The sequence below is a fragment of the Vombatus ursinus genome, unplaced genomic scaffold (genome assembly GCF_900497805.2).
Source record: "Vombatus ursinus unplaced genomic scaffold, bare-nosed wombat genome assembly UNPS02014959.1, whole genome shotgun sequence".
NCBI lineage: Eukaryota > Metazoa > Chordata > Mammalia > Diprotodontia > Vombatidae > Vombatus > Vombatus ursinus.
The window spans coordinates 2,762,080-2,903,916 of NW_020954737.1; the positions used below are offsets into that span (position 1 = coordinate 2,762,080).

General features: G+C 37.5%; 2 protein-coding genes and 1 pseudogene across 3 annotated transcripts; all 3 read right to left on the reverse strand.

The window, feature by feature from the left end:
- Window positions 1–16,093: 16,093 nt before the first annotated feature.
- LOC114030334 (poly [ADP-ribose] polymerase 14-like) lies at window positions 16,094–71,499 on the reverse strand. 2 transcript variants are annotated; one of them, XM_027845140.1, is made up of 14 exons: window positions 71,290–71,499; window positions 62,376–62,506; window positions 61,012–61,045; window positions 58,973–59,221; window positions 56,411–56,647; window positions 44,780–47,076; window positions 40,056–40,292; window positions 38,404–38,625; window positions 36,885–36,975; window positions 30,877–31,026; window positions 30,496–30,558; window positions 19,994–20,161; window positions 16,767–16,967; window positions 16,094–16,683 (listed from the first exon to the last, which is right to left on the reverse strand). In XM_027845140.1, exons 1-14 carry the CDS (start codon window positions 71,471–71,473, stop codon window positions 16,337–16,339), a joined length of 4,611 nt encoding a protein of 1,536 aa, XP_027700941.1. In that variant the 5' UTR covers window positions 71,474–71,499; the 3' UTR covers window positions 16,094–16,336. The 2 variants fall into 2 exon arrangements, with proteins under 2 accessions (XP_027700941.1, XP_027700942.1); XM_027845141.1 differs by lacking the exons at window positions 16,094–16,683; window positions 16,767–16,967; window positions 19,994–20,161; window positions 36,885–36,975.
- Window positions 71,500–81,943: 10,444 nt separating this feature from the next.
- Window positions 81,944–96,653, reverse strand: LOC114030335 (E3 ubiquitin-protein ligase DTX3L-like). Its single transcript, XM_027845142.1, has 5 exons — window positions 96,325–96,653; window positions 91,632–91,852; window positions 88,410–89,951; window positions 84,804–85,021; window positions 81,944–82,926 (listed from the first exon to the last, which is right to left on the reverse strand). Exons 1-5 carry the CDS (start codon window positions 96,512–96,514, stop codon window positions 82,857–82,859), a joined length of 2,241 nt encoding a protein of 746 aa, XP_027700943.1. The 5' UTR covers window positions 96,515–96,653; the 3' UTR covers window positions 81,944–82,856.
- Window positions 96,654–114,647: 17,994 nt separating this feature from the next.
- On the reverse strand, window positions 114,648–121,153 carry LOC114030360 (annotated as a pseudogene).
- Between the last annotated feature and the right edge of the window lie 20,684 nt (window positions 121,154–141,837).

Consider the following 141,837-nt stretch of genomic DNA (forward strand, 5'->3'; position numbering starts at 1 on the left):
TTCACTTACATAAGCTTTTGAGTTTTAAATTTTTTCTACCTCCCTCTCCTCTCCCCTCCCCAAGACAGCATGCAATCTGATATAAACTCTACATATACATTCTTATTAAACACATTTTCACATAAATCATGTTGTAATTAGAAAAATTAGAACATACGGGAGGAACCACAAGAAAGAAAAAACAAAACAAAACAAAAAAAGAGAGAACAAATAGTATGCTTTGATCTGTATTCAGACTCCATAGTTTTTTTCTGGATGTGGATAGCATTTTCCATCATGAGTCTTTTGGAGTTGTCTTATATCCTTGCATTGCTGAGAAGAGCTAAGTCTATCAAAGTTAGTCATTGCACAATGTGGCTATTACTGTGTACAGTGTTCTGATTCTGCTCAATTCACTCAGCATCAGTTCATATAAGTCTTTCCAGGTTTTTCTGATGTCTGCCTGCTCATCATTTCTTACAGCACAATAGTATTTTATTACATTCGTATACCACAACTTGTTCAGCCATTCTTCAATTGATAGGCATCCCTTCAATTTCCAATTCTTTGCCACTACAAAAAGAGCTGCTATAAATATTTTTGTACATGTGGGTCCCCATTTTTATGATCTCTTTGGGATACAGACTTAGTAGTGGTATTGCTGGATCAAAGAGTATGCACATTTTTATAGCCCTTTGAGTATAGTTCCAAATTGCTCTTGGTTGGATCAGTTCACAACTCCACCAACAATGCATTAGTGTTCCAATTTTCCTACTCTTCTCCAGCATTTATAATTTTCCTGTTTTGTCATGTTAGCCAATCTGATAGGTGTTATGTGGTACCTAAAAGGTGTTTCATTTGCATTTCTCCAATCAGTAGCAATTTAAAGCATTTTTTCATATGATTATTGATAGCTTTAATTTTTTCATCTGAAAACTGCCTGTTCACATCCTTTGACCATTTATCAATTGGAGAATGACTTGTATTCTTATCAATTTGACTCAGTTTTCTATATAGTTTGGAAATGAAGCCTTTTTTAGGGGCACTGGTTGTAAAAATTCTTTCCCAATTTTCTGCTTCCCTCCTAATCTTGGTTGCATTGGCTCTGTTTGTGCAAAAACTTTTCAATTTAATATAATCAAAATTATCCATTTTGCATTTAGTAATGTTCTCTATCTCCTCTTTGGTCATAAATTCTTCTGTTCTTTATAAATCTGACAGGTAAACTATCCCTTGTTCTCCTAGTTTGCTTATAGTATCAGTCTTTATATCTGAATCGTATACACATTCCGAGTTTATTTTGGCATATGGTGTAAGATGTTGGTCTATGCCCAGTTTCTGCCACACCCTTTTCCAGTTTTCCCAGTATTTGTCAAATACTAAGTTATTATTTCCAGAAGCTGGGGTCTTTGGGTTTATCAAATAGTAGATTACTATAGTCATTGACTACTGTGTCTTGCATACTTAACCTATTCCACTCATCCACCACTCTATTTCTTAGCCAGTATCAAGCAGTTTTGATGATTGCTGCTTTATAATACAATTTAAGATCTGATATGGCTAGGCCACCTTCCTTAGCATTTCTTTTCATTAATTAATTGATATTCTGGACCTTTTGTTTTTCCAGATGAATTTTGTTATTATTTTTTCTAGCTCTATAAAATAATTTTTGGTAGTTTGATGGGTATGGCACTGAATATATAATTAATTAAGGTAGAATTGTCATTTTTATTATATTAGCTCAGCCTACCCATGAGCAACTGATGTTTTTCCAATAATTTAGATCTGACTTTATTTGTATGAAATGTGCTTTGTAATTGTGTTCATATGGTTTCTGATTTTGTTTTGGTAGGTAGACTCCCAAATATTTTATAATGTCTACAGTAACTTTAAATGGTATTTATCTTTCTATCTCTTGCTGTTGGGCTTTGTTAGTAATATATAGAAATGCCAATGATTTATGTGGGCTTATTTTATATCCTGCAACTTTGCTAAATTTGTTTATTATTTCAAGTAGTTTTTTAGTTGATTCTCTAAGTATATCATCTGCAAATAGTGATAGCTCAGCTTTTTCTTTGCCTATGCTCATTCCTTCAATTTCTTTTTCTTCTCTTATTGATAAAGCTAACATTTCTAGTAGCATATTGAATAACAGCGGTGATAATGGACATCCTTTTTTTTTTTTTACCCCAGATCTTATTGAAAATGCTTCTAGCTTATCCCCATTACATATGCTTGCTGATGTTTTCAGGTAGATGCTACTTATCATTTTAATTAGAAGACTCCATTGATTCCTATGCTCTCTAGTGCTTTTAAGAGGAATGGGTATTGTATTTTGTCAAAAGTTTTTTCTGAATATATTGAGATAATCATATGGTTTCTGTTAGTTTTGTTGTTGATATGATCAATTATACTGATAATTTTCCTAATATTGAACCAGCCCTGCATTCCTGGTATGAATCCTACCTGGTCATAGTGTATTATTCTCCTAATAAGTTGCTGTAATCTCTTTGCTAATATTTTATTTAAAAAATTTTGCATCCATAATCATTAGGGAAATTGATCTATAATTTTCTTTTTTTTTGTTTTGACTCTTTCCGGTGTAGGTATCAGTACCATATTTGTACCATAAAAAGTATTTGGTAGGACTCCTTCTACACCTATTTTCCCAAATGGTCTATACAGCATTGAAATTAGTTGTTCTTTAAATGTTTGATAGAATTCGCTTGTAAATCCGTCTGGCCATGGAGATTTTTTTTCCTAGGGAGTTCATTGATGGCTTGTAAATTTCGTTTTCTCAGATGGAGTTTTTAAAGTATTTTGCTTCCTCTTCTGTTAATCTGGGCAATTTATATTTTTGTAAATATTCATCTATTTCACTAAGATTGTCAAATTTATTGGTATATAGTCGAGCAAAATAGCTCCAAATTATTGTTTTAATTTCCTCTTCATTCGTGGTGAATTCACCCTTTTCATTTTTGATACTGATAATTTAGTTTTCTTTTTTTTTGTTTAATCAAATTAACCAAAGGTTTATCTTTTTTTCATAAAACCAGCTCTTAGTTTCATTTATTAGTTCAATAGTTTTCTTAATTTCAGTTTTATTAATCTGTCCCTTGGTTTTCAGTATTTCTAATTTGGTATTTAATTGGGGATTTTTAATTTGTTCTTTTTCTAACTTTTTTTAGTTGCATGCCCAATTCATTGATCTCCTCTTTGTTTCTTTTATTCATGTAAGCATTTAGAGATATAAAACTTCTTCTAAGAACTGCTTTCACTGCATCCCATAGGTTTTGGCATGTTGTCTCATTATTGTCATTCTCTTGGATGAAGTTATTGATTGTTTCTATGATTTGTTGTTTGACCCACTCATTCTTTTGTATTAGATTATTTAGTTTCCAATTAATTTTTAGTCTGCTTTCCATGGCCCTTTATTACATATAATTTTTATTGCATCATGATATGAAAAGGGTGCATTTAATATTTCTGCCTTTCTGCATTGGATTGTGATGTTTTTATGCCCTAGTACATGGTCAATTTTTGTGTAGGTTCCATGTACTGCCAAGAAAAAAGATATATTCCTTTCTATCCCCATTCAATTTTCTCCAGAGGTCTATGTTATCCAACTTTTCTAAAATTCTATTCACCTCTAACTTCTTTTTTGTTTATTTTGTGGTTAGATTTATCTAGTTCAGAGAGGGGGAGGTTGAGGTCCCCCACTAGTATGGTTTTTCTATTTATTTCTTCCTGTAGCTCCCTGAACTTCTCCTCCAAGAATTTGGATGCTATATACTTGGTGCATATATGTTTAGTAATGATATTACTTCATTGTCTATTTTGCCTTTTAGCAGGATATAGTTTATTCCTTATCTCTTTTAATTAGATCTATTTTTGCTTTTGCTTTGTCTGAGATCAGGATTACTACCCCTGCTTTTTTTTTTTTTTACTTCAGCTGAAGCATAATATATTCTCTCCAGTCTTTTAACTTTACCCTCTTTTTCAAATGTGTTTCTTGTAAACAACATATTGTAGGATTATAGTTTTTAATCCATTCTGCTGTCTGCTTCCATTTTATGGGAGAGTTCATCCCATTCACATTCACAGTTATGATTTCTATCTTTGTCTTTCTCTCTATCCTTTTCCCCCCATTTATGTTTTTCTTTCTCCTTTCTTCCTTTCCTTCCTCAAAAGAATTTTGCTTTTGACCACTGTGTCCCTTAATCTTCCCTCCTTTCTATCAGCCCACCCCCTTTTCTTTCCCCTTTCCCCTCTTACTGCCTATATGGCAAGTTAGATTTCTAAACCTAACTGAGTATGTTATTCCCTCCTTGAGCCAAATCTGATGAGACTAAGGTTCAAACAATGCTCACCTCCTTCTCTTCTTTCCCTCTACTGTAATATGTCTTTGTACCTCTTCATGTGATATTATTTACTTTTTTCTGCTTCTCATTTTCTCTTCTCCCTGAACAATTCCTTTTCACCCCTTAATTAGATTTTTAATCATCACCTCAAAGTCAATTTATACCCACACCCTCTGTCTTTGTATATTCCTTTTAAATATCATAATAGATACAGTTCTCAAGAGATAGAAGCATCATCTTCCCATGTAATGATGTAAACAGTTTGTCCTTATTGAATGACATGTTTTTTTCTTTCTTGTTTACTTTTTTATGCCTCTCTTGAATCTTGTATTTGAAGATCAAATTTTCCATTGAGATCTGGTCTTTTCATCAGGAAGGTCTGGAGGTTCCCTATTTCATTGAATGTCCATCTCTTTGCCTGAAAGATTGTGCTTAATTTCACTAGGTGATTGATTCTTAGTTGTAATCCAAGCTCCTTTGCTTTATGGAATATCATATTCCAAGACCTCTGATCTTTTAATGTAGAAGCTGCAAGGTCCTGCATAATCCTGACTGTGGTTCCATGATATTTGAATTGTTTCTTTCTGGCTGCTTGCAGTATTTTCTCCTTGACATGATAATTATGGAATTTAGCTACAATATTCCTTGGAGTTTTCATTTTGGGATCTCTTCCAGGAAGTGACCAGTGAATTCTTTTGATGGCTATTTTACCCTCTCGTTCTTGGACCTCAGGGCAGTTTTCCTTGATAATTTCTTTTTTCTGTATTTTTTCTTTTCTTTTTTTACTAATTTATTTTTAGTTTCTAGCAATCACTTCCATAAGCTTTTGAGTTTTAAATTTTCCTCCCCATCCCTCCCCAAGATGGTGTGCACTCTGATATAGGCTCTATATATACATTCTCATTAAACATATTTTCATATTAGTCATGTTGTAAGCAAGAATTAGAACCAATAGGAGGAACCACAAGAAAGAGGAAACAAAACAAAACAGAAGAAAAAAAGAGCTAATAGTATGCTTCGATGTGCATTCAAACTCCATAGATCTTCCTCTGGATATGGATAGCATTTTCCATCACGAGTCTTTTGGAATTGTCTTAGATCCTTGCATTGCTGAAAAGAGTTAAGTCTTTCAAAATCAGTCATCGCACAATGTAGCTATTACTGTGTACAATGTTCTCCTGGTTCTCCTCAGCATCAGTCCATACAAGTCTTTCCAGGTTTTTCTAAAATCTGCCTGCTCATCATTTCTTATAGCACAATAGTATTCCATTACATTCTTATGCCACAACCTGTTCAGCCATTCCCCAATTGATGGGCATCCCCTCAATTTCCAATTCTTTGCTGCCACAAAAAAGAGCTACTATAAATATTTTTGTACATGTGGATCCTTTTCTCATTTGTATGATCTCTTTGGGATACAGCCCTAGAAGTGCTATTGCTGGGTCAAAGGGTATGCACATTTTTATAGCCCTTTGGGCACAGTTCCAAATTGTCCTCCAAAATGGTTGTATCATTTCACTACTCCACCAACAATGCATTAGTGTTCCAATTATCCCACATCTTCTCCAACATTTATAATTTTCCTGTTTTGTCATATTGGTCAATCTGATAAGTGTGATGTGGTACCTCAGAGTTGTTTTGATTTGCATTTCTCTAATCAATAGTGATTTAGAGCATTTTTTCATATGACTATAGATGGCTTTAATTTCTTCATCTGAAAACTGCCTGTTCATATCCTCTGACCATTTATCAATTCAGGAATGACTTGGGTTCTTATAGCCCTTGATGATTTCTTGAAAGATGCTGTCTAGGCTTTTTTTTCTATCATGGATTTCAGGTAGACTAAATTAGCTCTTCTGGATCTATTTTCCAGGTTAGTTGTTTTTCCAATGAGGTATTTTACATTTTCTTCTATTTTTTCTTTCTTTTGATTTTGTTTAATTGATTCTTGATGTCTCATAGAGTCATTAGCTTCCACTTGCTCCATTCTAATTTTTAATGAATTGTTTTCTGCAGTTACCTTTTGTGTCTCCTTTTGTATTTGGCCAGTTCTACTTTTTTTTTTTTTTGGCTAGGCAATGGGGTTAAGTGACTTGCCCAGGGTCACACAGCTAGTTAAGTGTCATGTGTCTGAGGCCGGATTTGAACTCAGGTCCTCCTGAATCTAGGGCCAGTGCTCTATCCACTGCACCACCTAGTTGCCCCCCAGTTCTACTTTTTAAGGAGTTGTTTTCTTCAGGGAACTTTTTTTTTGATTATATCAATTGTATATTTAAAGGAATTATTCAATTGTTCTTTTACCTCTCTAATTTGACTTTTAAAAGCCTTCTTGAGCTCTTCCAAGGAATCTTTTTGGATTTGAGAGCAGTTCATATTTCCCTTTGAGGTTTCAGATGTGGATGTATTGGCAATGCTGTTCTCTTCTGAATTTATGTTTTGATCTTCCCTGTTCTCATAGTAAGAATCTATAGTCTTTGTTTTTCTATGTTGCTTTTTGCTCATGGTATTTGCCTTTTTTATGGCTTTTAAAGTTGATCTCTGCTTCTGGGGCACAGAAAGGATTGTCCCATGATTCTTGTGCTGTAAGATAGGGTCCTGCTTACTGGATTTGTGTGCTGGGTCCTCAGGTTCTAGAAGTTGGAGGCTGTAGAGACTATAGCTTACCTGTTGCTGAGCTGGAGCTGGTGGTGGTGGCTGGTGTGTGCCGAGGCCAGGTGGGGTTTTTCTGTGTTTCCCCAGGGTTACGCTGAAGCTTGCTGAGTGGGGTGTATGGGTGGAGTGGTCTGGTTGCTGGAGGTCACCTCTTCACCTGGGGCTGCACTACAGCATGCTTAGGCTCAGCTGCTGGTGGACAACATCAGCCACGCAAGTGGTGGTTCTCTGTGCTGGTGTCTGCCAGTTCCCCTGGCTGTGTTAATGCACATGGGGGTCCTGGTGTTGGTGCCTGCCCACTCCACCACCCTGGGTCTCATGATCTCCCACTGGTTTGCTAAAGTGGAGCTTGCAGCTGGCTTGCTGGTATGCCTTCCATCCTATATTGGTCCCCTTTGGCCACAGTAAGAGGGACCTTTCCTGTTAATCCTCCTAGCCTCATGAGCTAAAAAACTGCTGTTCCCCATCTTTCTGATGGCTCCACTGTTTCAGGATTTTTCCTGGGGAAGTATTTTCTAGGTTTTTGAAGGTCAATAAGGGAGAGTGAGAGTGACTTATTGCTTACTCTGCTATCTTGGCCCCCAGAACAATGGTAGATTCTTAAAATGAAAATTGAAATATCTAAAATTGCCTTTAGGAAATAATAGTGAATTTGGGATCTATACATTTCTGTGCCCATGTTACACATTAGCTAATTGGACTAAGAAATATCTGTTTTTTAAGGCAGGTGGGATGTTGCTTTCTGGTCTTAGAGATCATCCATTGACATCCAACACTTGATACTTCCATTCAAAATTCAACAAACATCGATTAAATGTCTCCCATATTCCACGTCTTGTGCTAGGCATTGGTCTGGAAGGATTCAGAGACAGAAAATAGACTCTGCTCTCAAGGAACTTACAATTTAATAGATGTGAAAAACTCTACACAAATAACTATATGATAAAGAAGGGGCTGACAAACTTTTTCTGTAAAAGGCCTGATAGTAAATATTTTAGGTTTTGCAGGTCAAGAGGCAAAATTGAGAATATTGTGGAGGTTTTTATATAACAAAAGAGAAAACAAGTTTCCATCAATTTATATTGGCAAAACTCAAACTATAATGATAATAATGAGTACTTTTTTGGTAATGTAGGTCTATTAATAAAAAGAATTTTGGGGGGAATTCTTTTTTTTCCAGATAACATTTCACTGTATTTTTAGGGTTCAACATTAGTGTTCCTGATCATCAAAATTGATTATAGATTTTTATTTGCCAATGCTGATCTGTAATAGAATTTCATATATTTTATCTTTGAAAATGTCTTTTCATGGAAATAGAGGCTACCAAATATTGATATCTGTCCATGAGCATGTGATTTTGAGCATATTCATTGTTTAGAAGGCACTTTTACAATTTTATTAGATTCTTCTCTTGATGTTTGCCTTTTAGAATCACACTGCAGATCAATCACTTCCAATTGAATGTTGGATGGAAGTTTCTCAATTGCACAGATAAATGAGTTTTGAAATATGGAAATTTCTTTTGCACTTACACCAAGGTCTGAAAAGACATTGCTAGAAGTCTAGTTTGAGCTTGAAAAATATATCTGCTGAAAATTTGTGTGGGAATGGAAATATCACTTCTCGTTTTAACTTTTGATAGCAAGGGAAGTGTATAATGCAGTTTGATATTACTTGCCATCAAGTTAACTTTACTACAGGATAAATTTCACATATATCCAAGTGCTATTTTGTCTTGTAATTTTAGGTTGAATTCATTAAGAGATATTACCAAGACTACAACAAAAACTAACTTCCAAAGCCATTCAGTGTTTGATAACAATGATTAAAGGCAGTTCTCACTCAGAAAAAAAATTAAATCCGGCCCTTAGCGCAAAAAATCATAATAAAACTTTCACCCTCTACTTTTCTTATTTTGGCATGACAGTTATACATTGAGAAAAAAATTAAATAAATCATTATGGCAGGTCGATTGAAGGTGGCTCTCAAAATGCTGTCAAGTTACAACTGTGCCATGAGCCATGAGTAATAGTGGAAAGCAATGAGGATGCCACATATGGTTTTCTCTGTCACAACTAGTCACCTCTACAGTTGTCACATGAAAGTAGCCATAGACAATACATAAATGAATTGGTGTGGCTGTGTTCAAATAAAACTTTATTAAAAAATGTAAAAAAAGAATCCATCCTTAGCTCACCAGCCCTTTAAATAAAAGAGAAAGAGAATTCATTCAGGTGGGTAAGCTAGGAAAGGCTCAAGCAAGTAACCCTTGAGCCATTTTGATTCTGAGCATTTCACTGACTGTCCTCCTTGTCTGGAACTGATTCTCTTCTCACCTCTGCCTCCTGGTTTCCCTGGCTTTTTTTTTTTTTTTTACAACTTAAAGTCCCACTTTTTGGAAGAAACCTTTCACAGTCCTTGACCCTAGTGCCTTCCCTCTGAGACTACTCCCAATTTATCCTGTCTATATATTTTATGTGCATAGTTGTTTGCAAATTGTCTCCCCCATTAGAATGTGAGCCCTCAAAAATAAGGATGTTCCCCTTTCTTTCATTCCCAGTGCTTAGCCTGGTGCACTCATAGGGTGGGTAGAGGATTATGGTCATCTCCATCCCTAGGATGGATACATCTTTCCCCAATTTTGTCTTTAGAAGCCCCTCTCTTCCTTCAGGGCACAGATCAGGGTCAGCCAGTCAGTCAACTAGTATTTATTAAGGGTCTCTTACATGTCAAACACATGTGTGGCCAAGGCAAATCACAACACTGAAACTCTAGGATATTGATGCCTTTCCACCCCGCCCCCCAATAGAGTCTGCAAGAAACATCCCCTTGGGTGTATCATTTCTCCTGGGAGATTGCTCAGCTGGGCTCTCAGGTTCTGCTACTTTTTACTGATCAACTGTCAATTGCCAGGTATACTTCTCTCTTGAGCCAATTCTCTTTTTATACTACCAAGGTTCTTGATTCTTGAAACTGCTTCAAGCCTTAAATGACTACATCTCTTTTTCCTGTCTGTCTGGAATCTTTTTTGATATGCTTCTTGTGGAGTTCAGTGACTCCTTCTGGTAGAGCTCTGCTTCAAAGTGACAATAGAAGATAGGTGGGTGGGAGAGAAATTTCTTCACTCTAATGAGTAATTCCCTCTCAGGGACTTTATTCCTCTTTCTGGGAGGAAATGGTTAATTTTTAGCACAACAAATATCAAAATACTCTTCAAATTCCATCAGAGATAGTTGTTCACCCTTTGCAAAAGAACCAACAAGTGTTAATACATTAATACTTCATCATCTATGATTACACCCTCAATACCTCAGTCTCCTCTTTTTCTTTTTTTTAAATAACATTTTTATTGATATTTTGTTTTCTGTGGTCTAGATTCTCCCCTCTCCATCCATTCCATTTCCCCTCCAGAGAGCTATTTCTTGTAACAAAGAATTCTGAGTTATTATAAATATAACAAATTTCTATAAAGATAATCCTATTTTTCTTCCTACTCCCACTGTATAATCAGAGATATGTTCTCATAGAATAAAAAAAGTCACCCAGTAGCTTGCTTTCAGATGAAAAACAAACAAACCTGAGAGCTATTATTAAATGTCAGAGCTAGGACTCACACCAGGTATAAATCTGACATGATTTGTGTGTGTTCCTGGATTCATCCGTCATGTTTTTTGGAGGATCTTTGCAATGATACCCATACCTAACATCAAATCTTTTACTCTACCATATTAGAAACATGGTACAATGAGCTTTTTTTGGTGAAAATTGAATCTACTAAGTGCAGACGGGCAGACTTAGTATAACAATTTATGTAGGAAGGTCATTACAGATATTCACTGAAACTTCCAGAAAGTATGATATATCTCTGGCTTGTAAAAAGACTACTGAGTTCATGCAACTATTTCTCTATACTTTTTTTTTTAACATTTTAGGATTATGGTGATAAGATTTAGTTCAGAGATCAGTCCTTATCTCTAAGGCTCAATTGAAGGCTGATACTCAGTCTCCTCTTTTCATAGATTCTGGTGTCCATTTTTCTTTTAAAACTATGTCTATTTTTTTTGGTGAGTCAATTGAGATTAAATGACTTTCTCAGGGTCACACAGCTAGTAAGTGTTAAGTGTCTAAGGTCAGATTTGAACTCAGGTCTTCCTGACTCCAAGGCCAGAGCTCTGTCCACTGTACCACCTAGCTGCCCCTATGTCTTTCTTTTCAACAACTATTACAGTCATTATCCTACTATAAGCCTTATGAACAAGACTGTGAAATACCACTTTTTCAGTGGTACTATAATAGGATGCAAGTATGAAAATCTTACAATTTTAACCTGTATTTGTGGTCAAATGAGAATATAGGGTGATATCTACCTAAAGGGGGGAGTGATTAGTAAAGTAATAAGAAAAGGATGTAAAGTAATAGTTTTCTAATTAAATGGAATAGTAAACTTTGAGAAAGCAACAGGATTAGACTGTTTTCTTTAAAAAGTATATGCATATATATGATCGCTTTCCAAATTTATCTATTATGGAAATTTAGGCTTTCAGTATGTCTTAGCAATAAGTTCTCAAAATTGGATTGAGGATTTTAATTTTAAAATTGTACTGATAATTATAAGGAAAGTGAAATTATTTTACCATTTATGAAGTATTTGTCTCATAATTTTAAAAGGTAGAAGATTTCATTTTACAATTAGACCTTTAGTGAATTTTTTAAAAATTCATATATCAGGTTTAGGATTTAGGTGAGGCTAGAAACAGCAAATGGTATATAAAATGAAATTCTCTGAAGTTTTAATACTGGAGAACCAAATTTAAGTGATTGTACTAAATTGTATTGTCTTGTTACTACCAGAATTATCTAGGAATCTCTAGATTTGGAACCAGAGAAGCAAAGCCCCCTTAGAGCTGTCCTGAGATTGAAGCCTATTGTCCAAGAGGAAAGATCTAAGGAGAAGATGACTACATGAGGCATCTGCGACTCAAAACTAGTCTGATTAAATGGACATTGAGAATGGATCACCAGGATACAAGGAGACTTGATGTTAATTAATATTGATGATAGTTATTGTATTGTCTTGGTCTTTTGTTTCATAGTGTTTGTGTTGAAGCTTTCTTAGTTACTTTGGTGACATGTAAATCTCCCTTCTCAAAACTAGTCCATTGTGAGACCTCTAAGTAGTTTGATCTGTAACCTGACATAATGTAATTATGATTATGAATTTATGAAAAACCTTATAAATTTGACTTATAGAAAAGTGATCAATGGAAGGAATGGGTTGCCCACTCCCTCATAAGGTGAATAGGGGGAAATTGAGTGAATCAAGGGGATTAGGAAAGCAAGTGATTAATAGTGGGAACTGAGTGAACCATACTGATTCCATCTTGTGGCTCAATCCTGGAACTAGCTTAGTATCTTTTCAATTACGGGTCTAGTGCAACTTTTGTCTTGTGAGAAAACTTCATTCAATTGTGGGAATTGGGAGAAAACCTTATTGCATTGTTTGAACCTAGCTCTGTGTGGCTGGGAAATTGAACCATCTCTACATGCTGTTTAGAGACTCTTAAACAAAGACCTAGGTTATGCTGACCAGAAACTTAGATCCAAAGATTGATGCAAGGAGTTTTCTCACAGTTGCACATCTCAAGCAACCCATATGTCTTATTTTAAAATGGGCCTATACTGATCAATCAGTCAGTCACTGTTTCCATATTACAAATATTTGGGGAGTGGGACACTTCCTTTTCTGAATTCAGAAAACTGCACCTGTTCACCCCCCTTCCTGAATCTAAGGGCCCCTACCAGGTCCTTTTGACTACTCCCACATTTGCCAAATTGGTGGGAATTGACTCCTGTATTATCTGAAGAAAGCCCTGACTCCTGAGTAGACAGCAGAACCCTCCAGGGACCTCAAGGTTTGTCTTGCATGGACCCAGAAGCAGCTGACAGCCAGATAACTCAGCTGTCCCAAGATTATGGACAAAGGCTGACTATACCATCCTAGCTTTTTCATCTTCCCTTTTGCTATGTGTCTGACCACCAAGGCCTTGAGTTAAGCATGTGTTGGCATTTTCTCCCTTTAATTTCTTGACTTCCCTTTCTTTTTCTGCTTGTACAAATGATAGCTATGCAAGACCTACTGCTTTTTATGCTTACGATCTTCATCCTATTGAGAGTTTCACAATGATACCTAGTACATACTTCCCCAATAGGTCCCCTCAAGGAACTAACCTCCTGGGACAAAAATGCCATTCTTCCTCTATCCTCCTTCATTGTTAAGGGGGAAGGGCTAACAAATTATTGGATTTGCCACCTTAACCCCCAAGCTCACCAACCTAGCCTTAGAGTTGTCCCTCAACTCAACATCTTTTATCTCTGTGGCTGGATCCCATTTCTACTGAGTTCCATGGTGACTTCAAGAGCCTCCCCTTTCTCTCAGTTCATCCTGAGTCTGCCTCTCCCTAGATTACTACTGCTGAGACCCTGTTTAGTATCATTGTCTCAGGAACACTTCTTCTGCTAATGCTCTCCTTTTAGCACTAGCAGCTCAGGACCTCAATCTTACTGAAGATAGTGTGCCCAATAAGACTTTCCTTGCAGCTGCCACTTTGATCTCCCGTGGCAAAGCTATCTATAAGTTTTCCATCTCTAAGTGGGCCTACTGTTACCCTTCTCTTCCAACTTCCCACTTATCTGCTTCTGCTAGCAGCTGCCTTTGATGTCACAACACATATTACTGTCTGTCTCCCTCTCCATTATATCTTCCACTGCAATTCCCCTCGTGACATCTTGGCTTATACCTGTCTCTCCTTTCTTGGTCAAAGTGGGAAGGGTTCCCCCTTGGCCAAAAGGGGGAAATGTCAGGGCCCCATTCCAAAATCATACCTCCTTTTGTTCCTCTCTTTTCTTACTATTAGGAGATGCCTTGTTTTACAGGGCTAAGGCCCAGCAAGCAAGTTGTGATATGAGCTTGGCATAACAACAGTCCTTTGCACTCACCCAGTGGATGAACTCTGCTGCAGTTAAATCACAGAACTGACATCCCCTGAGCTCAGGCAAGCACCACTAGAAACCACATCTTGGACAAGAAGCCCTGCTATTAATGGACTTTTTATCAGTAGGTAAACTTGCCTCACTGTTGCTGTTATGCCTCCCTGCTGTTGCTACACCTCACTGCTTGATTCTTTGTCTAGCCACAACTATATGTATCATGGCTTAGCCTCACTGCCTTGGTCTCTTTGGTCTGGCATGAAAGTCTAATTTTCCTCCTGTAGTGGAATAAAGAAGGCTTTTTGCTGTAACTCCTGTAGTTCTTTGGTCATTTATTTTTCAGAGTTGATAGTTGGTGTATAACCTCTGGAAGCTCTCTGGTATTTTCAGAGTTAACAATCTCAAAACCAACAATGGAGATATTGCTGTGGATTGTTTGAACAACCTTATCATAAAGATGTAATAAAGATCTATACCAAGTCTACCAAGTTCAGAGGGGTAGAGAAAGTTCAGTAACAAATATTTGTTCAAGGAGTTCAATTTCATTGGCAGTCAGTTCATACTAAACGTTGGATGCAGAATTGCTCCAATACACCCATTCTGGTGGATGTCAAGGATGTGGTACCTGAAGTGAACCAAATGAAGGCATTCTGCTAGTATGTTCATGATGGGGAAGAAAAGTGTTAGAAAGATACTGATAGACTCAGTCATCATTGGCATTGCAAGTTTTTATTTCGGTCCTTTGACCGAATTGTCCAGTGACATAAACACTGATGTCCTATTCCCAAGGAGGTCATCATGTGTCATTAATTTCCAGTGTTATGGCACTTTTATTGCCAAGACTCTTACTGCCCTGAAACCATAGACTATATGCTTCATCATGGTTTTGAAAATCTTCACCACCCTGGAAATCACTGCCAATGATGACACAAACAAGGAATGATTACTTTGGGTCCCAAAGAGATCTTCCAACTGTGGCAAAGCACTTTGTGGCCTCGTCTATCAATGTACCAAAAGCTAGAGTTTGGACTTAACACTTAAAATGTTTGGATTCTGGGCCTGCTGTTGGGATAAATTCACTGTGATCAACTCTTTGTCTTTCAATCACCTTCATGTTCATTTTGACAATGTTGAGCAGCTTCTGTCAAGACTCACTGGATGTTCAATCACTTCCACATGATCCCACCAGAGGAAAAATGCCTTTGTGGTGTTTGCCATATCAACCATATGGTACATTAACTCTTTTGCGAGCTAGACTCAGGCCCTGTTGCCCTATGATGACCAGTATACTGCCCTATACACCACTTTGCTTCCTGCTTCCAGTATTGCAACATAGAATGAAATGGGAAGTATATTACCAAGTCAAATGGTCCAGTTGACTATAATATAATTCCCATTGTTTGGGGAGAGCCAAGGACCAATAGCCACTATGATTTATGCCACGTAATTCACCAAAGTACCTGATAATTCCCTGTGATTTTGCCATCCTTATCTAGGTACAGCTTCCAATATTTAATGACCTTTATTACAAGATCCTCCTAGCTAACTTCCCAGCTCAGACTGGGGTTCTGATGAAGGGGAAAATAGCAAAGGAACACAAGGAACTCCAGAAATAACCTGGAAAACCATCAGCCCCACAGGGTCTTTGAGGGAAATCATCCCCACAAAGCTCATTCCATTTATTCTTAGAACATTAATTGTTGCACGTGAGCCCAGGAACATTGTTCAGGGCATTGTCTGGGATGTCAACAATTATGATCAGTAAAGAGTGGAGTTAGGAAAGCAACTGGCTTAGCAAACTGAGCCTGAGTTGGATTCAAATGTGAATGTTCATGTTGGCTCTACCAATGGGCAAATCAACTTTCTAAAAAATAAAAGAAAATAAGGTCTCCAGTACCCTATTATTCCTCTTCATCTTCCTGCTCCTCCATTATAGTCTCATTTCTGGAAAAATCTAACTGAAAAATCATTCATGCTTTCACCATTGCCTATTGTATAATAAGTTTGGCAGATTCAGATGATTGTTTTTATCTCTTTACTCAAAAGTAAATCAATCCCTCCAGTTATTTGGGAGCATTCATTTAAGCTAAGGAGAATGACAAGAGACTGGCTTGCAAATGAGAAAGTTACTAATTTATTAATTTTAATGGGGGAATATATGAATCAGTTTTCTAAGGCAGAAATGACTGATTAGAGAGGGACCTTTATATTCCTCTAGGGTTTAAGAGGCAGGGCAGGGGAGGGAAAGACAAGGAATAGAGAAGGGAAGGGAAGGGAAAAAAAGAAATCAAAGTTTAACACCATTGTTGTTATACTTCCATTCAATGGACCTAATGAACAACTCAGCCTTAGACTCATTTTTCTACACCTAACTGAACTCTCTGGATCATGTCCTCAATTGTGTGGGAAGCCTTTAATACATCTCTGGCAAGTCCTACAACCTGGAGACAGAAATTATTTTGGGGGGAAATGGTGATATTCAGATTTCTCTGTAGCTCGTTCAGTTCCTTGAATTCCTCTTCACCGAAGTTTTGGATGGCTTCATCTGAGGAGGAATAACTCTTTTGTCCTTTTAAAATTAAATCTTGTATCCAAGAGACAGTGTTTTCAATATTCTCCTTACTTTCACCACATATCTGAAACACAGTTGATTCCATTTTCTTTCCAAAAACCAAATCATGTCTTGTAAGACCTAAAAGTACTAAAAAAAATAATTAATACTGTGAGAATATACTCATGAATGTTTCCTAAATAATGCCAATCACAAAAAAGTGTGCAACTTACCTTTTAATTTGGAGAACAATGAGGTTGGCATCGTAGAGCCCTCCCTTTTTTTCATAATGCCATAAAACATTTTTAGTAGCTGTGGTTGGAAGATGACTACTTTTATATTTTTCATTGATTGGCCAGACCCTTTCCATGCAAAGTCTTCAATAGCATCAATTATTTTTTTAGTAACAATATCTGGGTCTTGTTTAGCATTTCCTATAAGAATATAACAATAAAAAGATACTACCAAGCAATCAATTTGTAGGTTGAAACATTTATAGCTAGAAAGGACCTTAGAGGCCACTTAGTCCAAATCTTTCCTTTTACAGATGAGACAATTAAAGCTTAGAGAAGTTAAGCGATTTTTCTTTCCCATGTCTACACAGTTAGTGAAGTATCTGGCAAGGAATTCGAGCCCAGGTCTTCCTGATTCTAGCTCCAGCATCCTTTCCACAATAACATGATATGTGTGATGTGCCTAGGATTTGGTCCTAGAAACCTACAGTCCCCAGGGCAATGGACCCATGAATCTGATTAAGACTTTGAACTCCCCTACCCAGGCAGTTCAGGTCTCTATTCTTCTTTTGTCCCAGCAGGTTGTCCTTTATGGTAGGTAATTTATCTCATCCTCTAAACTCTGAAGGACACTTACATGAAGAGAAGCCATCCAATGTGGGTTCAAACTCTGTATTTTTCTTTGAAAATAGGAGAATGTAACATCCCTTTGAGTTACCTCATTACAAAGGTCATTTATTCAACTATCTATATTATTTTTTATATCTCTGGGTACCAAGGAAGATTTTTTTAAAAACCCAAACTAAATGTCTTTTCCCACAGGGAGCTTATACCATAAGGTATGTAATCCTTTTCATTGGTTCTAGCTGATAAATCTAGCCTGCAGCCTTAATTCTGACTGTCAGTATGAAAACTTTCTACCACTGGTCAAAAAGGTAATTAGACAAAAGACTGAGGATGAAACAGGGTAAACTCATCACTACTCTCCAAACTCAGAAACTGTCCAAAGTGGGTTAGCAACAGCATCTTTATATAGTATCATAGAATTAAAAGCTGAAAGAGACCTTAGAGATATCATCTAACCTTCTCATTTTGAAGATGAGGAAACTGAGGCCAAGAGAGGGGAAGTGACTTGTCTAAGATAACAGAGGGTCGGAATTTTAAACCAGGTTCTTGACTCCAAATCCAGGATGAAGAATTAAATTGTTACATGAATATGAAATATTTAATGAATATCACCCTAAGACTTATATGAAATGATGATGGATGAAGGAAACAAAGCCAAAAGAAGAAAATTTGTAATGACTAAAATGATGTAAAAAAAAGAGTCAAAATGGAAAGGCAACACAACTCTGGTCAGTGATTATGGCCAAACTTAGTATCATACTGTCCAAATTAAAGGACACACCCCTCTTTTCTCTTAAAAATTGACAAATTGTTTGAAGGGGATATATGTTCTAAAGGATTTTTGGGGAGTATTTGTTGGGCAATATCTGTTAGGTTGAAAAAGTCGAAATTTTTTAAAAGAGTAAGTACAAATTAATAATGTTAACTATATATACATATATGTATATGTGCACATATATATTTAAAATAAAAGTTATCCTAGAAGTTATGTAGAGGGTGGAGCTAAGACAAAGAAGCTAAACAACCAGGATACTACTGTAGTAATACAGGTATAAAGTGACGATGAGCTGGGCTAGGGTGCTGTCCATGGTAGTAAAGAGAAGGAAGAACTGAGTCTGAGAAATATCATGGCAGAATAATCATGGTAAAAATAATCAACAAACTTCTTTCACAGCATGGCTAACATGGAAATGTTTTACATGATTGTACATATATATAACCTATATCAAATCATGTAACATCTTAAGGAGGGAGGAGGGAAAAAATTTGGAATTAAAAATTTCTTAAATGAATATTTTAAATTGTCTTTACATGTAATTGGAAAAAATAGAATACTATTTAATATACATAGAAAAGAGGATAATCAACAAATATAGTATATCTGGATAAGGGATCAAGGTGGCATGAAGAAGAGACCAAAGCCTGGATTTGGAGGTTGTAAGTCTTGGGAAAAAGAAAAATAACAATGCCTTTAGTCATAAAATGGAAATGGAAAATGGTTCCAATTTGTAGGAGAAGATAGTGAAAAGAGCACTGGAAAGGATGTGAGTTTTAATTGTGTCTTTGTACTAACTCACTGTTCATTGATCTTGGCAAGTCACTTAACTTTTCTAGATTTCAATGTCCTCATCTGAAAAAGGAGGGAATGGCCTAAAAAAACAGTAAACTGTTGAAGGCCCCTTTCAGCTCTAAAAATCTGATGATTCCACTTCTGTAATGAATTTGTTTGATGTGGTAACTTTTAGGTAGCAGCTAGAACTTGAAACAGAATTAGGAAGGAGGTAGGTGGCATGGTGCATAGAGTTCTGGACTTGGAATTAGAATATCCTGAGTTCAAATCCTGCCTCAGAAACTTACTAGTTGTGTGACCCCGAACAAGTCACTTAACCTTGCTCCAATTCACTTTCCTCTTCTAGAGAATGGAGATATTTACAATAGCTAGAATTTATAGAACTTTGAGGTTTGCAAAATGCTTCATAAATATTATCTTATTTTGTACTCACAACAACCCTGTAAGGTAGGTGCAATTATTCTCTGAGGAAAATAGAGAGACAAGAGAAGGATGAAGCCTTGGCGGAAAGAGAGGAAGAAGAAGAGCTGCTGAAAGAAATTGAACAATGAATTAATTTTTTTTCCTTTCCACTTAGTCCTGTCTCTATTCTTTTGTGCCCCTTTCTTGCTCTTTATCAGTCTAGTCTGGGGTGGGGTACCTGCAGCCTCAAGGCCACATGTGGCCCTCTAGGTCCTTAAGTGCAGCCCTTTGACTGAATCCAAACTGCACAGAACAAATCCCTCTAATAAAAGGATTTGTTCTGTAAAACTTGGACTCAGTCAAAGGTTGCATCTGAGGCCCTAGAAGGTTCCCCATTCCTGGCTATTATTTTGATTTTCTTTTTCACCTTGTTCACTCATGGTTTGAGTATTCACTAAGACCCACTGATTCCCACAAAGGCAATGGTGCTTAGAGTTAAAAATATTATCAAGACAGACTAACCTCATAGTTATTTGCCTTGTCAAATTTTATTCTTAATTTATTAGTGAATACAGACGCTAAGGGACACTGATAATTTAGAAACTAATTCTGCCAAGAAGCTACATACCTGTTCCAATGAGTGGGAGGGCAACAGATTTGCTCTTCAAGTGTTCACACTCTTGTAAGACACTGGAAACTGTTTCTTTAATGTCTTTGTGACCAATTACATGAATTATTTTTTGGCACTTCAGATTTCCCCCTTGTGTAATTATAAAATTGTCATGAGGCAGTTTAGCTGGAGAAATGAAGAAGAAAAGTAAAAGGCATAAAACATGAACCATTTAAATCTGTCGGTTATTGAGAATATAAAATATTATATTTAGGCAAAGGAAAATAGTACATAAAAGAGTCCTGAATGACACAATTCTTGTTGATTTTTTCTGTTTAGATTTGAATAGACATTTTTTTTAGTGAGGCAATTGGGGTTAAGTGACTTTCCCAGGGTCACACAGCTAGTAAGCGTCAAGTGTTTGGTCTGAGTCCGGACCTGAACTCAGGTTCTCCTGACTCCCGGGCCAGTCCTCTATCTACTGCACCACCTAGCTGCCCCTAGATTTGTATAGACTTCCAAAGATGATAAGGACTGTATGAGTCATGTAAGTACAACTGTCTCACATGCATGAACTCCTAAAACATCATTGACAAGTTATTATGCACTTTCTATGTAAACACCTCCAGCGATAGCAAGCCAATTCCATTTGGGGGCAACTATAATATTAAGGTCTTCTTTAAATCAGGCTTATTTGCAATTTAAGTTTTGCCTCATTGCAAGTTAAGTTTTGTCCTCTAGAGCTTCATGCAATAGGTCTAATCCCCTTTCCATATGCCAAGCTTTCAAGATAATGAAGATAATGAACTTTACTCCATCTCCTACCACTCTTATGTTGTCTCTTTTTGAGACTGATGAAAGTCTGTTGCATATGACAGCACCTGGTGAAAGTTTTCACAGACTCATAAGCAACTTCCCTAAAGCCCTAAAAGATTATTTAAAATTTTTTTAAAAATAACATTATTTTTCATCATTCTTTTCTTTTTAAATTGAATTCCAAACCTCACCCACTGAGACTGTAAGCAAATGATATCAATTAAACATGTGAAATCATGCAAAACATATTTCCATATTAGCCCTATCACAACAATGAAAAATAAATAAAATGAGGAAATTATACTTTAATTTGCAGAGTTCACTTCTCTCTCTGGACATGGATAACATTCTTTCATCATGAGTCCTTCGAACTGTATTGGATCATTAAATCGATCAGAGTAGTCAAGTCTTTCACAGTTGATCATCATTATAACATTGCTGTTACTGTGTACAATGATGGTTCTTCTCATTTCACTTTGCTTCAGTTCATATGGATCTTGGCATGTTTTTTCCCCCTAAAACTACCCAACTAGTCATTTTTTTTAGGCAATTGGGGTTAGGTGACTTGCCCAGCATCACACAGCTAGTAAGAGTCAAGTGTTTGATCTGAGGCTGGATTTGAACTCAGGTCCTCCTGACTTCAGTGCTCTATCCACTGCACCTCCTAGCTGCCCCTCCAACTAGTCATTTCTTATAGCATGATAATACTTCATCACAATCATATGCTCAATTGATGAGCATCACCTCAATTTCCAATTCTTTGATACCACAAAAAGTTGCTATAAACTTTTCCTTTTTCTTTGATCTCTTTGGGATACAGACCTAATACTGGTATTACTAAGTCAAAAGGTATACATAGCTTTGTAGCCCTTTGGGCATGGCACCAAATTGTTTTCCAGGATGTTTGGACTAGTACTCAACACCCCCAACAGTTTATTAGTGTACCTATTTTTCCTCGTTCCCTTCATCATTTGTCATTTCTGATAGGTGTGATGTGGTACCTCAGAATTGTTTTAATTTGCATTTCTCTAATCAATAGTTATTTAGAGCATTTTTCATATCATTATAGATAGCTTTGATTTTTTCCTTTGAAAACTGCCTGTTCATATCCTTTTACCATTTATCAATTGGAAATGGCTCTTACTTTTATAAATTTGACTCAATTTCCTATATATTTGAGAAATGAAGTTTTTTCAGAGAACCTTGTAAAATTTTTTTTATATTACTTCATTGTCTACGCTACTTTTAGCAAAATGTAGTGTCTTTGATTATCCCTTTTAATTAGGTCTCTTTTTGCTTTTGTTTTCTCTGAGATCATGATCACTACCCCTGCTTTTTTTTTACTTCAGCTAAAGCATAAAAGATTTTGCTTCATCCCTTTATTTTGACTCTGTGTGTTTCTGTTTCAAATATGTTTCTTGTAAACAACACATTGTTGTATTCTTATTTTTAATCCTTTCTAGTATCCATTTCTATTTTGTGGGTAAACTCATCCCATTCACATTCACAGTTAATGATTTCTGTGTATTTCCCTCTATCCTAATTTCCCCCTCTTTCTTCTCTCTCTATTTTTATCCTGTCCCTCTCAAGAATATGTTTTGCTTTTGACCACTGTCTCCCATAATCCACCCTCCTTTTTATCATCCTCCTCACCCATGTCTCATATCCCCTTCCACCCCCCCCCCACTTTACTGTTGGGTAAGAGGTTTCTATACCCAACTAAGTGTGTGTGTGTGTGTGTGTGTGTGTGTGTGTGCGTGTGTCTGTGTGTGTGTATTCTTCTCTCTTTGAACCAATTCTGATGAGTATGAGGTCCAAGCATTACCTGCCACCCTCTCCATTTTCCCTTCCACCATAAAAACTCTTCTTTCGTGCCTCCTTTACATGAGAAATACTTCCCTATTCTACCTCTCCCTTTCCCCTTCTCTCAGTGCTTTCCTTTTTTCTCACCTCCTCATTCTTTTGGGAAGATCATCCCAATATAATCACCTCACATTCATGCCTTCTGTCTATGTAGACTTCTTCTAACTGCCCTAATAATGATAAAGTTCTTAGCAGTTAGATGTGTCATCTTCTCATGTAGGAATGTAAACAGTTTAATTTATTGAGATCTTTATGACTATTTTTTTACCTTTCTGTGCTTCTCTTAAGTCTTGTATTTGAAAGTCAAATTTTCTATTCAGCTCCTGTCTCTTCATCAGAAATGTTTGAGTTCTTAGAATAATTGGGAGGTGGAGCCAAGACAGAGGAGTAATGGTCTGAGATCTCCCCCAAAACCCTCCAAATACCTTTAAAAATGACTCTAAACAAATTCTTGAGCAGCAGAACCCACAAAAAGATGGAGTGAAACAAATTCCTGACCCAAGATGACTTGGAAGGTTGGTAAGAAAGGTCTGTTGCACCAGGGAAAGAGAGGAGTGTAGTCCAGCATAGGCAGTGCCAATGCAGACCAGGTCTCAGCAAACCTGGAGCAGTCCTCAGGGCTACTAAATCGGGGGCAGCAATGGTGGTTTCCAGACCTCTCAGCCCACAAACACCAAAGACAACTTAGAAGGTTAGCAGGAAAGGTCTGTTGCACCTGGATGAGAGTGGAGCACAGTCCAATGCAGATTGTGCCAGCACAACCCAGGGTGAGGAATAGTACTAGCACACCAGAGTTTACAGCCACAGTGGAGGTGAGACCCTCCTTACAGTTTCAGGGTAGAAAAGAGTGCTTGTGGTTGCCCATGGACCAGAGCACAAGCTAGGAGAGTAGTAAAGACCTTTCCTTAGATCATACCACCTTGGAATAACTGAAAACTTACAGGTACCTAGAAGTATCTCTGAAAACAGCTGCATAAAACCCCTGAAGCTTGGGACAGTGTACCCTCCACCCTGGAAGCAGAGCCCTACTTTAACAAAGACTTAAAAGTCAAGTAATAGGCTGAGAACATAAGAAAACAATGGAACAAACTCTGACTATAGAAAGTTACTATGGTGACAAGGAAGATCAAAACACACATTCAGAAGAAGACAGCAAAGTCAAAGTTCCCACATGCAAAGTTTCCAAGAAAAATTTCAACTGATTTAAGGGCATGGAAGAGCTCAAAAAGAATTTTGAAAATTGAGTAAGAGAGATAGAGGAAAAATTGGGAAGAGGAATTAGAATGATGCAAGAAAATCATGAAAAATGAGTCAACAGTTTGGTAAAAGAGACACAAAAATACTGAAGAAAATAACACCTTAAAAAACAGACTAGGCAAAATGGTAAAAGAGGTCCAAAAAACCAATGAGGAGAACAATGCCTTAAAAAGAAGAATTGTCCAAATGGAAGAAAAAAAGATCTAAAGGCTCACTGAAGAAAATAATTCCATAAAAATTAGAATGGAGCAAGTGGAAGCTAATGACTTTATGAGAAATTAAGAAACAATAAAACAAAACCAAAAGAATGAAAAAATAGAAAACAATGTGAAATATCTCATTGGAAAAACAACTGACCTGTAAAATAGATCCAAGAGAGATAATTTAAAAGTTATTGGACTACCTGAAAACCAAGATCAAAAAAAGAGCCGGGATATCATTTTCAAGAAATCATCGGGGCAGCTAGGTGGTGCAGTGGATAGAGCACTGGCCCTGGATTCAGGAGGACCTGAGTTCAAATCTGGCCTCAGACACCTAACACTTACTAGCTGTGTGACCCTGGGCAAGTCACTTAACCCTGTTGCGTAGCCAAAAAAAAATAGTCAGAAAAAAAAAGAAATTATCAAGAAAAACTGCCTTGATATTCTAGAACCAGATGGTAAAATAGAAATTGAAAGATTACAACCAAGAATCATCTACCCAGCAAAACTGAGTATAATCTTTCAGGGGGAAAATGGAAATTCAATGAGCTAGAAGACTTTCAAGCATTCTTGATGAAAAGACCAAAGCTGAATAGAAAATTAGACTTTCAACTCAAGAGAAGCATAAAAAGATAAGCAGGAAAGGGAAATTAGAAAGGACTTAATAAGGTTAAATTATTTACATTCTTACATGGGATGATGATATTTGTAACTCATAAGACCTTTCTCATTATTAGGGTAATTAGAAGGAGTATATATAGGCAGAGGGTATAGGTGTGAATTGAATATGAAAGAATGATATCTAAAAAATAAAATTAAGGGTTGAGAGAGGAATGTACTGGGAGAAAGAGAAAGGGAGAGGAAGCAAGGGGTAAATTATCTCATGTAAAAGAGGCAGGAAAAGGCTTTTACAGTGGAGAGGAGGTGAAGGGGAGTGAGTGAAACTTACTGTCATCAAAATTGTCTCAAAGATGGAATAACATACACACTCAATTGGGTATAGAAATCTATCTTACCCTACAGGAAAGTAGTGGGGAAGGGGATAAGAAAAAGAGGCTAATAAAAGGAAGGGAAGATTAGTGTGGGGCGGGTAGTTAGAAGCAAAATGCTTTTGAGGAGGGACAGGGTGAAAGGAGAGAGAGAATAGAATAAATGGAGGGAAATAGAGTTAGCAATAGTAACTGTGAAAAAAATTTTGAAGCAAGTTTCTCTGATAAAAGCCTCATTTCTCAAATATATAGAGAACTAAGTCAAATTTATAAAAATAAGCCATTCCCCAATTGATAAATGATCAAAAGATAAGATCAGTTTTCAGGTGAAGTAATCAAAGCTATCTACAGCCATATTAAAAGAATACTCTAACTCACTGACTGAAGAAATCCAAATTAAAACAATTCTGAGGTCCTACCTCATACATATTAGATTGGCTAATAGGACAGAAAAGGTAAATGAAAAATGTTAGAGGGGATATGGGAAAAAATGAAACATTAATGCACTATTGGTGGAGTTGTGAATTGATTCAACCATTCTATAGAGCAATTTGGAACTATGCTCAAAGGGCTATAAAACCATGCATACCCTTTGAATTAGCAATACCACTACCAGGTCTGTATCCCAAAAGAGATAAAAAACCAAAAGGAAAAGGACCCATGCGTACAAAAATATTTATAGCAGCTCATCTCTGGGGTTAAAGAATTAGAAATTGAGGTGTTGCCCATCAATTGGGGAATGGATAAACAAGTTATAGTATATGATTATGATGGAATACTATTGTGCTAAAGAAATGATGAACCTGAAAAGGTTTTTCCAGAAAAACCTGGAAAGACTTGCACAAGCTGATGCAAAGTGAAATGTACTGTGTACAAAATAATAGCATTGTTGTAAGATGTTCAGCTGTGAATGGCTTAGCTATTCTCAGCATTGCAATGATCCAAGACAACTCTGAAGGACTTATGATGAAAAAAATGCTATCCATCCCCAGAGAAAGAACTGATTGTGTCTGAATACAGATTGAAGCATATTTTTTTTTACTTTATTTTTTTTGAGGTTTTTTGTCTGCGTTTGCTTTCACTAATATTTCACTAATTTCACTGACATTACTATAATGGATATGTTTTGCATGACTAACATATATAATCTATATCAAGCTGTTTGCCTTCTCAATGAATAAGGGTGGGGAGGGAGGAACGGAGAGAATTTGGAACTCAAAGTTTTAAAAATTAATGTTAAAATTATTTTTACATGTAGCTGGGGAAATTTTTTTTATAAATAAATAATTATAAAAAAAGGAATGCTTGAAAATCCTCTATTTCATTAAATATCCTTCCTCCTCTGAAAGATTATACTCAGTTTTGCTTGGTAGGTGATTCTTGGTTGCAATCCTAGCCCCTTTGCCTCCAGGAACATCAAATTTCAAGCCCTCTCCTCCTTTAAAGTGGGAGCTACTAAATCTTGTGTGAGCCTGACTGTGGTTCCATGTTATTTGAATTGTTTCTTTTTGGATACTTACAATATTTTCTAATTGACATGGGAGCTCTGGAATTTGGCTATAATATTCCTGGAAGTTATGATTTTGTGATCTCTTTCAGGAGATAATTGATGGATTTTTTCAATTTCTATTTTACCACCTGGACCTAAGATATCAGAGCACTTTTTCTTCATAATTTCTTGAAATATAAGGTCTAGGCTCTTTTTTGATCACAGCTTTCAGGTAGTACAATAATTTTTAAATTATTTCTCCTCGATCTATTTTCTGGGTCACTCATTTATTTATTTATTTATTTTTTTGGTGAGGCAATTAGGGTTAAGTGACTTTCACAGAGTCACAGAGCTAGTGAGTGTTATGTGTCTGAGGCTGGATTTGAACTCAAGTCCTCCTGACTCCAGGGCTGGTGCTCTATCCACTGTGCCACCTAGCTGCCCCTACTCATTTTTCTAATTAGATATTTCACATCTTCCTCTATTTTTTCACTCTTTTGACTTTATTTCATTGTTTCTTAATGTCTCATGGGGTCATTAGCTTCCACTTACCCAATTCTAATTTTTAAGGAATTATTTTCTTCAGTTAGCTTTGGTATATTTTTTCAATTTAGTGAATTCTTTTAAAGGATGTCTTTTCTTCATTGCATTTTTGTGCCTCTTTCACCATTAGGCCAATTCTGTTTTTTAAGGTACTATTTTCTTCAGCATTTTTTTGGGTCCTTCTTTTACAAAGTTGCTCTTTTCATAATTTTCTTGCATTACTCTCATTTCTTTTCCCAATTTTTCCTCTACCACTCATCTCTTTCTTGAACTCTTCTAGGATCTCTTGTGGGGCTTGAGTCCAATTAGCATTTTTTTTTGAGGCTCTGTTTTAAAGATGATTTCACATTGATTTCTACCTCTGAGTTTATGTCTTGGTTTTCCCTCCACCACAGTATCTCTCTATGGTCAAGTTCTTTTTTTTACTGTTTGCTCATTTTCAAGACTATTTCTTGAATTTGAACATTATGTTGAAGTTGGGCTCTGCTCACATGGGGGTGGGGAGGCACTGTCCCAAGCTTCATGCTTTTTTGGTACTGCTATTTTCAGAGCTAGTTGCAGGGGTTATGTGATCTGGAGATAGTTGTGGTCTTTACCCAGAAGGTAAAGGGCCCCTGCTCCCCTGTAGCTGCAAGTGCTAGTGTTGCTCTTGGTCCTGGAACTCTAACCAGGGACCCTGCTCCTTTGTGACTGAGAAGGCTCCTCTCCACCCTGGAATTACAACCCAGGACTGCTTCTGGGCAATGTACTTGCTAAGCAGTGCTGGGTCCTTTTTCTAGTGCTGGCAAAAGGTGTCCTGTATTCTCCTTGTGACCAGTTATCCAACCCATCCTTACCATCTCTGTGCTGAGAGCTCCTGAAGCTGCTATTGCTGCTGCTGCTGCCACTGTAGTAGCAGTTACCTCCAAGGCCCACCACTGGTGCTCTTGCTGCACTCTGGGCCAGCTCCTACCCCATTGTCACAGACCTCTCCTACTGATCTCTGAAGTTGTCTTAGGCTGGAAAAATATCTTTCTCTGACCTCTTGTTGGTTCAGCTGTTCAAAAATTTGATTTGAGGCTTTATTTTAAAATTGTTTGGAGGATAGTTGTTTTGGAGGAAAGTTCAACTAGGTTGCTGCCTTTACTCCACCATATTGGTTCCATCCTGTCCTAATTGTCTTTTTTATTTTTAATCAAATTTTATCAGTCTTTTATATTTTTTACATCATAAAAATGATCCTTCCCTTTCACCTTCCTGGAAAGCTATCTTTCCTATAACAAATAATAATCCAACAAAAAAGAAAGAAAAAATAGACAAAACTTATCACATTAAAAAGTCTGAAAATATAAGAAATGTAACACACTTGTGTGCCACCTACCTCTGCAAAAGACTAGAGTAGGAATGACTTCTTATATATCTTCTTTTGAGCCATACTTTTTCTTTGTAATTTTGCAACACATGCTTTTGATTTTTTTTGGGTGTCTATAATTGTTCTTTCCACTTACATCATTGTAGTTATTTTCCATATTGTTATTTTGGTTCTGCTTATTTCACTCTGCATCAGTTCAGGTAAGTTTTTCCATGTTTCTCTGTATTCATCATATTTGCCATTTCTTACAGTATTTATTCCATTATATTCATGTGCCACAATTTGTTTATCCATTCCCTAATCAATGAGCATTTACTTTGTTTCTTTGCTATCACAAAAAGTACAGCTAAAATAATTTGGTATATATTGGAACTTTCTTCTTATCAATGGCCTCCTTGGGGTAAAAACATAGTAGTTGAATCTTTGGGTCAAAGGATATTTACTTTTTAGTAAACAAATTTAATCTTTTAAAAATATAATAGATACTTCCTAACAAATGCTTAAATTTCTTTGCAAGGGACACTCCAGGAAAAAAATTGCTTATAGCTATTAAAAAAAGGAGGGTTTTCACCTTAATTTTGATGCTAATAGTGCTATGAGTATTAGTGTGATAATTTACCAGAGTTTTATTGACTCTTCAAGTTGACTTTATTTCCATATTTACATAACAAAGATTGGTTCCAGTAACCTACATTGTTTGATATTGGCCATGTATGAATCAGGGCTAAATGGTCCATGCTCTGAGAGGGTAAAGAGACTCTTTAATGGTTTTCAAGTCAAAGGAGCTGAAAATTCAGTGCACCTTTTTAATAAAAGTCCTTCTTGGATTCTCCAGGTGGCATTTGTGAATTCAGTGAAGAATCTATGCTTCATTCATATTGTGGTGACCCTGGTTTCACTCCTTATATGGTGTGTGTATTTAACTAGGTGAGTTTTCACTTGGGGCCCTAGTCTCCTTTGCCCCTTTTGTATTTGTTCTTGTCTGATCTAATGGGAACATATATTCCATGTGGATGTATCCAGGAGGTGATCTTGTGAGTTTAAAAGATAGAGAGATTTTGAGGTCCAATGAAAAAAAACTAAATGGTAGCAGAGAAGGATCCCTGGCTACTACAATAGTTTCTCAATTGGAGAAAGAGGCCAGCCCCTATATATTTGATCAAGCAGCATCAAGCAAAGGTGAATTTTGAAATTGCTAGTTAACAATCCTGCAACCTGTTCTATGTTCTGATGAGGAATATGGATCAGCATCCCAGTGTAACTATTATCATATGTTAAATTCCTGAATCCTATTAATTTTAGCTAAATGTGTACTTGTGAGTCTTTTTGTTTGTAGCATTTTTTTCATGTAGAAATAAATTACATGTCAGGTAACCTCTTCAACATTTTATAGAGTACCTTTTTTAACTTTCTCCTTTTATTTCCCTATAATTATCAGCTATAACCTAATTTATTATAATTAAAACTATCCCCTGTGGTAGCCAGGATGGAAGATTTCATGAGCCAATAAATGTGACAAAAGGGAGCCACTTTGGAAGAGGCAGAGTCCCTAGGACAAACATGGGTCAAACAAGCATTCCAGACACCAAAGTTGAGAGGGAGTAAGGACGAATTCCACCTTTGGGCTCAGTCAAATAGTTTTTCAAGGCTAGAGTTATAGTTGTTGCATATATTGTAATTCCTGAACTCTCCTAGCTAACAGTCCTAGTGTCAACCCCTTTTCATTGTGAAAATTTTAGATATTGTGGTAAGTTGGTAAAAAAAATAAATTTGGGAGCATAAGAACCAATAAAGGTGTCTCAAACCATATCATATGTGGTTACTTTCTTACAAACATGAATATATTCAACTTTAAATTTAAAGTGAAATTATCACAATGACACTTTTGCATGGAACACTGGCTCTTAAAATACTTCTCATTTACTGTGATCATCTCCTACATCCTCATGTCACACACCCAACCCTTTTACTTTGACTAGTTTAAGGCTAAAATATAAACATAGATGCCATACCCAGTTGGGCACATTCCAATTCCACAGTTGGTCCAGCAGCTTCAAAGATGGCTTTGGAGACCCCTAGATAAGAAAATCATAATAAGAATGAGCATGAATCACAGAATCATAAAATATTGAAAATATAAGGAACCTTAAAGGTCATGCATTGTACCCACTCACCCACCCCCACTTAATTTTACAGATAAGGAAATTGGGGCCCAGAGAGGAGAAAAAGCACATGCTGAGCACACAACTAGTAAGTGGCAAATCTAGAAGTTAAGTTCTGGTCTTCTCATTCTATGTCTTATTGAATCAAAATTCAGTCTAATTTACTTCAATCATGGCAAGTGTTTTAAGTCATTGATATAGCTTATGCAACAATAACAATTCATATAATACCTCCTTTGTGGTTGAATGTTTCATTTGTAGAGTTTACAATAACATCTTCTTGTTCCTCAGTAATATCTCCAGAGGCAACCATAAAGGAAATAGAACCAATTGTTGTTTCATAAACTCCAGGTGCAGTATTAGAAATAGTCCCAAAGAAATCTAAAGAGAAAATAAGAAAAACAAGATACCAAGATGGATCCTGTGACTAGTATTATGAGGCTTTATTATATGTTTCTCTCTTATTCCTCCCTTTACCCCTTCAAGAAATTTCTTGACTTTAATTTCCAAGACTCAACAGAAAAATTTTTTGTTTGAAAGGATTTAGGAAATTAGATGAGTGTTCCCTTTCCCCAATCTTTCTCTGTCTCCTTCCCCCTGCCAACCTATGATTATGCATAAATCAGGAACTTTCAACACAGAGATCTTATTTACTGATGTAGACTGGTGTCTCATAAATTAATTCTAGTATTAGAGAATTCTTGGAGCATTGAGAGAATAAATAATTGATCATGGTCACAGAGTTAGTATGTGTCAGAGGTAGAACTTAAATACAAGACTTCTTGATTCTAAAACTGACCCTCCATCCATTGTGCAATTCCATTTCTCTTATGTATCAGCACAGTAAAATTTAATGAGACAGAAATATTTGGTTAGTTGAGTTTTAAATTCATCTATATAGAGACCATATATCTCCAACTGAGAAAATACTAGTCTCAGCCTTTATGGGGTCAAAAAAGAGTTTAGATAATTTAATAGGCCAGGCAATTCAGTCTTGTGTCTGATTGACTCATGCCAAATAAATACGACTAGTGTCTAAAAGTCTAAGAATATTGTAGTTGCAGAGATTTGAGGAAGATGGTGCCATGCTATGACAAAGAGGAGCCCAGATCCCTTGAAAACTATTCAGTGAGGCTTAGAAATCTATCAATCTAAGGCATAGTCAAGATAGTGGAGAAAAGGCAGGGATTCCCCTGAGCTCTCCCCCAAACCCCTCCATAAAACTTCATATAATGTCTCAAAACAAATTCTGGAGTGGCAGAACCCACAAAAAAAAAGTGAAACCAATTTTCCAGCCCATGGCAACTTAGAACATTGTCAGGAAAGATCTGTTGCATTGGGGTGAGAGTGGAGCACAGTTCAATGCAGTCCTTGCTCTAGCACACCAGCAGTAGGCTTTGGGGTTGACTGAATCACTGGCAGCAGTGGCAGTTTCTAGACCTCTCAGTCCACAGACAGTAAAGGGGTCAGACAATTGGTTAGAAGGAAATTACAAAGGTCACTTTGCTGGCACTAGGAGGCAGGACTCTGTTGCATTGCCCATACTTGAATATGAGTCACAGTCCTGGGTCTCAGCCCCAGGGCAAGGAGGAGCACTAGCACACCAGAGCTTGTGGCCATAGGGGAGGTAGCACCCTGGTCACAGTTCAAGGGTGGAAAAGAATGCTTGTGGTTGCTCATAGATAAGAGTACAGGCCAAAGAGTAGTAAAGACACCTCTCCCTAGATTATACCACCTTGGAAGAACTGAAACTTACAGGTCCCTAGAATTATCTCTGAAAAAGCTGCACCAAAAACCTAAAGCTTAAAACACTATCCCCTGTACTCCAGAAGCAGAGCCCCACTTTGGCATAGAGTTAAAAGTGAAGAAATAGGCTAGATTTTTAAAATCAAGTAAAAGAGATAGAGGAAAAATTGGGAAAAGAAATAAGTAATGCAAGAAAAACATGGGGAAAAAAAGAGTCAACAGCTTGGTAAAGGAAGCACAAAAAATACTGAAGAAAGTAACACCTTAAAAAAAACAGAATAGGCCAAATGGTAAAAGAAGCACAAAAATCTAATGAAGAGAAAAACAACTTGAAAAGCAGAATTGGCCAAATGGAAAAGGAAGTACAAAAGCTCACTAAAGAAAATTATTCCTTAAAAATTAGAATTGAGCAAGTGGAAACTAATGACTTTAGGACACATCAAGAAATAATAAAACAAAATCAAAAGAGTGAAAAAATAGAAGAAAACATGAAATATCTCATTAGAAAAACAACTGACCTGGAAACATATCCAGGAAAGATAATTTAAGAATTATTGGGCTACCTGAAAGCCATGCTAAAAAAAAGAGACTATACATCATCTTTCAAGAAATTATCAAGGAAAACTGTCCTGATATTCTAGAACCAGAAAGTAAAAAAGAAATTTAAAGAATCCACCAATCACCTCCTGAAAGAGATCCCAAAATGAAAACTCTCAGGAATATTATAACCAAATTCCAGAGCTCTCAGGTCAGAAAAGGAAAAAATATTACAAGCAGCCAAAAAGAAACAATTCAAATATCATGGAGCCACAGTCAAGATAACACAAGATTCAGTAGTTTCTATGTGAAAGGATTGGAGGGCTTGGAATATGATATTTCAGAGAGCAACTATGATTACAACCAAGAATCACCTACCTGAGCAAAATTGAATATAATCATTTGGGGGAAAATAGAAGTTCAATGACATAGAGGACTTTCAAGCATTCCTGATGAAAAGACCAGAGTTGAATAGAAAAATTGACTTAAATACAAAACTCAAGAGAACCATAACAAGGTAAACAGGACAGAGAAATCATAAGGGATTCAATAAGGTTAAACTGGTCACATTCCTACATGAAAAAATTGTACTTGTAAGTCTTAAAATCTTTCTCATTATTAGGGCAGTTAGAAGTATACAAAGAGGAAATGTGTGTAAGTTAAATATTGTAGGGATTAAAATTGTCCAACCTACAATAAAAGACAGTGAGGCAGAGCTCTGAGCCAACTGCACTTTATTAAAGGTCCATGGTCCTCTCTAATAAAGTGGAACTCATATTTTCCTCGAGATCTGAAATGCCCCCTTCTTCCAGGGCCTTGTATTTATAAAATTTGGTACCCAAATATGCAAAAGAGGCATGGTGAAATACAGAATCTCATTGCTTGATATACCTTGTTCTTGAGGACCAAAAATGACATATCAGTGGGGGGGGAGGTCATAGGTTTGGTGAAGCATGGGGCATCTCCATTGACTAAATGGTCATAAGATGGTCACCTGCATGTGTTGGACAAGAGGGAATGGTCCAGAGGTGCAAAAATAAAATGGAGGGCTTTCCATGTTGTTGAATCATCTCTGCCACATTGTGCTTGGTCATCATGACAAGGAAAAACAAGGGTGGAAGGTTTCTAGTTAGCTTCCTATGATTAAATATATGAATTTACAATCTATAGCTCATAGCTCTGGGGCCTAATACACAGAATTTTATAATCACTACTCCTATAAAATCATATCAAATTGATTACTACTGATTGGAATAGAGTAGAGGTCCAAATGAATTATTTCTCACATATGAAATGGGATATTTGTCTAAAATGAAATGGGATAATTATCTAAAAAAAAATTAGAGGGTGAGAAAAAGAATGCACTGGGAAAAGGGGAAAGGGAGAGGTAGAATAGGGTAAATTATCTGACATAAAAGAGGTGTGAAAAAACTTTTACGGTGGAGGGTGAAATAGGAGTGGTGGTGGAGGGGAGAGCATAAAGCTTATTCTTGCGGGAATTGGCTCAAACGGAATAATATACATACTCAGTCAGATATAGAAATCTATCTTATCTTACAGGAAAGTAAAAAGGAAAGGAGATAAGAGGAGGGGGTGTCCTTATGGAAGGAAGAGCTACTGGAGGAAGTAAAACATTTTTGAGAATGGACAGGATGAAAGGAAAGAGAATAGGATAAACAGGAGGGAAATAGGATGGAGGGAAATACAGAGTTACTAATAATAACTGTGAAAAAATTTTTATAGCAAGTTTCTCTGATAAAAACCTCATTTCTCAAGTATATAGAGAACTAAATCAAATTTATAGAAATAAGAGCCACTTCTCAATTGATAAATGGTCAAAGGATATGAACAGGTAGCTTTCAGGTGAAGTAATCACAGCTATCTATAGTCATATGAAAAAATGCTTTAAATCACTATTGTTTACAGAAATGCTAATTAAAACAACTCTGAACTACCACCCCATAAATTGGCTAATATGACAGAAAAGGAAAATGACAAATGCTGTAGGGGATGTGGGAAAATTGAGACACTACCGCACTGTTGGAGAAGTATACTGATCCAACTATTCTGTAGAGCAATTTGGAACTATGCCCAAAAGGCTATAAAATCATACATAACCTTTGATCAAGCAATACCACTACAAGGTTAGTATCGCAAAGATGTTTTTTTAAAAGGGAAAAACTCCCATATGTATAAAAATATTTATAGTAGCTTTTTATGTGGTGGCAAAGAATTGGAAATTAAGGGAATAGCCATCAATTGAGGAATGGCTGAACAAGTTGTGGTATATGACTGTGAGGGAATATAAGAAATGACAGGCAGGATGCTCTGTGAAAAACCTGGAAAGTCTTCCATGGACTGATGCAAAGTGAAATGAGCAGGTCCAAGAGACCATTGTATACAATAACAGCAATATTGTATGATAATCAACTGGTGTCAGCAATACAATGATCCAAGACAGTTCTGAAGGACTTTTAATGAAAAATACTCTCCATCTCCAGAGAGAGAACTGATGGGATTTAAGTGCAGATTGAAGCATACTTTATTTTTTTGTTTTTCTTGTTTTTTTTTTATCTGTGTTTTCTTTCACAACATGACTAACAAAGAAATATATTTTGCATGACTGCACATGTATACTATGTCAAAGTGCTTGCCTTCTCAGTTGAGGGGGAGAATGGAGAGAGGGAGGAAATTTGGGACTCAGAAAATTGTAAATGAATGTTAAAATTGTTTTTACATGTTATTGGGCAAATAAAATATTAAATAGAAATAAATCAATCAATCTGGAAAGAAATAAGAATTGCCTCTAATCTCCCTTATCCAACTGAAGGATCCATCCCTGGATTCCTATGGAAACTCTGGGATAGAAAAGCCAGGATAGGTGGAGGATGGCATGCAGGCAGACCTGGTAGACTCACAGGGGGTCCATCATGGCATTCCTGGCTTGATATCAGAAACCTTGAGCATCTGTAGGTAGAGCCTTCAGCAGGATAAGGTCCCAGAGCTCTGTGGCAAGAGGAAATTGCTAGGCAGAGCCCAGACCTAGAGTCCCTTGAAATAGGACTTTCTCTGGGTCTCTATACTCAGAACTAGGCAGTCCCTACTCCTGACATTAAATTGTGGAGATTAATTCCAGGTCAAGACCCCAAACTAGATAGTGATGTAGATGATAGAGATATACAAAACAGGGAAACCTGAATAATGTAAGAAATCCTTGGATACCCCAATGATAATAGTAACTCCTCAATAAGTCCAGGGGCATAATTAAAGAAAAACATGTCATGGTCACAGGAAGTGCAAGAGTAGCTAGAAGAAATGAAATGAAAAATATAGAATGGAAATACTAAGGAGGAAAAAATAGCATGGAAAACTGGCACATTAGAACAGATGATAGAAAATCTCACTGAAGAACTGAATGCCCTGAAAATTAGAATGGACAGAAACTAGTGACCAATAGATAAACACACACACACACACACACACACACACACACACATACACATAGACACACACATATGTATGTATAACAAGATATTGAAAAACAAAAGTAAACGGAATAAATATAATATCAAAGATACGAAAAGGAAAACAGGTCAAAGACAGATGACCTACCACACTCTCTGAAAATCATGATTTAAAAAGTCTGGGTGCAACATTTCAAGAAATTATATATAAAAACTGCCTATAATGCTTAGAACCAGAGAGGAAATTGAGAATTCATTGATCACCTCCAGCAAGAAACCCCAAAATAAAAACTCCCAGGGATGACATCATGAAAATCCAGAGCTTTCAGATCAAAGAAAGAATACAGCAAGAAACGTTGTATGTGCTTTGCCATCTTCTCTACTGATGTTTTGTTCTTCATTTGGATCATCATTAATTTGCTTAGAATTTTAACTACTATCAAATGCTTAGTAAGCAACAGTAAATTCTTTAACAGAATAATTTTACTAGACCTTGTCTATCAATAGTCTTGGCAACTCTGCAACTGGTAGGATTTCCATTTCCATTTCTACTATCCCATCTAGTGAATTCATCTGAAAATGCCTAGAAATAGAAACACAACTACTTAGTACAACAATTCTTGATAGAAATAGAAATCCAATTCTTTACCAAATACACCCTGCAAGTAAACAAAGATTTATTTAGATGATTATTCATTACAGTGCATATTCCCAGTAGAAACTCCATTCTTAAATCTTGGACAAGAAAAATAAAGAAAGCTAATCTTTAGGTAGTAGAGCCAGCACTAGAATTCAAAGGACACTGCATTTGGAGTCACAGTACCTATGCTAATTCCCTAGTGTGCACTTTACTACTACCTGTGTGGCCTCAGGGAAATCAGTTAACTTCTCTGAGCCTTAATTTTCTCATCTATAAAAATGAAGGGATAAGACTAGGTGGCTTCTTAGGTACCTTCCAGTTCTATGTGTGTTCTCCTGTGATTTTAAAGAAGAAATTTTAGAATCCTAAAGGAAGACTATTTGATAGGCGTTGTTTTCCAAGTAGACCTAACTGTCCTTACTTAAGCAGTGGTCCTAAAAAGATTTTACCATGGAAGGATTTCTTATGTTAAACGAAATTTTAATGGAAATTTTATGACAAAATCTATTTAAATAATTGTTGAATGCTTAATATGAATGATCCTCAATTTTAAAATGCAATGAGAGCTGAGAATACAAATAGAAAAGCTAATTTTTGCCATCAAGAAGATTACAATCTAATGGAGGAGATAATGCAAATTAGTGAGTGGTAGATGGGTAGAAAGTTTTGCTCTGGGAAATCATAAAGATGGTGAGTAGAACAACAGAGTGGTCTATTAACATATGCTTTCTAGATGAAATGGTGGTGATGATTTGGTTATAGTTCTCAGAGAAAGAGATGCAAAGAAGGGGAGAAGGTAAGTATACCTATAAACAGCCACATGGCAACATGGAAAAAATGATTGAGGCAGTTAAGGACAAAAGGTCTTAGGGAATGCATGGTTTAGATCTTCCCAGGCATGGCCTCTAGATTGTGGAATAACAGCAAAGCAGGATTGGCATCTGTGCAGATCACACCTTATCCAGACCTTCTCCCATTGTGATTTGTGATCTTAATCTCCCATCAATCTTTCATAGAAGATCTCCCCACCCATGAGAGGACTTCTTTAATGTTTGTTAAGATTTCATGCTTACAAGTACAACATTCTGCTTGTTTATTAATAAGGTGTACTCCAGAGTGAGGAGAGTTGATCAAGAGGGTTTGGTCAACTTGATAGGGTTAGGTTTCCTGGATGTGAATCTATATCCCCATCAATTATACCCTCTGACTGGAGATAGTCATTGTTTGGGACTTGGATTATGTGATTTAAATTAATCTAAAAAGTGTTTATTAAGTTCCTATATGTGGAAGAAATCATGTTAAGTGAAATGCACTTCAATTGAATTAAAACTTACCCACAAAAATGCTTTAAGCTGAGACAAAGGACCTTACCTCAATGTTTTCCATATCAGTGGCCTGCAACAGAATGTGAACTTCTTTTAGGGTTTTCAAAGGTGTTGTACAACTGAACTTAAACACTTGTGAGAGGATTAATTCAGCAAAAATGGTTTTTGGAAATGTTGCCATTCCTGTTCCAATTGCTGGAAATGTGACTGATTTTAGAGAGAGAATCTCAGGAGTGTCCAAACATTCTCTGACTATATCTTCCATGATCTGAAAAAAAATACACACACACACACACACACACACACACACGTGTGTATAAATATGCATATTATATACAGATGTATAAATAAACATTATGTATATTTATATGTATGTAAAATGAGACTCCTGTCAGGAATAGAGGATTTTGGGAAATAAAAACAGCTCTATACTCATGCAATTGATAGTTACTCTTCAGGCTTATTTAGCATTTTTTCTTAAATGCTAACAGTGGATGAAGAGTGGCTGGAAATGGGTCTGAGGATAGAAAGAAAACTAACATTTACGTGGAGTGTAGATGAGATGGTGAAGGAAGAGATAGGACAATGGCATGGATGAGAGTTCCTTCAATAAGAATGAACTCTGTATACACTGAGAAAGCAGTTTATACAGAAGAGAGTGCTAAGACAAATGTGGAACTGACCTGAATCTTTGTTCAATGAAAGCTCTGATCCAAAAGGTTCTGTTTAAAGGATTCTGGGTCCTAGTGCTCAACATCTCCTCCCCCCTCCTCAATCCTTCTCTCCACAAAACATGGAGCATATAACAACAAAATAGAGCAGTGAGGAGATGCCATTTATCAGGTATGTTTTCATCTTATCTAAAGTGGGTATTTTCTGAATTCTCTGTTTTTTAATTTCTCTCTGAGTGCTTTAGGAAGAGGGTATTTGGAGGGATAGAGAGAAGATGGTAACCAAAGATATGGAGTGTGGGTGCTAAAAATGACCATGATGGGAGGGTGTTTCCATTATGGGAGGAGTTTCTGCTTTCTATGCCTTTGGGACTTAATGATTGATTTTAAAGGGGAAAGGGGGAAGAAGAAAGAGAAAAGAATGAGTAGAAAAAAATAGAAGGACATCACAGAGCTTCATATTCATTCAGAATAGTGAAGGGAAAGAAGAAAGGAAATTCAACTACTGAAAGAAATAACATTTTCAGTGGAAAGTTGACAGTGTATTAAGTGCTTCTAAAAACAGTTGTACATTTGAAAACTAGTGAGAGTAGAGCTATAATGCATGTAGGAAACTGATCCATGAAAAACTAGCAGAATGTTATTACTCTACAGAAACCTGTGGGTTTCTTCCAGGTGTCTTCCACATAGATATGCTGATTGTAAATGCTCCCACATGTCTAATGTGGAGACTAATCCCTATATACATATTTATTCTTTTTAGTGAAGGTGTGTGCATTTGTGGGAAAGTGTGTTCAAAATTTAAGGGGGAGTATTTTCTGATTTCTTGAATTACTGTGGTATTTCACTGAAAGCCTTTGTTTTGAATGAGGTGTATAGCTGACTAGTAAAACTCAGTACACTGTTGGGGGTTCACAAGCTACAGTTTAGAAAGGATTCTGATCTATAAGGTTTCAAGAACCAGGAGTAGCTCCTAGAGATCCGTGGCTAAAAGGGCCTTGGGTACTTCTTTTAAATATTTCTCTACCTTTTGTGAATGACCTTTTCCATTATCCCACACAGGAATTACTGCATGGAGAACAAAGATGCAGTTCAGATTACAGCCACTGGTCAGGAGAACAGATCCTGTTTTCATCTCCATTCTTTGCCCCACTTCATTTAACTCTGCTTGGAGAGATGAACCAGCTTTCTTCAATATGGCCCGAGAAAGTTCTCCTCCATTAAAGGGAGGATTCGAGGAAATGGAGTTGACAATAATATCAGTCTTAAAGAAAAAAAACCAAGAATTTGTTAAAAATCAAATCATATCAACAGACATTTGTTGACTTTCTATGCTAAATGTGAGGCACCATGAGAAGTATAAGACATACTCCCTGCCCTGAAGGAGCTCACAATCTAAAGGGGTGAGAAGACAACATGCAAACAAATATGTTTTTTGTTGTTGCTGAGTTGTTTCAGTCATGTCTGACTCCTTGTGACCCATTTATATACAAAAAAGCTATATATAGGTTAAATAGGAAATAATTAAGAGAGAAATGCCACCAGAGTTAAGAGGGGTTGGGAAAGATTTCTTGTAAAAGATGAGATTTTAGTTTAGGCTTAAAGGAAGTCAAAGTCAGTAAGTGGAGTTGAGGAGGGTAAGTATTCTAGGATGAGGGACAGCCAGAGAAAATGACCAGAGCCTAGAGATTGAATGTCTTTGTGGAACTGCCAGGAGGCCAGTGTCAGTGTGTATCAGGGAGAAAGATGTAATGAGATTGGAAAGGCAGGAAATGGCTAGATCATAAAGATCTTTGAATACTAAATAGACAATATTGTATTTTATTCTGGAGGTGATAGGGAGCACTGGAGTTTAGTGAGTAGGGGAGTGGCATGGTTAGATCTGTACTTTAGCAAAATCACTTTAGTGACTGAATGGAGGATGTATTGGAGGAGGGAGAAACTTGAGGCAGGCAAAACCTCTAATAGGTTACTGCAATAGTCTAAGTAATAAGGGATTGCACTGCAGGGGTGGCAATATCAGAGGAGAGAATGGGGCAAAGGTGTAACTGATAGGCCTTGGCAAGAGATTGGACATGTGGGGTGGTGAAAGATAATGAGAAGTCAAGGATAACTACTAGGTTGTGAACTTGAGAGGCTGGGAGGATGGTATTTCCCTCCATAGTAACAGGGAAGATAGAAAATGGGAGGTATTGGGGAAAAGATAATGAGTTTGGTTTTAGACATAATGAGTTTAGTTAGGGATGTCTGCAAGGCAGTTAGAGACATGAGACTGGAGGTCAGCGGAAAGGTTGGGGTAGGATAGGTAAATTTGAGAATTATTGGCATAAAGATGGTAATTAAATCCATGGGTTCTGATGAGATCACCAAATGAAATAGCGTAGAGGGAGAAGAGAGCCTAGGATAGAACCTTGTGGGATACCTACCTTTAGAGGGCAGGATCTTGATAAGGATCCAGCAAAGGAGAGTGAGAAGAAACAATTAGATAGGTTGGAGGAGAACCAGAAAAGAGGTATGTCCTGGGAACTAGATAGAAGAGAATGTGAAGGAAGAGCAAGAGATCAAGAATGTCAAAGGCTTCAGAGAGATCAAAGAGGATGAGGACTGAGAAAAGGCCACTGGATTTGACAACTAAGAGATCATTGGTAACTTTGAAGAGAGCAGTTTTGGTGGAATGATGAGGTTAGAATCCATATTGTAAAGGTTTAAGAGGGTAAGAGGAGAGACAGTGGAGGTATCCATTATAGTTGGCTTTTTCAAGGAGTTTAGCTGCAAAGGACAAAAAAGATATAAGGCAATAGTAGGAATGGAAGGATCAAGGGAGGGGTTTTTTTTCAGGATGGAGAAGACATGAACATATTTATAGGCAGTAGAGAATGAGCTAGTGGACAGGGAAAGACAGAAAACAAATGATAGAGTGGGGATGACCAAAAGGGTGATCTGTTGGAGGAGATGGGATGGAATGGGATTGAGCAGGGAGTTTTGGTGAAGAATAAGGCTTTGTTGTCATATAAGACACAGTGAAAGAGGAGATGGTGGCAGAAGGCATCTGAATCATAAGAGATGAAAATGAGGTGAGTAGAAGGAGCTCACAGTGAATGGCTTCAACATTGTCTAAAAAGTATGAGGCAAGGCTCTCAGCTGAGAGAATGGGGGGAATGAGAGCCATGGAAGGTTTGAGGAGGGATGAAAATTTTTGGAAGAGCTGCTATGGAGAGTGAGATAGTCAGTTGATAAGGCAGGGATAGAATGATTGCTTAGTGGTAGGGAGGTCCCCGTTGATGTTGTGCAATACAAATTTGTAGTGGATCCAGTCAGTATGGTTGCATGATTTTCTCCATCTTTGCTCAGCAGCATGTGAGTAGGAGCAAAGGCAGCAAATTGTGGGACGGATGTAAGACTTAGGCTTGGCAGGACATAATCAGCAAAATGACAAAGGGACTAAGGATTCAAGAGAGTATAGAGCTGAATTAGTTCACCAAGGGTTAAAGATGAGGAAAAGAGGAGAGAGTGGCTAGTTCAGGAGAGATGGCCTGGGAGAAGATTGAAGACATGAGGATTGGAGGTCACAGTGTGGATGAAGAATAGGTGTTTTTGGGGTTTTTTTTTTTTGCTAGGCAATGGGGTTAAGTGCTCTATCCACTGCACTGCCTAACTGCCCCCAAGAATAGGGTTTTGTAAGGAAAGTCAGAGGAAGAAGTGAAAAGACAATAGATTATGGTGGGTTAAGGAGATTTTGGAATTATTGATTGTAGAGGTGGTATATTTGTGGGTGATAGCAAGATCAAGGATATGATGAGGAGTACAGTGGCCCCCATGTTATACAGTGCCAATGTTATAAATAAAAACAAGTTTGAAAGCCTTAAGGACTTTAATCAAAGCAACCAGCTCTGTCTTCAAATGATGTATAATGAAGTATGTCATGAAGGAGGAGGAGCCAGAGGAGTAGAAGAAGAAGAAGGAGAGGAGGAAGAAAAAAAAAGGAGGAAGAGGAAGAAGAGGAAGAAGAAAAGGAAGAGGAGGAGCTATTTCACAAGTGATTATGAGTTCAAATGAGACAACATATGTAAAAAGAACTTGGTAAACCATAAAGCCATATAAATGTCAGTATCTTTATCATTATTCATATTTCTCATGATAGGTTAAGTGGTTCTATCTGGATCTGAGTAAATTCACCTCCAAAAAATAACTGATCAAGTCTCCCTTGGCAAAATGACTCAGTGAATTAATAATGTATTATTATCATTAGTTTACAAAGAACTTCCCTCATAATAGCCATTTAAAGTGGGTCTCAACTACTATTAACTCCATTTTACTGGTAAAGAAAGTAGAGTCCAGAAAGGTTAATTTACTTGAATTTCTTGCCTCCTTCCTTTCAGAACTGGTTCTGTTCTTGATATGTGCCTTCAAATACATTCCCTTCTTAGTTTTTCTTGTGGGACTGGTGGTGTCTATATTCCCTCTCATTCTAAAACCTTTCTGCCTAGCAGCTAGAGAGAAATAGTATTTATTAGGGACTGGCATTGGCAATTCTTTTGTGATTCAATGAGAGCAAGGCATTTGCACAGGGTTCATTTGTCATTTCTATGTAATTGCCACTTCTGCTGAGCTAGTCACACTTTTCCCACTGCTTCTTGGACAGGCATCTCAAACTCAAATGTCCAAAATAGAGTGCATTACTTTCCTCCCAAAATCTCCTCCCTTCTAAACTTTCCTTAAATTGTTGAAGACACCACCGTCATCCTAGTCATCCAGGCCTGCAACCTTGTTGTCATCCTTAATTCCTCATACTCACTCACTCCTCATATCCAATCCATATCCAATATTGTTTATTCTTTCACACCATCTCTCATATACAGTCCCTTCTCTCCACTTACACAGCCATAACATTAGTTCAGGCCCTCATTACCTCTAGCCTGGAATACTGTAATACTCTTCTCTCTGGTCTCCCTGCCTTGAGTCTCCCCCTTCTACAATATACCTTCCATTCAGCTTTCAAGGTAACTTTTTTAAAGGATAGATCTGACCATGTCACCCCCATGCTCAAGGAGTCACACCGGTCCCCTATCCTATTACCTTCAGGATCAATATAAACTTCTTTATTTAGCATATAAAGCTCTTCATAACCTGGCCCCTCTCTACCTTTCCAATCTTCTTATACCTTACCCCAAATCATACACTCTTTGCTTCATCTACACTGGTTTGTTTTTAGTTCCTCAGACACAACACTATCTCAATCTTGGTGCCTTTGCAAAGGCTGTCCTGCATGTTTGGAATGCTCTACCCCCTTCACCTTGTCCTCTTAGTTTTCCAACTTCCTTCAAGACTGATATTGAATCCTATCTTGGGCAAAAGGCCTTGCTGTCCCCCCCTCCACTCTGCCTCCATTCTAACTGCTAATGCCTTCCCTTTTCAGATAACCTTCATATATTCTGTATATCTATTCTATGTACCTAGCTGTTCTCCTATTAACTAGTATCCTCCTTGAGATCACAGACAAAAATCTTTCTTTGTGTCACCAAGACTTTGCAAAGTGCTTGTTATATAGTTAGTCTTTAATAAATGCTTACACATTGAGATATACTTAGCTTCCACACACTGAGGAGAGTAGAATTTCAACCTCAGGCTAAATCTGCATTAGCCTCACTAGAATAACTTGCTGGGGGTGTATATAATCCTAGTTACATCGGAATTAGGCTACTTCAATTTCAAAATCACCTTGTGGGCTGTTGGGTAAATGGTGATACCCACCTCAGCATCCTGAACATCTCCCTTCATCAACAAGATGCTCAGGCCTTCTCTAGTTTGGATGGAAGCCAGCACACTTCCATATTCAGCTTTTTTTCTCACGTTGGTTTCCTGGCCTTCTAATTGTGAGCAGGGCATTGAATTGTTATTAGGAAAAAGATCTTTAAAAACGTTTTTCACAGCTTTGGAAAGAGCTTTAACTGCCTCCTCAGATGAATCAACAAGATGAATCTGTTTCAAGCTATGTGCATTTGGGGAGTCCTGGAAGTTTTCCTTGATGGACCTGATGATGGTCTCTGCACATTCTTTTAAGGGGAAACCAAAGATCCCAGAGCTAAGAGCTGGGATGGCTATTGAAGTGTGCCCATAGAGTCCAGCCAGATAAAAAATCTCTGTGATAGCAGTTTTTAATAACTGCACACATCTGTGAGCATGCTCTTGTTTCCACCTGGGGCTAACAGCATGAATCACTTGCTGATATGGGAGTTGTCCAGAAGCTGAGACAACAGCACGGCCAGGAAGGATCTTACCCTGTTCCTGGATTATTTGGTCACAGTCCCTCTGTAGCTCTGGGCCTGCTGCTTTAGAGAGTTCAGCTGCCAGACCTCCAAAGTGCTTTAGGTCCTCATTTGCTGCATTCACCACCACATCTGCTGAGAAGTGGGTTAAGTCACCTTCCTGAACAGTTAATAAGATGCCACATTCTAAGGTTATCTTGCAGGGGACCTTCTGCTCATCAATATTGCCCCCACTGCTCTTGTCTCCATCTTCTTGTAGCCAAATTGAACAACTATACTTCCTTTTTGCTTCCATTTTATAAACATCTTCTCCGTCTTTGAATAAGGATTTGGCTCCTAGTTTACCAATGCTAAAGTTTCTAATATGTATTGAATCTAGTGTTTGTTTGACCATGGCCACTCCTCTCATTACTTCTTCTTTTGGACCACTCAGTGAAATGCCCCTTTGGTTGGCCAGGGTTTTGAAACTGACCTTTACATTTTTCTTCTTTAGTTTTTCCCTGATTTGCTTATTTTCCTCCTTCATATACTGGATAACTGCTAGAGATTTCACAGAGACCAATTCCTCTATTTTTGTGTTTTTTTCTATAAATTCACAAAGTTCTAGGTAGCTTTCACACACTGGACTAACACAACCAGCAATTATTATCTTAACTCCAGTGTCTGAATTTTGCTGTTCTATTATTACGGTCTTCGAGGAGCCATTGTATTTCTTATTTAAATTGCCAGTGAGTGTTTTCCACTGACAATCATTAAGAATCCAACTGTCTACCTCATTGATGCACTTGAAGCTCAAGGCTTTCTTCATATGTTTTTCAGCTTCTGAAAGAATTTGGGGAGAGAAGCCAACCAGCACAACTGCTTCACCCTCCATCTCATAAACAGCAGGAATATTTTCAGCTCCAAAAAGAGATTCAGAGAATGCCTCACAGTTTACTTGCTGCAGAAACTGAATGATTTCAGGAGGAAGATAGAGAAATTTCTTGGCCAAGCTCTGTAGCTTCTCTAAAATTTCACTCTTTGCTTTGTACACATCTGTAGCTAATCCAGTCAGGCAAATGCTCTTTGTGAGGGCATCGTAAGTGACTCCCAGCTCTGGGTATTTCTTGTGCAGAGTCTCTTCTAACTTGTTGTTGTGTAAAATGGAAAACCGTCCAGGACACACAGTCAAGTTCTCTCTTATGCTTTGTTTTTCTCTTTCTATTTTTTGGGTGGCATTTTCTATCAGAGTCCTCATTTGTGGTTCAGTTCTTTGCACATCCTCCAGTCTCCCTGCTATGATCACTGTCTCCTGAAGCTTATCAAACTCAGTCAAAATGCTCTTACTTTCTATGCTATTTTTGATGGCTTCCCACACCACTGGGTCCACTCTATACTTAGTGACCTGGTATTTAGACATAAGACAAGAGAATCTTTCAGAAACATTTTTACTCCATGTCTTGATTATGTTGCTCTTTGTTCTTCTTTGGCTGACTAAGGTAGCTGAAGGACTGAGTGTAATTTTTGCACTGGGTGTAATTTCTGACCCTTTACAATTAGGTTGGGGCCATGTTAGCTGACAGTGAGCCTTCTCCATGCTGCTAGTTATCTCTCCAATTGCTTTATCATCTTTCTGTAAGAACTTCAACAGATAAGGCTCCATTGGCACTGTTAAGGGTTCTGGCAGCTTCACTGGTGGCTTTGTCTTTCCATATAAAGCAGTACCCAAAGTAGGGTAGTATGGAAACATTGAAATGGGACTGTTGTTGAAGAGAAGCTTCTTTGTCAATATGGTGTCAAGCACTAAAAAAGAAAAAAAATTAAAAATAAAGAAAAATCTTTATATTAAAAGGTTCATTCTCTTAAAAAAAAACACTGGTTGCATTAAGGTGTTTTAATTAAAAAGTTGTCTTCCTTTTATAGAAAGAAGCCCGTGCCTTCATTTCTACTTTAAACAAAGTTAATTACTAGTCACTTTGCACTTTTTCTGCCACTTGAACTTACTATTTTCCTTCCAAATATGTTCATTTACCAAGCTATAGCCACTTTATTAGAATAGCACTGGAAACTAACTGATAATAACACTGAAATGTCTAATTTAAGAAATATTTGTTTCTTAAGCACAAACTTAGTGCTTGGCAAGGGATACTTAGCCTAAAGTTTGCAAGAATATATTGGTAGATAGCATAAGGTACTGCAGAGAAAGGATGCAAGTCATGAAGTCAGGAGACCTGGTTCCTGGTTCTGGCACTGACTAGCTGTGGCAAATCACTTAGCTTCTCTAACTTGAGAAGGCTCCTCATCTGTAAAATGGAGCTCTTAATACTTGTATCACCTACTTTGCCAAATTTTTATGAGGGACTTTGAAAATTTTAAAGTTTTATATAACTGTGAGAGTATTAAAATTTTTTATTGATGTCCTTTGTTTTTTATATCACCATAGTTTTCCCCAGTTTCCCCCACTCCTTTTCAGAGAGCCACCTTATAGAACATAGGGCATTTTTCAAAGAAAATAAAGAGAAAAGCCAGAAAAAATACACTGAAAAAATCTAAATACATGTGCAATATGCAATACCTGTGGCCCTTTTGTCTCCATAAAGGGGTGGGGAAGGGGTATCCTCTCATATTTCTTCATTTCAGTCATGCTAAATCTTTCAAATTTTGTTACATTCACTTTTGATATTTTTGTGTGTGCTATTTTTTCCTTTTGTAATGTTGTAGTCGTTATGTTTGCTGGGGGTGGGGGAAGGGGAGGACATCTAGGTGGAGCTATGGTGCACAGAGTACTGGGCCTAGAGCCAAGAAGACCTAAGTTCAAAGACACAACTGAAATGACTGAACAATAGCAACCGTCACTGTGTATATTATTTTCTTGCCTCTACTTATTTCATTCTGCAACATTTTATGCAAGATCTTCCTAGGCTTCTCCATATTCATCACACTTACCATTTCTTTCTTTGTGGAGGCAATTGGGGTTAGGTGACTGGATCAGGGTCACATGGCTAGTAAGTGTCTGAGGCAAGATTTGAACTCAGGTCCTCCTGACTCCAGGGGCCAGTGCTTTATCTACTATGCCACCTAGCTGCCCCACAATCATTATTTCTTAAAGCATAGTTCTATCTAATTACATCAATACACCACAATTTGTTTAAACATTTCCCTATCTATGGGCTTCTATTTTGTTTCTATTTCTTAGTTATCAGAAAAAAGTACTACCATAAAAATTTTGCTGTATTTGGGGGCTTTCTTCTTATTATGGCTTCCTTGGGTAATAAGCCCAGTAATAGAGTCTCTGGTTAAAAGGATATTGATATTTTAGTCACTTTACTTGTATAATTCCAAACTGCTTTCCCAAATGGTTGTACCATTTCACAATTTCATTAACAATGAATTAATATGCCTACCATCCCACAACTCCTCCAACATTAAATATTAATTAATTAATTGCCATTTCTCTCCTTAGCCAATTTTTACTGTGTGAGATGAAACATCAAGATTGTTTTCATTTCTCTCATTACTAGTAATTTGAAGTCCTCTTTCATGTGGTTACAAATACTTTGCAGTTCTTCATTTGAGACTTTTTAAATCATATCTTTGACCACTCATTTATTATTAGCCTTTTTAAAAAATTTGATTTCATCTTCAGTTCCAAATTCACTAACTTCCTTCTCTTCCTCCCTCATCTATTGAGAAGGTAAGAAAAACAAAACCCATTACAAATCATACAAAATAAATTCCGACATTAGCCATATCAAAAAATAAAGAAGAAAGAGAAAAAAATATGTTTTAATTTGCACTCTGAGGCTGACAACTCTATAGCTGGAAGTGGATAGCATGTTTTATGGTGAGTCCTTTAGAATTGTGGTTGGTCATTGTATTGATCAGAGTTACTAATTCTTTCAAAGTTGTCTCCACAATATTGCTGTTATTGTATAATTTTTTCTCCTGGTTCTGCACATTTCACTTTGCATCAGTTTATGTATCTTTCTCACCTTTATCATTTCTTACAGCATAATAGTATTCCATCATATTCAGATATCATAACTTGCTCAGCCATTCCCCAACTGATGAGCATCCTCTCAGTTTCCAGTTCTTTATCAATACAGAAAGAGCTGCTATAAATATTTTGTACATATGGACCCTCTTCCTCTTTCTTTGACCTCTTTGTGATATAGAACTAATAGGGATATTGTTGGGTCAAAGAGTATGCACAGTTTACCAACTTTGGGGGCCATAGCTCAAAATTACTTTCTGGAGATAGCGAACTAGTTCAGAGTTCCATTGACAGGGCTTGAGTATACCTGTTTTCTCACAGTCCCTCAAACATTTGTCATTTTTCTTTTTTGTCATCTTAGCCATTCTGATGAGTGTGAAATGATACCTTAAAGTTATTTTAATTTGCATTTCTCTAATTGTTAGTGATTTAGAACATTTTTCATATGTCTATCTGGAGGCTGGATTCTTTCCTCTAAAAAATTGCCTATTCATATCCTCCTACCATTTATCAGTTGGGGAATGACTCTTTTTTTGTGTGAATTAGACTCTGTTCTCTCTATATCTTAAAAATGAGACCTTTATTAGAGAAACTTGATGCAAAGATATTTTCCTCCAGTTTCCTGCTTTTCTTGTTTGTGCAAAACCTTTATTAATTTCATGCAATCAAAATTATCCATTTTACCTGCTATAAACTTGTCTATTTCTTGTTTGGTCATGAACTCTTCCCCTGTTCATAGATCTGACAGGTAATTTCTTCCATGTTCCATTAATTTATTCATTATGTCACCCTTTATGTGTAAATCATATACCTAGTTGGATCTTATTTTGATATACAGTGTGACATTTTGCTCTATACCTAGTTTCCACCAGACTATTTTCTACTTTTCCCAACAGTTTTTGTTGAATAGTGAGTTAATGCCCAATAGCTGGAGTCTTTGGGTTTATCAAAGACAAGGTTACTGTACTCATTAGCTTCTGTATATTATTTACCTAATCTATTCCACTTATCAGCTTCTTATTTCTTACCCAGTAGCAAATTATCTTGATGATTCCATCTTTGCAGAAGAGTTTGAGATCTGGTACTCCAGATGTCCTTCCTTCCCATTATTTTTTCGTTGCTTCCTTTGATATTTTTTACCTTTTGTTCTTTCAGATGGCTTTTTGTTATTATTTTTTTCTAGCTCTGTAAAGTAATTTTTTAGTTTGAGTGATATGTCACTGACCATGCAAATTAGTTTAGGTAGTATTGCCATTCACTCACAAGCAATTAAAATTTTTCCCATTATCTGGTTCTGTCTTTATTTGTGTGAAGAGTATTTTGAAATTTTGTTCATATAGTTCCTCAATGTGTCTTGTCAGGAAGACTCCCAAGTACTTCATACTGTCCATATTTATTTTAAATGAAATTTCTCTTTCTAGCTTTTCCTGATCAATTTTGTTGAGAACATACAGAAATGTGGGTAATATGTGTGGGTTTATTTTATATGCTGCTGCTTTGCTGAAGTTGTCAATTGTTTTAATTCATTTTTTAAGGTTGGCTACCCAGAATTCTTGAAGAAAGCCACCATATCATTTACAAGAAGTGATACTTTTGTTTCTTCATTAATTGTGCTTAGTCTTTAAATTTTCTTTTCTTGTTCTATTGCTTATAGTTAGCATTTCTAGTACAGCATTACATATTAATGGTGATAATGCATATTCTTACTTCATCCCTGATCTTATTGGGAAAATTTCTAGCTTATCCCCATTATAAATAATGTTTGCTCTTGGTTTTAGATGGATCATCCAAACATGACAAAATCATATCCAGGCATTCTTTCTAATTAGACTCCCTCTATGACTCCTGGTAATGATAAAGTTCTGAGGGACTGTATAGATCATCTCCCTATATAAGAATGTAAACATTATTTTTCAATGATGTTTACCTTTTTATATTTCTCTTGACTCCTGTGTTTGATGTCAAAATTTCTACTCTGTTCTGATCTTTTCATCAGAAATGCTTGGAAGTAATCTACTTCATTAAAAATACGTTTGTCCTTCAGTAAGATTATACTCAGTTTTATTGGGTAGATTATTCTCGGTTGTAAGCCTAGATCTTCTGCCTTCTGAAATGTCATCTTCTAAACCCTCCACTCTTTTATCATGGTGTCTGCTAAATCTTGTGTGATCCTGACTTTGATTCTTCAATATACAAATTCTTTCTTTCTGGCTGCCTATGTCATTTTTTCTTGACTTGGGAGCTCTGAATTTTGACTATAATATTCCTGGGACTTTTCATTTTGGAATTTGTTTCAAGAAGTGACCATGAGATTCTTTCTATTTCTACTTTGTCCTCTCATTTGAAGACATCTAGGCAATTTTCTTTTATGATTCCTTGAAATACGATGTCTAAGCTGTTTTTAAAAAAATTTTTTTTGCTCATGGCTTTCAGGTAGTCTATTGATTTTTAAATTATCTCCAATCTTTTCCAAGTCAGTTGTTCTTCCTAAGAGATATTTCACATTATCTTCTTTTTTCAGACTTTTTTTCTTGATTTTATTATTTCTTAATATCTCATGGAGTCATTAGTTTCCATTTGGCCAATTCTAATTTTCAGGCAATTGTTTTCTTTAGCAATGTTTAGTACTTCTTTTTCCAAGATGTTAATACTCCGTTCATATCTTTCTTCACTAGCTCTTGCCTCTTTTTCCATGCTTTCTTTTATATGTTCTTCTTTAGTTTTATAAGTCATTTTTAGTCCTTTTTTAAAATCTAACTTTAGCTCTTTCAGGAATTCTTGTTAGATTTGAGTCTCAGCTGCATTTTTTTTCCTTATAAACTTTGCTTGTAGATGTTTTCAAGTAATTCTTTTCTTCTGTGTTTGTGTCCTGAGCTTCCCTATAGCCATAATAGCTCTTTATAGTCAGTTTCTTTCTTTGCACATTCTTCTAACATTGCTTCTTGACTTTGGACTTTATTTTAGTGTTTGACTTTGTGTACTTCTGGAAGAGAGAGCTGACCTGAACTTCTGTCCCCATATCCTTCTGCTGCTTTCACAGCTCTGGCTGGGGTCCTACAAGCTTTCAGTGCTCACAAAGAGGTGTGATCTGGAGTGGGGTTGGAGGGAGGTCTGTTCCCTGCCTGTTCCTGGTGTCAATCCTGTTGCTTACCCTGGTTTGGGCCTATGGCTTGTTTCTGGTTGGGAGTTTCAGTGGATTACTGCTGGACTCAGCTACTATTGGCCAGTTGGGAGGCTCTACAGGCTCCGAGAAACTAATCTGCCACTTCTTCTTTGGTCTAAGATATTGCTCTCTGCTCCTGGCATCAGAACCACACAGTTACTGTTTGCTTCCTGGATCATGTTCTGTTCACAGTCACAACTAGCATCATTGCTTACAACTGCTTCTCTCTTCCCTGGATCTGTGATCAGACACTGGGTGGTCTGTGTCAGAGCTACCAGATGGCACCCTTTCCTGCATTCAGTGCTTTCTCAGGGATCCCCTGGCATATCTTTCTGGCACTCTGTCTTGATCCTCTCTCCATCTCTGGGCACTGGAATGCTCCCCACTGCTGTATCAGTCATGCACTCTGGTTAGACCCCCCCCTCCCCAGTGTCTGCAGACCTCTTTCTCTCCCTTCAGTCTCCCTGGGCTGGAAAAATGACCTACTGTGTGACTTTTTCTTTTTTTTCCTGATCAGAATTCAGTCTAATGCATTCTCTAGATATTTGTCAAGGAGGAGTGCTAGATCTTAATGCTTCCTCTTATTGTACCATCTTGACTCTACTTCAGTTATTAGTTTTATATGTATATGTATATACATACATACACATGTATATGTGTATCTATATATTGATTAATTGCTTATATATCTTGGATATCAAACCCTTATCAGAGAAATTTAATACAAATAGTTTTTTTCCCACTTCCCTTCTTATTCTATGTACATTAAATTTATCCATGTAGAAACTTTGCAGTTTCATATTATCAAAGTTATTTATTTCATATTTTGTAATTGCCTCTATCCCTTTTTTGTTAAGAATACATCTCCTAAAAATTAAAAATTTTAAAAAGAATACATCTACACATGCCTGTGAGAGGCACATGACCTACTTCTCTTCTAATTCTTTTTATAGTATTATCTTTAACATTAAGGTCACATACCCATTTAGAACATATTGTAGAATATTCTTTAAGGCAGATTCTTAATCATTTCTTCTTAAAGGGCCAGTTTGCCCTATTAGCTCTGTATAAGAACAGCCTTGGGGTCTGAGGATGGCCTGAGCCATAGTTACATACTCTACATTTTTCACAGGATGCCCAAAATCCTTTGGCAGGCCTCAAGTGGCATGGGTTGTAAGCAGCCTGTGGTTGAATGTTGTGCAGGCCTGCTGCAAGGTATTGATCTAACCATAATTTTTGCCAGTCTGTTTTCCAGTTTTCCCAGCTGTTTTTTTGTCAAATAAAGAGTCCTTTGCTAAATAATATGGGTGTTCTATTTTATCAAACACTGTCATTGAATTGAATTTTTCTGATTTTCTTTCATTTAGTGTGTCCTATTGATCTACTTCTCTATTTTTTTCTAACTAGCATCAGATAGTTTTGATGACTATTGCTTTATGATATAGTTTAAGGTCTAGAAGTGCTATTCGTCATTTGTCCCAACTTCTTTTTATCATTTCTCTTGATATCTTCTAGATCTTTTTTTTTTTTTTTTTTTTTTTTTTACAAATGAATTTTGTTAGCATGCTATCTAGTTCTATAAAGTAAGCCTTTGGTAATTTGATTGGTAGAGCATTAAAAGTATAAATTAATTTAGATGGCATTATCATTTTTATTATATTATCATAGCCTAGTCATGAGCACTCAGTATTCCCCCAGTTATTTAATTTATTCTTTATTTCTTTAAGGGGTATTTTGTAATTGAATTTATACATGCTTGTGTTTGAGTGTGTGTGTGTGTGTGTGTGTGTGTGTGTGTGTGTGTGTGTGTGTACTTCGGTACATCAGTCCCCAGATATTTTATACATTTTGTAATTATTTGGAATAGTATTTTCCTCTTTATTATTACTTCATGGATTTTCCTATTATTATATAAGAATGGATTTATTTTTGAGGGTTCACTTTGTAGCCTGCACCTTTGCTGAAGCTTTAAATGGTCTCAGTTAGTATCTTTGCTGATTCCTTAGGATTTTCATTATATCATCAGCAAATGGGAATGGTTTTATTTCCTCTTCACCTATCTTTAAAATTTTAACTTCTTTTTATTATTATTGTTGTTGCTAGTATTTCCCGAACTATATCAAATAAGAGTCAGGATAATGGGCATTTTTGCTCCACTTCTACATTTATTGGAAAAGGTTCTCATGTACTGCTTTTGTACATAATGCTTGCTTTAGGTTTTTGATAGATGTTTTTAGATTATTTTAAAAGGTTTCTCTATGCCTATACTTTGTAGAGTTTCTAGCATAAAAGAGTGTTGTATTCTGACAAAGGCTTATTTTCTATATTTATTGAGATAATGACGTGGTTTTGGTATTTTGGTTTTTAATATGATTATGTTGATTATTTTCCTAATGTTAAACCATCCTTACATTCCTATTAGATTCCTTGGAAAAATCACTGTAGTATATTTGATAGGATTTTTGTTTAAATTTTTAAAAAATAAACATTCATTAATGGATATAGTTTTATTTCTGTGTTATATCTTTCTCTGTTTATGTATTAGAACTATATTGTCACATAAAATGATTCTGGTAAGGTACTTTCTCAATTTTTTAAAAATAATTTGTAAAGATGAAAAATGCTATCTACCTCCAGAGAAAGAACTGATGGAGTCTGAATGCAGATCAAAGCATACTATTTTTTCACTTTATTTTTTGGTGGTATTTTTACCTGTGTTATCTATTATAACATGACTAATATGTAAATATATTTTTCATTATATGATTGCCTGTGTATAACTTATATCAAGTTGTTTACTGTCTCAGGAAGGGGGGAGGGAGGGGAAGGAAAGGAAAGAGGGGGAGAATTTGGAATTCAAAATTTTAAAAAAGAATGTTAAAATTGTTTTTACCTATTGTTGAAAAAATAATAAAATATTATTCAATGAAAGAAAATAACATGAAATAGGGTTATTGATTGTTCTTTAAAAGTTTGGTAGAATTCTGTAAATCTGATAAGGATCATATCCCATCAAGACCAGGAGGTCTCTTCATTGGTAGCTCTTCTATAGCTAGTTCTATTTGATTTTCTGAGATTGGGTTATTAATCTCTTTTGTCATCTCCTGACAGTTTGGTCCTTTTATATGTTTGAAGGGATTTCTCTATTTCTTTTGTGTTCTCAGTTTTGTGAGTTATAATGATCACTAAATCAGTTGCCTGAAAAGTAGTTGTTTTCTTTTGTTTTGTTTTACCATATTTGATGCCTTATTTATGTAATGAATATATCAATGTTAGTGGCTCTTGGAACATCAAGATTGTTTATACTGAGTTTAGAAGTACTCTTGTTGGACACTAACCATCAATACAGGCTTGCATTGTGAGTGTGCAGGGGATGTATTATCATTGGCCCTTTCTTTCCTCTCAGGTGAAGTAGTATTGATATATTCTGAGAACAAAAGCCAACTTTCTACATAAATCTGCAAAATCCAATAGTTGGATATCTACTACACACTTGCCAGAGAAATTGAAAATAAATAATTACTGAGGAGTTCCAGCACTTTAGGTCCTACTAAGGTACTACTTGTGTGTTAAGCACCGGATAGATGATCTCTAATCTAGTAATATCATAGGAATATACCAAACAAAACCCAAAACCAAACCAAAACCCATGTAGTCACCTCACAGGGTTATTTTGAGGTACAAATGCATAATGACTGTAAGAGCTATACCAATGTCAGCTATTATTATGTTCAAGTGTAAAGATCACTGACTTTATAGTTTAAGGGTCTGGGTTAAAATCATTCCTCTGACACGTAATAACTTTGAGACTTTGTTGGGTGAGTCACTTATTCTCCCTGGGCCAGTTTCCTTATCTGCAAAATGAAGGTGACTGAGGACTAGTCCACTTCTAAATCTAAATCCTATACTTCGAGGAACCTATGATAGGAAAACAACCACTTTAAGAAAAACAAGATAAAGTGAGCAATAAATATAATTACCTTCACATGTATCAAACTGAATCAGGGCTGAATTATCCTCTGGAAAATATTGGACTCTGGTTACTGGTCCTCCTCCATTTTTTTGGTTTTCAAAGAAAAGAGTGATGTAATATTCATTAACATCTGGGGGTAGGTCTTCCACCAGAATAGTCCTTGTCACTTCTAGAGGTGATGCAGAAATCTTAAGTTCTCCTACTTTGTGATTCTTAGCACAAATATTAATAAATCTCTCTGCATCTGCAAAGAAAAATAAAAAAAAAAACTTGTGAACATTGCATCCTTAGCTTTAAGTTGTGGAAGAAAAACATATCAGAGTTAAAACAGTAGTAAAAGCTAAATTTCTAAATGAAAATTCACACACCTAAAATAATCTTTAGGAAATAATCATGATTTTGAAATTAACGTGCTTCTCTGTGTCCATGCAGCACTTGGGTCTAAGTCAGACTGGGTTATGTCTTCTTTTTAAAGAGTAGGGGTGGTTCTGACATCAGAGATCATCTCCCACCTCTTGTCCAACATTTGATAGTTCAAAATTCAACAAACATTGATTAAAATGTTCACTATGTTCTAGGTTCTATGCTAGAAACTGGAAGGATTCACAAATCCTGCTCTCAAGAAAGTTGGGAAAAAAGCCCTACACAAAGAACTACCCAGTAGAGAGTGGAATAAATGCTATGAGAAATACAGAAATACAAGGAGAACACTTAGCTGGCTGAATTATAAAATAATTTATAGAGGAAATGGCCCCTGAGGCACTTATACTCAGAGTATTTTCTCTGGCTATTCACCATGCCTGGGATTCTCCCCTTCCTCATTTCCACCTAGTGGCTTCCCTAGCTTTCTTCAAGCCTAAGTAAAAGTATCACCTTCTCCAAGAAACCTTTCCTAATCCTCCTTAATCCTTAGTGTCTTCCTGAGATCTTGTATATATCTTCTTTCTTCATAGTTCTTGGTGTGTTGTCTTCTGCCTCTTGTAGCTAAATTATTTGAAATGATCATCTACAACAGGTTCCTCCACTTCCTCTCCTCTCATTCTCTTCTTAACCCCTTACAATCTCACTTCCAACCTCATCATTCACTGAAATTGCTCTCTTTAAAGTTGCCAATAATCTCTTAGTTGCCAAATCCAAAGGCCTTTTTTCTCTCCTCATTCTCCTTGACTACTCTGCCATCTTTGACACTACTGATCACCATCTTTTCCTCAAAACTCTCTTTTATCTAGATTTTTGGGACAACACTCTCTCCTAGTTCTCCTCCTACCTATCTGACTTCTCAGTCTCCTTTGCTGGATCCTCATCCTTGTCATACTCTCTAACTGAAGGTGTCCCACAGGGTTCTGTTTTGGGCTCTTTTCTCTTCTCCCTCCATGCTACTTCACTTGGTGATCTCATCTGCTCCCATGGATTTAATTACCATCTCAATGCTGATGATTCTCAAATCTACCTATCTTATGCTAACCTCTCTGCTGATCTCCAGTCTCACATCTCCAACTGCCTTTCAAATATCCCAAACCAGATATGCAGTAGATATTTCAAATTCAATATGTCCAAAACTCAACCTATTTTCTTTTCCCCTAACCTCCCCCAACCACCACTTCCCTATTACTATAGAGGGCAACACTATCTTCACAGTCCTTCAGGCTTACAACCTAGCAGTAATTCTCAGCTCCTCACTATCTCTCATGTCCATATCCAATCTATTTCCAAGGCCTATTGATTTCACTTCTGCAATATCTCTCAAATAGGTTTCTGTCCTCTAACACCGCTATCACTCTGGTCCAGGTTCATATCCCCTCATGCCTGGACTATCTCAATAGTCTGCTGGTGAATCTGCCTGCTGCAATAGTCTGATGGTGGTCTCTTCCCACTGAAGTACATTCTCCATTCAGCCACCAAAGAAATTTTCCTAAAGTGCAAATCCAATCATGTTACCTTCCTACTCAAACTCCAGTGGCTTCCTCTCACCCCTAGGATCAAATACAAAATCCTCTGTTTGGCATTAGGAACCTTCATAGCCCTCTCCTACCATTCCAGCCTTCTTACACTTAACCCATTGCCACATATTCTTGGATCCAGTGACACTGGCATTCTAGTTATTCCACAAACAACACACTCCATCTATTAGCTTTGGGCATTTTCTCTAGTTGCCCCCCTTGTCTGGAATGCTATGCCTCCCCATGTTTACTTACTGCCTTCCCTGGCTTCTTTTCAGTCCAAAGTAAGACCCGACCTACTATAGAAAGCCTTTCCTAACTCCTTTTAATTTTAGTGCCTTCTATCTTTTCATTATTTCCTATTAACCTGTATATAGTTTATTTGTACATATTCATTTGCTTTCTGTCTCCCCCATTAGATTATGAGCTTCTTGAAGGCAGGGACCATCTTTTAGTTTTCTTTGTATTTACAGAACTTAAAACAGTGCCTGGAACATAGTAGATACTTTATGAATATTTATTATTTGCCAAAATTCCTAAAAAGCAAATTTCAGGGATGGATCTTTCCTTTGCTAATCAGAATCTCAAGGTGACAAATTAAAACTTTCAGATTTTCAACCCATTCTTACCAATGGTTTTCATAAAGGTAACCACAGCAACCTCAGCTTCTGGTATGATTTCTATTGTAAAGTCTCCTCTTGTTTCTGAGAAGCCACTCACATTCTCCACCAACAAAGTCAATAGATCTTCTGTCATCGTGTCTTGGATATTTTTAAATACAACCAATGAGGAAATAGTTCCAGGGCCTTTGGAGATACCCTTGGTCTGGGCTGATCTTTTCTCTAGTGGGAGCTTTGTGTCCTCGTCTTCTGATGCCGCTAGTTGGAAGAAGGTGGAGAAGAAAGAGAATGGGAAGATTAGAAATTAATTGGAAATTAAATAACAATCCTAAAGAATGGGTGGTCTGAGAACAAATCATAGATACAAGAAATTAGAGGGAAGGCATATTAGGGAAGGGATTAGTCTTAAGCAAAACAAACATTAATTAAGAATGCACAAAAATATTTATAGTTCTTTTTGAGGTGGCAAAGAATGGGAATCTGAGGGAGTGCACATAACTTGGGGAATAGATAAACGAGTTATGGTATATAAATGTAATAGAATACTATTATGTTATAACAAATTTCAGAGAAACCTTGGAAAACTTAATATGAACTAACGAAGAGTAAAGTTAACAGAACCAAGAGAACAATTCATACAATGACAATAGCTCTTTATGATCGAATCTTTTTGTTGTTTACTCATTCTTTCACATATGTTCATATTGTTATCCTGTTATAATGTAAGCTCCTTGAGGACAAGGACTGTTGTGCTTTTGTCTTTTTATCCTCAGAGCTTAGCACAGTACCTGGCCCATAGTTGGCATTTAACAAATGTTGTTTGATTGGTTGATTGATTCATTGATTGTAAGGTACTGTGCAGGGCGCTGTGGGACCAGAATGTCTATCATTCCTGTCTTCAAAGAATTTATAGTCTGAGTGGAGAGACAAGAGAGACCAATATGTTTGACTTTTATTTTGTTAGCAATGGGGAACTGCTGAAGGCATGTGGGAGAGGAAACAACATGATGCAAGCAATACTAAAAGTTTTATTGGCATTGATGTGTAAAATGGATTGGAAGAGGAAAAGAATGGAGGCAGAGAGACCAGATAGGTGGCCTCTGTAGCAAGCCAGGTGTGAAGTAATAAGGTCCTCACCTACAATGTCAGCAAGGGGCATGGAAAAGATGGAAAGTAGGCAAGAACCAACAGGACTTAGTGACTGATGGGATATGGGACAATGGGGGAAAGGAAGGAATAAAAAAAACTGGCATTGAGATTTTAAGCTTGACTAACTGGAAGAACAGTACAATTGATAGAAAAGTAAGAAGTTAGGAGTAAGAGTTATTTGAGGGATAGGGTAGGGAGAAAAAAAAATTAAAAAAAAATATGACCATGGAATCTATGCTGGAATGCAATATAGAGGTTATTTAGGCCAATCTGCCAGTCAGTTACAAGAATTCTCATTATAACAACCCAGACAAGGAAGGGAATATGTTAGAAAAGCCACATTATCCAAGGGTTTTCTGTCTCAAGTATTAAGACCATTGTTAAAGTTGACATTAAGAAACCAATTCACATAGAATGTGAATGTAGAATGTCTATGCAAATGACTGCCTGGTCTATTTGTCTAGCCCTAGTCTCTCCCTTGACTTCGGGCTTACACCACCAATTGTCTATTGGGCATTTTTAACTGGATGTCCTGAAAGCATCTCAAACTCAACATGACCAAAACAGAACTGATTATCTTTTCTCCAAACCAACCATCATCTGAACTTCCCTATTTTTGCCAAGAGGACTACCACTGTTCTAATGCCTCCATGTTCATAAACTTCAAGTCATCCTTAACCTCTATCAGTTTTCTGCAACAGACTCAAATAACTTGCTTAGCCTTAGCCATTCTACCTCTTTCCACCATGCTCCACACAGGATCATGTATTTTAACCATGACCAAACTGAGCACACCCTGATGATTATAGAAAATCAGGTATGAGGATTCTGACCTTTCATAATGAGGAAAGGAAAAGATTAATTTCTGCATATCATACTCATCCAGAATTAAATGTTACCTTTTTCTTGGGCTCCATGTTTGGTCTTGGATTCCTGAAAACCAAACAAAACCCAAATATTAAGAAGAATTCCTCTACTCCAAGAAGATATATTAGAACCAGCCTGGTTACATACAATTAGAATAAATAAACCAAATCCTGTAGCTTCCCTAAGCCACAGAAATTCATTACACAAAGGAGATAATAATCCTGCTGAGTCTATGCATTACTTGTACCACACTTGGGGTACCATGTTCAGTCCTGCGTACCCAATTTAAGAGTTTGATTAACTGAGGAGTCATTAAAGAATGATTGGAAGGTGAATCATTTGTACCATACAAGGAAGGGTTGAGGAAGAGTTTTGGTTTTTGTTTTATTTTTAGCTCAAGGAAGAAAAGAGTAAAAGGAAGCAAGATGCCTTTCCATTCTACTCTGCTTTTATGGGTGAATTAAATTTTAAATGTATTATTTAGCATTGAGGAATTCAAAGTAATCTCAGCTTTTGGTGAGGGATTGTCTTGGCAGTAGACTCCCAAGTATTTCATGTTTCTCTCCTCCTCTCTGATTGGATAGCTGGAGGGTAGAACACTAAACTCCCAAAGCTTGCCTTTATCTGTAATAAAGGTTGGGATCTGGATTTTCCAACTAACTCCCCACTTTCTATCTACAGTTCTGCTTGGTTTGAACTCCACAAAACCTAATGCCCTCACACTGGGTTACCCCTGGTACCTCCCCTCCACCACCACTTTTCAGGTTCCCTTTACGTGTCTTCCCTTGTTGGATTATAAACTCCCTGAAGGCAGGGATTAACTTTTTCTTATTTGAATCCATTATGCTTAGTACAGTGCCTGGCATATAGTAGGCACTTCATAAAAGTTCATTGAATAATAAGCTGTGGGACCCTGAGCAAGTCACTTAACTCTCTGTACTTCACTTTCCTTTGCGGGGGTTGGACTAGATGTTCTCTAAGAGCCCTCCCAGTTCTAAATCTATGATCATATGGTTCCAGATAAAGAGTACTAAAAATTCAGGGAGTCAGGAAAAGCCTTATATAGAAGGCAGCACTCAACCTATGTTTGGATATAGATTATAAGAGACTGAAGTGGGGAGGGACAAACCAATGTAAAGGCTAAATGTAAAGCCCTGGGCTTAGCTCTCAATGTTCTCCACCATGTGACTCCAGAGTCTATTGCTTTCTCTATTCCCCTTCAAGTCAATACTTGCTCTTTTCAATCCATCCAAGAGCTCACGTTTATTGCCACATTTATACCTTCATATCCCTTTCAAACATTTTCTTCCTTCATAGCCCTACTACACTGCATACTTCTGTGGGGCTTTCTACCACTGCTGCCTTTCTACCACTTCCCAGTCCATGACATACTTACTTTTGTGGTGACTGGTTTCTCACTGATTTTATTCCCATCCTTTACTGTAGGCAGTGTGACAGTGAGTTTCAATTTTTCCCCTCCTGCCAATTCTAACTCATGGTTCTCTCGCTTCAGAACCCGTTGCCTTACTGAAAAATAAAGAGCAAAAAAATTGTAGCATTGCAACCTTTGAAACAGGTGAAGACATCCCCAAAGCTCCATCATTTACATACTTTTGTGTAAGTAATATACTAAACCAAGTATCTAAAGAGAATGGACACTAAATAATTCCTTTATTCAATAATTACGGCACAAATTCTGATCATGTGCATAGCATAGGGCAAGATGCTAAGGATGATACAAGGCAAGATAGTACATAATGCCATGCTCTTAAAAGCTTACACATTTTTGATGGGACAAGATGAAAATGCAAATGTTAATTTGACAATTCCTGCTTATGTTCAACATTTATTAATCTCTTGCTATGTTCAAGGCATTGTAGTAGAAGTTGGGGCCACAAATGTAAAATGAATATAGTCTTTGCCCTCAAAGAATTTACATTCTCCTTAAAGAATATAACACTTCCACAGAAATGGAAATACTTACTCCACCAAGGAGGGAGACAGCCCTAATGATAGCAGGATCAGGAATTCGGGTTACAAAATACCCATGTGGCCCACACATTGCCATGAATTCACTCAAACTGGTAGTATAGTCTTTGGAATTGTGTCCAACATGGCATCTACACCCTTTCTCTCTGGGGTTCATTACTCACCTCAATATACCCTCACACTGGAAGGTCTGGGGTTTTTCAAGGATTAAAGACCAGTAAAGGGTGGCTATGCTGCTAAAACTTATTCATGATCCTAGAGGTAACCCTGGTATGGTGGAGGTGGGAAGGAAATAAACTCAGACTACTTACCATTGTAGTCCCTAAGCTTCTACTAGTATACTTCCCAGTTACACATAATCACAATGAAACTATGGGCTCTTAAAAAAATTATGAATACCTTTTGTTTTTACATTACCCAAATTTCCCCTGTATCTTTTCCCCCAACTTCTGAAGAAATGGAGTAAAGACCAGTTACAAAATGAAGTGGGTCTGGCGTGGGAATCAAGAGAACCAATTAGATTCTATCTCACGAATACTAACTACATCTTGTGTTGCTACATGTATTATCCTCCATCTTGTTTTTTCTGTAAATCATCTATGGGAAACTAGATGGCATAAGTCATCTATTGTTTCATAAATGCAGGCAGTTGCAATTAGTCAGCATCTCTCAATTCTGGGGGAAAAGACCCTAAAACCTACTCATTCCTCCTCCCAACTTGACCAAAACTTACTCTTACCCCTCCCAATTTGGAAAGTCCCTAATATTTCCTCCAATTAGAAATCAGATTACCTAATTTTGTATCCTAGCTTATATCCTGTTATTTTTTTCCTTTAATTAATTGGTCTTATTTGAATAATTGTTTTTAACACATAAAATCTATCTCACCCTATATTCAGGGTCTTTGGACCAACTGGGGTGTCAACTGACCCATTTATTATTCTTATTTTGCTAATAAATCATGCAGCTTGGGTTGTTTCCTCAGTTTTTATTAATTACCCACCACACTTCCTAGGGAACCATTTCATATAACAAATAATTATTTAAAAGTAAAAATATGAAGGAGAGAAAAACAATTAGCACATCAATACATAAAAAAATTTGAAAATAGTTTATTCTACACCTGCAGACCTTTCAGCTCTTGCAAAGTAGTAGAGGACAGTGTTTTCTCACATCTCTTCTTAGAGGCCACACTTGTTCTTTGTAATTTTGCAATAGTCACTTCCAATTTTTTTTTGCTAGATATTCTTTACAATCTACATTGTTGCAATCATGTATTTCTTGACTCTGCTTATTTTACTCTGTATCAGTACATGTGTTTCCATGTTTTTCTATTTTCATTTCTTACAGCACAAAATATTCCATTACAATCATGTACAACAATTTGTTTAGCCACTCACCAATTGACTGGCATTTACCTTATTACTAGTTTATTGCTGCCATAAAAATACTTATATAAAAATGTTCTTTTTATCAATGTATTTATCAAGTATTTATCCATTCTTTTTTATCAATGACTTCTTTGGAATACATGCTCACTAGTGGAAAACTGGAGTCAAAGGGTATGGACATTTTAGTCACATTATTTGCTTAATTCCAAATTGCTTTCCAAAATAGTTGCACTTATTCATAGCTCCACCAACAATAGATTAGTACACTTATCTTTTTACAACCCTACCAACCTTAATTATTCTCATCTTTTGTTAACTTGGTCAGTTTTCTGGGTATGAAGTAAAATCTCAAGTTGTTTTGATTTGCATTTCTCTTATTAAAATTGTATATTTTCATTCATATGTCTATTAATTTGCAATTCTATTTGGAACTGTTTGTTCACCAATGACCAACCACAAATCCAAAGTACTCATGATGAAACATGCTATCTAATTTCAGATAGAGAGCTGATGGATGCAGAGTACAGATTGAAGCATATTTTCTGTTCTTTCTTTCTTTGATATGGATGATATGGGAATTTGTTTTGCTTAACTATACATAGTTGTAACAGTTTTTATTTTTCTTTCCTTCTCAATGAGGAAGACAATTAAGAACTGAAAATAAAATTGATTTAAAAAAAGAATTGATTGTTCATATCCTTTGACCATTTATCTATTGGGTTGCATTTAGTCTTATATATTTGTTAGTTATCTAGATATCACATATAAAACCATTATTCTAGAAATTACAAAATACAAAGAAATTTGATACATTTGACTATTTCCATTCTTAGCCTAGGTGCATTCATTTTGTCCATGTGGAAGATTTTCAATTTCACCTAATTTAAACGATCTATTGTATCATTTGAAATTGCCTCTATCACTTGTTTGGTTGTGAAAACATCTCTTTCCTGTAGCTGTAAAAAGTATACAATTTATCTCTCATATTTTTTTTTTTACAGTGTGACCTTTAACATATAGGATGAATATCCATTTTGAATTTATTGTGTAATCTGGACACCAGACTCTTTCAAATGAAACATTAACTAAAGAAAAGGCAATAGCAAGAATAATTACAATGTTTACTCAAAAGAGAATAAACAGAGATAATCAGAACATAAAACATCCTCAAACCTGGGGAGGCAATGGGCTCATATTTACAGAAACCTAGTAGAGAGGGAAATCAATGTGTTAGGGTCAGCTTAAGACTGAATTGTAGACCTAGATGTCCACCGGGAAGAATCCCATTCTTTACTATTCTCAGGCCTCAAAAGCATTAAACCCATTGTAGTGGCATTACATTCTTTCAGTGAGATAGCAGCCCTCAGCCTAGGATAAACTGTTCTGTTCGCTTAGCTGGCCACTGAAGCAATGAGAACTCAAAGGCCTTTAGTTCGCTTGAGTCTGCAAAGTACAAAAGCCCTTTAGGCTAGTTACATCTGGGCCCCTAAGGAGCTATAGATGGCAGTAAAAAGCTATGGAGACAACCCCAGCCAACTCTACGCAAGAATTCTGTTGTCTCCAATGCATTCTCAGTTATTACAGAGCTCTTCTCCAATGAAAATACCTCTTCCATCAGCTGTAGGGTAACGCTGGCCTCAGTTAGCTTTCAAACTGTAGATGGCAGTAAAGAGCAATACAAACAAGCAAAGTGAGCTCTTCACTCAGCATGATTCTGTTCTTTCCTTGTGAGCTCCCAACAGCTAACAGAACCTGTCTGGCATCAGTTATCTCTCACCAAGTTCCAAGTAGCTGCCCTTATCTTCTGATTCTCCTCTGCTCTACCTCTTTAAAGCAGCAGCGAGTAGACACCCTTTTGTTTCTCTCTCCATCCTTAGCTTCTTTCTTTGGGCAGCTGTTGTGTCTTCTCATTCTTCTGATCTCTGGCTTCTCTGCTTAACTGGTTTCTAAAGCTTCAAATCAAGGCATCACTATAAGTAGTAACCCATCCTAACACAGGTAGGAAAACCAAAATCAACAGTTCTATCAGGTGTAACACTAACGAGCAATGTACACTTTTCCAATAATGCTCAAACAGGTCTTTGATTTATAGTTTCTCTGCTGTACCCTTCAAAACGCTGAAAATTGTCATTTGTAAAATAGTTGATGGACAATAGTGCAATGTAGTCATTGCTTTTGCCTCGGAGCTGCTATCACAAAGATCCTCTCAGGACATTTATCCTGAGGACTCTTTTCTCTCCAATCCTTAGAATTGTCTCAGATTACTTTTTTCAGTGTCCTTTTCTGCCCTTCATTAACTAATCTATCTGTATAAAAAGCTATACACACAAAAAATAAATATTTAATCGTTTCATCTATGGATGTGGCTTTCTTAACAACTGGGAAGCAGGAGGGAAGGATGAGGGAAAGCTTTGTAGGAGGTGGCATTTGACCTGGGCCTTAAAGGGGAGTGGGAAATCTAAGAATCCAAATGAGGAGGAAATGGATTCCAGGCATGGGGGCAGCCTGTACAAAGGCATGAAGATTAAAGATGGCATGGTACGTACCAGGAACTACAAGACAGGTGTTTTGGCTGGAAGATAGAGTACATGAGCAAAAGTGATGTTAAAATAGTATGAAAGTTTATGAAAGGCTTTCAATTCCAAACAAAAGAACTCTATTTTATCCTAGAGGCAACAGGGAGCTCGTGAAGCTTCACATACAGTGGAGTGAGATGGCCAGACTTGTGTTTAATCAAATTGGCAGCTGGGTGAAAATTCCACAGGACAGGAGAGGCAGGTGGACTAGTTAGGACTAAGAGAAGTAATACATGATGAACCCTTTCCTGTTGATCAGTCACGAAATGTAGTTACTCTGTAAAGAAAGCTATTCAAGAGATCACCTGTGAAAAAGGATCTCTCTTAAACCTGGGAAGACTTGTATGAATTGATACAGAGAAGTGAGCAGGAGGACAATTAATACCATAACTACAACATTATAAATTTCAAACAACTTGGAAAGACATAAGAACTTCGATCAACACAGTGACCAGGGAACATACAGTGACTGAAGCATGCTACCCAGCTCCTGTCAGAGTAATGATAAACTCAGGGTATAGATTAAAACATAAAGTTTTTGGACATAGCCAATGAAGGAATGACTTTGTCTGACTACACAAATTTGTTACAAGAATTTTATATTTTTTTAATTCTTTTTTGAATGTGGAAGGCAGAGAAAATAGATTTGTGTTCATTGATAATAAATCAAATTACATTTAAAATAAAAACAAAAGATATCTTTTTTAAAAAAAAGAAAATGGCCTTTCTTTCAGAAAACTGATGGTGAAGCATGCTCCCAAGACATGCATGATTTCTACTCCCCTTTGATCTCTGGCTGATCTAATGATAACTAATATTTATGTAACCCTTACCGTGTGCCAGGAACTGTGCTAAAGCTTTACGATTACATCTCATTTGATCCTCACCATAACTCTGTGAGGTAGGTGCTATTAATATTCCCATTTTATAGGGGAGGAAGCTGAGCTTAAATGACTTGCCCAAGGTCACAAAATTGCTAAGTGTCTGAGGCTGGATTTAACCTCGGGTCTTCCAGACTCCAGGCCAAACTCTATCCACTGAGCTACCTAGCTGCACTTCCTCATCTGCAACCTGAGTCCATTAGTCCTATTATATTTCTGTGTTTTCGTTCCTGGAACCAAGTGGATAAAATTGATAATTCTGACCACAATGAATGCATTTCACCTGATATCAACCCATCCCTCACAGATGCAGGTAAACCCTTCCCCCCCCCATCTCTGACAGATTCACATACTTCCTTTTGACTATCTACCAAAACATCTTTCTCCTCAAATCCCAGCAATTCAAATTCCATTTCCATTCTGGCCTTCTCTCAATAGATAACCTTGCCTGCTCTGAAGCCAAGATTCCTCATGTGCAGGAGGGGCATATTAATGTTTGTTACAGAGTTCTTTAGAGAGTAGAGGTGAGGAAAACCACTTTTAAACTGTTCATCAATTATTAAATGTACTATTTCTGCCTTCTGTCGTCTTGTCAGTTTGCTTGGTGTCACAGAAACCTCATAATTGTTTCATTGGATTGCTTTTATTGCCAGCCATTCTGAAATTTTTGATATGATAGTTAATAGTTTGTAATTCTTTTTTTTTTGGAGAATTGTCTATTCAATTATATTCCACCGACCTTTATTAAATACCTATTAGGTATAGGGAGGCTTTAGGGACACAAAGACCTAGTGCCCACCTTCAAGGAGCTTACAAGTAAGGGGATGAGCCTGGTACAAAAACAACTATAATACAAAGCAGAAAATGATTGAGTGCCTGGAGTGATCAAATAGAATGCCTCAGAGGAAAAGGAGGAACCAATTCTTTCTACTTGGAGAATCAGAGTTTTCAAATTTCATGGGAAAAGTGAGTCTTAAAAAAAGAGAAAGGATATCAATAGGAAAATTGGGATGAAGGTGGGGTGTGAGAAGTCTACTGTTGGAGGTCAGGATATTCTACAGAAAGGCTAAGGTATAGAGGAAAAGAAAGAGAGGGGCAGAGCAAAATAAGATGACAGTTTTGTCTGGAGCATAGAGTGAAGGGGAATACCATGAAATGAGATTAGAAAGGTAGTTGAAGCCAGACCATTATAGGCTTTGATTGCCCGGCTAAGGAGTTTGCATTTTATCTCATAGACAACTGTTCTTCAAAGTGGGGACTGGGGTTTCCTGGGGTCCATGGTTTTAAGGAGACTGAGCCCAAGGGATGTGTGATTAACTAATTAAAAGATGGGATGATGGTTCACATCTCACTTTCTCTGTGACAGACAATTATGGGGTTTCTTTCCAACACTACTACAACCTATACCTATCCTCCAACTCTGCCCTACTTCAACCATCCCTATGACTGGGCAAGTTTCCAATCTAACCCCTTCTGATCCAGCTGTTGGCTTCTTATTCCAATGATAGCTGTACTGCTTGTGGAGCACTCAACTAGAAACTGTGCAGTTGCAACTGGAAAAATTGCCTCTCCAGCAAAAGAAAGAAAATGACAAAACAACCCCTGAAGATTCACCTCCTGTCCTAGTAACAGCAACAACAACAGCAACAACAACTAACATCTATATAGGACTTATTACGTGCCAGGCACCGTGCTAAGTGCTTTACAATTATTATCCCATTTCATCCTCACAACAACTTTGGGGAAGTAGGTGCTATTATTATCCCCATTTTACAGATGAGAAAACTGAGGCAGAGATTAAGTGACTTACCTGAAAACACACACCTAAATATCTGAGACTAAATTTGAACTCAGGTCTTCCAGACCTGAATTGCCCAGCCTGGCACCAGATCATACTTGGTAGCTATGGCAAACATCCTTTGGAAGGCAGGCCCTATGCTCTGAGGCTATTATTGGTGGGCAAGAGCCCCATGTCCACTTTTCCTATTCAGTGGAGTGGAGCAATAAGTAGGCATCACTGGGTTGTGATATACATCTCAAATTTCTTTTTATCCATCTTTCTCCTCAAACCCAACCCTCTTGTAAATTTCTCTTTTTCTGTCAAAAGCACCACCAACCTTCCAAGTCACCTAGATTCCCAGCCTCAGTGTCATCCTTGACTTCTCATCTTCTGTCACCCCCCAGAACTAATTGGTTGATTAATCTTGCCTTTTCTACTTTTACAACATCTCTTATGAGACTCTTTCTCTCTACTCACAAAGCTGTTACCTTGATTCAAGCCCTCATCACCTATTCCTGGACTAAGACAACATTTAGCTTACCCTAAATGGACTCTGTCTTAAGTCTTTCCTCACTCCAGTCCTTTTGCCACACAGCCTACACAACGACTTTGCAAAAGCACAGATGTGCCCATGCCATTCCCCTGCTCCATAGACTCTAAGGGCTCCCTATTGAGATTAGAATCAAATGTATTTCATCTTCATTTCATAATTTAAAATTTCGGTGTAAGCTGTGTAATGTACCTAATTATTAGCACCATGACATATGTATATAATTTGTAAGAAAATATACATATATTGAGGGCATGTGCTCAACTTTTTTTTAAAAGCAGATAAGGATATTGTATCAAAAAGTTTGGAAACCAATGCCAGCCCATAAGAGCCACAAAAGACTTCCCAGCATCTGAGTGGGTTCTATATAAGCATGAGTGTAGCTCAAGCGGACAACTCTTCTCTAGCCACTCAGTCAGTCCTTCTTCTGAGACAACTACCCGCCTGGTCCCTGCCAGCCAGGGACCCCGCTGTGAGCAGTAATTCTCATACCTGTGCAGGTGCCTCTAAATTGTGCGCTATATCTCGGCAAGAAAAGGTGCTCGGTGGGATGTAGCCAGGGCTGTGTCTGCAAAGCTCCCTAAACTGACAGTTGCAGCTTACGCGGCTATTACCACCCACTCTTCTCCCCACCTCCATTTCCCTTTGTGCCTATAAATAGAAAAATCAGCACAGACCAGACTTTTATATATTCTGGACATATTTTCTACTTTCTTTTCCCTCAGAAATCTATAGATGAAAATAAACTCATTGAATAGTGGGAGAAAGAGACAGAGACAGAGAGATAGGGAAAGACAGAGAGACAAAGTCAGGGAGAAACACAGAGACAAAAAGGCAGAAAAGGAGGGAAGGAAGAAAGGAAGGAAGAAAGGAAGGAGGGAGGGAGGAAGGAAGGGAGTCACTGAGTCACACTTAAAGAGCACATCTTTTGGAGACAGAGACCCCGAGTACTATTCCTGCCTCGGCTGTTTACTACTCTTCCCCTTTTCTAGGTCTTAGTTTCCATTTCTGTCAAATCGAAATTTAGCTAGATGATGTCTCAGGTGCCCTTCAGCTCTGACATCCTCAGGGTTCTCATCACCCTCCCCAACCTGTAATGCCTCTATTCCACCTCCTTCCTACACAACCTAATTCACCACCTACCTTCTTCATGTTCAAAGAGGAGAAGGATCTCAGAGTGGCCGGTCTGCAGTGTGAGAACACACTCGCCCCCTCCGGATCTCTGGGGGCTCTGGAAGTAGCACTGCAACTTGTTCCGCAACTTCTTGGGAGGGTCGGGACCCCAGGGCCCCTCCAGCACCAGAGGGAAAGAGCCTGGGACCTCCATACTCTCCTCCGCCCTGGCTCTGGGCTTCTTGCCACTAGTTTAGAAAACTTTTGGTTTCCTTTTCTTGGAAATCCAAGTCTCTACTGATTACACAAGGCAACCTCCAGAGGGCAGCCACCCAGCTAAGGAGGATGACTACCAGTTCCACCAGAGGTGCTCGCTCCCCTTTGGATTCTTTGACTCAGGTTTTCACAGACTTTCCTTCCCTCACTTGAGAAACTTTGAGTTAATGTGTTAACCTCTCTCTCTTTCTCTCTGTGTGTGATGGATCCCTTGTTCACACAGTCTGTAAAAGCTTAGGGACCCCTTCTCACAATAATATTTTTGAGCACATTAAATAAAATATATAGCATTACAGAGGAAAGCAGTTGTTTTCAAATGAAGTTATCAAAATATTAGTGAAGCATCCCTAAATTAAATCTGTATCGATTTTCCTAATCTTACTCTGAGGCAGGGCTAAGGAATCTGTGTAAGATGATTTGTTTCCTTTTCCACCTGCAGTCTTTTGTTAGACTGACATTTAAAAGGCAATATAGAGGAAAAACTTAACAAGACAAAGCAAAAACAACATTGAATTAATAAGCAAAACTTTTATAGTTCAGTCTTATCTGACCCTTTGTGACCCCATTTGGAGTTTTCTTGGCAAAGACACTGGCATGGTTTGCCATTTCATTCTCCAGGGGATCCATTTTGTCAGGCAATCAGAGGTTATGTGATTTGCCCAGGGTCACACAGCTAGGAAGTGTCTGAGGCTGGATTTCAATTCATGTCTTTCTGACTTCAGGCACAGTGCTCCATCCACTAAACCACTGGAGGCTTCCAATAAATTAAACTAGGAGTTGTAATCAAACTAGCTAATGGTTTATCTATCATTTAAAAAACAATTGTAGTGGCAACCTGAATTCAAGAGAAAACAGCCAATATAAGCAAAATGGAGGTCTTTAATTGGGGCAAGTGAGCTTCATCTTGGCATGCCACAAAGCAACTTCTGGGGTATGGGGCGGGGGAGACTGGGAACAGGGTTTATATAGGGTACTAAGGCAAGGGGAATGGCCAAGCTGCGGGTGGGAGGGGTTAGGCAAAGGATTACACAAAATCTAGCAGCTAGAGTGAAAGCGTTGGGGTTACCACCAAGGATAACTGACCCAACAAAGTTAAGTATAATCATGAATGGGAAAAAAATGAACATATAACGAACTGAAAGACTTTCAGATATTCCTAACAAAAACAACAGAACTTAAAGTAAAATTAAATACATAACATTGAGGAGAAATATAAAGTAAACATTAAGGACCAATTATAAGGGATACAATAAGGTCAAATTGTTTATTTCTTATATATTAAAATATTATCAGTTCTTTTATGATTGCCATTTTTATTTAGGTAGTTTGAAAGAAAGGCTTGGGCTAAGCTGAGTATGATGGGGTGATTAAAAAAATAAAACTCTGTAGGAGACATAAAAGGAGCAATTATCTCATACTAATGAAGCAAAAAAGAAAAATTGATACAGAAGAAGCTATTAGTGGGGAGGGTGGGTGGTACTGACACCATACTCTGATTAGGAATGGGTTAAAGAGGGAACAACACATATATCTAGAAGGGTATAAAAATCTCCTAAATTCAGAATGAAATAAGAGGGCAAGGAGATCGGGTTAAAGGAGGGGATAAGAGAGGGATTCTTGGAGAGGTAAGAGGGCAAGGTAGCAGGTAAAAGTAAAGGAGAGGAGTGAGAATAGATAGGAATAGGATGAAAAGGATACTGAGGAAAAATAGGAAGGAGGAAAACATACAACAAGTAATTATAGCCTAGAACATGAATAGGATAAATTTACCTAAAAAATAGAAACTGATAGCAGATTAAAAATTTAAATTCTACAATATATTTCTTTCAGGAAATGCTATAAAATGAGAGCTACACACAAACATAAATAAAAATAGAATTTATTATATATAAAAAAGCAGGGGTAGTAATGATTTCAGACAAAATTAAAGCTAAAATAGATTTAATCAAAAGAGAAAATAGGGAAACTACACTATGTGTCAGCCATATTATTCAATATTGATTTAGGCCATTTCAAACAACTAGACAATATAAAGTACCTGAGATTATACCTGACCAAACAGACAGAAGAACCATACAAATATAAACATATAATATGCTTTATACAAATGAAGTTGGACTTAAATAATTGAAGTAATATTTATTGTTCTTGGGTAGGTAAAGTCAATTTGGTGAAACAAAACAACAATTTTACCTAATTAACCTATTTATGTGATGCCATCCCGATTAAATTGTTAAAAATTATTTTACTGATTTAGAAAAAATAGTAACAGTTTATTTAGAAGAATAAAAGGTCAGAAACTTCAAAGAAACCAGATTAAAAAAAGGTATAGAGAAAGCATATTCAGCAGTATCAGACCTTAAACCATACTATTACATGAGAGCATTGTTGAAGGGTAAAATGGATAATTTCAATTATTTTAAATTAAAATTTTCTTATATATTATATATATATATATATATACATAAAACCTATGCAGCCAAGAATAGAAAGAAGGCAGAAAATTTCGGGGTGGGGAAAATGTTCATAGACAGTCTCTCACATAGAGTGTGATTGGGTTGGAATATTACTATACTGTAGGAAATGATGAGTTTGTTGATTTAGAAAAACAAAGACTTGGACTTATGAAAGAAAATGCTATCCACCTCCAGAGAAATAGAGACAAGCGGAAATAAACATAGTACAGTCTTACACATATATGTATGAGTGTATATGTATATATGTGTGTATGTTAATAGATATATATGCATATGCAATAGATATGTATGTATACATGTTTATGTATGTATACATATATATGTGTATGCATGCATAGGTATGTGTGTGTGTGTGTGTGTGTGTGTGTGTGTGTGTGTATCCACACTTAGTTGTAGCCTTCTTTTTAGGGGGGAAAAGAGGGGAAAAATAGTTAAAAGTGCATAACAGAGAACAAAAGGAAACCTACAAAAAAGCAAAATTGGACAGCTTTGAAAATAATGTGTAGTATTTATTATGTAGGTTTTCTTGAAATGGAAAGTTATTGCTTTATATTGAATCCTCTATTGTGTATGTGATACTGTTTTTTTTTTCCTTTTTTTATTTTGTACTTAAACTTAAAATAAATTTAAGAACTTAAAAAAAAAAGAAATGATGAAGGGGATGGTTTCAGAAAAACCTGGGAGGACTTATATGAACTGATGCAAAATTAAATCTGCAGAACTAGGAGAACAATTTACATAGTATTAGCAATATCAAAAAGATAATCAATGGTGAAAAACTTAGTAGCTCTGATCAATATAGTAATCTACCACAATTTAAAAGGACATATGGTGAAAAATTCTATCTACTTCCAATGGGTGGGAGAATAGCAGAGGAGGGAAGAGAATTTGGAGCTAAAGAAACAATAATATTTTAAAAAAAGGAAAAAAAGAAAGAAAAAAGTAATTAGGGATGTCAAAAAAGGGGGGCATTGATACATTTTAAAAATGCATAGAACAGATAGATGTTCAGAAGAAAATTGCAATGTGCAAAAAAATGAAGCCATCTAAAATTTATTATGTATAATTTTTAAAAGTATTGTGAAATGGAAGTTGTTTCATATATGTGCATGTGTATTCCTCTTGTTTTTCACAAGAATAAGCCCCAAAATCTAAAATAGTTGTAGAAAGAAACTTATTAGGTTGTTTGTTAGAAGAGAGTGAGCCAAAAAAGAGATGTGGCTCCCTCCTATCCAGGCTCTGAAAGGTTTACATGATATAGAATTTCGACAAGGACAGCTGCACATGAACCACATGTATGCAGTTAGGCAATTTTGCTGAGAGGGTAACAGGAAAGCAAGGTAGATTGAGATGGATATCAGTAAATGTAAGCATTCAATAACATTTTGGTGAAGCCAAGACACAAAGGGAATCAATCCCAAACACAAGTTTGGGTGGACCCAAAATAAGACCTGGGAGAGGGGGAGCCAAAACAAGAATGTTTGGGGTAGATCCAGGACCTAGGGGAACTCCAAATTCTTTGTAGCAATCTCTGGCATTCCTGGAGAGTTACTGAGGTGAGGTCCATGTTTTGGGTTCAAACAATCTCTAGTCATGTAAAGTTAGGTTCAAATAATATTAATAAATGATAAATAATAATTCATTTCTTTTGATATTCTCTATGTGTATGCAAATGCTCTCTTTTTGGTGTTTAAGTTAAGAATAAAATATGATTAGAAAAATAAGAATCTCAAAGGAATTTTTTTTAAGAGAAGGGGACCTAGTAGATCTCAAACTATACTACAAATAATAGTAATCAGCATGATTTGGCACAGGTTAAAAATAGAGGAAATCAATCATTAAAATAAATTAGGCAAACTAAAAATAGTAGCTTCGTATTTCATAAACCCAAAGACTCTAGCTGCACCATTCCATAAAAACTGCTGGGAGTACTAGAAAGCAAACTGTAAGAAATTAGGCTTAAACCAACATCTTACACCATACAGCAATACAAGCACCAAATGAATATGGGACTTAGCTCTAAAAGGTCACATCACTTAAAAATAAAAATTAAAAACTGAAGAAGCTAGTAGACAGAGCACCGGCCCAGGAGTCAGAAGGACCGGGTTCAAATCCGGCCTCAGCCATTTACTAGCTGTGTGACCCTGGGCAAGTCACTTAACCTCACTGAATGCCTCCAAAAACAAAACAAAACAAAAAAACAAACTAGAGAAGCAAGTTTGTTTGGCTCTATGGAGAGAGGAAAATTTGTGACCAAATAAAGGCCAATGAGGATCACAGAATTAAATAGCCAATGTAAATTATATGAAATTGAAAAGATTTTAAACATACACACACACACACACACACACACACACACATACACCAATGCAGTTAAAATTATAAGGGAAACAGTTAACTGGGAAAAAAAATCCTTTGCAGCAAGATTCTCTGACAAAGGCTTCATTTCCAAGATATAAAGAGCAGATTCAATTTTTATAAGAGTAACAGCCATTCCCCAACTGGTAAATGGTAAAAATATATGAACAGACAATTCTCAAAGGAAAAAAAAATTTAAGCTATCAAAAGCCATATGAAAAAATTATTGAAATCCCTAATAATTAGAGAAATGAAAAATAAAGCAATTATAACGTGCCATCTCTCACTTATTAGATTGAGAAAAGTTGGCAAAAAAAGGAAAATGACTCATGTGGGTGAGGCTATGGGAAAACAGGAAGATTAATGCAGTGTTGGTCTAGCTATTCTGGAAAACAATTTGGAACTATGACCTCAAATTGCTCCACTGTTAATCAGACGTACCCTTTGACCATTTATGAGCTGAGGAATGTCTGTTAGCCTAACCTGTTTAGGGAGAGTTTCTGGCCACCATTTCCTAGCTGAAACTGAAGAAGGCTGAAACTGGCAAGGCTTGAGTATCTCTGAAGAGATAGTAGCAGAAGTTAGTACCAGAGAGAAATGCCCAATAGAGACTACTTACTAAGCAGTTCGCAGAACATCACTCAGTTAAAACTCAGGGATGACTGGAGCATTGGGACAATCAGGGGTGACATAGGACCACCAGAGGAACCACAAGACCAGTAGAGTACTGCACCAGCAAAAGTCACCTGGACAGCTGTTAGCCCAGGAACAGCTTAAGGTAGACTATAGAAGCAGCCATTAACACAAGTTCAGTATGGACTGGTGTGTTCCAGTAGAGCACCCAGCAGGCAGCAGACCTAGAAAGAGCAGCATGGTGACAAGTCTTCAGCCATCTTGCAGTGTCAAAGATGTGAGTTACTCTTTCTACACAAGGAAGCAAATTTACAAACCACATTTTTTTGTTTCCCTAGAAAAATTAAGAAATGCTATTTCTCTAGCCTAAATCTTTCCCCACGGACTTTTCCCTTTAGGAAAAGAGGAGAAGCAAAAACAAAGACTTTCCTTTGAAATGGAGTAAGGGTATAAATGGAAAAGTTTGTGGCCAAACAAGAGATAGAAAGTTTTAGTGAAGGTATAATAGACAATTTTGATTACATAAAATTAAAAAGATTTTGCACAAAAAAATCCCAATGTGGCTAAAATTAGAAGAAAACTGAGAAAAAAATCTTTGCAGCAAGGTCCCATTTCTAAGATATAAAAGAAACTGAGTCAAATTTACAATAAGAGGCATTCTTCAATTTCTAAATGATCAAAGAACACAAATAGGTAGTTTTCAGAGGGAAAAAAAATCTACGCTATCATCAATGGTCATGTGAAAAATTCTCTAAATCACTAATAATTAGAGAAATGCAAATTAAAACAACTCTGAGATACCACCTCATACCCATCATATTGGGTAGGTTGGCAAAAATGGAAAATGATAGATATGGGAGAGGATAAAGTTTATTTTAAGCATTCTTTCCTTTTTAAATTTTGAGTTCCAGATTCTCTCTCACCGTTCCCCCACCCATTGAGAAGGCAAACAATATGACACCAACTATACAGTACATGTGAAATCTTGCAAAACATATTTCCATATTAGCCACATTGCAAAACAAAGCAAAAAAAGGAAGAAAAAAATGATACTTTAATTTGTACTCAATTCTTCAGTTCTTTCTCTGGAGGTGGATAGCATTGTTTTTTTTTTTTTTTATCATGAGCCAAGTCTTTCATGACTGATCATCACTACAATATTGCTATTGCTGTGCACAGGGATCTCTAGGTTCTTCTCACTTCACTTTGCATCAATTCATAAAAATCTGGTGCTGTTTTTCTGAAACTACCCCCTTCATCATTTTTTACATTACAACAGTAACCCATCACAATCCTATGCCACAACTTATTTAGCCATTCCCAATTCATGAGCATCAGTTTCCAAGTCTTTGCCATCAAGAAAAAAGCTGCTATAAATATGTTTATACAAATAAGTCTTTTTCTCTTTTTTATCTCTTTGGTGGTATTGCTGGATCAAAGGGTATGCATGGTTTTATAGCCCATTAGGTATAGTTTCAGATTGTTCTCCAGAATGGCTGGAACAATTCAGTTCTCCCCCAAGAATTCATTAATGTACCTATTTTCCCTCATAGAAATCTTTGTTTGAGACAAACAGGAAAATCAAGACCAAAGGAATTTATTGTAGGTATGATGGGGAATTCAAATGTAAACTGCTCTGATATATAGGATTAAACAATTTCCATATAAGGAAAAGATAATCTTGATAGGCATACATTTCAATGAGGAGATGGGGTTAGTGTTGCCTCATCTCCTCCCTAAGTATTTTGATTGATACATATAATTATAGGGAGAGAGGATTGGGGAGCATGCATGTTTGCCGTCTGCCATGTTGTTCAATCCTGTCTGACTCTTCATAACCCTGTGGACAATACTGTCCATGGGGTTTTCCTGGCAAAGTCACTGAAGTGGTTTGCCATTTCCTTTTCCAGTGGATTAAGGCAAACAGAGGTTAAGTGATTTGCCCAGGGTCACACAGCTAGTGTCTGTAGCCAGATTTGAGCTCAGATATTCCTCTAGGCCCAGTGCTCTATCCATTAAACCACCACTCAAAGTTTAAAGTTCTAAATAGAATCACTCTTACTGATTCAGCACAAATACCTGACTTTGTACAGGCCTATGCCAGTTCAGTCTTCTCACTCTCCTAGCCATAATGGCTTGGCTATAGATTAATGATAAATTCAGTAACAGTGGTTCTGCAGACTTGAATCTATGTAATAGAATACAGTGATTAGTAGTTTTTGTTATTCTTTTTTTTTGGGCTAGGCAATGGGGTTAAGTGACTTGCCCAGGGTCACACAGCTAGTAAGTGTTATGTGTCTGAGGCCGGATTTGAACTCAGGCCCTCCTGAATCCAGGGTCAGTGCTCTATCCACTGCACTGCCTAGCTGCACCCCAGTTTTTGTTATTCTTAAAGAAAAACTGAGAAAGTGCAATTCCCTCCCTTCTTTTCAGACTTTAGGTGTGGAACACAATACATACTCTCAGACTCTGTTGATGTTTTGGTTACTTTTGCTGACATCCTTTTTTTCTTCTTCCTTTTTTAACTGATATGAGTTATCACTGACTGGGACGTGGAGGAGAGGGGGATATATTCAGAAATGAAGGTATTATTAATATAAATGAAATCAATAAAAATGAAGGAAAGATTGGTAAGCAGTAGGCCAGCATATGGCAACAACAGCAATCTGGACAGGGTTAAATACAGCAAAGTTACTGAGTGCAGAGATGATCTAGAAACATCACTCAGCAGCAAGGAGTATGCCAACTCTTCATCCTGGCTGACCATGAAGGAAGAGGCAGCCAATATTGAAAAGAGTTACCAGAGATAAGGTGAATCCCAGAGCTCTGGGAGTTCCAGAATATAAAAAAGAACGTGGAGGCAGAGATTTTTGGACAAATAGGAATCTGAAAATCATAAAATGGGGGTTCCAAAGGATACAGTTGAAGGGGAGTATAGAGGGTGACAGGGAACATTTATAGGTAAAATTGAATGAGTTGGAGATGAGACTATAAAAAAGCATAGGAAAAGGGTTTTCATTTGACAAATGGTGACACCATCCTAGGAATTTGGACAGACAGAAGTTTGCTGACCCTTGGGCAGAGGAAATGCCAATCAATCAGAATTGATTTTATTATTTTTTTAATTAAAACTTAAATGCATAGTAAGAAAAGAAAAAGAAACATATAAATTTAAATATAAAATAAGAAAAGGAAAAAATGTCATGTGCACAGCAGAACACAAGAGTGGATTCAAAATATATAGCAACAAATTTCTATTTCAATAAAGTCTATATATTAAATACTACATGTTGTGTTGAGAGTTGTCCATCTTTTCTTTGCTTCCTTGTAGGTTTTCTTTTGTTCTCTGCTGTACACTTTTTACTTTGTTCTTTTTTCCCCCATCCCCCCCACCCCTGTTACATATAGACATATATATATACATACACAAATTATATATACATACACACATATACATATGTACATACATTCACTAACAGATTCTACTCCTAGTCTTTGTTTTTCTGTTTGTGTCTATCTCTTATTTCCTAACCCTCCTCACTCCTCTACTTTACTTCTACTCACTACCTAGCCATCCTATTACTTCACCTACTCCCCCTTCCAATGATCCCTCCCTTATCCTCTCATTCCCATAAATCTAAACATCCTTTTATATTCCCCTTTGACCTATTCCCTTACCCTCCCCTCTAAAGATCCCTCTCCAATTCTCCCAAGGATGCCTCCCTTATCCTCCCATTCCAATTAATCTTAACACTTCTATATCCCCCAGAAATGGTTTTTAAAAACAGGTCAGTGAGAATGATGGTTGGTGTGGTAAGAGGTTCCTAATCAGCAGCTTTGCTCTCTTTTGCCTTCTCCATCACTGGTCTTTAGAGTGACTGGGGATAGAAATACAACAAATAAAACCAATCCCTATTTGAAAAACAAGACAGCAGTCTGATCATTACAGTTTTTACTTTATTAGAAGCATCTGATACAGCCATTAAATCATGTTTCTCCTAACATAGCACAACCAGATCCAAATGAGTTAATTATTTAGAGAAGAAACAACTAAAGATCATTAACCTTTTGACCTGCAGCAATATGCACTATCAGCTATAATCTCTTTCTAATTGAGAAGGGAACCCCTCTTCACCATAGGTTATCTTTCATTTTCCAAGCAATGCCACAGGATCCAGTATTTAAGCTCCTAATGGATATTTTTGCTTTGTTTTTGTAGCAAATAGAAAAGTTGTACTCATTCAGAGAGGAATGAGCAGGTTATCCATTGCTCTACAACTACACTTTTGAGGAGGCACCTAGAATAATGGGAAATTGAGCAGAAAAAATGGAAAATTGTGGAAGTTAAAAGTCAGAAAATATTTGGGTGTGACTGTGGTCTCACTAAAGCTAGTCAGGAGTGAGGAACCTGTGGCCTCGAGGCCACATGTGGCTCTCTAGGTCCTCAAGGGCAGCCCTTTAACTGAATCCAAACTTCACAGAACAAATCCCCTTAATAAAAGGATTTGTTCTGTAAAACTTGGACTTAGTCAAAAGGCCATACTCAAGGACTAGAAGGCCACATGTGGCCTTCAGGCTGCAGGTTCCCCACATCTAAGCTAGATAAACAGAGCAATTACCACAAGGTGCACCCCAAAAGGTGAGCTAAGAATGCGGAGAACCAGGACAGGACACAAACCAATGCCAGTTGCTTATTAATCTGGACACTCTGATTCCCAAGTCAATGAGCCTGCCCATCCATAGTCAGTCAGTCAGCAAGTATTTATTAAGTGCCTACTATGTGATAGGCACTGTGCTAAGTGCTGGGGATACAAAAGAAGGCAAAATATACTCTCTGCTCTCAACTGGCTAATAGTCTAATGGGGAAGAAATATGCAAACACTATGTACAAACAAGTTACATACATGATAAATTGGGGATAATCTACAGAGGAAAGGCACTAGCAGTAAGGGGATTTGGGAAAGGTTTCATGTAGAAAGTGGGATTTTAGTTAGGAATTGAAAGAAGTCAGGGAAGCTGGTAGGTGAAAGGGAAAGAACTGCAGGCATGGGGGGATCATCTGGTGAAAATGCACAATCAAGTGAGATGGAGTTTTTTGTGCAAGGCACATCAAGGAAGCCAGTATCACTGAATCACAGAGGATATAGTAGGGAAGTAAAGTGACGGCAAGGGTATGAAGGGTTTTGAATGCCAAACAGAGGCCTGTAGATTTGTTCCTGAAAGTGATTGGAAGTCACTGGACTTTAGTGAAGAGAGAAATATCCTTCCCCACTCCTCAATTTGCATTAAATTTGCCAGAGCCCCATAGATGGATAGTGTCTTTCTGAAGTGAAGGACTCATACAAGTATTGGGAGACTATAATTTGCTTCAAAGTGTCTTCCAATCTTTTAATGTTTCTGGCAACCATTCCAGTTACAAGGGAGCTAGCTCCAGTGAGTTTGAGGCCACCAACAACTGACCACAAACAATGTGAGTGTACCTGAAGGGCAGTTGTCACCTTGTGCAAGTGGTACAATGGAAGATTCCTTAACTCCAGTATCCCTGGTGAAAGCAAAATGGAGACAAGCAGGAAAGTACCAAGAGAAACACTTTGGGTTCTCACTAGAGCAACATTTACATTCCTACCAGGCTCTTAGTTTGTCTAATAAAAAATAAAATCTCTAAGAAATTAGATGGGTTAGCACATAGCAGTTCATCCCACTCACCCCTAAACAAACTGATTTCTTCTCAAATTCTTTTCTTTTTCTCTAAATGGTGCCTATATGCACATATTTTAATGATTGCTTGGATTCTTTTCCATAGCTGCAGCTTTTGCAAGCCCAGCTCTCAAGGCATCCTTGAAGCCAGCACTCTTACTCAATCCCTTTTGCCTTCAGTTCCAGCTTGACTCTTTCCAGATAGTTGGGATCGGGGTAACCAAAGCTGCAAAGGGATAAAGATTTTGAGCATCAGAAACTCCCTTTTTAAATGATAATCCTTCAAATACCTGAAGACAGCTATCTCATCCTTCCTCCCCCACCCTCTTTTCTTTAGGTAAAGAATCTCTTTTTCTTTCAAATGATCCACATATGGCAACAACCTGAAGGCTTTTAATCAACCTCATTGCCCTCCTTGAATGCCCTATAGATTATCCATACCCTTCCAAAAATGAGGTACCCAGAATTAAAGCAATACACCAGAAATAGTCTGAAGAGGTCACTATATAGCCACTCTTCTCTCTTCTGTCTTGGACACTATGCCTCTCTTAATGTAGTCAGTCTAAGACTGTATTAGATTTCCTGGCTACAGTATTTCATTACTGACTGATATTGGTCTTATATATCCTTTCTTTTATTTAATTCAATATTTTGATTTTTTCCCAATTATACATAAAAAATTTTAAATTCTTTTTTTCAAATTTTAAGTTCTGAATTTTCTCCCTCCCACCCTTCCCAACCCCATTGAGAAGGTAAACAATTTGACATAGGTTATACATGTATAATCACACAAAGCACATTTCCATTTAAGTCATTGCATATATTTTTCCAGGCATACATCATCTCATCTTGTATTTCTGAAGTTAATTTTTTGGAACCAAATTAAGACTACATTTATGCCTACTGAATTTCACCCTTACAAATATTTGACCCACATTAAGATTTGGGATCCTACTATAGGGTCACAAATGAAGAGAAGAAAGAGACTTTGTAAAGCATCTAGTCCATTCTTTTCAATTTTCAAGAGAGGAAACTAAAGCCTAGGGAGCATAAGTGACTTGCCCAAGGAAACAGAGGTAGCAATTGATAGAGGTAGGTTTTGAAGCCAGATCCCCTGACTCCAAAGGTAGGGCCACTGTTCCATGCTGCCACTGTCATCTCACATATTAATTATCTCTCTGAGCTTTGTGTCATCTAAAAATCTGGTAACCATGTCTTCTATTCCTTTATCCCATTCCTTGGTAAAAATATTAAAGAGGACAGAACCAGGGATACATCCCCATGACATGCCACAAATGCATCTCCCATAGTAACATGGACCCATTTAATACTACTGTTTGTATCTGATCACAGTGGTCTTTCAAAGAAATAGGTGGCACTTTCTCTGATTCTATAATGTATGAAATCATTGTTTTTATTGTATTTGTCTCTGAAAGATCTCTCTGAGATTATACTTTTGTCTTGGAAAAGACACTACTATAGTCCCCAATCCTACTGTGGCAAGTAATGGTTTCTACCACAGACCACCATCCTGACAAGTGTTGCAATTTCTACATTTGCTTTAGAAACCAGTGGAATGCAAAAGGAAATGTCTCCAACTGGAATGAAATATTATTACCCTGTAAGAAAAAAGGACATGTGAGGAATTCAGATAAATATGGGGGTATGTGTATGGAGTGTTGCAGATTATAATAAGCAGAATATGAAAAGAATATACAAAATGACTGCAACAATGGAAACAGAAAAAAACCCAATAAAATGAAAGCAAATTTTCTGTATAAATTTCTGTATAATTTGCAGCATAATTAATTATATTCATTAATTATAATGAATTGACAAGAAAAATCCAAAGAAGAGATGAGAAAATATACCTACTTCTATTTTCTGGAGAGATTGAGGGGTGATTTGAGCAGGACATGTTGGATATGCTATCAGATCTGGTCAATGTGTAGGTTGGACTTCCTGAAATTTAAGGTTCTTTGAAATTTTTGTTCAAGAGAAGGTTTGTTTGTGAGAGAGGACATAGGGTGAGTGAATATCATGGGAAAACAAAGAAAATCAATAAATCTTAAATTGTTTTTAAAAAAAGGAAATATTCCTTACTTTTCTGGGCCACCATCTTGATGAGTTTTGTGGTGTATATCATTCCATGTGATCACATCTATTCGTCCTGTTGTCCGAGACTGTCCTATTGTGAAAATCAACTTTTGCTCAAAAGCTCTTTGGAGGAGACTCAAAACTTGCTGTCCTTCTTCATTATTTGGCAAGTATGCCAGTCGTCTTGTTCCTTCATATTGTTTTCCTGGGTTGGGATGATTTCCCTGTATGGAGAAGTCAAGCAAACATCAAGAAGAAGAAGAAAAAATATGTAAATCTATAAACTTCTTTACAAAGGAATATCGTTTCTGAAAAAGACATGATGTTTTGTTTTGTCTAGTAATAGGTTTGTGGCTTCACTAATGTATTATCCCAATGGTGGTGGTGTGGGGGAGGGGTGGAAACCAACTGTACAAGAGAAGATCTGCAGGCTCCCTGCTCTGATTATTGTCTTTAAAAGATGCCCAGGCCACCAAGGGGTTGTGACTTGCCAGGGTCACACAGTTGGTGTCAGAAGCAGGGTTTGAACCAGGTCTTTCTTACTCAGAGACTGACTCTCCACTACTCATTTTGCTTTAAGGTAGTTCTTCATTGTGAAAGTCCTTGCTATGGCACAAAAACCTGTAAAATTCAATTCAATTTAACAAACACTTACCAAATGCCTGCTGTGTACAGAGCATAGTGCAAGAAAATGGAGGATTTATAAATAAACAAACATTTTCTGTCCAAAGGAACCTAACAAATTAAATATTTTCTCAGTGCATGCTCCATAGGTCATAGGTGACAAAGGAGAGATTTCATCAGGACTCATCAAATTTGAAGGCTGATTTCCTCATGAATGAACAAATGAAACTGAAACTTTCTGGAGTCAACTCATGTTTTCATCCCAAATGAATATTGCCCAGTCTCCCTCTGAGGAATCCTAGTGGATGGGGCCTTAGGATAAATAACATTACCCTTCTGGGCTTCATTTTCCTTGTCAGAAAAATGGGAGAGGATCCCATTTCCTCAGTCCAAAGTGATTTGTGAAGGTGGGAAGAGAGAAAAGATAAGAGACATTATGGTGTAGTGCAACACACAACTTAGTTGTTCAGAGATCTGCCCCAGGCTGAGAGTCAGGTTCCATTTCCTGCAAATCAGACCTGTTTCACCAGAAGGATTAGTGGGACCCCCTCCATCTTCTCCCATTCCCATTTTCACAAGCTTATTTTCTCCATTTCACCTAGCTCCAGTTAAAGCTCATTCAGTTAACCAAAGAGGTCATTTCTGTTCATAAGAAGGTCCTGGGGCAGAGTATGGTTAATCAGTCTATAGTGTTGGTTGGGAAGCAAGAAATGTCTCCACTGACTGCTTTCAAAGTGAGAGTTCTCAAGTGAGATAGAAGAGAAATGTAAGCCATTCCAAAGGTATTTATTCATTAGGCTACTGACCATTGCTTATTTTTCTTTTCAGAAGCTTCTCTTAAGGCCAGGTGGTAGTCATAACAAGTCAAATGGACAAGATTTATCAAGAATTTGCTATAAGACAGGCATTATTCCTAGGGTGCAAAGAAAGGTAAAAACAATTCTTGCCCACAAGGAGCTTCAATTCTAATGGTGGAGACATCATATGCATACAACTAGGAGTATACAAGACATACAAGGGTAAATTGGAGATAATTTCAAAGGGAAGTCACTAGCATTGAGGGAGACAGGGAAAGGCTTCTTGAAGAAAGTGGCATTTTATCTGAGACTTGAAGGAAGCAAGGAAAGCCAGGAGCTGAGACTAACTAGGAGGGACAGCATTCTAGATATTGGGGATAGCCAGTGAAAATTTGGGAAGGTGAGAGATGAAGTGTTATGTGCTAGGAATAGCAAGGAGGTGAGTGGAGCTGAACTGAAGCGTTTGTGGGGAATAGTAAAATGAAAGATGACTAAAAAGGGAGAAAAGGGAGGTTGTAAGTACAAACAGAGGATTTTATATTTTATCCCAGAGGAAAATGAGAATTACTGGGAATTTACTGAGTAAGGAGATGAAATGACATGCTTCTTAGGACTATCAATTTGGTAGCCGATGGAGGACTGACTAGAGTAGAGAGACTTGAAATAGGGAAATCAAACATTAGACTATTTGAAAGGGAATTGACACCTTCTTTCCTTCTTTGCCCATACTATACTTTGTCCTTATGGGGGGGGGGGTATAAGTTAAAAGTCTTTGTCTTGTCCTATTTTTATGAAAAGAAAGTACTAAATAAATGAATTTAGCACATTTCTTGACATACAGTAAATGCTTAATAAATACTTCTTCATTAATTCATTCATATTTGTTGAAATGAAATCTCATATCCTATCTATTCTTCCCTTTTCAACATATCCCTGTCCCCATACCTCCACGTCAAGGCCTGAATTCACTCCAACTTATATCTAATACAACATTAGAGTTGGATTTTTCATATCATTACTTTCCTTACTCTCTTGAGCACTATTTGAGGAAGGGGCAGTTAGAGATCTGAGCAACCTTCAAGAATGTGGAAAGCAGGAAGCTGAAAACTAGGGAGAAGCAGCTTCTAGTCTTGATGCCAGCAGCAGGATGCATCCCAGAAATATTTTGTGTAAAGTTGTCTATTAATTTATAGCATACTATGAAAGAGATAAAAAAGATACAAAAATCCCTACTTATCAAAATACTGAAATCCAATGCAAAGCTTCAGAAAACATGAGGGAAAAATGGACTGAAGATCTGTTAGAGGCTTAAGGTGTGAAGTTTCAAGCCCCAGGCTTCTGCATGTGGGTACTGATTTCTGCTTGCCATATCATTCTTCCCTAGAGTATCTGCAAAAATAACTCAGCCAATTAATCTATATCTTTATCCAGGGATAGGAGCTGGTCTCAGATTTCAATGGTACAGAGAACTACCCAAGGAGGAAATGCTCTCTCCTAACACAGGCTGGCACATTGTCTGCAAATTATAATCTTAAAGAGTTGCCTAGAGCACCAAGAAGTGCTGTGATTTGCCTAGGATCACACAGCCCGTATGTATAAGAGTTGGGCTTGAACTTAGGTCATCTTGGTTCCAAGGCTGGCTCTCTGTCCACAGTGTCATACCACTTCTACAGCTAATTCGTGTTCTAGGTACTGGAAATTATATGTGTATATGTATGTGTGTCTGTGTGGGTGTATGTCGCTGTGTGTATATACATACATAAATACCATTTGTGAACCTCCTGAGCATCTGAATTGGTAGCTAAGTGGTGCAGTGAATAGAACGCTGAACCAAGTTAAGAAGACTTGGACTCAAATCATGCCTCATACACTTACTAGCTGTGCAAGCCCGGGCAAATCTCTTAATGTTTATTTGTCTAATTTTCCTTGTCTGTAAAATGGGGATAATAGTAACACCTACTTCCCATGATTGTTATGAGAATCAGATGAGGTATTATTTGTAAAGTACTTGCAAACCTTAAAGTACAATAGAAATGCTAACTATTATTTTTCACCTGGATATATGAAATATCTTAAAAATTGCTAACAGAGAAGCCATGCCAAATTCATCCTTTATAAACATAGCTGGGTTCTCTTTTGCCATGATAAACCTGCACAAAGCTTCTAACACTCAGCACAAACCCTTGCTTACCGTCTGTATGCCTCCACTCATGTCATACTGAATCTCAATAGTGCCACATGAACTATAACCAGGAAGTGCATAACTCAAACAAGAGTAAGTCATTTTTCCCTCTGGCTGATTCCCTTTCACAATACCGTAGGAAGTCTGGCATACAGGACACACTGGCTTATGCTCCATGGCCTCTTTGATACAAGGGCCACAGAACTCATGCTTGCACTTTGGTAGGACTACTTTGTGGTGAATAATGTCCATACAGATGACACATTCCTCCTTTTCTTCCTCCTCCTCTTTTTCTAAAACCCCACAGGTAGGGAATCCCTGGGACAAAGGATCACCATTTTTGTCCAAAGTGGATTTGGGGTCTTCATTCCAATTCTCTCCAAGGGAGAGAGCTGGTCTCTGCTGAGCAGGACCTTCAATACTAAAATATCTCTTTATATATTTCATTGCCTCTGCAAGATAGTTGGAAAAACCAGTCAATGTCAATTCTCCTTTATTCCACTTGAACTTTACAAGTGGGTGCTTTCTTTCAAAGTCTTCAAAGAATGTCTTTTCAGACCAAAACTTTCCCTCTTGGTCTAATGGCTTTAGGATAACTGCCTCTTTGACAATCTGTGGTGAGATCATCTGATAGACATCAATAAAATATTGATAAGCATGTGCAGAGAGGTCTAGGCCTTTGGGTGTAAATACAAGGCGGGTTTTCCCCTTTTGGGGGCTGTTCACCATTGCTGCTGCAGTGTCATATTTTTTCTCTATTTCTGTGATTTCTTGGAACAAAAGATGCAAGTGATCAGTATCGACCTCAAGTCCATTCTTCATCATGTTTTGGGAAACCATTATTTTCACAGGTTGTTTGTGGGAGAAGTTTGCTTCAATGAAACCTTTAACTTCTGAAACATCCTTTGGGTCTCCCTGGAGAATTAAGACTTTTCCTTCTGTTCTCATATGGAGGTTTTTAAACATGTAGGTCAGTGTTCTTTGGACTTCAGATGCCAGCTTATCATCTGTGAAATGAACTTCCTGAGAGGTCACATTCTGTATTTCCTTCTGAAATGCTCTGGTAAAAGCCTCTTGAGCTGCTTTTTTGTCCCTAGGATTACTTGTCTCAAAATCTAAACCGACATTGCCAGCATGATATGACAAAGTACTTTTGATATGTACTTTGTGCTTTTTTTCTATTCTGTTCAAAGTTTCAGCAAAGAGATATTTAAAATATTCATACAAATGTAAAGGAACTGAGATATGGTCTGCCTCTTCTGTTCCATGTTTTGGGTTTGAGGGAAGAATAGGACTGTCCCAGTCATTTGGCATACTTTTCTTCACTGCTCTTGCTGAGGTGGAGTGGGGAAAATCTTCCTTTTGGTCATTTTCCAACATCCTCTCACTTAAGAATCGATGAGTTTTTTCAATATCTTCGTAGTCACCAATCATTTTCTCAACTCCATCACGGCCTCCCTCTATTTTGAGATTTGGGCAGAGATTAATAATTTTCTCCTTTTGCTCCTTGGAAAGGTTGAAGCTCAAGTGGGCCTCCACATGGAGAAATATCTGAAATTTACAAAGACCAAATAAAATCACAAGGCTATTAATGGTTCTGCTCTTTTTAAGATTCCTAGACATCATAGAATTAGAGCCTTAACAACTCCTATCATTGACTCTGACTTGACTTTGTGCTTCATTGTGGATTCTGCTTACATTTCTTGATAGCTATACTGATGATAATGCACAGTAGATAAGATGTGGAGATTGGGGGAAGTGGGAATGGTGTTGGTAATCAAGAGAGTAAGCACTAAGCTAGGTTCTGCTACCAATCAGCTATATACCTTAGACCAATCATTTCAACTCTCTAATCCTTGCTTCTTTCATCTGAGAAATGATGATGATGATGATGATGATAGCATTTATCTAGCACTTTAATGTTTAAAAGACACTTTACATATGTTATCTCATTTGTCTCAGCAACTCAGTGGACTAGGTGCTATTATTATCCCCATTTTATAGTTCAGGAATCTGAGGCACAGTGACTAGAATACAGGAATTGGAGGCAGAAAGACCTGAGTTCAAACCCAGCCTCAGATACTTAACTGTATGATCTTGAATAAAACTCTCAATCTCCCTTACCCTCAGTTTTCTCACCTGTAAAATGGGAGTAATAATAATACCAACCTCTCAGTTTTGTCCTGAAGATAAAATGAGATAATATATACAGTGCTTTGCAAACTTCAAACTGCTGTGTAAATACTGGTATTATGAGGTCTCACAGCCAGTAAGTGCCTGAGCCAGGCTTTGACTCTTGAAGCCAACTCTTGACCATTGAACTGATACCACGTTCTTTACGCCATTCACTACAGCTAGAAAAATTCTAAGGTTTGCAATCCTGTGTGCCTTATATATGCCAGATTTCCTATGGTATCATGAAAGGGAATCAGCCAGATGGAACAATGACAACCACTTACCAGACTTCTTCACTTCCAGGTTACAGTTCATTTGGCACTACTGAGATTCATTATGACATATGTGGGGGCATACAGATGGTAAGGAAGAGTTTATGGTGATCATTGGAAGCTTCGTGCAGGTTTATCATGACAAAAATTACCCTGCTGCAAGCTATTATACAAGATCATAAGATCACAAATATAGAACTGGAAAATACCTTGCAGGTTTTCCAGCCCAGCTCTCTCATTTTATAGATGAGAAAACTGGGGAACAGCTAAGTTAAGGTCCTAGAGGTAGCAAATGCTAGGGGCAAGATTTGATCCCCAGCCCTGTGACCATGCCCTTTTGGTAACTACAACCTTTTTTTTAAAACTGAAAATAAACTTAGTGATAAATTTTTTATTTTACATCACTTTGACTTCCCAATATCTACCTCCCTTCTGCCCTACTTAGACAGTTATTCCTTATAACAAGTGGGGGGGGGAATAGCTCAACAAAACTGACAGATGCATCCAAAAATTCACCTTGTTATTATTTCACTCTTATCTCCCACCTCTGAGAACCTACAATCTAAAATATGCACCCTTACTCGATTGGGAGGAAGAGGTTGAGGAAGAGGAGAAGAGAGGACAAAGGGCAGGGGAGAGAAGGAAAAGGAGAGAAACTTGTGTAAATTATGTAAGTTAGCACACATTTCTTATAATATGAATGTTACTCTAAAGGTGGAAGGACATTTTTAGGTGTGGTGAATGGGAAAGGCCTCTCTGATCACCCTCTTCCCTTCCCTCTTACCTTTCGAATGAAGGAATCAGAGGATCCAGAAGCACCTCCTTCTTCTGGATGCTTCTTATCTGGAAATTCCTTTGGGAGTGACTGAGTCTGGGAGGAAAGCTGGCTTATCTCCAAAGTGTTCTTCTCTCCTGAGGTTTCCTTTGTTTCTAGGAAGACTTTCACATGTGATGTAGCACTGACCTCCACAGTATGGTCTCTCTTTGCTATCACTCTTTCCTTGGCTTAGAGAAACAAAAAAAGAAAGATAAATGATAAAGTTTCAGAATAAGTTTCCTTCAAAAATGTAATATGTGAATTGACTAGAAAACCAAAGACTCCCTCAAACATGGGATTAGACTTTTAGAGCTAGCAGGATTAGAGCTAGCAGGAGCTGCTCCCCCTCCCCCAAACCCATCTTGATCTTAGAGTCTGTCTGAATCTTGGAATGCAGCAAGGCAGTGACAAGGAAGATGCAGGATTCTACAGAGAAGCTCTGGAAGAGATTGTTTAATTTGCCCTGCAATAGGAAATAATTAAAAGAGAAGAACAGATTATGAGACATGTCTTTGGAAGGGATGAGGGAATAAAATTCAAGATGCTATGGGTATGAAAGAGAAATAGAGGTTTTAATTTTCAGGATGGGTCAAAAGAGGCCATACCAAGGTCACATTTGGGGTTAATACTCTTAGACTATGTCTATATCTCCCATGAAAGAGTTATAAGAAAATAGAAAGGGAGCAGAGGTGGAACCTTGTGTGCCCTCCATAAGATTATAGATTTAAGGCTGTAAGAGACATTAGAGATCATCTAGTCCAATTCACTTACTTTACAGAGGAGGAAACTGAGGTCCATGGAAGGGAAGTGCCTTGCCCAAGGGGCACAGTAAATGGCAGAGCCAGTAGATGCCAAAGCCAACACTGTTTTCAATGTAACATGCTGCTTCTCACTGAAACCTTTTCTGGATTCTTTTTGATACCAATGCAAACTGGGATGGGATTTGAATAACACGCCCAACATAGGCTTAGTTGAGTAAATTAATTCTGATGGGGAGATGGGGGCTATGTAATAAGTGCCTTACTTTATTTACCAACAAGTCAGTATTTCGTAAATTTAACAAAATTGTTTCACTGTTAGGAATGCCACAGAACAAGTAAACAGTTTTGCTGGCAGTAGAAATCTATCATCTTTTTCCAAGGACTAGCAATCCCTCCCTGGAGACCATTTTTGTTTTGCATTTTTATTTTTTATTTTTTATTTTTATCAATAGGTGAGATTGCTCCAGACACACATAGATATTCCATGTAAGCTTTGACAAACCTTATCCAAACTCTCTCCATCATTAATGAGTCCCAGGTCCTAGAGGAAGGCTGCATCTTCCCTTTCCCGGTTCTAGGGGTACTGCTGAGGAGGAGCTGGGGGTATATCTTTAATACTATCAGTCCATGGCCTTCATCTATGTCTTTCCCCATAAGGTGATCAGTTGAGAATCATTGTAATTAGCCAGACTTAAGAGGTATCTGCTACAGTGGCACAGTAAGAATATCTGGTACAAAATATCCTTCCGACAGCCCTAGAAGGATGTGACCCACTCTTCCACAATGACATAGAGTCTAGCTGAAATAGGTACAAGCTTAAAACAACCATGTGAGGCAAGGGGGTAACTCTAACTCATAGATTTTGGTTGCTGGAAGTCCTTGAGCACCATCAGATGCTCAAGAAGCCCCCCTCCCCTTAGGCATGATGTAGTCTCTCTGCTGGCATCTCTTGTAAAGCCAGGAATCTATGTCCAATTTGTCTTTGGTTCCCAATGCAGATTAATTCAGGAATAGATTCCTCTAGCACACCAGTGGGAAGATAGGAAAACCAAGATCCTTCTGTCCTTTCAAAGGTCTTCCACTGGTCAAGGAGGAGTGAGGGTGAATGGAAGATGACCTAGGCCAAGACCAAAGTCCAGGTCTCTTATTTCCCCCAGGCATTTCTTCCTCAGGGGTTAACTTTCTCTTGGTTCAGCAACACTCACTGTTATTTATTCCTATCTGAATCTTCATGACCCCATTTGGGGGTTTTGTGGCAAAGATACTGAAGTGATCTCCCATTTCCTTCTTCAGCTCATTTTACAGGTGAGGAATTAAGGCAAATATGGTTAAGTGACTTGCCCAGAGTTACACAGCTAGTAAGTGTCTGAGGCCAGATTTGAACTTCTAAAGATAAGTCTTCCTGATTCCAAGTCCAGTGTTCTGTCCACTGGGCCACCCAACTGTCCCTTCAACGTTCAGTAGCATTCCTTCATTCCAGCCAACTCTTTTTGATGTGCTGTTAGAGAGGACCCAGAGGACATGACAAGTCTAGCATTATTTTACTTCATCTAATGAATTTCAAATACTTCCTTTAAAAAATTTATTTTGAAATTGAGTACCCAAACCAGTTCACTTCCCTATAAACAAGGCAAAAAAGAGAGGAGTGTACATGAAACTGAGGCTATGTTTCATATCTTTTATTTTTCAGTATATATTGAATTCCACTCATTACTTTCAAAATTGTCTTACTTATTATCTCTGCTACCTTCTGAACTTCCTTCCATTCATTTCTGTGTAATTAAAAATTGTTGCAAGGCAGTTTTGCTTTTTGGTTGTTTTTTTTTTTTTTTTTTTTTTTTACCATAATTCTTAACCCCAATCCCACTAAAAAAACCAACAGAAAGGAAAGAAAAATTCTTGGAAAAGACATTATCAAGTAAAACTAATCCAGAGTGGCCATATCCAAAAATGTATATCTCTTTCTGCACCTTGAAAATATCACCTCTCTGTCAGAAGGTAAATAGTATCTTCACCATATGTCCTTTGGGGACATGGCTGATCATTGTATAAATCACAGCTCTTAAGTCTTTCAAAGTACTTTTTCTTTATACTGTTGCTGTGCTTGAATAATGTGTTCTCATTCTACTTAGTTCCTTCTTTATCAGTTTCTTCTCAGATTCCTTGAAATCATCTCTTTCATCATTTCTTACAGTACAATTTGTATTCCACTTTATTCACATGGCATAATTTGTTTTGTCATCGCTCAATTGATGGGCATTCCCTTAGATTCTAGTCCTTTGCTCTTATTTTTCCACCTTTTTGTCCCTTCACATTCATGATCAGAAATTTTGTTTTGGAAAAATAAATTCCATTCCCTTCTGCCTTTCTATACTAGTCTATTCCTTTTACTCTTTCTTCTCTTTCTTCTATTAGAACATTCATAATGGAATCAATCTACATTTAGATCCTCTGTTTTTCTTACTTTTCTCCCTGATACTCTTCCAAGGCATTAAGCTTCTGAAAGGAGTCTTGTTTATCCTCCTTAGAATATTAGCACTGCATCATCCTATACCTCCTTCCAATTGTTCAAATCAATTTACCCAAGTTCCTCTGAACTCTTCTGTCTGTATTTCGCTTTTTTGTTTGTTTGTTTGTTTTTGTTATTTGGTTAGGCAATGAGGTTAAGTGACTTGCCCAGAGTCCCACAGCTAGTGAGTGTTATGTGTCTGAAGCTGGATTTGAACTCAGATCCTCCAGACTCCAAGGCCGGAGCTGTATCCACTGTGCCGTCTACCTGCCCCCGGTTTGTATTTCAAAGATTCTACTCAGCTCTGGTCCTTTCATCAGAAATGCTTGAAAGTTTTCTTTTTGATTAAAGGTCCATTTTTTTCCTGTGTAGAATTATACTCAGTTTTTGAGGGTAAGTTATTTTTGGTTGCAAAGTCTATCTCTTCTGCCTTTTGAAATATTGCAGTCTAAGAGTTCTCATTTATGGGAGAATCTTCCAGATCCAGTGTGATTCTGACTGTAATCCTTTGGTATTTGATCTGCTGCTTTATGGGTACTTGATGTGGGAGTTTAGGATTTGGGTTCTATCCTTCCTCTGACCTTTCTCTTGTTGTTAGAGGTGAGTTTTTTCTGTCTTCACTTTTCCCTCTCATACTAATACATTTGGGTATTTTTCATTTGTGATATCTTGAAATTGGTGTCCAGAGTTTTCTTTTGATCAGGCCTTCCTGATTTCTAGGTCCAAAGCTCTATCCACTCTGCCACCCAGTTAACTACTTTTTGGGACCTCAGTTTTTTCATCTTTAAAATGAAAGGGCTGGGCTAAATGTCCTTTCCAGCCCTAAAGCCTTTGCTGCCCTTCTAATGACGGGAAGTTGCCTTATTCTGCTCCAGCAGCACAGTATGGACTCTGGCATGGGGGGAGGGAATGAAGTGGGAAGGAATGGGGGGAGAGAAACCAGTCAGTTCTTGCCTTTCTTAGCTGACATAGTGGATAGAGCTTTAGGCCTGGAGTCAGAAAGACTTGAGTGCAAATCCAGCCTAAGATACTTACTAGCTGAGTCTTGCTGAGCAAGTCACTTGATCTCCTTCCTCCTCAACTTGCATAATTGTAAAATGGGGACAATAATAGCACCTACCTCACAGGGTTCTCGTGAGGATTAAATGAGGTAATATTTGTAAGTTATGTACAGTGGTCGACACGTAGTAGGCTTTATATAAATGCAAGCCATTATTATTTTTATTATTATTAGTATTAACCCGAGCCCTGTTTCCCAGTGCCCCTTCTCCTGGCTCGGGATGGGTTCTCCACTTTGGTGCCCTCTCCCAGTTCACCCTGTCTCCCCGCCGCCGCCTTTCCTCCCACGCTGGCCTCTGTCCAGCGGCTCCCCCAGCCCCTTCCTTCTCACCTTCTTTTTCCAAAAACTCTACCCAGAAAGTTCCTTCGGTGAGGCCGGCATTGACCTTGCACTCGCCTCCCCCGGACTTCTTCAGGCTCTGGAAATACTTTTGCAGCTTCTTCTCCAGTCCAGAGCAGCTCTCGGACACACGGACCAGTACCCGGTACGGCGGGCAGTGGGCAGAGCTTCCAGTGGCCATATGAGCGGGTTCTTGACTCGTTAGCCGAGGAGCGGGGGCTGCGGCGTTTGTTCGGTGGGCTCTGGAGGGGTAACTGGCAAGCAGGGAGGAAGGCAAATGGTACTGTCAGCTCCCTACCCCCACCTCTCTTCAGAGGTAACATTCAAACTTTCAGTTTCGCTTCTCTGAAGAGCCTTCCCTATTCCTAGCCTCAGAGAGCGGGGAGGGGCTGGGGTGGAGGCAAAGAAGACTGTTCCGCTTGGACCAACCTCAGCCCCCAGCTCTACTTGGGGCTTCTAGTTCTCTTAACTGGGGCGACAGGGAGGGGGCTTGGGAATTTATATTAGCTCCCACTTCATTTTTGGGGCGGCGGGGGAAGGGTGTCAGATGTAGGGCTGTAACATTTCCAGAAAACTTGAAGAGAGGAAAAGCACCTATTTGTTTTTTCTCTCTTTTTCAAAAGACATCCAGGCGTATTCTGAATTCCTTATCAGCTAAGAAATAGTTACCCCTCGAATGACATCAGAGTTACGGTATCCAGATCACCTCTCATTTCAAAACCTCGTGCTTCATAGGATCTAGCTTAAATTTAAAAATTGGAAGAGAATTTCAAGGTCATTTATTTTAGGAGTTCTTGACCTAGTGTCTAAAGACTGCAGTTCCGTGGATAAACTTCCCTGGGGTCTAAGCTTGGTGTTTTGAAAAATATATATTTTTGGTAACTATTTCAACATAATTGGCCTTCTCTGTAATCCTTTGTATTTTATGTTTGTAAAAACCTTATTCTGTGAAGGAGTCCGTAGGTTTTAACAGTCTGCTTAAGAGTTCCATGAAAGAAAAAAGGTTAAGAAACCCTGATCTAGTGCAACACCCTAATTTACAAAGGAGAAAACTGAGTCCTCTATAGGCTAAGTGACTCATTCAAGGTCTGAAAAGGAGTAAGGAGCACAGTCAGGATTCAAACCCAGGATGTCTGATTTTAGCTAGAACCAGTAATGTGGTGCAGACAGCCAGAATGATCCAGAGAGCTGACTTGAATTTCCAGTGAGTATAAAAATCGCCAAACATTACAAAAGAGACCTTTTTATTTCTTTTTTGCTTACTTGGTTGCCTAGACTTAAGAAAGTGTTGGAGAAAATGTTAATAATACAGGGAAACTTAAAAGTTTGTTGTGGTTTTCTGGCAGCACAAACCCAGGTTTTAGGCCTCTTTCTACTCCACAGTAGGACAGCTAGGTGGCACAGCCCACCACGCCTGGAGCCAGGAAATTCAAATCTGGCCTCAGAGGCTTGGTAACTCTGTGGCCCTGGGCAAGTCATTTAACCCTGTTTGCCTCAGTTTCCTCATCTGTAAAATGAGCTAGAGAAGAAAATGACAGACCACTCCAGTATTTTTGCAAAACAAAACAAAACAAAACAAAACTCAAATGGGGTCATAAAGAATCAGACACAACTTTTTCAACTACCATACAACACTTGCTCTGTATCCTGGGCCTGAGTACTTTTGAGGGGGCTAAAGGGAGGGTGCATATATGTAAGAATAAATGGAAACTCAAGTTTCTTTTCACTCTCATCTGGTCAAAATGAAAAGAATATATTCACCAACTCTTAGAAAAGGCTGTTAAAAATAATATCTAGCATTTATATAGTGCTTTAAGGTTTACAAAGCAACTACAAGTGTTATCTCAATTGATTTTCACAACTCTGGTAGGTAGTTGTTTTTATTATTCCCATTTCAGAGATGAAGAAATTGAGTCCAACAGAGGTTAAGTGACTTGCCCAGGGGAGTAAGTATTTGAGGCAATATTTGAATTCAGATCTGCCTGACTCCAGACCCAGTGCTCTAACCATTGTACCACCAACTTTCATGTAGTCCAATAATTTTTACATTTTCTCTCTTTGATGTGTTTTCCAAGTTGGTTCATATATACCTATATGCACATAAATACATATACACACAGATACATGTGTATACTGTGTTATGCATTCATCACATAAGTGCCATGAGTATGTATACACATCTATGTATAGCCTATCCTGTTCAGGAAAAGTTTCTAGCCACCATACCTAGCTGTCTGAACTGAGAAGGCTTGAGTATCTCTGAAGACATAATAGCAGTAGTTAGTAGCAGAGAGAAATGCCCATTAGAGACTACTTGCTAAGCAGTTCTCAGAACATCACTCAGTTAAAACTCAGGGATGACTGGAGCATTGGAACCATTAGGGGTGAAATAGGACCAACAGAGGAACCACGAGACCAGTAGAGTACTGCACCAGCAAAAGTCACCTGGACAACTGTTAGCCCAGGAACAGCTTAAGGTAGACTATAGAAGCAGCCATTAACACAAGCTCAGTATGGACTGGTGTGGTCCAGTAGAGCACCCAGCAGGCAGCAGACCTAGAAAGAGCAGCATGGTGACAAGTCTTCAGTCATCTTGCAGTCTCAAAGAAGTGAGTCACTCTTTCTACATGAAGAAGCAAATTTACAAATCACATTTTTTTGTTTCCCTAGAAAAATTAAGAAATGCTATTTCTCTAGCCTAAATCCTCCCCCCCCCCCAACTTTTCCCTTTAGGAAAAGAAGAAAAACAAAAGTATAAATTTTCCTTTGAAATGGAGTAAGGGTATAAGTGGAAAAGTTTGTGGCCAAACAAGAGATAGAAGGTTTTAGGGAAGGTATAATGGACAATTTTGATTGCGTAAAATTAAAAAGCTTTTGCACAAACAAAACCAATGTGGTTAAAATTAGAAGACAAGCAGGAAACTGAGTAAAAATCTTCACAGGAAGTTTCTCTGATAAAGGTCCAATTTCTAAGATATAAAAGAAACTGAGTCAAATTTACAATAAGAGGCATTCTCCAATTGTTAAATGGTCAAAGAACATGAGTAGATCATTTTCAGAGGAAAAGGACCTAAACTATCAATAGCCATGTGAAAAATTCTCTAAATCGCTAGTACAGAAATGCAAATTAAAACAGCTCTGAGGGATCACTTCATATCCATCAGATGGGGTAAGGAGGGAAAAAAGGAAAATGACAGATGTGGGAGAGGATATGGGAAAAGAGGCTCATTAATTCAATGCTGATGGGGCTTTGAATTGGTATGGCTATTCTGGAAAGCAGTTTGAAACTATGCCCCCAAAGCTATTAAACTATACTTACCTTTTGACCCAGTGATACTACTATAAGGTCTATATCCCAAAGAGATCAGAGGAAGAAAAAGGGCCCATGTGTACAAAAATATTTACAGCAGTTCTTTTTGTGGTGGCAAAGAATTGGAAATTGTGGGGAAGCCTATTAACTGTGAAATGGCTAAATAAATCATGGCATATGAATGTGATGGAATACTATTGTGCTCTAAGAAACAATGAAGGGAATGGTTTCAGAAAAACCTAGAAAGACTTGAATGAACTGATATAAAGTGAAATGAGCAGATTTCAAGAGAACAATTTATTTACACAGTAACAGCAATATTGTTAAGATGTTATATTACAGTATTGTTAACTTTGAAAGACAGTTAATTCTGATCATCACAATGATCTGCCACAATTCCAAAGGACTCCTAATGAAACATGCTATGCATTTCCAAATAGATAATCAATAGATGGAGACTGAAGTATCTCTCTCTCTGGCTAGCTCTTTGTCTCTATCCTTGTTTCTGTCTCTCTCCTAGTGTGAAAACTTCTTTTGCATGATTATACATATTTGTAGTGGGTTTTGTTTTTCTTTCCTTCTCAATGTGTGGGGGGAGGAGAAAGGACAAAATTTTTAACTTAAAAAAAGAATAAAAAAGTCTATGTCCTTTTTTAAAATGGAACAAGGGAGACAATCAAACTTAACTTTTTTATTAATTTACTTTGATTTATCAATAATCATTTCCATATGCTTTCGAGTTTAAAATTTTTCTCCCCCTTCCTCCCCACCACCCTCCCCAAGACAGTGCACAATCTGATATAGACTATACATTTACATTCATATTAAACATATTTTCACATTAGTGATGTAAGTAAAAATTAAAACCAGTAGGAGGAATCATCAGAAAGACGAAACAAAACTCAACAGAAGAGAAAAAAAATAGCAATTCGACTTTCATAGTTCTTTCTTTGGATGTGGATAGCATTTTCCATCACAAAGCCTCTGAAGATGTCTTAGATCCTTGTATTGCCAGGAAGGGTTAAGTTTATCAATATTATTCCTCACACAACATGGCTGTTATTGTGTACAACATTCTATTGATTCTGCTCACTTCACTCAGCATCAGACCTTACAAGTCTTTCCAGGTTTTTCTGAAGTCAGCCTGTTCATCATTTCTTATAGCACAATAGTATTCCATCATATTCATATACCACAACTTGCTCAGCCATTCCCCAAATGATGGACATCCCCTCAATTTCCAATTCTTTGCCACCACAAAAAGAGCTGCTATGAATATTTTTGTACATGTGGGTCCTTTTCCCATTTGTGTGATCTCTTTGGGATATAGCCCTAGAAGTGCTATTGCTGGGTCAAAAGGTATGCACATTTTTGTAGCCCTTTGGGTATAGTTCCAAATTGTTCTCCAAAATGGTTGGATCATTTCACAACTCCACCAACAATGCATTAGTGTTCTGATTTTCCCACATTTTCTCCAACATTTGTCATTTTCCTGTTTTGTCATGTTGGCCATTCTGATAGGTGTGATGTGGTACCTCAGAGTTGTTTTGATTTGCATTTCTCTAATCAATAGTGATTTAGAGCATTTTTTCTTATAACTATAGATGGCTTTAATTTCTTCATCTGAGAACTGTCTGTTCATATCCTTTGACCACTTTTCAATCGGGGCATGGCTTGAATTCTTATAAATTTGACTTAATTCTTTATATATTTTAGAAATGAGGTCCTTATCAGAGAGACTGGTTGTAAAACTTCTTTCCCAATTTTCTACCCTCCTTCTAATCTTAGTTGTATTGACTTTGTTTGTGCAAAATCTTTTCAATTTAATGTAATCAAAATTGTCTATTTTGCTTTTCGTAGTGTTCTGTATCTCCTGTCTGGTCATGAATTCTTCTGTTCTCCATAGATCTGACAGGTAAACTATTCCTTGCTCTCCCAGTTTGCTTATAGTATCAGCTTTTATATCTAAATCATGAACCCATTTTGACTTTATTTTGGTATATGGTGTGAGATTTTGGTCTATGCCTAGTTTCTGCCATACTCTTTTCCAGTTTTCCCAGCAGTTTTTTTTTCAAAGAGTGGGTTCTTATCCCAGAAGCTGGGGTCTTTGGGTTTATCAAATAACAGAATACTATAGTCATTGACTACTGTGTCTTGCATACTTAACCTATTCCACTGATCCACCACTCTATTTCTTAGCCAGTACCAAGCAGTTTTGGTGATTGCTGCTTTATAATACAATTTAAGATCTGGAATGGCTAGGCCACCTTCACCTGCATTTCTTTTCATTAGTTCTCTTGATATTCTGGACCTTTTGTTCTTCCAAATGAATCTTGTTATTATTTTTTCTAATTCTATAAAATAATTTTTTGGAAGTTTGATTGGTATGGCACTAAATAAGTAAATTAGCATAGGTAGAATTGTCATTTTTATTATATTAGCTCGGCCTACCCATGAGCAACTGATGTTTTTCCAATTATTTAGATCTGACTTTATTTACATGAAAAGTCTTTTGTAATTGTGTTCATAGAGTTCCTGGGTTTGTTTCAGGAGATAGACTCCTAAATATTTTGTAATGTCTACAGTAAGTTGAAATGGAATTTCTCTTTCTATCTCATGCTGTTGGGCTTTGTTGGTAATATATAGAAATGCAGATGATTCATGTGGGTTTATTTTATAGCCTGCAACTTTGCTAAAGTTGTTTATTATTTCAAGTAATTTTTTACTTGATTCTCTGGGATTTTCTAAGTATAGCATCATGTCATCTGCAAAGAGTGATAGTTTTGTTTCTTCTTTGCCTATTCTAATACCTTCAATGTCTTTTTCTTCTCTTATTGCTAAAGCTAACATTTCCAGTATGATGATGTTGAATAACAATGGTGATGGACATCCTTGTTTCACCCCCGATCTTATTTGAAATGCTTCTAGCTTGTCCCCATTACATATTATGCTTGCTATGCTATGCTATGCTATGCTAAGGTTTTAGATAGATGCTATTTATTATTTTAAGGAAGACTCCATTTATACCTATGCTCTCTAGTGTTTTTAATAGGAATGGGTGTTGTATTTTGGGAAAAGCTTTTTCTGCATCTATTGAGATGATCATGTGGTTTCTGTTAGTTTTGGTGTTGATATGATGAATTATGCTGATAGTTTTCCTTATACTGAACCAGCCCTGCATTCCTGGTATAAATCCTACCTGGTCATAGTATATTATTCTCCTAATAATCTATTTGTTAATATTTTGTTTTAAATTTTTGCATCTAGATTCATTAGAGAAATTGGTCTATAATTTTCTTTCTCTGTCTTGACTCTTCCTGGTTTAGGTATCAGCACCATATTTGTATCATAAAAAGAATTTGGTAAGATTCCTTCTTCACCTATTTTATCAAATAGTCTATATAGTATTGGAATTAATTGTTTTTTAAATGTTTGATAGAATTTGCATGTAAATCCATCTGGCCCTGGAGATTATTCCTAGGGAGTTCATCAATGGCTTGTTCAATTTCTTTTTCTGAGATGGGGTTATTTAAGTATTTTACTTCCTCTTCTGTTAATCTGGGCAATTTACATTTTTGTAAATATGTATCCATTTCACTAAGATTGTCAAATTTGCTGGCATATAGTTGGGCAAAATAATTCCTAATTGTTGTTTTAATTTCCTCTTCCTGGGTGGTAGCTTCACCCTTTTTATTCTTGATAATAGTAATTTGGTTTTCTTCTTTCTTTTTTTAAATTAGATTAACCAAAGGTTTATCTATTTTATTGGTTTTTTCATAAAACCAGTTCTTAGTTTTATTTATTAGTTCAATAGTTTTCTTAATTTCAATTTTATTAATTTTTCCTTTGGTTTTCAATACTTTGAATTTGGTGTTTAATTGAGGATTTTTAATTTGTTCTTTTTCTAGTTTTTTTTAGTTGTATGCCTAATTCATTGATCTCTTCTTTTTCTATTTCATTTATGTAAGCATTTAGAGATATAAAACTTCCCCTAAGAACTGCTTTTGCTGCATCCCATAAGTTTTGGTATGTTGTCTCATTATTGTCATTCTCTTAAATGAAATTATTGATTATTTCTATGATTTCTCATTTGACCCAATCATTTTTTAGGATTAGATTCTTTGTTTCCAATTCTTTTTTAGTCTATCTTTCCATGGCCCTTTATTACATATAATTTTTATTGCATCATGATTTGAAAAGGATGAATTTCATATTTCTGCCTTTCTGCATTGGATTGTGAGGTTTTTATGCCCTAGTACATGGTCAATTTTTGTGTACGTGCCATATACTGCCGAGAAAAAATATATTCCTTTCTATCTCCATTCAGTTTTCTCCACAGGTCTATCATACCTAACTTTTCTAATGTTCTATTCACCTCTTTAACTTCTTTCTTGTTCATTTTGTGGTTAGATTTATCTAGTTCAGAGAGGGGGAGGTTGAGGTCCTCCACTATTATAGTTTTGCTGTCTATTTCTTCCTGTAACTCCCTGAACTTCTTCTCTAAGAATTTGGATGCTATACCATTTGGTGAATATATGTTTAGTAATGATATTACTTCATTGTCTATGGTGCCTTTTAGCAGGATGTAGTTTCCTTCCTTATCTCTTTTGACAAGATCCATTTTTGCTTTTGCTTAGTCTGAGATCAGGATTGCTACCCCTGCTTTTTTTACTTCAGCTGAGGCATAATATATTTTGCTCCAGTCTTTTACCTTTACCCTGTGTGTGTCACTCTTTTTCAAATGTTTCCTGTAAACAATATTGTAGGATTATGGTTTTTAATCCACTCTGCTATACGCTTCTGTTTTATGGGAGAGTTCATCCCTTTCACATTCACAGTTATGATTACTATCTGTGTCTTTTTCTCCATCCTTTCCCCCCCCTCCCATTTATGCTTTTCTTTCTCCTTTCCCCCCTACTAGTGTTTTGCTTTTGACCACCACCTCCTTCAGTCCCACTTCCCTTCTATTATCCCTTTACTTTTCTTCCCCTTTACCCTTACTGCTTCTTCCCACCCTTCTATCCCCCCTCCCTTTTCTTTCCCCTTTTCCCTCTTACTGCCTATAGTCCAAATTAGATTTCTATACCTGATTATGTTATTCCCTTCTTGAGCCAAATCTGATGAGAGTAAGGTTCAAACAATGCTCATCCCCCTCCCTTCTTTACCTCTGCTTTAATAGGTTTTTGTGTCTTTTCCTGTGATGCAATTTACTCTTGTCTGCCTCCTCCTTTCTCAGTACATTTTCTTAGCTCAAACTAATCCACTTACTTGGATCCATTTAACCCACTTGATTAAATTTTTTTTTTGTCATTACATCAAAGTCAACTTATATCCACCCCCTTTATGTATACTCCTTTAACATGGTATAATAACAATACAGTTCTCAAGAGTTGTAAGTGTCATCTTCCCTTACAGAGATGTAAATATTTTGCCCTTATTAACAATGTATTGTATCTTCTGTCCCATTTACCTTTTTATGTCTCTCTTGAATCTTCTACTTGAAGATCAAATTTTTTGTTGAGCTCTGGTCATTTTATCAGGAAGGTTTGGAAGTCCCCTATTTCATTGAATATCCATCTCCTTCCCTGGAAAATCATGCTCATTTTGGCTGGGTAGTTAATCCTTGGCTGCATGCCAAGTTCCTTTGCCTTATGGAATATCATGTTCCATGCCCTGTGGTCTTTTAATATAGAGGCTGCAAGGTCCTGTGTAATCCTGACTGTGGTTCCATGATATTTAAATTGTTTCTTTCCGGCTGCTTACAGTAATTTCTCTTTAATCTGGTAATTTTGGAATTTAGCTATTATATTCCTTGGCATTTTTAATTTGGGATCTCTTTCAGGCGGGGAGAGGTGGATTCTTTCTATAGTTTTTTTGCCTTCTGGTTCTAGGACTTCAGGGCAGTTTTCCTTTATGATTTCCTGAAGGATATTGTCCAGGCTCTTTTTTTCATCATGATTTTCAGGTAGGCCTGTAAGTTTTAAATTGTCTCTCCTGGACCAATTTTCCAGGTCAGTTGTTTTACCCATGAGGTATTTTACGTTTTCATCTAATTTTTCATTTTTTTGTTTCTGTTTGACTGATTCTTGCTCTCTCATAGAGTCATTAGTTTCCATTTGTTCAATTCTAATTTTTAACATATTGTTTTCTTCTGTTAGATTTTGTACTTTCTTCTCCAATTGGTCAATTGTATTTTTGAGGGATTTGTTTTCTTCAGTGTACTTTTTTTCCAATTAGCCAATTGTACTTTTAAAGGACTCCTCTACCTCTCTCATTTGACTTTTAAAGTCCTTCTTGAGTTCTTCTAAGAAGGCTTTTTGGGCTTCAGACCAGTTCAATTCCCTTTTGATGTTGCAGATGTGGGTTTGATGACAGTGTTGTCCTCTTCAGAATTTCTGTCTTGATCTTCACTCTTCTCATAATATGAGTCTATGGTACATTTCTTTTTACTCATGGTGTTTCTTTGTTCCCTGGCCTTTAAAGAGATTAAGCTCTCCTGCTAGGGAGCAGAGGGCACTGACCCAAGCTTCTTGTGTTGGGAGCCTAGGTCTTGGTCACTGGCTTTGTGTGCTGGGTCCTGTTATGTTGGCAGTTGGAGGCTGTAGGGTTCTGGTAGCTTATCTGGTGTTAGGTTGGAATCAGCAAGGCTGGGACTTTCAGGCAAATCTAGGCTGCCTGCTTTTCCTTTCCTTTAGCTTTATTTAGTTCCTTTTAGATAAGTGCTACCAGGTGTTTATCTGCCTGGGGCCCCTTGCAGTGCTGCCTCCTTTATTTCTGTTGAGGCACTGGGAGACTTCTTTGCTGTAGAATGCCGAGGCACCTGGTGGTTTTCTGAGCTGGTTTCCACCGGTTACCCCACCCTCACTGAGGCACTCGTAGGTACAGCTGTTGGTGTTTGCCTGCTCGACCACCTGGGCTTTAGGATCTCCTCCTAGTTGTCAGTTGGAGGATGTAGGTTCTGACAGCTTACCTGGTGTTGGGCTGGAATCAACAAGGCTGGAACTTTCAGGCCACTCTAGGTTGCTTTCTTCAGCTCCTTTCAGATGAATGCTGCTGGGTGCTTATCCAACTGGGGCCCTTTATAGTGCTGCTTCCCTTATTTTTGCTGAGGCACTGGGAGACTCGTTTGCTGTAGAATGCTGAGGCACCAGAATCTCCTCCTGGTGTGCTAAAGTGGGTCTTTCTACTAGCTGGCTGGGTGACTCCTGTTTCGTACTGCTCCCCTTCTCCCAGGGTAAGAGGGGCCTTTTCCGTTAATCCCTCTAGCTACCTGGGTAACTTCACTGCACGCCATCTTTCTTCTGGTTCAGCTGTTCCAGGGTTTTTTCTGGAGTGATATTTTCTGGGTTTTCAGAGGTTGATAGGGGAGGGTGAGAGCGACTAACTTTTTACTCCACCATCTTGGCTGCCTGAAGTGGACGACTCAAACTTAACTCTTGTCTTGATAAAGTCAGTGACTTCTCATTCACCTGGAGTGATTGGTGCCATGATCTACTTAGTGACAGTGTTTTCTCCTTCAAAATTCAAGATAATGCTTTATATAGCCTCATGGCTAGTGTTTACTCAAAGACCCAGACTTCAGAATTTCCAGGAAATTGGTACTCAGGAAACTGATAGAAACAAGAACTTCATTATTACAGGCCATAGCAAGCAGGAAAAAAAATCCTACACACATTATATGGCAATATAAAGAGGTTCATCCTTATAGATACAAAAAACTCACCCCGTGGAAAGGAGAAGGAGACATATTACAGAGAGAACATGTTCGAAGTGTGGGTTCAGGTAAGTGAAGGTATATACCCTTAAAATAGGCTTAATGGAAAACAGGCAATCAGTGCCAGATGTGGGAGGGCACATTCCTAATAAGACTCAGATGTTTTATAGGGGTTCTCAGGGTCACTTAACAATAATGGGCTTGGATGAGGCTTGGATAAGGAGAGTTTCTTTATTAGGACTAGAAATTAGGAAAGAGTTTGATTTGATTATATGAGGCAGTGTAAGGGAAATGACACCAAAATTGCTGCAGTAAGTCAGAAGCTTTTATCTAATAGAAGATTCAAGTGTTAACAGCTTGAAACAGGTTTAACATAGGTTAGAACAGTGCAAAATGACCACCTTATCTGCCTTTGCCTGTGTGTTTTATAGGCTTTGTGACCACTTAGTCTAAGTGGCTCCATATTGGAATCCTGTCATTATAATTGTAACATCAAACAACATAAAGACTACAATATCACAGATAATGATCACAAGAAGTAACTCTCAGAGGCAAGTAGTCCAGGGGGAACTGAGTGGTGATTGTTCTTGAATGTTGCTGTGTTTTAACATGTTATGACTCTTTCCTTGTTCCGAATTCTTATAAGTGTTACCTAAAATCACCTTGGGGTAGAGTTACATGAGGGGGCATAAGGGACTATTTAAATATACATACATATATACATATATACATATGTATACATATATGTATGTATACATACATACACACAAATAAACTTTATTTTAAGCCTTTTTTCTTAATTTTGAGTTCCAGATTCTTTCCCACCCTTCCACCTCTTCCCCACCTATCAAGAAGACAAATAATATATCAACTATACAGTACATATTTCCATATTAGTCATATTGCAAAACAAACAAAAAAAACACCAAGGAAGTAAATTCTATTTTAATTTGCACTCAAAGTTCTTCAGTTCTCTCTCTGGAGGTAGACAGCTTTTTTTTTTTATTATAAATTCCTCTCAATTGTCTTTGATGACTGTATTGATCAGAGGAGCCAAGTCTTTCACAGTTGATCATCATTACAACACTGCTGTTACTGTGCACAGTGATATCCAGGTTGTTCCCACTTCACTTTTCATCAGTTCGTAAAAGTCTTGTGATGTTTTTCTGAAATTACCCCCTCATAATTTCTTATAGTTAAATAGTACCCCAACACAATCCTAAGTCACAACTTGATCAGCCATTCCCCAAATGATGATCATCCCCTCAATTTCTAAGTCTTTACCATCACAAAAAGTGCTGCTATAATTCTTTGCACATATGGGTCCTTTTTTTCTTTCTTTGATCTCTTTGGGATACAGACCTCATAGTATTGTCACTGGGTCAAAGGGTATGTGTAGTTTTATAGGCCTTTGGGTATAGTTCTAGATTGTTCTCCAGAGTGGCTAGACCAGTTCACTACTCCACCAAGATTTCCCCACATAGGGGACTGCTAATAGAAATCTTAGTTTGAGCCTTTCCCTGATTAATAAGATAAGCTCAGGAAAATTAAGACAAAAGGGAGTTTACTGTAGGTAATGAAGGCAGCAGCATAGAGTAAGGGGGGGATACAAAGCATGAGCTGCTTCAATAAATAGGATTAAATAGTTTCCATATTAGGAAAAGACAGTGCTGATAGGTAGAGATTTCAACGAGGAGATGGGGTTAGTGTTACCTCATCTCCTCCCTAAGTATTTTAGAAATAGTGGACTCATTTGGAGATGAATGGGCATTTTATCTGTTGCTCTGCAGCTACACCTTTGAGGGGCCACCAAGAATAATGGCAAATTGAGCAGAAAATTTTGTGGAGGTTAAAAGTCATTCAGTGTGCCTCATAATTATGAGGAGTGATTATTAGGGAGCAATCATTTGCCATCTCATGGAGGAGAACTGCTATGTTGTTGTTGTCATTCTGTCCTATCATTCAGTCCTCTTCATGATCCCGTGGACCATACCCTCCATGAGGTTTTCTTGGCCAAGTCACTGGAATGGTTTGCTATTTCCTTCTCCAGTGGATTAAGGCAAACAGAGGTTAAGTGATTTGCCCAGGGTGACACAGCTAGTAAGTATCTGCAGCTGGATTTGAATTCAGGTCTTCTGACTCTAGGCCCACTGTTCTATCCTCTAAGCCACCACTGAAAATGTAAAGTGTAAAATGGAGTCATTCAGACTGACTCAGCACAAACAGCTGAATTTGTACAGGCCTATACCAGTTCCAACATCTGCTTCTTCCAATCCATGATGGCTTGGATATAGATTAATGATAAATTTAGTAACAGTGGGTCTGGTAGACTTGAGCCTATAAAATAGAATAGAGTTATTAGCATTTTTTTGGTTCTTCTTAAAGAAATGTTGAGAAAATGCAGTTCTTTCCCTTCTTTTCAGACTTCAGGGTGTGGAACACAATATGCACTCTCAGATTCTGTTGATGTTTTGGTTACTTTTGCTGACCTGCTTTATTCCTTCTTCCTTTTTTAATTGATATGGTTTATCACTGACTGGGAAGTGGAGAAGAGAGGGATATGTTTAGAAATGAAGGTATTATTAATATAAATGTAATCAACAAAAATGAAAGAAAGATTGGTAAGCGGTAGGCCAGCATATGGCAACAACAGCAATCTGGACAGGCTTAAGTACAGGAAAGTTACTGAGTGCAGAGAGGATCTAGAAGCATCACTAAGCAGCAAGGAGCATGCCAACTCTTCATCCTGTCTGACCATGAATGAAGTGGCAACTAATATTGGAAAGAGTTGCCAGAGATAAGATGAATCCTAGAGCTCTGGAAGTTCCAGAACATAAAAAAGAATGTAAAGGCAGGGATTTTTGGACAAAAAGGAGGGTTCCAGAAGACACAGCTGAAGAGGAGTATGGCGATTGACAGGGAACAGTTATAGGTAGAATTTAATGTGATGAAGATGAGACTATAGAAAAGCAAAGGAAAGGGGTTTTCATTTTGACAAATGGTGACCCCACCCTAGGAATTTGGAGAGGAAGAAGTTTGCTAACTCTGGGGTAAAGGAAATGCCAATCAGAATTGATTTTAAAAAAGAACAACAAGGCATCCTCTACTGTGTTGAGAAAGTAGCCCAGACATCCATGTGCTTTGGCACTGCCCAGAACCAACAGAAATCTTCCAGCAGCCAGACCTCCACGTACTTCAGTATAACCCTGGGGAAATTCAAGAAATCCCTGCCAGGCCTCAGCACATGCCAGACATTACCACTAGGATCCCACCTCAGCACCAGGTAAGCTGCCAGTCCTCTATGGCTTTTAGCAGTGCCAGCCACCCCCTCAACACAGCACCAGACACCAGGGTTTCCCTGGGCCCTGGAGCAACATCAGTGCCGCATCAGGTAAACAGGCATTGCCTGCAGCCATTGGAAAAAAGAAGCCTGAGACAGAACCCCTTCCATCCTGGGAGCAGAGATCAATTTCAAAAGAAAGTGAAAAGGGGAAACAAAAAGATGAGCAAAAAACGACAACAACAAAAAGAAAAGAATCTGACCACAGAGAGTTATTATGGTGACAGGGAAGACCAAGACACAAACTCAGAAGAAGACAGCAGTGTCAAAACACCTATAAGCAAAACCTCAAACTAAAATTGGAAGTGGTCTCGAGCCCAGAAAGGACTAATGGAAGAGCTCAAAAAGGAGCTTAAAAATCACATAAGAGAGGAAGAAGAAAAATTGGGAAAAGGAATGAAAGTGAGGCAAAAGAACTATGAAAAAAGAATCAATAACTTGGAAAACTGCTTAAAAAGTAGAATTGACCAAATGGAGAAGAAGATACAAAAATCCACTGAAGAAAGCAATTCTTTAAAGAATACAATTGACCAAATGGAAAAGAAACTAGAAAAGCTAATCGAGGAAAACAACACCTTACAAGTAAGAATTGAGCAAGTAGAATCTAATGACTCTATGAGACAACAAGAATCAAACAAAAACAAAACAATGAAAAAATAGAAGGAAATGTAAAATACCTCATGGGAAAAACAACTGACTTAGAAAATAGATCCAGGAGAGACAATGTCAGAATCATTGGACTACCTGAAATCCATAATCAAAAAGAGAAAACTGGAAAACAATCAGACACAAACTAGGTATAGATCAACACCTCATATCCCATACCAAGACAAGGTCAAAATGGGTACATAATTTACACATAAAGGGTGACAGCTTAAGCAAATCAGAAGAGTAAGGAATAGTCTACCTGTCAGATTTATAGAGAGGTGAAGGATTCATGACTAAACAAGAGGGAAAGAACATTACAAAAGATAAAATAGATCATTTTGATTATATTAAAATAAAAAGCTTTTGTACAAACAAAACCAATGCAACAAAGGTTAGAAGGAAAGCAGAAAACTGGGAAACAATCTTTGCCCCAAGTGTCTCTTATAAAGGCTTCACTTCTCAAATGCATAGAAAACTCGGTCAAATATATTAAGAATATAAGTCATTCCACAATTGATAAATGGTCAAAGGATATGAACAGGCAGTTTTCTAATGAAGAAATCAAAGCTATTTATAGGCATAGGAAGAATGCTCTAATTTTTGATTAGAGAAATTCAAGTTAAAACAACTCTGAGATATCACCTCACACCTATCAGTTTGGCTAATATGACAAGAAAGAAAAATATAAATGTTGGAGAAGACATGGTAAAATTGGGACACTTATGCCTGGTGGTGGAGTTGTGAACTGATCTAACCATTCTGGAGAACCATTTGGAACTGTGCCCAAAGGGCAACCAAACTGTGTATACCCTTTGATGCATCAATACCACTAGTAGGTCTGTATTCCAAAAAGACAATAAAAGGGGAAAAGGACATATATGTGCAAAAATATTTATAGCAGCCCTATTCTTAGTAACAAAATTTTGGCAACTGAAGGGATGCCCATCAGTTGGGAGTGGCTGAACAAGCTGTGGTATATGAATGCAATGGAATACTAATGTGCAAGAAGAAATGGTGAATAGGCAGACTTCAGAAAATCCTGGAAAGACTTATAAGAACTGATGCAAAATGAAGTGAGCAAAACCAGGAAGACATTGTACATAGTGTCAACAACATTGTGTGATAATCAGCTATGAATGATTCTGCTCTTCTCAGCAACACAATCATCCAAGACAAGTACAAAGGTCTCGCCAAGGAAAAAGCTTTCCATATCTAGATAAAGAGCTGATGGACTCTGAATGCAGATCAAAGCATAGTTTTTTTCACTCATTTATTCTTTCTTGAGTTTTTTTTTTCCTTTTGATTTGTTTATTCTTTCACAACTGTGACTAAAATGGAAATATTTTTTACGTGATAGTACATGTATAAACTATATCAAACTGCCTACCATTTTCAGAAGAGGGGAGAAGACAGAGGGAAGGAGAAACATTTGGATTTCAAAATCTTGTAAAAATGAATGTTAAAATTTTTTTGACATGTAACTTGGGGGAGTAAAAAGAAATAAAAGCAAAAAAAAAAAACCAACAATAGGGAATTGGATGGTCAGTGGGAATGATCGTTGGTGTGGTAAAAGAGGTCCCTTATCAGTGGTTTTACTCTCTTTTGCCATCTCCATCACAGGTCTTAAGAGTGACTGGGGATAGAAATATAATAAATGAAAACAATACCTATTGGAAAAACAAGATACCAGTCTCATCATTACACAGTTTTTACTTTGTCAGAAGCATCTGACACAGTTATTAAATCATGTCTCCCCTAACATAAGCATAAAACCAGATCCAAATGAGTTAATTATTTACAGAAGAACCAACTAAAGATCTTTAACCTTCATCCCTGGGGTAATATGCATTATCACCAATAATCTCTTTGTAACTGGGAAAGGAACCCCTCTGTATCAAAGGTTCTCTTTCATTCTCCAAGCAATGCCACAGGATCCAGTATTTAGGATCCTAATGGATATTTCTGTGTAGCAAATAGAAGAGGTGGGTTCATTCAGAGAGGAATGGGCATGTAATCCATTGCTCTACAACTATACTTTTCAGGGGGCACCTAGAATACTGGCAAATTGAGCAGAAAATGTTGTGGAGGTTAAAAGTCAGAAAATATGTGTGTATGAATGTATTCTCAGTAAGCTAGAAAAAACATTGCCACAAGGTATACCCCAAAAGGGGAGCTAAGAATGTGGAGAACCAGGATAGCACACAAGCCAATGCCAGTTACCTATTAATCTGGACACTCTGATTCCCAGGTCAACGAGCTTGCCCATAGTCAGTCAGTCAGCAAGTATTTATTAAGTGCCTACTATGTGATAGGCACTGTGCTAAGTGCTGGGGATACAAAAGAAGGCAAAATATACTCTCTGCTCTCAACTGGCTAATAGTCTAATGGGGAAGAAATATGCAAACACTATGTACAATCAAGCTACATACAGGATAAATTGGAGATAATCCACAGAGGAAAGGCACTAGTAGTAAGGGGATTTGGGAAAGGCTTCATGTAGAAAGTGGGACTTTAGATAACACTTGAAAGAAATTAAGGAAGCTGGAAAGGGGAAATGAGAAGGGAAAGAACTGCAGGCATGGGGGGATCATCTGGTGAAAATGCACAATCAAGTGAGATGGAGTTTTTTGTGCAAGGCACATCAAGGAAGCCAGTATCACTGAATCACAGAGGATATAGTAGGGAAGTAAAGTGACGGCAAGGGTATGAAGGGTTTTGAATGCCAAACAGAGGCCTGTAGATTTGTTCCTGAAAGTGATTGGAAGTTACTGGACTTTAGTGAAGAGAGAAATATCCTTCCCCACTCCTCAATTTGCATTAAATTTGCCAGAGCCCCATAGATGGATAGTGTCTTTCTGAAGTGAAGGACTCATACAAGTATTGGGAGACTATAATTTGCTTCAAAGTGTCTTCCAATCTTTTAATGTTTCTGGCAACCATTCCAGTTACAAGGGAGCTAGCTCCAGTGAGTTTGAGGCCACCAACAACTGACCACAAACAATGTGAGTGTACCTGAAGGGCAGTTGTCACCTTGTGCAAGTGGTACAATGGAAGATTCCTTAACTCCAGTATCCCTGGTGAAAGCAAAATGGAGACAAGCAGGAAAGTACCAAGAGAAACACTTTGGGTTCTCACTAGAGCAACATTTACATTCCTACCAGGCTCTTAGTTTGTCTAATAAAAAATAAAATCTCTAAGAAATTAGATGGGTTAGCAGATAGCAGTTCATCCCACTCACCCCTAAACAAACTGATTTCTTCTCAAATTCTTTTCTTTTTCTCTAAATGGTGCCTATACGCACATATTTTAATGATTGCTTGGATTCTTTTCCATAGCTGCAGCTTTTGCAAGACCAGCTCTCAAGGCATCCTTGAAGCCAGCACTCTTACTCAATCCCTTTTGCCTTCAGTTCCAGCTTGACTCTTTCCAGATAGTTGGGATCGGGGTAACCAAAGCTGCAAAGGGATAAAGATTTTGAGCATCAGAAACTCCCTTTTTAAATGATAATCCTTCAAATACCTGAAGACAGCTATCTCATCCTTCCTCCCCCACCCTCTTTTCTTTAGGTAAAGAATCTCTTTTTCTTTCAAATGATCCACATATGGCAACAACCTGAAGGCTTTTAATCAACCTCATTGCCCTCCTTGGATGCCCTATATCTTATCCATGTCCTTCCAAAAATGATGTACCCAGAATTGAAAACAATACACCAGAAGTAGTTTGAAGAGGTCACCATATAGCCACTCTTGTCTCTTTTGTCTTGAACACTATGCCTCTCTTAATATAGTTTAAGATTTTATTATATTTCTTGGCTATAATATTTCATTACTGACCAGTATTGGGCTTGCATATCTTTTTTCACTTTTTAAAATATTTTATTTTTTCCCAAGTACATGTAAAATAATTTAACATTCTTTTTTTTCAACATTTCAGTCCTGAATCCTCTCCCTCCCTATTTTCCCTACCCCTACTAAGAAAACAACAATTTGACATAAGTTATACATGCGTAGTCACACAAAACACATTTCTATGTAAGTCACTGCATAGTTTTTTGTAGTCATTTGTTTCATCTTATGATGCTGAAGTTGATTTTTTCGAAACAAATTAGGACTGCATTTTTCTCTATTAAATTTCACCTTTACAAATATTTGGCCCAAGCCTCTAGGCCTTCCATAAGATTTGGGATCCTACTAAAGAGTCATAGATGAAGAGCTGAAAGAAACCTTGGAAGGCATCTAGTCCGTTTCTTTCAATTTACAAGAGAGGAACCTAAGGCCTAGGCAGCTTACCTGCCTTCTCCAAGGAAACCCAGATAGTAATTGATAGAGGTAGGATATGAAGCCAGATGTCCTGACCCCAAAGCTAGTGCTACTGTTCCATGCAGCTATTGTCATCCCACATATTAATTATTGCTCTAAGCTGTGTCATCTGAAAATTTGATAACCATGTCTTCTATTCCTATATCCCATTCATTGGTAAAACTATTAAGAGCACAGAACCAGGAACACGTCCCCATGACATGCCACTAATACAGCTCCTTCCACAGTAACATGGACCCATTTAATACTACTCTTTGCATCTGGTCACAGTAGTCTTTCAGAGAAATAAGTCACACTTTCTCTGATTCTGTAATGTATGAAATCATTTTTTTATTGTAATTATCTCTGAAAGATCTCTCTGAGATTTTACTTTTGTCTCAGTGAGACACTACAATTCCAATCCCACTGTGGTTAAAAAAAAAAAAAGGTTTCTATCCCAGACCATTATCATGGTAAGTTTCACAATATCTATACTTGCTTTAGAAACCAGCAGAATTCAAAAGAAAATGTCTCCAACTGGAATGAAATATTATTATCCTATGAGAAAAAAGCATATGTGAGGAATTCAGAGAAATATAGGGGTATGTGTATGAAGTGTTGCAGAATATGAAAAGAATATACATAATGACTGCAACAATCAAAACAGAAAAAATACATTAAATGAAGTGAGTTTTCTCTGTCAATTTCTATATAATTAATTACATTAATTAATTATTAATTGATTAAGCAAAATCCAAAGAAGAGATGAGAAAATGGACCTATTTCCATTTTCTAGAGAGATTGGGGGGTGATTTGAGCCCAAAATGTTGGATATGGTATCAGATCTGGCCAGTGTGTAGGTTTGACTTGCTAAAGTTTAATGTTTTTCAAAATTTTTCTTCAAGAGAATGTTTGCTTGATGAGAAAGGAGGTAGGGTAAGTGAGTATCATGTAAAAATAAAAAGAATCAATAAATCTTAAATATTTACAAAAGGGAAATATTCCTTACTTTTCTGGTCCACCAAATGGTTGAGTTTTATGGTGGATATCATTCCAAGTGATCACATCCTTTGTTTCTAATGTCTGAGACTGTCTTATTGTGAAAATCAACTTTTGGCCAAAAGCTCTTTGGAGGAGACTCAAAACTCACCATCCCTCTTTATTATTTGGCAAGTATGCCACCTGGCTTGTTCCTTCACAGCATTTTCCTGGGTTGGGATGATATTCCTGCATGGAGAAGTCAAACAAATATCAAGAAAGAAAAATGTGCAAATCTATAAACTTCTTTACAAAAAAATAGCATTCGTGAAAAAGACCTGATGTTTTGTTTTCTTTTAGTAATTGGTTTGTGCCTTTGTCGATATATTAGCCCTATGGTGGGGGGAGGAGAGGTGGGAACTAACTCCACAAGAGAATATCTGTAGGCTCCCTACTCTGATTATTGTCTTTTTTTTGGAGGGGGGAGGGGGGGTTAAGTGACTTGCCCAGGGTCACACAGCTAGTAAAGTGTTATGTGTCTGATGCCGGAGTTGAACTCAGGTCCTTCTGAATGCAGGGCTGGTGCTCCATTCACTGCACTACACAGCTGCCCCTGATTATTGTCTTTAAAAGTTGCCCAGGCCACCAAGAGGTTGTGACTTGCTAGGGTCACATGGTGTCAGAAGCAGGACTTGGACCAGGTCTCTTTGACTTTCCACTATTCATTTTGCTTTAAGGTAGTTCTTCATTGTGAAAGTCCTTGCTATGGCACAAAAACCTGTAAAATTCAATTCAATTTAACAAACACTTACCAAATGCCTGCTGTGTACAGAGCATAGTGCAAGAAAATGGAGGATTTATAAATAAACAAACATTTTCTGTCCAAAGGAACCTAACAAATTAAATATTTTCTCAGTGCATGCTCCATAGGTCATAGGTGACAAAGGAGAGATTTCATCAGGACTCATCATGTTTAAAGGCTGATTTCCTCATGAATGAACAAATGAAACGGAAACTTTCTGGAGTCAACTCATGTTTTCATCCCAAATGAATATTGCCCAGTCTCCCTCTGAGGAATCCTAGTGGATGGGGCCTTAGGATAAATAACATTACCCTTCTGGGCTTCATTTTTCTTGTCAGAAAAATGGGAGAGGATCTCATTTCCTCAGTCCAAAGTGATTTGTGAAGGTGGGAAGAGAGAAAAGATAAGAGACATCATGGTGTAGTGCAACAGACAACTTAGTTGTTCAGAGATCTGCCCCAGGCTGAGAGTCAGGTTCCATTTCCTGCAAATCAGACCTGTTTCACCAGAATGATTAGTGGGACCCCCTCCATCTTCTCCCATTTCCATTTTCACAAGCTCATTTTCTCCATTTCACCTAGCTCCAGTTAAAGCTCATTCAGTTAACCAAAGAAGTCATTTCTGTTCATAAGAAGGTTCTGGGGCAGAGTATGGTTAATCAGTCTATAGTGTTGGTTGGGAAGCAGGAAATGTCTCCACTGGCTACTTTCAAAGTGAGAGTTCTCAAGTGAGATGGAAGAGAAATGTATTTTATTCATTAGGCTATTGACCATTGCTTATCTTTCTTTTCAAAAGCTTCTCTTAAAGCACCAGGAGGTGGTCATAACAGGTCAAATGGACAAGACTTATCAAGAATTTACTATGAGACAGGCATTATGCCTAGGGTTACTTAGAAAGGTAAAAATAGTTCTTGCCCACAAGGAGCTTCAATTCTAATAGCGGAGACATCATATGCATACAACTATGTACATACAAGACATGCAAGGGTAAATTGGAGATAATTTCAAAGGGAAGTCACTAGCATTGAGGGAGACAGGAAAAGACATCTTGAAGAAAGTGGCATTTTATCTGAGACTTGAAGGAAGCAAGGAAAGCCAGGAGCTGAGACTAACTAGGAGGGACAGCATTCTAGATATTGGGGACAGCCAGTGAAAATTTGGGAAGGTGAGAGATGGAGTGTTATGTGCTAGGAATAGCAAGGAGGTGAGTGTTGCTGAACTGAAGCATTTATGGGGAATAGTAAAATGAAAGATGACTGAAAAGAGAGAAAAGGGACAAGTCAAAATACAAACAGAGGATTTTATATTTTATCCCAGAGGAAACTGAGAATTACTAGGAGTTGATTGAGTACTTACGCTCTTGAACACGATTTCAGGGAGAGGCAGGTAAAGACCTGAGTAACCTTGAAGAATGTGGAGAGTAAGGAGATGAAAACTAGGGAGAAGCAACTCCTCATGATGCCATCAGCAAGGCCCATCCCAGAAATATTTTGTGCAAAATTGTCTATTAATTTATAACACCATGTGAAAGATAGATAAAAAAGATAAGAAAAACCCCAGTTATTAAAATACTGAAATCCAACGCAAAGCTTCAAAAAAGTGGATTGAAGATCTGTTAGAGATTTAAGGTGTCAAGTTTCAAACCACAGGCTTCTGCATCTGGGAACTGATTTCTGCTTACTATATCATACTTCTACCACAGAGTACCCACAAAAAAATGGCTGGGCCAATTTATCAATGTCTTTATCTAGGGATAGGAACTGGTCTCAGATTTCAAAGGTACAGAGAACTACTCCATCAGGAAATGCCCTCCCCTAATGCAGGGCAGCACACTGTCTGCAAATTATAATCTTACAGAGTTGCCTAGAGCACTGAAAAGTGATGTGACTTGCCCAAAGTCACACAGCCAATATATATATCAGAGTGGGGATTGAAACCAGGTCCTTTTGTCTCCAAGGCTGGCTCTCTGTCCACAATGTCATACAACTTCTCTAAATCCATAGCTAATTCATGCTTTTGGTACTGAAAATTATGTGTGTGTGTATGTGTGTGTGTGTGTGTGTGTGTGTGTGTGTGTGTGTGTGTGTGTGTACATAAATACATTGGCGAACCTCCTGACCATCTGGATTGGCAGCTAGATGATGCATTGGATGGAAGGCTGAACCTGGAGTTAAAAAGACTTGGACTCAAATCATGCCTCAGAACCTTACTAGCTGTGTAACTCTGAGCAAATCACTTAACCTTTACTTGTCTCATTTTCCTTGTCTGTAAAATGGGGTTTATACTAACTCATACTTCTCATGATTGTTTTGAGATCAAATGAGATATTATTTGTAAAGTGCTTGCAAACCTTAAAAGGCAATAGAAATGCTATTATTTTTCATCTCAATATATGAAATAATTCAAAAATTGCTAACGGAGAAGCCATGCCAAATTCATCCTTTATAAACATAGCTGGGTTCTCTTTTGCCATGATAAACCTGCACAAAGCTTCTAACTCCACTCATGACATAGTGAATCTCAATAGTGCCACATGATCTATAACCAGGAAGCGAATCAGTCCAGTAAGAGTAAGTCATTTTTCCATCTGCCTGATTCCCTTTCACAATACCATAAGAAGCCTGGCATAAAGGGCACACTGGTTTATGTTTCATGGCCTCTCTGATACAACGGCCACAGAAAACACGACTGCACTTTGGGAGGACTACTTTGTCATGAATAATTTCCATACAGATGATACACTCCACCTTCTCTTCCTTCTTCTCCTCTTTTTCTGGCTCTTTGTCTTTTGGTATAAATACAAGGAGGGTTTTTCTCAGTTTGGGGGCTGTTCACCATTTCTGCTGCAGTGTCATCCTTTTTCTCTATTTCTGTGATTTCTTGGAACAAAAGATGCAAGTGATCAGTATCGACCTCAATTCCATTCTTCATCATGTTTTGGGAAACCATTATTTTCACAGGTGTTTGTGGGAGAAGTTTGCCTCAATGAAACCTTTAACTTCTGAAACATCCTTTGGGTCTCCCTGGAGAATTAAGACTTTTCCTTCTGTTCTCACATGGAGGTTTTTAAACATGTAGGTCAATGTTCTTTGGACTTCAGGTGCCAGCTTATCATCTGTGAAATGAACTTCCTGAGAGGTCACATTCTGTATTTCCTTCTGAAATGCTCTGATAAAAGCCTCTTGAGCTGTTTTTCTATTCCTAGGATTACTTGTCTCAAAATCTAAACAGATATTGCCAGCATGATATGACAAAGTACTTTTGATATGTACTTTGTGCTCTTTTTCTATTCTGTTCAAAGTTTCAGCAAAGAGATATTTAAAATATTCATGCAAATGTGAAGGAACTGAGATATGGTCTGCCTCTTCTGTTCCATGTTTTGGGTTTGAGGGAAGAATAGGACTGTCCCAGTCATTTGGCATACTTTTCTTCATTGCTCTTGCTGAGGTGGAGTGGGGAAAATCTTCCTTTTGGTCATTTTCCAACATCCTCTCACTTAAGAATCGATGAATTTTTTCAATATCTTCATAGTCACCAATCATTTTCTCAAATCCATCAAGGCCTCCCTCCATTTTGAGATTTGGGCAGAGATTAATAATTTTTTCCTTTTGCTCTTTGGAAAGGTTAAAGTTCAAGTGGGCCTCCACATGGAGAAATGTCTGAAATTTACAAAGACCAAATAAAATCACAAGGCTATAAATGGTTATGCTCTTTTTAAGATACTTAGACATCATAGAATTAGAGCCTTAACAACTCCCATCATTGACTCCTTCCACTGTCAGCACTGAAAAGAAACTGAATTGACTTTGTGCTTCATTGTGGGTTCTGCTTACATCTTACATTTCTTAATAGCTATACTAATGATAATGTACCACAGATAAGGCATGGAGATTGGGGGAAGTGGGAATGGTGTTGGTAATGGAAAGCACAATGGTCCAAGAATCAAGAGACTAAGCACTAGGCTAGGTTCTGCTACCAAGCAGCCATATGCTTTAGACCAGTCACTTCAACTCTCTACACCTTGGTTCTTTCATCTGAGAAACAATGATGATGATGATGATGATGATGATGATGATGATGATGATGATAATGATGATGATAGCATTTATCTAGCACTTTAATGTTTGCAAGCCACTTTACATATGTTATCTCATTTGTCACAGCAACCCAGTGGACTAGGTGCTATTATCATCCCCATTTTATAGTTGAAGAAACTGAGGTACAGTGACTAGAATATAGGAACTAGAGGCAGAAACACCTGAGTTCAAATCCAGCCTCAGGTACTTAACTGTATGATCCTGAACAAAACTCTCAATCTCCCTTGGCCTCAGTTTTCCCACCCGTAAAATGGGCATAATAATAATACCAACCTCACAGTGTTGTCTTGAAGATAAAATAAGATAATACATAAAGTGCTTTACAAACCTCAAACTGCTATGTAAATCCTGGCTATTATGAGGTCTCACAGCCAGTAAGTGCCTGAGCCAGGCTTTGACTCTTGAAGCCAACTCTTGACCATTGAACTGACAACAAGTTCTATATGCCATTCACTACAGCTAGAAAAATTCTAAGGTTTGGAATATTGTTTGCCTTATATATGCCAGATTTCCTATGATATCATGAAAGGGAATCAGCCAGATGGAACAATGACAACCTCTTACCAGACTTCTTCACTTCCAGGTTACAGTTTATTTGGCACTATTGAGATTCATTATGACATGTGTGGGGCATACAGATGGTAAGGAAGAGTTTATGGTGATCATTGGAAGCTTTGTGCAGGTTTATCGTGACAAAAAGTACCCTGCTGCAATACCTAGAGGTATTATACAAGATCATAAGACCATAAATTTAGAACTGGAAAACATATTGTAGGTTATCTAGCCCAGCTCTCTCATTTTATAGATGAGAAAACTGGGGAACAGATAAGTTAAGATCCCAGAGGTAGCAAATGCTAGGGGCAGGATTTGAACCCAAGCCCTGTGACCATGCCCTTTTGGTAACTACAACCTTTTTTTTAAACTGAAAATAAATCTAGTGGTAACTTTTTTGTTTTACATCACTTTGGTTTCCCAATATCTCCCTCCCTTCTGCCCTACTTAGACAGTAATCCCTTATAACATGGGGGGGGGGATAGTTCAGCAAAATTGACAGAGGCATCCAGAAATTCACCTTGTTATTATTTCACTCTTATCTCCCACTTCTGAGAATCTACAACCTAAAATATGCACCCTTACTCGATTGGGAGGAGGAAGTTGAGGAAGAGAAGAGGAGAGGACAAAGGGCAGGGGAGAGAAGGAAAAGGAGAGAAACTTGTGTAAATTACATAAGTTAACACAAATTTTTTATAATATGAATGTTACTATAAAGGTGGAAGGATATTTTTAGGTGTGGTGAATGGGAAAGGCCTCTCTGATCACTCTCTTCCCTTACTTCTCACCTTTTGAATGAAGGAGTCAGAGGAGCCAGAAGCACCTCCTTCTTCTGGATGGTTCTCATCTAGAAATTCCTTTGAGAGTGACTGAGTCTGGGAGGAAAGCTGGCTTATCTCCAAAGTGTTCTTCTCTCCTGAGGTTTCATTTGTTTCTAGGAAGACTTTCACATATGATGTAGCACTGACCTCCACAGTGTGGTCTCTCTGTGCTATCACTCTTTCCTTGGCTTAAAGAAACAGAAAAATGAAAGGTAAATGATAAAGCTTCAGAATAAGTTTCCTTCAAAAATGTAATATGAGAATTGACTAGAAAACCAAAGACTCCCTCAAACATGGGATTAGACCTTTAGAGCTGGCACGGATCTGTGCTCTGTTCCTCCACCCCCAAACCCATCTTGGTCTTAGAGTCTGTCTGAATCTTGGCATGCAGCAAGGCAGTGACAAGGGAGATGCAGGATTCTACAGAGAAGCTCTGGAAGAGATTATTTAATTAGCCTTGCAATAGGAAATAATTAGAAGAGAAGAGCAGATTATGGGACATGTCTTTGGAAGAGATAAGGGAATAGAATTCAAGATGCTGCAGGTGTGAAAAAGAAATAGAGGTTTTAACTTTCAGGATGGGTCAAAAGAGGCCATACCAAGGTCACATTTGGGGTTAATACTCTTAGACTATGTCTATATCTCCCATGAAAGAGTTATAAGAAAATAGAGAGGGAGCAGAGGTAGAACCTTGTGTGCCCTCCATAAGATTATAGATTTAAGGCTGCAGGAGACATTAGAGATCATCTAGTCCAATTCGCTCACTTTACAGAGGAGGAAACTGAGGTCCATGGAAGGGAAGTGCCTTGCCCAAGGGGCACAGTAAATGGCAGAGCCAGTAGATGCCAAAGCCACACTGTTTTCAATGTAACATGCTGCTTCTCACTGAAACCTTTTCTGGATTCTTTTTAATACAAATGCAAACCAGGATGAGATTTGAATAATACAGCCAACATAGGCTTAGTTGAGTAGAATAATTCAGATGGGGTTGGGAGGCATATGTAATAAATGTTTAACTTTGTTTATCATCAAGTCAGCGTTTCATAAAATTTAACAAAATTTTTTCACTGTTAATAATACCACAGAACAAATAAGATGTTTTGCTCAAAGCAGAAATCTATCATCCTTTTCCAAGGACTACCAAACCCTCCCTGGAGCAGCTTTTAGTTTTGCATTTTTATTATATTTTACTCATTTCTTTTATTTTCTTTCTTTCTTTCTTTTTCTTTTTCTACCAATAGTTGAGAATGATCCAGACATACATAGATATTCCTTATAAGCTCTGAGGATCCTTATCCAAACTCCTTCCATCAAAAATGAGTCTCAGGTCCCAGAGGAAGGCTGCAGCTTCCCTTTCCAGCTTCTAGGGGTACTGCTGAGGAGGTTTTGGAGGCAAATCTCTAATACCATCAGCCCATGGTCTCCACTCATATATTTCCCTATAAGGTGATCAATTGAGAATCATTCTACTTAGCCAGACTTAAGAGTTATTTACTATAGTGGCACAATAAGAACATCTGGTACAAAATATCCTCCCCGCAGCCCTAGAAGGATGTGACACACTTCCCTATACAAAGTCTAGGGAAAACAAGCACAATATTAGTGAGGAAGTGTGGGTAAGGGGGTAACTTGTAGCCCTTGGTTGCTGGAAGTCCTTGAGCACCATCAGATGCTCAAGAAGCCCCCTTTATGCATGATGTAGTCCTTTGCTGGGGCCTCTTGTAAATCCAGGAATCTCTATCTAATTTGTCTTTGGTTCCCCATGCAGACTAACTCAGGGATAGATGCCTCCAGGATGCAAATGGGAAGATGGGAAGACCAAGATCCTTCTGTCTCTTCAAAGGTCTTCCACTGGCCAAGGAAGAGGGAAGAAAGGAAGAAGTTGACCTAGTCTAGGCCAAGGCCTCTCCTTTCCCACAGGTATATCTACCATAAGGGTTAGCTTCCTCCTGGTTCAACACTCACTGTTGTTGTTTAGTCCTATCTGAATCTCTGTGACCACATTTGGGGATTCTGTGGCAAAGATAATGCAGTGATCTGTCATTTCCTTCTCCAGCTCATTTTACAGATGAGGAATTTAGGAAAACAGGGATTGCCCAGAGGCACACAGCTAATAAGTGTCTGAGGCCAGATTTGAACTCCTGAAGATGAGTCTTCCTGATTCTAAGACCAGTGTTCTAACTACTGTACCAACTGTCCCTTCAACACTCACTAGCACTCCTTCATTCCAGCAAACTTTTTTTTATGTGCTTTTAGAGAGGACCCAGAGGATATAATAAGTCTACCATTATTTCACTTCATCTAATGGATTTTAAAGACTTTTTAAAGAAATTTATTTATTTTGAAATTAGCACCAAAACCAGCTCATTTACCTACATGGAACAAAAAAAAAAAAAAAAGATTGTACATAAAACAGTGAGTCTACATTTTGTATCTTTTATTTTTTAAATATACATTGAATTCCACTCATAAGTTCCAAAATGGTCATACTCTTTATCTCTGCTACCTTCTGAACTTCCTTCCATTCATTTCTGTGTAATTAAAAATTGGTACAAGGCAGCTTTTCTTTTTTTTGTTAACCATGGTTTTTTAACTCCACCCCCTCTAAAAAACCAACAGAAATGATAAAAAAAAATTCTTGGAAAAGGCATTGTCAAGCAAAATTAATCTACTGAGTGGCCATATCCAAAAATGTATGTCTCTTTCTGCACCTTGAGAATATCACCTCTCTGTAAGAGGGTAATTAGTATTTACACCATATGTCCTTTGGGAACATGATTGATCATCGCATACATCAGAGTTCTGGAGTCTTTCAAAATTGTTTTTCTTTATAATGTTGCTGTCCTTGTGTAACTTAGTTCATTCTTTATCAGTTCATTATCAAATTCTCTGAAATCATCTCTTTCATTATTTCTTAGTATACAATTAATATACCACTTTATTCACATGGCATAATTTGTTTAGTCATTGCTTAATTGATGGGCATTCTCTTAGATTCTAGTTCTTTGCTTTTCTTTTCCCACTTTTTATTCCCTTCACATTCATGATCAGAAAGTTTGTTGAGTTTGATATATATCAACACCAAATTCTTTGTGTGTACATATGCATGTGTTCAACCCTTTTATTTGTTTCAGATAAGAATAAAGTGGATTTGATGGCCATGCCTCCTACCTCTCTCTATATATTCCTATATTCTTACCTCAATTTTGGGAAAAAATAAGTTCCATTCCCTTCTTCCTTTCTACATCAGTCTATTCCTTTTACTCTTCCTTCTTTTTCCTCTATTAGAACATTCAGAATGGGACCAATCTAACTTTAGATCCTCTATTTTTCTTACTTACCTCCCTCAATATTCTTCTAAGGCATTGAGGTTCTAAAAGGACAATTATTTCTCCCCCTATTAGAATACTAGCACTATATCATCATATAGCTCCTTCTGATTGCTCAAATAAATTTACCTTTCTAAGTTTCTCTGAATTCATATGTTTGTATTTCAAACATCCTACTCAACTCTGGTCCTTTCATCAGAAATGCTTAAAAGTTTTCTTTTTGATTTAAAGTCTATCTTTTCTTGTGTACAATTATAATCAGTTTTTGAGGATAAATTATTTTTGGTTGCAAGTCTCTCTCTTTTGTCTTTTGCAATATTGCAGTTTAAGAGTTCTCATTTACGGCAGAATCTTCAAGATCTCATGTGATCCTGACTACAGTTCCTTGGTACTTTATCTGATGCTTTATGGATACTTAATGTGGGAGTTCTGGACTTAGGTTCTAACATTCCTCTGATTTTTCATTTCTGTGTTCCTTTCAGGAAGTTGGAAGTGAGATCTTTCTATCTTCACTTTTCCCTCTTGTTCTAATACATTTGGGAAGTTTTCATTTGTGATATCTTGAAATTAGTGTTCAGAATTTTCTTTTGATCAGGCCTTCCTGATTGCAGGTCCAAAGCTCTAACCACTCTGCCACCTAGTTAATTTCTTGGGGCCTCAGTTTCCTCATATTTAAAATGGGGAGGCTCAGCTGAACGTTCTTTCCAGCCCTAAAGGCTTTACTGCCCTTGTAATGACAGAAAGTTACCCAACTCTGCTCCAGTAGCACAGTGTGGACTCTGGCAAGGGGGAAGAGAATGAATTGGGAAGGAGTTAAGAATGAAGAGGAACTAGACAGTTCCTGCCTTTCTTTTTCTTTTATTTCTTTTTTTTTTTAGTTTTCAACATTTAATTTTATAGGTTTTTGATTTCTAAATTTTCCCCTTTCCCTTTCCTACCCCCTCCCCAAGATAGCATGCAATCTGATATAAGCTATACATATACAATCATATTAAACATATTTTCACATGAGTCATGTTGTAAAAGAAGAGTCAGAACAAAAGGGAAAAACCATGAGAAAGAAAAAAGAGAGAGAGAAAATAGTATGCTTCAATTTACATTCAGACTCAATAGTTCTTTTTCTGGATATAGATAGCATTTTCTATCATGAGTCTTTTGGAATTGTCTTAGATCATTGCATTGCTGAGAAGAGCTAAGTCTATCAAAGTTGGTCATCACATAAAGTTGCTGTTATTGTGTACAATATTCTCCTGGTTCTGCTCACTTCACTCAGCATCAGTTCATGTAAGTCTTTCCAGGTTTTTCTGAAGTCAGCCTGTTCATCATTTCTTATAACACAATAGTATTCCATTACATTCATATACCACAACTTGTTCAGCCATTCCCCAGTTGATGGGCATCCCCTCAATTTCCAATTCTTGGCCACCACAAAAAGAACTGCTATAAATATTTACGTACATGTGGGTCCTTTCCCCTTTTTATGATCTCTTTGTGATACAAACCTAGTAGTGGTATTGGTGGATCAAAGGGTAGGCAGTTTTATAGCCCTTTGGGCATAGTTCCAAATTGTTCTCCAGAATGGTTGGATCAGTTCACAACTACACCAACAATGCATTAGTGTTACAATTTTCCCACATCTTCTCCAACATTTATCATTTCCTGTTTTGTCATGTTAGCCAGTCTGACAGGTGTGATATGGTACCTCAGAGTTGTTTTGATTTGATTTCTCTAATCAATGGTGATTTAGAGCATTTTTTTCATTTGACTATAGAGAGCTTTAATTTCTTCATCTGAAAACTACCTGTTCATATCCTTTGACCATTTATCAATTGAGGAGTGACTTGTATTTTTATAAATTTGACTCAGTTATCCACATATTTTAGAAATGAGGCCTTTATCAGAGACACTGACTGTAAAATGTTTCCCATATTTCTACTTCCCTTCTAATCTTGGTTGCATTTGCTTTGTTGGTGCAAAAACTTTTCAATTTAATGTAATCAAAATTATCCATTTTGCATTTTATAATGTTCTCTATTTCTTGTTTGGTCATAAATTCTTCCATTCTCCATAGATCTCACAGGTAAACTATTCCTTGCTCTCCTAATTTGCTTATAGTATCACCCTTTATGTCTAAGTCATGTACCTATTTTGACCTTATCTTGGTATACAGCATAAGATATTGGTCTATGCCTAGCTTTTCCATACTATTTTCCAGTTTTTCCAGCAATTTTTGTCAAATAGTGAGTGCTTATCCCGGAAGTTGGAGTCTTTGGGTTTATCAAACAGTAGATTACTATAGTCATTGACTACTGAGTCTTGTGTACCTAACCTATTCCACTGATTCACCATTCCATTTCTTAGCCAATACCAAGTACTTTTGGTGAATGCTGCTTTATAATACAGTTTTAGAATGGATATGGCTAGGCCACCTTCCCTTGCATTTCTTTTCATTTAATTCCCTTGATATTCTGGATCTTTTGTTCTTCCAGGTGAATTTATTATTTTTTCTAGGTCTATAAAATAATTTTTTGGTAGTTTGGTATGACATGGAATAAGTAAATTAATTTGGGTTGAATTGTCATTTTTATTATATTAGCTTGGCCTAGTGACTTTATTTGTGTGAAAAGTGTTGTGTAATTGTGTTCATATAGATCCTGAATTTGTCTTGGCAGGTAGATGCCCAAATATTTTATATGATCTACAGTTACTTTCAATGGAATTTCTCTTTCTATCTCTTGCTGCTGGGCTTTGTTAGTAATATATAGAAATGCCAATGATTGATATGGGTTTATTTTATATACTGCAACTTTGCTAAAGTTGTTAATTATTTCAAGTAGTTTTTTTAGTTGATTCTCTAGGATTCTCTAAGTATACCGTTTTATCATCTGCAAAGAGTTATAGCCTTTCTTAGGTGATATAGTGGATAGAGCTATTAAGCCCTGGAGTCAGGAAGACCTGAGTTCAAATTTGGCCTTAGACACTTGCTACCTGTGTGATCCTGAGTAAGTCACTCAATCTCTGTCTGCCTCAATTTTCTTAACTGTAAAATGGGGATAATGGGTTTATTGTGAGGATTAAATGAGGTAATATTTGTAAGTTTATCACATTGCCCAGCATATAGTAGGCTTTATATAAATGGAAGCTATTATTTTTATTAACCCAAGCCCTGTTTCCCAGTGCCCCTTCTCCTGGCTCAAGTTGGGTTCCTCCACTTTGGTGCCTTCTCCCAGTTCACCCCGTCTCCCCGCCGCAGCTTTTCCTCCCACTCTATTCTCTGTCCAGCGGCTGCCCTACCCCCTTTTTCCAAAAACTCTACCCAGAAAGTGCCTTTGATTGGGCCGGCTTTGACCGTGCACTCGCTTCCCCCGGACTTTCGCCGGCTCTGGAAATAACTTTTGCAGTTTCTTCTCTAGTCGAGAGCAGTTCTAGGACACACAGACCAGGACCCGGTAAGGCAGGCGGTGGACAGAGCCTCCAGTGGCCATCCGAGCAGGGTCGTGATTCATGAGCCGAGGAGTCAGGGATGCTCCAAGTTTGTTTGTTCAGGACTCAGAAGGGGTAACTAAGGAGCAAAGAGAGCGGAGGGCAAATGACTCTTTCAGCTCCCCACCCCCACCTTTCTTCAGAGGTAGCCTGCAAACTTTCGGTTTCGCTTCCTCAAAAGCCTTCCCTCTTCCTAGCCTCAGGCAACTAGGAGCTGCTGGTGTGGTGAGAGAAAAGAAAACTGCCAGGCTTAGACCATCCCTAGACCCCAGGTCTGCTTGGGGATCCTAGCTCTCTCACCTCGGGTGACAGACAGGAAGGGGGCTTGGGAGCTTATGCCAGCTCCCATTATATTTTAGGGGTGGCGGGGGTGGGAATGAGTCAGATGTAGGGCTGTAACATTTTCCAAAAATCTTGAAGCCAGGAAAAGCAGCGATTTATTTTTTCTCCCTTTTAAAAAGACATCCACGTGTCTTCGGTGCACACTTGAATATTCTGAATTCCTTATCAATTAGGGAATAGTTATCCTTCGTATGACGTCAAAATTACGGGGACCCAGATTACCTTTCATCTCAAAGTCTCCATGTTCGTCGGATCTTGCTTAAATTTAAAAATTGGAAGCGAGGCTCAGATTCTTATAATCTAGCCACTGCTTACCCATGTTCAGACTCCTTAAGAGTCTGACCAATATGATGGATGTTCTAATAAACCTTGTCTTTGGCTGAAAGAATGCTTGGGTCGAATTCTTTCGGGCAGGATGCGTGTGTTGTGATTTTGGGGTCCCAGCACCCCTGAACTAGCCCTAAACCGCATCATTTTGGTGGCCCCAACGGGGAAACTGCCTAACCCCAAGTTCTTCTCCAGCCCAGACTGGAAGGTATGTAAGCCTCACGTCCCTCTCCTTTCTTGCTTTGCAGTTGGGGTCGCTCTCCAAGCACCAAGGATTGGAGGTGCTTTTCTGGTAGGCAGTTACGAGGCTGTCTCGCACTTGACCTGACTCTCTCAGGCTCTTGGTCCACTGGGTCGGTTCAAGGCCATGGACCTGGGTACAACTTCCACGGCATAGAGGACAAGGACGGGTGCCCTATGCAGGAAGTGTTATCTGTTAATTCCCTTGGCACTAGGGAATTGGGAAAAACTGCAGTTGCTTTTGGTTCCCTGAGGCTTACTTACTCCCTTCCCTCTACGCCCCTGAATTCTCCTTCATGAAGGTTACAGGGGAAAGTTAGAACACCTGAAAATATCTTGGCAGATTCTGGAGGTTTTGTGAATGATCAGTAAGGAGTTTAGAACTCCTCCTTACAACCCTGGTCACTCTTTTCTTCCACTCCCTTCACTTGAGTACTTTTGATTTCACCCTCCCCCAACTGGGGAAAAGGAAGGAGGGTGAAGGGGCAGCAGCTACAGCATGGGCCCCACTGGCAATGGCCTTGGGCCCTAGGGCAACCTTTGCCTGGAAGCATCACCCAGGTTCAGCACATCTTGCTCAAGGTAATGAAGCTAGCCTCTAAACTTGGGTAAGCATGCTCTTTTAAATTTGCAGTTTTAACTGTTAAAGATGAAATGTTGATTTTCTGTTTAAAGTAATTTGGAAGTGCATTTAACAAAACTGAAGTCACCTGATTGGTAATGGGTTTGTTTCACGTTTCAAATTGGTGAACTTTCTGTATCAGTTATGTCAAGCAACTTTTCATAATTTGGTTACCGCTAAAATAATTTGCTATTGTTGGTTATTGTTTTAATGTGTAAATTAGCCAAAAAGTTTGTTTGGGTTATGTATGGCTTGCTGAGAATTTGCAAGTGTATAGAAATCTCTAATGATTGGTTTTTTATGTAAATCCTGGAAAAGTTTTTCCTAAACTTTGTTTAGTAAAACTTGCTGTTTGATGTAAGCTCATAGGATTTTATTTTGAGTTGTCTGATGGGTCATAATCCATTGATAATCAATAATCCACCATCTGAGAGAAATGCCACAAGCTAGAAGGTGATACTGGTGGGAAGTCAGCATTGGGAAAAGCTGAGAGGACAATTTTAGCCTCAGTCTAAGATGGGATCCTCCTGACTCAATTTCCCCATTATGTTCCTTTGAAAGGGAATGTTACCCACCTGGCTATTGCTGAGTGCAGCTATGAGGTGGATTTGATACTGCATGGTTGGAAAACTGAATTATCTGAATCCAAACAGAGCTAAGGATGTTTTATCCTCTCAAAGTTGGGCCCTAAATCTGGTCCCTGCTTTATATCTGGGCCCTGCAGTTTTTTCTGTTAGATTTATGTCTTCCAGACTATGGGTTATTCACCTACAGTTGGTAGCAAACAGCAAGTACCAGCCAATGTCCCCACATGGGTTCCCTGGATGCAGCCTGTGCTCAGTTCCAGTCAACCTCCTCTTTGGGACTCCCTTGAGGCAGGGACAGTTCTATGCCCCCTTGCCAGCAGGAAACAGTTTCAGAAGCCGAGACCTTTGCCCCTTACTCCAAAAGAATTTGGGTTCCTATTTGTTTGAGGGGGGAATGATGGGGTTGGAATCTGGGCTCCAGAAAGGAAAAACCCTGGACTTTCCCACATAGCCAAATCTCTGGCATTCCCCTGAGGCTATAGTCCCTTCAGCTGGTCTTTCATTTTGGCTACACCCAATCTCCCCTCCATTGTCTAGCCTCCCTATGGCCCCCGGCTATTTCCCACCCTTGGTCCCACCTGGGCTCCATTTCCTATCCTTGGTCCCACCTAGGCTCCATTTCCCAACCTTGGTAATTCTATTACCTCATGGACTTCTTGGCCACTCCTAGAACCCTCCCGCAGTCTTTCTGTATATAAGGTACATCTTGTCTCCATTAAGATGCTCAGATTCTTATAATCTAGCCACAGGCTCAGATTCTTAAAATCTAGTCTACTGCTTAGATTCTTGTAATCTAGCTACTGCTTACCCATGTTCAGACTCCTTAAGAGTCTGCCCAACGTGACGGATGTTCTAATAAACCTTGTCTTTGGCTGAAAAAAAAATTTGGAAGTTAACTTCGAGGTCATCTGTTCTAAGTGTTCTTAACCAGGTGTCCAGAGACTGTGGTTCCATGAATAAATTTCCCTGGGATCTAAGAATCTGGGTTTTTTGAAAAAAAAAATTTTTTTTTGGTAATTGTATTTCACTATAATTGGCCTCCTTTCTATTTCATTTTATGTATGTAAAAACCTTATTCTGAGGAGTCCATAGATTTTTAACAGTCTGTCAAAGAATTACATGAAAGAAAAAAAGTTTAAGTCCAACACCCTAATTTACAAAGGAAGAAACTGAGTCCTCTGTATAGGTTAAGTGATTCATTCAAGATCCGTAAAGGATTAAGGAGCACAGTCAGGATTCAAAACCAGTAATCTGGTGGAGACAGCCAGAACTGCTTAAAGAGGTGACTTAATTTCCAGTGAATATAAAAATTGCCAATCATTACAAAAGAGTCCCTTTTTTTTTTCTTTTTTGCTTACTTGGTTGCCTAGACTTAAGAAAGTGATGGAGAAAATGTTAATAATACAGGGAAACTTAAAAGTTTGCTGTGGTTTTCTGGCAGCACACCCCAGGTTTTAGGCCTCTTTCTACTCCATAACAGGACAGCCAGGTGGCACAGCACACCAGGCCTGGAGCCAGGAAATTCAAATCTGGCCTCAGAGGCTTGGTAACTCTATGGCCCTGGGCAAGTCATTTAACCCTGTTTGCCTCAGTTTCCTCATCTGTAAAATGAGCTAGAGAAGGAAATGACAAACCACTCCAGTATTTTTGCAAAACAAAACAAACACAACTTTTTCAACTACTATACAATACTTGCTCTGTATCTTGGGCCTGAGTACTTTTGAGGGCGCTAAGAGGAGGGTGCATATATGTAAGAATAAATGGAAACTAAAGCTTCTTTTCGCTCTTATCTGGTCAAAATAAAAAGAATATATCCAACAACTCTTAGAAAAGGCTGTTAAAAATAATATTTAGCATTTATATAGTGCTTTAAGGTTTGCAAAGCACCTGATGAATATTATCTCTATTTATGCTCATAACTCTGGTAGGTAGGTGCATTTATTATTCCCATTTCACAGATGAAGAAATTGAGGCAGAAAGAGGTTAAGTAACTTGCCCAGGGGAGTATGTGTTTGAGGCAATATTTGAACTCAGATCTTCCTGACTCTAGACCCATTGCTCTAATCACTGTACTGTCTAGCTGTCTAGCTTTCACATAGTCCAATAACTCTTAAATTTTCTCTCCTTGATGTGTTTTCCATGTCAGTTCATATATACATATAAATATGTATACATATACACCACATACACATAGATATATGTGTATACTATGTTATGCATGTATCACATGTGCAATGTATTTGTATACATTTCTATATAGGTATATGTACATGTGTATACATGCATATTGTGTTTTTGTGTATATGAGGAAGTGCATTTTCATTTTTTTCCCTATCTTTGGACTTTGTTTTAGTATTTCTTATCTCAGGGAGTCAATGACTTCTGTTTGTTCCATTCTAATTTTCAGGGAATCTGAAGTTATTTTTGCTTGGGTAAGTTATTTTTATCTGTTGTGATAAGCTATTACTTTTTATTCTAAGACTTTCCTCCATAGCTCTCATTCATTTTCCAGTTTTTTCTTCTATTATTCTCATTTCATTTATAATATTATTTGGAATCTTTTCTGTCATTCCTCCTAGAAATTCTAATTTATCTTATGGCAAAGTTGTGTTTTTCTTTGAGGATTTGTTTATAAGAGTTTTGGAATTATTCTCTTCTTCTAGGTTTATGTCTTGGAGATGTCTGGCATCATAACAGTTTTTTACCTTTTACTGCTTACTCATTCTTCAGAGTCAGACTACTTTGAGCCCTTCTTCCACACTTAAGAGCAAATGTCAGATCCCCCACACTCCAGGGATTGGGATCAGAGTTCCTGAACCTAAGCCCTGATTTTTACCTGGGGATCAAGTCCACTCCTCCAGGGACCATCCTGGGGCTCCATTCCTCACCTGGGAGTTCCAAATCTTGCTTCCTCTCCAGTTGTGATCACAGTGCTGCCAAACCTCTGCTTCTTGGCTGGGGGTGAGTTAAAGATGCGAACCTGGATGGGGTCAATGCTACCTTGATACCCTCCAACAATGAGGTGAGACCCACAGAGCCGGTAAGGTCTTCTTCCTGAGTGTGGCTCCTTGCATGAAGGTTGTGTTCCTGATCTCCTCTCCTTAAGAGGACCAGGGTGGGAACAACTTCACTGAGGTTCTTTTCTTCTTCCCAGGGAGCTGAGCCCAACATCCTACTGATCTCCAAGGAAGGGAGTGACAGAGCTTCAGACTCTATGGCCAGGATTGAATCATGTGACAGTAGAGGGCTAAATAATGTAGTGGAGGGAGAAGTTGGGCTACTTCTCTCCCTTCTATTTTGCCATCTTGGCATCTGTTTAATATGTTGCTGTGGTTTCTTTGCTAGTGTTTTATTTAATATTTACATCTATATTCATTAAGGATATCAGTCTACAGGTTTTTCCCCTCTACTTTGTGTCTCCCTAGCATATTTGTATGATAAATAGAATTTAGTAATATTCTTGCATTTCCTATTTTTGTAAACAGTTTACATAATTTTGGAAATAATTCTTTTTGAATGGAATTAACTTAGAAATCCGTGTGATCTTGAGCTTATTTTTCCTTGGGAGCCCATTGATAACTTCAACCATTTCTTTTATGCACCTGGATTGTTAAACAATCTATTCACTATTCTATTGATCTGGGTATTTCATGTTTTTGTAGATATTCATTTCATCTAAGTTATTGATTATGTTGGCATATAACTTAGCAAAATAAAATTGTTATTTCTTTATTTAATTTTTCATTCTGGCAATTTGGCTTACCTCTGTCTTTTGAAGTAGATTCACTTGCTATCTATTTTATCAATTTTAAAAAATCATAAGCTATTAAATTACCTATAATTTCAATGGTTTTTCTGCTTTGGGTTTTGTTGATATTTTCTTTGATTTTTGGAATTTTTATTTGGATGTTTAGCTGGATTTTGTGATTTGTTGCTTTTCTAATTTTTTCTTAAGTTGCATGCCTAGTTAACTGGTCTGTTCAAAAAAAGACACAGAAGAGGAAAGTTTTCAGAAGGGCATAAATAAGCAAGACAGCTTTGAAATCTAACACAGGATTTATTCTATGCTTTATAAAAACTGAGAAAGCCTATTTAAAGTAGAGATTCACAATTTCATGTGCAATCTCTTTTTGTATGTTCTTTGAAGGCAGCAATGCTCATATTTATTAGTATTAAATACAGAACAGCAAAAAAAAATTGTGAAGAAAAAAGTTACACAAAGGGGAAATCTCCTGAGCTCTAAGAAAGTTCCACAGAATACAGCCATGGCCATGATAACGGGCCCTTCCCATAGAAAAGGCTTTTTGAGCACCTGTGCCTACAATCATATGATTTTGCTGGCTTTTATTATTGATATCTTGATTGTTTTCCCGATATTCAACCATTCTTGCATTTGTGATACAAGTATTATTTCATTAAAATGAATAAACATATATGTATTTATGTAAAAGATAAATAAAATGAGTATTAATTTGAATAAGTAAATTTGTATGTGTGTGTGTGTGTGTGTGACACTATGATATAGGATGTATGGAGTGCTATCCCCATTTTACGGATCAGGAAACCGTAATAATAATAATAAACTGTAATAATAAGAGCATCTACCTCCCAGGGTTGTTGTGAGGATCAAATGACATAACATTGGTAAAGTGCTTTGCAAATTTTCAATCACAATATAGATGCTAGTTTTCATACAGAGAAGGGAAGTAGAAAAAGCAGACATTTTCTTTCAAAATTTTGTTTCTCTTTCAGAGAGCCTTTCCTTTTCTCCCAGGAAGGTTTTATGATGATTATCTAACCCCATCCCTCTTTAAAATTTTTTTAAAGAGGTTGAAGTCTAGTTGAAGGCACTGGGATACAAGTACATAGCTGGTCTGTTTTCATGCACTGTCTTATCTATTTTTGAGGTGAGGTGCTTAGGAGACTTTTTATTTAAAGTAACTAAGCCATTACTTGAAGAAATATGACACGACTGTTAGACAGAGGAGCTTGTTAAACCCTTACTCTTGGCCTCCATTTGGGAGAAATCACTCTTTTTCAACACACAGGTCCACAAGAGCCTGTGTGCTATCAAAAATGACAAAGGTCTCTGTTGTCAACAACACTGTCATAGGTATCCATGGTTCTTGAACCTAGTGGAGGAGGAGAAATGTAGGTTGGATTCCCCTCATAGTAGGAACCTATGAGCATTAAACACATAGATCATACAGTCAGAGTCAGAGGTCCTCTTGAGGTTGTCTACCAAGTTTTTGAGGCTCTTCCTGAAGTAGATGCCATCGCCATATTGGTGGTCTAATGGAAGAAAACAAACAAAAACAGTGAGAGCTGGGAAGGTGAGTTTCATCTGAAAATTAACATTCCTATTTGAATATCAAATATATGTAGCTACCAGTAATTCAAAGATCCACCATTTCCCCCCTTCCACTCTCTTTTTCTATCTTCAGTCAAATACACTCCCTCAAAGTGAAAGAGAGTACCATCAAGCCTGACTCAGAGAGAATCTGATACAGAGAGAATCGAAAGAACAGTTCAACTTTACTTAATGTTTGATATGAATCCCTTGGTAGATGGGCCAACTTTTACTTCCCTGGTAATACCATAAGTTTATTTGCTAATTTCCATCAAGGGAACTGAAAGGTCACCTATTCCATCATTGCAGCAGTGAGGAAACTGAGGTCCAGAGAAGCAAGTCATTTTCCTAAGGTAACATAGCTAGTAAAGAGGCAAAGTCAAGATTTTGAGCCCAGAAAAGGTTTAAAACCTAGATAGGCAGCCAGGTGGCATAATGGATAGAGCACTGGCCCAGGAGTCAGAAAGACCTAAGTTCAAATTGAGCTTCAGACATTTACTGGTTTTGTGACTTTGGGCAAGTCACTTATCCTCTGTTTACCTCAGTTTTCTGACCTGTAAAGTGGGAATAATAATAGCACCTATATTCTAGTATTGTTGGGAGAGTCAGGTGAAGTATTATTTGTCAACTACATAGCGTATTGTGTGGCACAAAGTGAAGCTATATTGATGCTAGCTATTATTATTAGCTGGCTGTTATTATTAGATTATCTGACTCCAATCTAGTGTTACATTGCTTCCTCTCCAGGTTCTTGGTTTCCAATATGCCTGGTCCTTTAAGGAAATCTCCAAGGAAACATTCCATTTTTAAAGGGACTTAAAGTTTTAAGGAGATTCCCCTTCTGCCCCTTCACCCCTGAGAGACCCATAGCATGGCAAAGTGGGAAAAGTTATGGATTTAGAGTCAGACAGACCTGGGTTAGGATTCTGGCTCTGCAACTTACTAGTTTCAGGGAAGACAGGGAATAAACATCTATATATGTCTTACTATGTGCCAAGCACTGTGCTAAGTGCTTTTTACAAATATTATCTCATTTTATTCTTATAGTAACCATACAAAGCAGGCACTCTTAATTTCCTCATCTGTTAAATAAGGGCAATAATACTCAACACAGCTCCTTCATTCAATTCCAGGGTTGTTACAGAGGGACTCTTTGTAAAGAAAATGGATACAAATATGACCTCTCATGGTTATTGTTCTAATCAAAGGGCAGCACTTGATGCAAAGTTCTATGATTGAAGGCAAAGAGAAAGTTAGAATATTTCCACTGATAAGCAAGGAGGAAAAGGGACAAGGTTATCTGACTGTACCACTCTTCTACTCAAGAAGACAAATGAAAATGTAACTAAATCATAGAATCCCTCAGGTTGGAAAAAACCAAAGTTTCAGGAGTGTGTTGGAGCCAGTTTGAACTGGTTTAGGATTTTCAAATGTTAAATTTTCAATATGAGCATTTAAACTTCAGAAATTGTCAAATGCTACAAAGCAGAATTTGATTTATTGCTTTGTTGGCTGTCTAGAAATAAGGAAGTGATGTAGAAAATACTAATAAAGTAGATTACACTTAAAAGACTGTCACTTTTTTCTGGAAAGCTGGTTGTTAAATATTTACTAGTAGACTATGCATAGCTCATATCCAATTCATTTCCTAGTATAGAACCTGTCATTAAAGAAAAGTTGATGAGAGAGAGAAAATAATGGGAGAGAGGATACTAAACATCTTTATTCAGGAAAAGTTAGTCTATTACAAGTAGGCTATTGTTAAGGTGGTAGAAGGGACTGGATTCTTGAGAATATGTAAGAGCAAGTTTTAGAAAGCACTCGCATACATGATCTCATTTGATCCTTACCACATACCTGCAAGGCAGATATTATTTTGTCTATTTGACCAATGAGAAAATTGAGGCTCAGAAAGGTTAGGTGACACAGTGGATAGAGTAGTGGACTTGGATGAGAAAGATCTGAATTAAAATACAACCTCTGAAACTTAATAGCTATGTGACGCTGGAAAATCATAGTAACAATCAATAATTTCATTGAAAATAAATGGCAACAATAAGAAAATATGCAAAAATTTGGGGGAATGTAACCAAAGCAATATTTAGGGGGCAATTTATATTTCTAAATATTTTCATAAAAAAAGAAAGAGTAAGTCAATGAATGAGGAATGCAACTAAAACAACAACAACAAATAAATCCCCCCCAATTAAACACCAAAATAGAGATCCTGAAAAATCAAAGGAGAGATTAACAACATTGAAAATAAAAACCCAGAACACTGAATTAAGTAATGAAATTAAGACATGTTTTATTTTTTAAAAAATCAAATAAAGTAGACAAGCCATTAGCTAGCTAACAATTTTTTTAAAAAGAAAGGCAAAGCTCAATTACTATTATCAAAAATTAAACAGGTGAATTTGTAATCAGGGAAGAAGAAATAAAAAAGTTATTGGAAGCAATTTTGACCAACTATAAATCAATAAAACTGCCATTATAAATGAAATGGATGAACATTTATAAAAATATAAATTGTCAAGATTAATAGAACAGGAAATAGAAGACCCAAATAACTTTCGAAGAAGAAATTGAGTAAGACATAAATGAATTCCCAAAGGGAAAAAACCAGGACTAGATGAATTTTCTAGTGAATTCTGTCAAACATTTAAAGAATGATTAATTCCAGCAATACATAAATGGTTTGAAAAAATAGGTAAAGAGGACCTGCCAAATTTCTTTTATGACACAAATGTGGTCTTGATATCTAAATCAGGGACAGTCAAAACAGAGAAGCTATAGGCCATTATATCTAATGAATATTGAGCAAACATTTTAAATAAAATGTTATAAAGAGACCTAAGCAACATATGACAAAGAATTGATTCCAGAAATGCATAACTAGCTCAGTATTGGGAAAGCTATAAACAGAATTGACCACATTAATTACAAAAACAACACAAATCATGATTATATCAATAGGCACAGAAAAAACTTTTAATCAGTTACAATACCCATTCCTGCTAAAAACACTAGAAATCAATAGGAAACAACAACTTCAGCAAAGTTACAGAATATAAAATGAACTCACAAAAATCATCAGCATTTTTGTGTATTACAAATAAAATCCAGCAGGAAGAGATAGAAAGGGAAACTCTCTTTAAAATAACTACAAACAGGATAAAATACTTGGGAGGCTACCTGCCAACACACACAGACAGAAACTACATGAACATAATTGCAAAATTCTCTTTATATAAATAAAAGGACATCTAAATAATTAAACAAAAAGTAATTGCTCATGAGTAGGCCAAGCCAACATAATAAAAATAACTATACTACCAAAATTGATTTACTTATGTAGTATCAATCAAACTACCAAAAATTACAGAACTTGAAAAAATTCCTTACCCAAGTAAAATTCATCTAGAGGAGAAAATGGTCAACACTATCAAAGGAATTTATGGAAAATGTGGGAAGAGAGAGGCCCTAGCAGTACTTGATCTTAAAATATACTATAAAACCCTAATCATCAAAACATTTTGGCACAAAGTAAAAAATAGAAAGGTTGATCAGTAGAACAGATCAGGTGCAAAATTTATGGAAGCAAATGAGCATACTTGTTTAGTATTTAATAAACTTAAAGATCCCAGTTAATGGAGCAAGACTCACCAGTCCACAAAAACTCCTGGGAAAATTGGAAAGTAGTTTAACAGAAAGTAGATATAGACCAACATTTCACACCATATACAGACAAACTCCCAAATGGAGACCATGATTTAGATACAAAGGGTGACAATTAGAAGAGCATGGAAGAAATTACTTGTCATATCTATGGATACAAGAAGAGTTTATGACCAAACAAAAGATAAAAAGGTTCACAGGAGATAAAACAGACAGTTTTGATTAAATGAAATTAAAAATTTTGCACAAACTAAACCAGTGCAAAATAAAATTAGAAGAGAAGCAGAAAATTAGGGAGGAGGGGATGTAAATTTTGCAGCAAGTTTCTCCACTTAAGTTCTCCTTTCTAAGATATACCATGAACTGATCCAAATTTATAAGAATAAAAGCTTTTCAACAATTTTGATTACATTAAATTAAAAAGGTTTTGCACAAGCAAAGCCAATGCAACCAAGATTAGAAGGAAAGTAGAAAGCTGAAAAAGAATTTTTACAACCAATGTCTCTGATAAAGGTCTCATTTCCAAAATGCATAGAGAACTGAGTCAAATTTATAAGAATATAAGTCATTCCCCAAATGATAAATGGCCAAAGGATATGAACAGATGTTTTTCAGATGAAGAAATTAAAGCTATCTATAGACACATGAAAAAATATTCTAAATCACTATTTATTAGAGAAATGCAAATTAAAACAACTCTGAAGTACAATGTCACACCTATAACATTGGCTAATATGACAGAAAAGGAAAATGATAAATGTTGGAGAAGATGTAAGAAAATTGGAACACTAATGCATTGATGGTGGAGTTGTGAACTGATCCAACCATTCTGAAGAACACTTTAGAACTGTGCCCCAAAAGTTATAAAACTGTATGCCCTTTGATCTAGCAATATCACTACTAGGTCTGTATCCCAAAGAGATCATAAAAACGGGAAAAAGACTCACATGTACAAAACTATTTATAGCAGCTCTTTTTCTGGTGGCA

Excerpts from the sequence above, each read along its gene's own strand:
- LOC114030334 (XM_027845140.1), bottom strand. The coding sequence starts at position 71,473 with ATGGAGGTCCCAGGCTCTTTCCCTCTGGTGCTGGAGGGGCCCTGGGGT. Across the intron at positions 59,222-61,011 it reads ACATGGAGCCCAAGAAAAAG|CGGCATCAGAAGACGAGGAC; the intron begins GTAACATTTAAT and ends TCTTCCAACTAG. Across the intron at positions 30,559-30,876 it reads AACATTCAACCACAAAGGAG|GGGTCTCCAAAGCCATCTTT; the intron begins GTATTATATGAA and ends TTTCTTATCTAG.
- LOC114030335 (XM_027845142.1), bottom strand. The coding sequence starts at position 96,514 with ATGGCCACTGGAAGCTCTGCCCACTGCCCGCCGTACCGGGTACTGGTC. Across the intron at positions 91,853-96,324 it reads AGAGTTTTTGGAAAAAGAAG|CCAAGGAAAGAGTGATAGCA; the intron begins GTGAGAAGGAAG and ends TGTTTCTCTAAG. Across the intron at positions 89,952-91,631 it reads CTGATTCCTTCATTCGAAAG|ATATTTCTCCATGTGGAGGC; the intron begins GTAAGAGGGAAG and ends TGTAAATTTCAG.